Source organism: Oreochromis niloticus, linkage group LG5, assembly GCF_001858045.2.
Source record: "Oreochromis niloticus isolate F11D_XX linkage group LG5, O_niloticus_UMD_NMBU, whole genome shotgun sequence".
NCBI classification, from domain to species: domain Eukaryota; kingdom Metazoa; phylum Chordata; class Actinopteri; order Cichliformes; family Cichlidae; genus Oreochromis; species Oreochromis niloticus.
Genome location: NC_031970.2, coordinates 38,246,522 through 38,390,700, shown reverse-complemented (window position 1 = coordinate 38,390,700; position 144,179 = coordinate 38,246,522). Strand labels below are relative to the sequence as shown.

The following is a 144,179-nucleotide window of genomic DNA, read 5'->3' as shown; positions in this document are numbered from 1 at the left end:
ACATCTGAAAGCTCACTATTGACTGATCCAAAAACAGGTGGCTCGGAATCAACTAGCTTGGCTGAGAAGTGAAAACAGAAACACCAGACTTTTCAGAACAAAACCCAGAAACACCACTCTCAGTTACAGAACACAACTTCTTTTGACTCTGAAATAAGGTCATCTGATTCCTGAATTTTCTCAAACTTAGAAGAAACAAAAGAGGGATGATTAGAATGCTCAGAGTCCCGAAAGGCAGCCTCAGAGTCAGCCATCTCAGGATCATCAGTTTCTGTCTTTACAGACTGAGTTAACAGTCAAAAGGTTAACTGACTCTGAATTCACTGGCTCAGAGCTTAAAATCCCCAGTGTGGAAGAAGCCGGGTGAAAATTGTTCTGTTCACTCACCACGTCCAGCTTTTCAGAGCAGGAACTGGATTCCGATTGCGGTGGGGGACGGCGACGGCGAGAATGCCGCTTTCTCTTAGAAACAGGAGTGGCAGAGAAAACTGAAGGTGTCGGAGCAACGGTGACTGGCCCCTCATCCTCCGACCACATTCCTGCCAGGCATGAAGCAGGTGAGGGGTGGTCGGAACCAGACGTGAGGGGGGTGACGGTCTCCTCTTCACCCTCCGACCACATCGCTGCTAGGAAAGCAGCGGGAGAGTGACGGTCAGAGCCGAGAGGGGATGGAGAAGGGCTCCGCAGCGGCGTCGTCGAAAAACCCTCTCGTTGTAGCAGCCGCTGTTGCGCTACTGAGAGCCCCGTCTGCTGCTGCGATACCGTCGCGGCGAGCTTTGTTTGCTGCTGCTGCGGCGGCTGCCTGGCGGAGATCTTCGTCTGCTGTCGCTGAGGCGTGGAATCCCGGGAACAGACGCGGTCTGCCAGCTCACGAGCTTGTAACGCCTCCTTGGCTCGGCTCAGTTCATCAATAAAGCCCTCATAGCAGGAGAGCTTGCGAAGGAAAGGGTTTCCCTCGACTATTGCCCTTATGGCCTTAAGTCCGACAGAAATTGTCCATGAGTCCTAGGCGTGGGTTATTCGCCTCACCAGACCCTGTACACGGAGAATGTCTTCCTCGCGGGCGGAGCCTGCTGGGTCCATTTCGTGGTTGCGTCGTTCTGTCATGCGGCGGCTGTGTGAAGGCGAGAGAGGACCCAAATGCACGGCTCAGGACACGCAGGGATAACTCAAAAGGCAGGTCTTTATTAATAGGAACATAGACATACAAAACTATACTTAGGAGAAACTAGAGCTGAGGCACTGGGAAGACACGAGGGAATGCACACAACCTAGAGGGACGACGCAACACGGAACAAAGGGATACTCTGACATAAATACACAGAAGGTAATGAGGGAAGTGGGAACACACGGGGAACACAGCTGAGGACAATTACTTATGACAGAGCGGGGAAGACACGAAACTGAAAATACTGACACTAAGATGTGGACCTCAAACACAACACAGAGTACACAGAGAGAGGCAGAGAGAGAGGCAGAGAACAAGAATGAATACACAAGAGGATGAGGAGAACAGAACACAAGGGATGGGAACACGGTATCAGAACAAACACCACAATATAAGCAAGGACACAGGGGGGAATCCAAATACCAAACCAAACAATCCTATGAACATAAAGAACATAATACAAAACCACAGGAAAACTAAGAACACTGGGTTAAAATGACCCAGGACCATGACACATGGAGCACGGACACCGGGTGAAGATACAGAACGGGAGTTGGAAACGCACAGGAATTTATTGTTGTGTACTATTTACTTCGCTTTAATAAACGCACTGCATTCATCCTGTCCTGCATTTGGGTCCTATTTCCCCGCATTCCCACGGTCTACCATCGCAGTCCATGACAGATTCAATGCCAGACTGCTCTCCAGTCTCAACTCTGCATTGTAAGGATCCGTAAACAAGACACTGATCACCAAGGGTCTCTGATCCATTTATTGGAATTTAAGTGTTAATGATTGTTTGATAGAAGGCACTTAGGTGTAGAAAGACGGTGTTTTTATAACTGGGTAATGTTGTATAAAATGCTGAAGTGCTCCAGTCGAACAGAAAAGCGCTATATAAGAACCAGTCCATTTACTATGTTTAGCTTATGAATAAACTTTGATAACCAAACTTAGCTGATAAGCAACCCCCTCTACCAACTATGGTCATCACTGCCTCCATAAAAGCAATATGAGGCCAAAATGCTATTACTGCATGACTGCTACAGGCTTCCTTTATTTTCTCTACAAATGATGGTAAAAATGTTGCATCAGCAATCTAGAATGAACAAAGGGATTTCCTTTTTGCTGCATCTGTTTAGACTGTCTACACCTGTATAGTGGCTAACAGGGAACCTAACATGTTAAGTTAATATCCTTACAAAGAACAGAGAACGAGTGTCTGCACTCCACCACAAACAACAATAAAGACATAAAGCCATAGAGCCAACATAAACCATCCGGCTAGCTCAGGTTTATTGTTAACTTAAAGATATAGAGATTTCACATTGACTTCAGTGCTCAGGATTCAGACTGAAATGTGGTATCATGTGATGCAAAGCGCAGCATACATAAAATGTCTCTCCAAATAATCTTGCTGCCAAACAGAAAAACAAAGGGCTAAAGAACAAAGAAGAAAAACAAATCCCAGACTATAAAGTCAGAATAAAGGAGCAGCGTCACTGAAAGGCTATCATGCTCAGACAAGCTCAGCCCAGCCTAATGGACATTTGTTGTGACTGAAAGCATGAAATTACTCGAGTGAGGCCGAAAAGGCTCAGTGCAAAATTAGAGTGAGGGACTTCCTGTTGACAGAAAGAAATGTTAAGTTTAGTCAGGGCGTTCTGATCGGCACCATACAAAGGAGAACGCTTTATTTGACACTGGTGTTGCTTTCTATCTCACAAACGCCGTTTGAGGAATTACTGAGGGCACGTTTCAGGCTTATCTTTCAGGTCATGTGTACTACTCTTGGTATTGCTCCGCACTCCTGATAAGGAGCTGTGCGTTGTACCTGCTACAATTCAATGTCCATATAGCTTAACCAATCAACATCCACTAGTGTCACTAGCCACACCCAGGCCTGGTTACTGCCAGACCTTAAACAGAAATAAATCACTTAAATAAAACCTGTCTGATAAAGTGAAGCTGCTAGAAGAGCTCAGAAAGCAACAAATCATGCCACTATCAAAAGAAACAGCTGAGAAACAAAGTCATTCAAATCTATGCAAAAATAATTAAGAAAGGGGGCAAATACTCAAAACACTGTTTCACTGAGAGATGTTAGCTTTCAGATTAGGGCTGCTAGATGTGATTTTTAGCCTTATGCATCTTCTGTTTCTTTCAGTTTGTACGAGCAAAAAACAACAAACTTTGGTTGCGAAATTAACACATTTTAAAGCCAGGAACAGGAATCGTGTTTCAGACATTCACACCTGTCAGACTGCCTCACATCACCTGGTGTGTGTGATTATTCGGGTGCTTTTGAGACTCTTCCCTCAGGTTCTCAGCTTCTGGTCAGGTTTCTGACAGGAGCAGCTCGGTGACTCACAGCTTATCTCACACCACATTTCCAGAGGTGTCTTCTACATGTCTGTGTGTAAGGGGGGAATCTAATAAGCCAACACAGCTGCAGCACTGTAGCAACGTCTGAGAAAAAGCCCTGCAATTACCCAGAGTGTTCAAATACAAAACTGAGCTCACAGTTTAAAGTGTTTATCCTCCTGAACAGAGAAGGAAGCAGATCCTGGATGTCAGTTTTCCCATGCCATCACCGAACCCCCCCCTCGAGAAGGAGCCTGTCACAACAATTGCTTTTGTCCAACATTCCTGAAAACAACCATTATTCTTTAAAAAGCACTGGCTGCCTGAGATAGGGTGGATCATTTAAATGAGCTGGACTGCTAGGCTGCAAAAGCGCTGCCCACACACCTGTGACAATCATTTGAAGCGTGATGGGTGTGAGTGAGGTAAGAATGCCCAGCAACACTTTAGGTCCTTTAGGGCTTTTAAAAATAATAATAATAATAATAATTTAGTGTGACCTTGGCAGCAGCAGCAGCCAGAGCTGCACACGATGCAGTATGTGGTTACTGCCTGTGCACATGACAGAATCTGACATGCAGTCTGTGAATGCTTGTGAAATTTGACCATTTCATATATTGACTGTGTGTTATAATGCTCACAAATGCATTCATGCAGTGCTTTTATCTAACATCCACACTCTCTCTCTCACACACACACTGGTAGATGCATCAGGGGCAACTTGGGGTCCAGTATGTTGCCCAAGGATACTTTGACACATAGACTATTAAAGCCAGGATTTGATTCACCGACCTTCTGATTGACTTGACCATGCACTCTACCACCTAAGCGGTATTGAAAATGTCTGCTTCACCAATAGAACAAAACAAAACCAAATGATGCTCTCATCATGTAATGTGCACCTTGAAGTTTCCTGTACTAGTCTGGAAGAGTAACACTATGTAAAACAAAAATCAAACGGCAGACGGTGAAGAGTTTGTCCCTCGAAGAGGACCGTCATCTGTTGTTTGGAAATAATTTGGACTGAGCACAAGTGATCAAGAACAAATCATATGCAGAGTGGTCTAGAGCTTTGTCTGTGCTGTAAAGAAACACAACTGATTTATTCAGCTGCCTGGAAAGCCACCACAGGCTGCAGTATAATTACTGCATGAAAGCAATTAAAAACAATGTAAGGTAACTAATGTGAATGTTACAACATCAACTCAGGCTTATATAAAGATGAGCCTGTACAGCTGGTTTACAATTCATCCAGCCCACTAAGACACACTGAAATCACCAAGCAGTCGGATTTGTTTTGGCCAAAGACATCTGTCCATTAAACACAGTGAGGAACACGCTTCAGGAAAATGGTCAACGTACAGCTGTCATACAGCTGTTGAGTGCTTTGATATGGGTTTTAGTCACATCCATAATGCAGGCACAATTAACAGAGTGAAAGACTTTACATTGAGCTTCTAATAGATGCACGTAGGTCGGGTGAATACATACCTTGTCTAGATGTTTTAAATAATTAAATTCAATTTCATTTATGTGGTGCCATTTCACAACAACACTTGTGTCGAGGCAGCTTTTACTGAAAGGCAAAGGGCCTACAATAATACAGAGAACGTGCCAACCATCAAATGACACCCCATGAGCATACACTTGGCGGCCGTGGGAAGGAAAAACTCCTTTTTAACAGGAAGTAACCTCTGGAAGGACGAGGCTCAGGGAGGGCCAGCCTTCCAATGCAACCAACAGGAATGTAAGAGAATCTAAAAGTGAAAACAATTCCCTGTTTTTGATACAGTTCTTCTAATCATATTTTTACATTTTTCTTCTAAAAGATAAAACTGAATTTAGGTGAATAAGCGTCATCAGTTTTATGTGATGCAACAATGTATACATTACCATGAATGTCACCCCAATATGGATGTGAAACCAGTGTTATGTGGAATAAAAACGTTTTTGTCACTAAACCCATTACATAATCTGACAAATGTTTATCATCTCAATATTAATTAAAAAATAATTAAGATAATCATTTTGGCAATAATTGTGCAGCACTAGTTCAGCCCTTTTAACTAGTAACATACGGTTCTGCACAGTGACAGTGCAAAATATGAAGACATATCAATTTTTCACCTAATCTCTCATTCCTTGGAGTCTGTTATCAGTTAAATGAAAGTTATGAGTTAATTTAATTTAATGTTTTTGATCGCTGTAGGACAATATGCTTTAGTCAGCCAGGTGAGGCCACCGTAGCTCAGATTATTATAAAAGAAAACAGAATTCAGTTGACTGCTACATGCAATCTACTGACAGTTTTCAGTTTGTCCACATATTGGAACATTATAACGCTTTATAAAATGTGAACATGATTTATAGAAGATCCTATTTAAAGGTCCCACCAGCAGCCCAGCATTCATGTGAAGCCACTTGCAATATGATGCACATTTGTGGTAATGATGTCAGGCAGTTCTGCTAGTTTATGATTACAAATGTACTATAAAAGATTGACAAATGATTTATGAGAACAGCGAGTAAACATAACTTTTTGTACATCTCATGGAAACAAAGAAACAAAGTGGTGTTGTGCCACGTCCTGTTTAAACAGGTTACACGAATGAAATACAGCCTTTGTAATAATGCAGACACAGTAAAGACAAATGGAGTCTCAGGTGACGGACACGGTGGATATATTTGCACAAAAGATTCTGGCTTGCTGGAGCATTTAATCTTTTAATGTTTCATCACATTAGTTGCGAGAGAGGCCTGGTGCTGTGTGAAATGCAAGCGGTCTTCCATTTGGTGTGTTTGACCAAATGTTTGCGTGTGTTTGTTCATCTCTGAGAGCTGGTGCCATGGCTATTGTTCAATATGATAAGGTCTATCTTCACATTATCATGGCGGAGTGGGCCTAGAGCTCTGTAATTAGGAACTCAATAATAAGCTGCTTATGTAAATATTACTATTGTGCCTCAGCTGCACACATGATGATGATTTCCAAATTATAAAAACCTCTCTGTGAGGCAAAGTGTTAACTGTTAAAAAAAAAAACCCACAACCACGTGAGGCATGTGATAATGTCATCTGAAATGGGAAACTGTCATGAAGCTAACAAAGACTAACAGAATACAGAAAAGAAGGAGCAAATGTTGTGTTTGGTCTGTTGGATTAATTCTGGAGCGATGGGACAAATTCAGCGTTAAACACTTGAATATTAGAAAGAAAGTGACTGTTTATGCAATGTCACTTTATTCACATCCAAGCTGCTGTCTTGCATGCAGAAAGGTAAGCCTTCACATCCCATTCAGACCCCTCTGAGTCACCACTGCTACACTTGCACTTCATTTTTGCTTGACACATATGCAGTTAACAAATCAAAAATAAGCATGTTTGCCAGGTAAGCTAGAAACTGCTAATGGGAGTTTCTAGCTAGAGTCTACTAGCTAGCCAGATAGAGAGTTAACATTAAAACTGTAACCTGGTAATCTATTTTACAACAAAGTACCCTGCAAAAAGCTAGGATGTGTCTATGGCTACATATTTATGTTCACCAGACACTTTATTAGGCACCTCTGGCTACGTCTTGCTCAAAAGCTAAGGTCATCTGCTAATCGGAAGGTTGGTGGTTCCATCCCTGGTTGCTCCAGTCTGCATGCCAAATATCTTTTGACAAGAGGAAAAAAGTGTTTGTGTAAATGGGTGAATTAGGCAGGTTGTGTAACCAAAATGTCTCAAAGAGATGAAACATCTTCATGCACCTAAAAAGGAGTCCAGTTGCCTTTAACTCAACCACTTAGGATTATAATGACCTGGATGGCTCAGCAACATGTTCAAAGATTCATTTTTGGTTGTGTTTTCACACTTGCTTGCAGCTCTGTGTTCAGTATATTTTGGTCCTGAATAGCTTTTTAAGGTTACCCATAATGGCAGCTAATATCCACACAGCACTAAGGTACAACAGTAGGCAGCAAGCTAATGGTAACATTGGAGTAACTAAAACAGACATTTTGCCTCTGCACCTTTACTGAGGTGTTTTGATAACTTTTTGCCCTGCAGACACTACTTTGCTATTTTGATATAATCAAAGCCTGGCAAACATGACAGGCCAGCCTATAGTTGCTGTCCAGAATAAGGGGAGATCAGTTATTGCCAAACTAAACATTTGCCAACTGTATGTCATTATATGCAGTTGCAGAAAAATGAAACCGAATTAAAGTCGAAGCTATTTGACGCCTGCAAAGACTTTAAACTATTTAATAATGACTTCACATTCTTAGGGTGCTCAGTATGCAACACTTAAGCAGACGTAAAACTTCTCACTAAAATGTTACAGTCAGTTATTTTTGTGATGCCACAGCAGCAACGCTGCAGACTTAACTCTGCATGATTCAACAACGTGTGACAATGAAGTGGAAAAGAGAAGCTGGTCTGCACACACATACACACACATCAGATGCACAATTACACCTGCAGGCCCTTATGGGCAAACAGTGCAGTGTGTACAGTGTTTGTAGATGGATCTCTGTAAATTGGGGTGAGGGGTCCTTATTACATCACAGCTATCACTGTGTCAGGTTACATGTGAGTACTAATGCATGAAGCTGATCACAGAGAAGAGACCTTGAGGGGAGAGGTGGGAGTAGGCAGGGGTTTCAGATGTGCTCAGATGTTATTTTTGTAGCAGCTACAGTTATTGTACAGACGTACAACTTTAAGAAAAATGCTTCCTCATATCAGTACCTGTTGTTCTTAGAGCATGTTATGTAATAGCAGCTTTTATTATGGGTAAACAGTCTCTAAGTCTGACCTTGTATTTGCACCACACAAAGCGACAAACCAAAACTGACGACTTATGTGGCAAATTACGGCTACTGAATGAGAGATCCAGTGAGCTAATGAGGATTTCTAAGGAAAAAAGAAAAAAAGAAATGTAAGTATGCTTTCCCTGAACCCCTGATCGGTGCTATGAAGTCTGTTTGCCATTAATAAACATTGTGAGTGGATGTGGCTGCAGCAGAGCTACTTACTTACAGAAGAGCAGAGGTCATCTACACACACACAGAGGATGGATGGATGGATAGATGGAGGGAGTGAGAGGCGAGGTGAGGAGGGGATTTGAGCAGCCTCCTGTCTCTCAGGTTTCTCCTCGCCTTCCCAGGTGTCACTCACAGTCTTAAACAGAGATAAATCCACAGGATGCAGGCAGCTCTACCACAGTGATGGACAGATGACATGGCAGGGTAAAGAAACTGACCAACCTGTCCACCAGTCCTTCTGACAGCTCACCCTTCCACCCTCCCTTCCGTCCTCCACGCAAAGCGCCGCTTCACTGGCCAGATAACAGGAAGGACTAAATAAAGACACAGAAATACAGTGAGACAGCTCAGGAGAGGAGAAACTGCTGCTGAGGAGGGCTTTTTAATCAGCCTGCAACTCCTCCCCCACCAATCTCTGACTTTGGCCCTCCCTCGTTGGTATGGCGACTGCCAATTACCACTCGGGAAAACACGAGCCTCTGCCTCTCAGCCCTCCCCCTCCCCTCCTCCCCCAGAGCCAGCCTGTGGTGTTGACAGGGCACACACACTGGCATGGCGACATCTATGAAAGCATGTGTGTGTGTTTCTGTGTGTGAAAGAATGCTTATAACAGTGCATATTTGTGTGTAAATCTGAAGATGCACAATATCCTTGTTTCTATGTACTGCACATAAAGTGTCTGTGTGCGTGACTCTAACTCTTTAAGGAACAAAATGAAACACTGACCCCCACAGTGAGGGGATTTTGTCAATCTGTCATGCTGTGGGGAAGTTTTGAGCCATGGTTTGGGTCTACTTGTTCCCTTGGAGGAAAGTTTCAGGATGTTCCTCTAAATGCTCACCTGTAATGGAACATTTCTATAATAATTCGTAATAAAACACAAGATCTCACAGAATGGCTGATGAGCATAAAAAATTATGTGTGCAGGGCATAGATTTTACTTTTTTTGTTTGCCTCACATGTCTTCATTTTTTAAATACTGCTTAGTGGTTAATTAGCGAGCGTGGCAGACAAGTCAGCATCTTCCATGCAAACTATGGGCAAATGCAGCAATTAGCTAGGGGCCAAAGAAATCAGGTGGTTTTGGATGAATAATTTCATGGATAATTTCACCCAGCAACAGTCTTTGCCCTTCAATCTCAGGTCCTCTGCCAGAGGCCTGAGACTGCGCTCTTCTGGACAGAGAACTCAGATGTTGTTCCTGGGATCTGCTGGAGCCACTCACCCAGTTTAGGGGTCAAAGAGCCCATGTCTTCCTCTGCTTAAAACAACTTCTTCCTAGAGTTCTGTCCTTTGAGAATTACAGGCCTACTTCCAAACTGCCATTCATTTCAAACTGCCATCACTCACTGAGTCCACTTTACTGAAAATGACTAATGATATTTTTATGCACTTAGACAAAGGTGAATTTTCCATTTCACTTTTTCAGCAACCTTTTTCTTATTAATGGATTATAGAACTGTTTTCGCATCACTGGCACAGTGATGTTCTCAAATGGGTTTCATCATAATTATTTTAAATTTTTCTGTTAAGCCCAGCAGCCTCAAAACAACCTCAAAAGCCTCTCCATTTCTATTAAGAATTGGATGTCCCCATATTTCCTCCATCTCAACCCTGGGAAAACTCGGGTTCTTGTGTTTGGTCCTGACAGCTTCTCTAAGGAGGCCGGTCATTATATCGGCCCCCTCTCAAAGCAAAACCATGGTATCATCTTTGACCATGATGTCTTTTATCCTGTTTTCCTTCTCTCTCACTCCAACCGGTCGCGGCAGATGGCCGCTCCTCCCTGAGCCTGGTTCTACCGGAGGTTTCTTCCTGTTAAAGGGAGTTTTTTCCTTCCCACCGTCGCCAAAGTGCTTGCTCATAGGGGGTCATATGATTGTTGGGTTTTTCTCTGTGTGTATTATTGTAGGGTCTACCTTACAATATAAAATGCCTTGAGGTAACTGTTGTTGTGATTTGGCGCTGTACAAATAAAATTGAATTGAATTGAATCGATCTGAAGTTTGAGTCTTACATCTCTAAGTTTATCCAGTCTTGCAAAGGTATTGCAAAAATTAAACATTTACTGTCATTCAACAATTTGGAACTTTCAGTACGCACTTGGATTCTCTCCTGCTGTGATTATTGTAACTATTGTGTTACGTGCATCTCCGTCTTCCTTAGCCTGACTTCACTTGGTTGAGAATGCAGCAGGTAGGCTGCTAACAAGAGCTAGAAGGCACGCACACAACACTCCCATTCTTTCTTCCCTTTACTGGCTTCCAGTGAAATTCAGCATCCACTTTAAAATTCTATCATTAATTTATAAAGCTCTACATAGCCAGGGTCCAGCTACCATGGAAGAGCTACTGAAAAGTTCAGCATGTTTATTTACAGTAATTAAAGGTGGAAGATTCAAGGTTAGCTTAGCCTGGGCTCCCACAAACACATGCACAGAATAAACCTCTCTCAGGAATCTCTCTCTTGGTAACTCACTCAGTTTCCGATTCCAGGTTTTCTGCACAGAGGAGAACAGAAGGTTAGACAAAGTCACAGAGCAAAAATACAGCAACAGGCAGGTAAGGAGGCACCATCACTAAAAAATGATCAGGCATCAGCTGAAGGTCTTCCTTCCTCCTAAGTAGAAGACTCAGGTAATAACCAACAGGTGAATTTGTTACTTCCAGGTGTGCAGATTCTGAGGGTGGGAAACCAGAGTAGGACCCACCCCTGAAACACAGTGTGTGGTTAGCACACACACTGACACCAACATTCAGATAGACAGGGAGAATGAGAGATCGTGCAATAAAGAGAAAAAAGTGAGACAGCATAGGAGGACTTGAAGACCATGACACATCCAGTAGGTCTGATCCATGTTATGACACTTAATCAAAGACTGTGAATAGAAGAAACTATTAAATGACCCCAGAAACTCATCAGGAAAGTGTTTACTGCAGTCAAAGATAAAGGAAGTAGAACATTTTGCAAACAGAGGAGTCGCCCCCTGCTGGCCATTAGAAAGAATACAATTAAAAGCCACACAACCATGCCCATCCTTTCTATACAGAAGTTACATTACTCAGGCTAAATCAATCAAATGTTCATTCATAATCCAACTGTGGCTACACTGATTTGAATTCAGTTTGACACTATCACAGTGATTCAGAAGACCACCCTTTTCCCAGTGGGAATCTAACCCTAACCCTATGATTCTTCTCCTTTTTCTTCTGATCTCTCATTCTCTGTTGTGAATGTACAAATTTAGTAACGCCTTCTCCCCTCTAGGTAACATTGAAGTCATTCTGGCAGCGGTGACTCGACTGCTATCACATTCCATTTGTAGACATTTCAGATAGATTGTGTTATGTAAAGAGCAGCTGTGGCAGGTCACTGTGTTGTGTGTTTAACACCATGGTGATTAATGAGAGCAGTAACATTAAAACATAACCTGTTGTGCAGGAGTAGTTATTCAAGCCCAACTGGGGTTTTACGCAACAATGAGTTTACGTACAGAAGAATTGTGAGTTGTTTCTTTCCATGCTGTCTGATCACAGACTGTGTTTAAAAGATGGAATAAAACTGCTACATTTTAATGAGGCCATTTTTGAAGACGCTTCATTGAACAGTAGATTCATCTCTCAGGTCCTTCCTCGTGGCTGAATGTTTCATAGGTCAGATTTAAGTGGCTTAACAAAAAAGTAAAGAAAAAAACACATTCCTTCCTATCATTACCGAGAAGTTGGTGGCTCATGAGTATGTATCCAAGTCTCAGCTCTTGCTTGTCATGAACCCTCACTAACCACTGGGTAGCGTCATCACACTCACATCCATCTTTTATATACAGTTTCAGACAGTGACATCTTAGGATAATTAAGATAATTTTTGGCCACAGTGAATATTTAAGGAGTCAATTGGATAACTACACAGGTAATAAAACTAATATTTCACAGAGAAGTCAGTCCATTCAAGTTTATGTAGAACTTTTGCATTAGCCACCTCTTATCTTGTACCCTTCAGATTCCAGCAATGGAGTTAACCAGTCCCCCTTGATTGTTCACCATTGGTTGGAAAACAAGTCGGTTTTTAACACTTCAAGGAAATATTGTGCTGTTAATGCTTTTTTAGATTTCATTTTTAGAGTTTGTTAGTTTAATTGAGTACTTTTTGTGTACATCAACCACTGCTTTGATGTACATTTAACAGACTTCAATTCTAATCTTAATGCAAAGATTGCTTCTGTTGGTGCCCTATTTACCTTGATGCAAAACTTGACAAATAAAGGTGGGAATGACATACCTAGCTTAAAACCTCTCATATTCTCTGCAAGACAGCCAGCTGATAAAGAAAAAGTCTCTGAGTGACTGTAAGGTCATATTCTGCGACTCTCCATAGTCCAGATTCTACAGTTTACTGGTTTATTGCAAAACTGTAATCAGTTTCAACACGTCTTGTTACATCTTTAAACACAATTAGTAGGTTGTAAAAAGGGAATTATTATCACCATTGATGTAATTACCTATTGATTTTAAATGCATATCTCCAGTATCTTGGATTAGAGTAATTTGAGGTAAAGTATTGCCACATTATGTTAGCATTTTTGAGCGGCTCCCATTGGTAAAGAAGAGCAGCTGAGGTCAAGCATGATGAGGATTGTCTGCGTCAGTGATGGGCATTCACATGCTGACAGCCTCAGAGCCTTGCACATGTACAAGCTATATTGAGTAAGGTCAGACTTTCCAAAAAGAGGCTTGTCAGATGCTGTAGGACCAGCTGGAGAGTCTTTTAAAAGAACTTTGTAGCACATGGTGAAAAAAATGTTAGAGGTGAAAGTTCAGCTGCATTTTTCTGGAATGAATCCTGAAGGTGGAAAAGAAAAAAACAATGAACTACTGAACTCTCCACAGCAGATTAATTACCCTGTTACAGAATTAAAATAAATGCCTTTAGAGTTCTTTGCTGCTGCCTTGCACTCAGTTTTCACTGTTTGTTCTCTCTTTGTTTAATCTTTCTTTATTGCAATGAAATTATAATAATTACACTGATGCCCAGTCGCTTATTTATGTATTCTATGTGCACTTTAAATTCATATAGTGTAGATGTTTTTTTGTTTATTTCTTATTGTTTTACAATTTGGACAGAAAAAAAATGAGAAACAGAAAAAAAATCTATGATGAGGACACAGACTTAATTTCTTATTTGTCCAATAATTTTATGGTTTTGATCTATTTGACAGATGTGTGCACTAGTTTATTTTTTGTTGTGTGAATAACTTTGGCGGGGTGTGGTTTGTGGCTCAGCTGCAGGGGAGGTGTGGAGGAGTGTGTTCAGGGTGTGGTGTCAGGGGAGGCTGACTGATCTCCATCATCGAATCGTGTCTCGCCTTTAAAGAATGCTGCCGGGACTGGAGGGGAGAGTTGTGTGGCAGCTGGAAAGCTGCTCAGACAGAAAGTGTCTAATCGCATACACAATAAAGCACATAGCAATGTGCAATGCTGTGTGTGTGTCCTCATTTGTCTCACAGTGACATTTTTGTGATCTTTGCATGTAACCTGCCAATGGACTGCAGATGCCAATTAGCTTTAAGCAAACTCTGGTATAATTCATCAAATGGCAAGATTTCTCTTTATATTGTACATCATCCCTTTTCAAATAAAACCGATTAAATGAAATTAAACTAGCAGGCCTCACTTTAGTATAGCTTTAGTGGTGTTCACAGTGTGAAATTTTATTCTCCCTATGCTTAAGGTCTTCAATGTGTGCCAGCCACTTGGTTAACCTTCCAAATTCTCTTCTTTATGGTCATCCCCTCTACAGCTCTCCTCTGGCACGTCTATCTGACAGCTATTTCTGTACACTCACTAGTCCCCAGCCTCCTTCCTTCTGCTTGCTGCACTTGGGATGAAACAATCCATGCATGGTCAGGAGCTTCTATGTCCTTTGGCCAGCTTATTATCCCAGCAGGGTACCTGATCACAGGCAGTCCACTGGTGTTGATAGCCCAGATCTTGTTCTTGGCATTCAGCTGACTCCTCAGGACTTGCCTGACCCTCTGCAGGTACTTGGTGGTTGCAGCTTTCCTAGCAGCTTCTTCATTGTTGCCTTTGGGATTCCCAGGTACTTGTAACTGTCCTCAAAATGTTGCCTTCTGGTAGTTCGATGCCCTCAGTTCTGACTAACTTCCCTCCTCTTTGTTACCATCCGACTACACTTCTCCAATCCGAATGACATTCCAATGTCATTGCCCCATATCCTGGTAGTGTGGATTAGTGAATCAATGTCTTGTTCACTTTTGGCATACAGCTTGATGTCATCCATGTAGAGAAGGTGGCTGACGATTGCTCTGTTTCTTAGTTTGTATCCGTAGCTAGTCTTGTCATTGAGCCGACTGAGGAGGTTGAGGCCTATGCAGATCATCATTGGGGACAGAGCATCTCCTTGGTAGATCCTGCACTTGATATTGACTTGTGCTGCGGCCTTTAAGTTGGCCTCTAGTGTTGTATGCCACATCCCCATTGAATTCCTGATGAAGACTCTTAGGGTCTGGTTGATCTTGTACAATTATAGGCATTCCAGGATCCAGTTGTGAAGCACTGAGTCATAGGCCTTCTTGTAATCAATCCAGGCAGTGCACAGGTTGGTCGGCCTGGTCTTGCAGTCTCAGGCAACTGCTCTGTCTACCAGCTGGTGTTTCGCTCCTCTGGTTTTCTTGCCATTTCCTTTCTGTGCCCCGCTCATGCATTGAGCCATGTGGCTATTCATCTTAGCCACTATGATGCCTGTGGTACTGAGGCAGGATATTGGCTGGTAGTTGGATGGAACCAGTCCCTTCTCTGCTGCAGGTTTCTGCAGAAGCCTTCCAGGCTGCCCTCACATATGATGATGATCCCCTGACCCATTGTCCTGGCTCCCCCTTGCCATAGCATTTGTGTTGTACCTCGTCAATCTCTAGCCGTGATAGCAGTTCCTACTTCCCAATTTTGAAACACTGAGCTACTGAGGGACCTATGAAATCTCCAAATCTCCATTGTTTTGCTGTCATCCAGATTGACAGCAAAACAATGGAGATTTGGAGATTTCATAGGTCCCTCATTCTATTCATATAACCCCTTCCGCTGAGGTTACTTGCGTAGTAGCATTCCAACAGCAACCTATTTTCATATCTTGCCCACTTATGCCTTCTTGTTCCAGTTGCCCACTTTTCAGTGTGTCCTGGTTCCTCAAATGGTAAATGGCCTGTATTTGTATAGCGCTTTACTTAGTCCCTATGGACCCCAAAGCGCTTTACACTACATTCAGTCATTCACCCATTCACACACTGGTGATGGCAAGCTACATTGTAGCCACAGCTGCTCTGGGGCGCACTGACAGAGGCAAGGCTGCCGGACACTGGCGCCACCGGGCCCTCTGACCACCACCAGTAGGCAACGGGTGAAGTGTCTTACCCAAGGACACAACGACCGAAACTGTCCGAGCTGGGGCTCGAACCAGCAACCTTCCGATTACAAGACGAACTGCCAACTCTTGAGCCACGATCGCCCCTCAACACCTGACGCGGACCGGGCGACGTCCGAGCTGGTATCGCTTCATTTTTCTGTCTCTTGCTCATGTCTGAGGTAGGCTTGGTTAGCATGGAAGTCTAGCCTAGGGACCTTTACTGAATACAGACGCACCAGTTGGGAGTGTATATCTATATCTATATAGTCCAGTCCATTTGGTGGACATTGTTTACAATCGGTCATTCTGCATTATCGCACACACCCCCACAAGGGAAATCTCAAAAATCCACTTTTGAATCAAATGATTAACACAACCCAGCATGCAGCACTTCTCAAAACATCAAGGTTTATTAACTTATATTAAGAGAAAAAAAAAGAAAAAAAAAGTGAAGCTGATAATGACGCTGAAGTCTGATGTAATCATGACACTCACATTTGTCCTCTGCAGTGACAAAAAACGAATCAATGCAGGCGAGTGTTTCATTGTGCAGAATAAGGTAGCAAACATTCATTTTATTATTCCAATGAAATTAAAAATGACATAATGTTGGTTGTAACTCATCTGAACTGCCATAAAGACACATACACGTGTAGCAGATGGAAACACACGCTTACACACTGGATTGCCCTTGTCCTTCAGTAGCAGGCAAGTTTCTCTCTTTCTTTCCTACTCACTCATTAACACACATACACACACAGAAGAAGATGGTGTACAAGCACACAGCATTACAGAAAATTAAAATCTATCCTGGGGAGCTGCTGCCACCAAGGAGGCTGTTTCATATTTGATGAGCAAACACAGAGATCTCGCTTTCTGTTTCTTATCCTTTCATTCAAGCCTGGCTGAATGCACAGTTACAGGCATAGAGATAACAAACATTCATCTATACGGTTTTTCTGAAGACAAACTAAATTTTCAAAGAGAAATACTGATGCTAGAGACCACACTCTTGTATATCTGTGGAAATGCAGATGTTTGGAAAATCTGCTTACAAAATCACAACAAAATGTGCACAGCACAATCTGTTTTCTCTTTGCAACAGATCCAACTAATTAGCATGTATTGCAAAATGAAGCATTTGGCCAGAGGACATTTTTAGAGACATTCAAACGTAGAGTACGATGAAAGAATATGACAAAATATGTCCACTGGGAAATTCTTTAATGGCAAAACAAAAATGCTTATTGTGGAGGATCAGGAGAGTCACGCACATCAAAATAAAGCAATTTGAGTTATGGTTGACTTATATAGTTATAAAAATATAATAATATAGTTATAATATATAGTCCTTTGGTCTAACTTCCGAAAACTTGTTTACGTCTTTGAGCTGACAGTGCCGTGGGAGGATGCAATTGAGGAAGCATTTGAGCGTAAGAAGCTGTGGTATGCCAACTTGGCAACTGAGGCAGAGGACAGAGGCTGGAAGATCAAGGTGCGCCCGGTGGAAGTGGGGTACAGGGGCTTTGTTGCCAGTACAACAGCAAAACTGCTTAGAGAGATTGGGATCAGAGGATAGGCACAATGTCAGGCTATAAAAGAATTAGCTAACACTGCTGAGAGGACCAGTCACTGGCTGTGGCTAAAGAGGGCTGACAACACTTGGGCAGCAAAGGCAGTCAGCTAACTGTGAGACACACGCCCAGGATTGATTAACCCGTGGTGGGCCTGCCTTAGTAGAGGTTGTCAAAAGGGCAGAAAACACTAGAAATTTTGCTGGTTGACTGATACAGCTGTCTCAGGGCCTCCTGGGGGCTGTGCAGTCAACCTCATGGTAGTGAAACCAAAAGGAGGAATGAAAGAGAAATAAAGAAAAGAAAAATGTTCCGCTCTTCTCCCCTCTGCTCTACTTCCCTTTTCTGGGAGGCAGTGGGGAGGTAGAGAGTACAGCCCGATCCGGCGGGGAGGTGTGTCCTCTCTGCTCTCTCCTATCTTGTCTTTTTTGTCTTACTTCTCTCTATCACCTTTTCTATCCCTTTGAAGAAGTGAGGCTCCATAAATATTAAAAAGGTAATTATTAGTATTGTAGAAAACTAACCAGAAAAAAGTAGTAGAAATAAGAATTTAACATAAACCAGTGACACACTCCGGGCCTGATCAACCATGGAAGGCATCCTTGGATGAGGGTGTCTAGTGATAATGGCCGAAACACCTGATGAATCCAAGGTCCACTACTGAGGATGTGGCCAGAAATATTAATATGATAATCTAGATCAGATCTCTAATTCCTAAACCTAACCAAGGAAGAAAAAAAAGGGCAGATTAGCTTGGGATACAAGACCGAAACACCCTATGAAGCTGAGGCACACACTGATGTGTCCCGCTGGTAAAGTCTCTGGACTGCCTTTCCTAATAACAGCCATCCCTCAAGACTTTCTCCATTTGAAGCAATGCATTATCAGGGATTGTAACATCTAGTCCTTTACTGAATCATTTGAGAGACATTAATGAAGAATATTTATTGAATATATATTCAATATTTAATCATTTAATTTACAATAAAAAGCCAAATTATAAGTAAACATTTCTAAATGAACTATTAATGCATTAATAAATACCTAAATAAATGGAAAGTGGATTTAGAATAAGAAACCTTCATTAAATTCTTAATTAAAACCTCATTAAAAAAATGTTACATTTAGGATTAAAAAAAACAAATCCATCCACACATCCATCTATTTTCTAAGGAATGAAGCCGAGACCTCTCTTTTCCCAGCCACCTTCTCCATGCCAGCCGAGGCTAGCTGAGAGATGTAATCTCGAGGAGACATCCTGGTCATATGCCCGAACCAACCTTAACTGGCTCCTTTAAATGTGGAAGAGTAGCAACTGAGCCACAGATTAAGGAAGTCTGTCTTATTATTCCAGCATTAATTGTGTTTCTCATTTTAACTCTTTCTCCTCTGCTGATGTTTTTATAAGCCCAGTTGCTTCAGTGTTGCTTCAAGTTAAAACGTGGTTAGATGTTTCTAAGTTTATTGATTGTGCCATTTTTGTAAACATGATGTACCTGTGTGACGATGAAAAAATGATGGAAAATTTAAAGATTCTCCCGTTGTGTGTGATAAGCTGACCTGGCTGAATGGGAGGTTCCTAAAGCATCATTTATATAATCTTTGAATACAAGATATAGTCGACTATGAAAGCCATTTTTTTTTGCATGGAATGTCCGTATTGTATGCTGTGACCATAGCAGGGAGATAACTTGTTTCTATAAATGATTTGGTTCTTGTTATTATTCTTTCTCAAAAGTCACGCAGAGTGCTGTTGTGCTCTGTATTGTTGTTTGACCCCTTTGCAAAAGGGAATTAAAATTTCACAATAACAACCTCTTTGTGTGAAAATCCATTTATGTCAGCTTTTCATAATAATCCATCTAATATTATGTAATGATAAAACTACTTAAGTGTGTGTAGAAGGTGCTACTGGACAGTGTAATTTCTGCTGAGTCTACTGGCTTCTATGGAAGCTTGAGGATGGAAGGTCATGCTACAGAAGTTGGCTGCGGTAACTGGGAAGGCACCCGGAAACAGAAAACAAAAACAGCATTGACAAGAGTGAGCCAACGAACAAAATTCATCATGTTAAGCACATAAACATGCTTCAATAATCATAAAAATTTAAACTCACAGGGTACTGACAGTCAACCCAGCAAAAGACATTTTGATGATGTGATTAAGTAACATATTCTCACGATACCTTTTTCCCACTTGGCAAAAAATCCTTCCATCCAAAACGGTCATGGATACGTTTATTTGTAGTCCCCTTGCTCCGGACTTCTCTTCCTCTACAGAAGATATCTCAGTAGGATTAAGGAAGTCCTCAAATTTCAGTTTCATTTTTATGCTCAGCTTTCTCATCAGCATCAGTACAGCGTGCACATCATTGAAGACACAATAGCTCACAAAAGGAAGCCTTGGCGAAGTCCAATACCCTACCAGAAATAAGTCTGACTTATTGCTGACAATGACCAAGCTGTCATTGTGGTTGTGTGGGGATCAAATACCTCATACGTAGAAATGAGCCACATACCCAGGCCATACTCAGGCTGCTCTAAACATACAGTTTTTCTACACAGAACCAGTTTTCCTTGTTCCTTTTTCTGTTAGTGTAGCACTTCATGTACAATTTTCCTATTTTCAACTGCAACCCATTACACAATCATCTCCAAATAACTGAAGAGACAGCATGCACATGGACAGACACACGTTATCCACCATCACTGGCTGCTACAATCGTGGAAGCTGTCTCAGTCAGCCAAATAACATTTTCCCTGCAGGGAAACAGATGGGGGAGTTTCCCCTTCAGACTGAACAGTGCAATGAGAGATGAGATGCTGCAGTGTACCTCTTCTCAGCAGAAGGATAAATACACCTCCTGTCTCTTAAACCTGCGGAGATCTCTATTCTCTCTAAACAGTTGCAGCACCTCCAATAATGATAGCAGGGGTATTTTCAGCAGCAGGCTCTTATCTATATCAATGCCATTTGATTTGGCTCAGGTAGAAGGTGAAGAGGCAATAATGTCCTTCCAGAAAAACCTACTGTTCACACGGTTGGGGCGACCGTGGCTCAGGGGGTTGGGAAGCGTAGCTGCTATTGGAAGGTCGCCGGTTCGATCCCCGGGCTCTCTGTCCTGGTCGTTGTGTCCTTGGGCAAGACACTTTACCCTACCGCCTACTGGTGTTGGCCAGAGGGGCCGATGGCATGATATGGCAGCCTCGCCTCTGTCAGTCTGCCCCAGGGCAGCTGTGGCTACAACCGTAGCTTCCCTCCACCAGTGTGTGAATGTGAGCGTGAATGAATAGTGGCATTGTAAAGCGCTTTGGGTGCCTTGAAAAGTGCTATATGAAATCCAATCCATTATTATTATTATTATTATAAAATCAAATTAGCAGCATCTGTGGGATGGGTTTTTGAGACAACAAATGAACATAAGCACGGGAGTTTCATGGCAAACCTTTATAAATTCTGCTGTCACCAAAAGGAGGTGCATCATTCACCTCAGAGTTAGAGAAGAATACACTTAATGCCGGTGGTAACAATTGCACATAATGCCAGGAGCAAAGGTCCTGAACATCATTTAAACCATTGCATCCTGTTTAAGGGGAAATGAGCAGTTACACTGCAGACGCCCAAGTTGAGTGTTTGTAAGATGCAACGGCAAGAATATTTGTTCCCAGTCACACAATGACCAGTATCACTTCATGGATTCAGTATGCTCTATGGTTCAAACAACTACTTCTAAAAATAACATTTTAATCTACTTATTGAATTAGGAGAAACCAAAATCCCACAGTGTGAGTGCCACCTTAAGCATTTTGCCAGTGTTACAGACTGCCTATCTGTAGCCAGAATACACAAGTTTTCTGCTCACACTAGATCATCCAATTGATTGCCTGTCATGTGGGACTAACAAGCATTAAAACCAAGCCCCTGCTCTATTTCCTGCAGATTTAAATTGATTTGGGTTGACACTGTTCTGAAGTGCTTTAAAAAATAGCGTAACTTTTTTCTTTAAATATACTTTATGACAATAAATAACCATCCACCAATCATTTGCTTCTCCAGTGAGGTCCTCATCCTGTGGATATACTTCAATACTGTCCTGGTATGTAGCTGCTTCAAAATGATGGAGCTAAAATGCACCAGAAAAAGTCTGATACTAAAACAATATCACTAGATATGAAAGAGCTTACTGGTTAACATCAAATGCACTTTTAGAGAAGCAGACATAATCATAGAATTTAGTCACTATAAAGATGTGGTGTAGTTAAAAATACTACTTCATGTAACAAACATTTCTGTCAAACACATCTGAAGCCATATTGATGTCTACAAACTGATTCAAACAAACAATTATGTGTGCAATGTGTTGGCATGTTTTGTTTTTTAACCATGCTGGTATATTTAGCATTTAAGCCATTTGTTGCATGGTTGAATATTTTTAGTTTAATGTCTTTGTGACCATTGTTCCTATGGTAGCAAGCTTACATAGATGGTCAACTCTATAGACAGTTCATGAAGTTATCTTTCAGAATGTTTATCGTTTAAAAGATTCAATTTGCTTCAGCAGCTGAAATTCCAAGTTACAGCGCTGGACCGATCACCCTGGATCTAAAACTGGTACAGTTTTATACCCCAACAATAAGAAGTATTATTATGACTATCTTCTTCCGGAAGCGGCGGGGCAGTCTTTCTGTCACGTTCACGTCTGACCTCGCCTCGTACCTGCTCCTCCTGGAAAAGAACAGAGAAAAGAAAACACCAGCCTAGCCTTGATTATTAATATTATCCTACTGATTCTATTTATTATCTACGTTCGGGACATTCTGTTCGGACTCCCTTGGCCCAGGAAATATCATCCTGACTGTTAACTAGTTATGATATGTAAGCATGTTTGCAAAACCCTCTGCACTCTACGTCAATCACAATAATTCAATTCAGTCATAGCGCTGAATGAAGCTTTGAACCCTCAAAACACAGAGTGCCAAGTCTTTAATGAGCCCATCGCAATGTGTATATAAAAGTAATAAAAAACAGCTTTATTCAATCATTTTAATCCGCACAAATCCCTCCTTTCACATCAATCAAACACAAAGAATGTGTTTTGATCAGCCTGCTATCCCACAGCTTCCCATCCAGTGTGCGAGGGAATGAGACACAGGAGGAGAGCACAGGTGGTAGTAATCACACACAAGGCTGGGAGGGAAGCAAAACTGAACACTCTACACACCAGACAAGGAACTAGCAAAATAAAACAGGAAACATGAGACACAGACTGAGACCTGGACTTGACACTGGAACTGGGGAAGCCATGAAAACATGACTAGACGTGACACGAGGAACACAGGGGGAGGCACAGAGACAGAACCCAAGAGACTAGAAACTATAAATAACAATGAAGTCAAAGACTATTAATAATTCAAAAACACTGGGTCACAGACCCAGGACCACGACACAGACACCAAAACCCCCACTACCTACAACAAAATAGCTAAAATAGGTCAGTAAGAGAAAATACCATATCACAGGATGAAATCACTCACTAAGGTAAGAAACATGCAGAAACGATCACAACTAAATAGAATTAACAAAAGAGTTTTAGTGTGTAGTTGATCAAGGTTAACAGAATAAAAAATGTATAGAGTATTTAATATTTTAAGTCATCATAACGCAGAACAGAGAGTCTTTCTGCTACAAGGGTGCACATTGCTGTCACATGGTTTGTAGACAGTACACGTTTCATGAGCAACTTTTATTGATACTGGGACGATCTTAGAAAATATCCCACTTCTATAACTTTCTTTAATTGTTTTTTTAGGATTTCGATTTTTTAGAATAACATTAATATCAAGCTTTGTGAATAAATGGCCCAAGTATTTCTGTCAGTAGTTAGTAGAGACCAAAAATTTAACTTAAACGACTGGAAAATGTTCCAACATTTAAAACTCACTTCAAAACAATTGAATTGTTCCTTTATACATTCTAGATCTGTAAATTGGCAATTCTACAGTTTGTAAATGTTGTTTTTTAAGCCTTCAATGTAATACAAAAAAACAAAAACGACCAACTCGTTTTTCTTGCTCTTACTAGAATCAAAGTGTAATGCATCTATGCATTTCGTATTCCACTGAAGAATTAAGCAGGAACATTTATAGATGGTTGAAACCCACTTACTAGGAATTTAAAAAGTCATAAATGTGTTCTTATTTTAAATGATTGTAAAGTAGTTTGTAATGAGCCATGTATATAATCAGGTCAGTTTTCATAATGAATTATGCAGTCCAGCCTTTTCAGGCACAGATGAAAGGAAAATGAATGCTGAGGGTTGGACCTCAGACAGATGGCTACAAAGGGAGAATGAACAAACAGCAATGAATACATAGTTATAAGAAGCCCACTGTGATTTGGATTTACTGTTGTACATTGTTTTGATTTAACACTTCCATCATACTAATAACGAGCAGATGACAAAGAACAAGTGGAGCTGTTTGATTGCAGTACTATCTGCTCCTGTGAATTCAGAACAGAAGGACAATTAACAAAAAGAGAATAACAGATGGATTGACAGAAGCAAGAATTCAACCATGCTGTAGAGCAAAGATATTTTTTTTCCAACTGAATATCATGTACTTGTGTATTTTACTCACTCGGGTAAAAAAAAAAAAAAAACTGCTATATTGGGGGAAAAAAATAAGGGAAATAGAAAATCTTTTCTTTTTTATGTCTGCTCCATGAGGTGGAAAAAACACATCTTAGTGGGAAACCAAGTGGAAATCTTGACAGACGGACAGGCAAAAAGACAAGCTGATGGGTCTTGGTACAGTAGTTAACCAGGGAGAGGGCGAGAGAGGCAAAAAGGACTAGGGCAGTCAGGCAGCACAGAAGTTTTCTTCCTCAGTGTAACTTCTGCAATTAGAGTTTGTGATTGAGTTTATTACAGAAGTTTTTCCTTTGTGGTGATAGCCAGCACATGAAGTATTCATAATATATGAAACAAACAATACTCTTAATTATTGGTTGTACTGAACTTACTTAAAACGTACAATCGATGATTTTTTAGGTTATTTAATAAAAAAAAAGAAAGTTGTACTCACAAATATATATATATTGACTAGTGTGTAATTGCATCTCTCAACAAACTGATGCAGTCTCATAAACTGACAATTTATCCATTACACAACACAGAAGCAAGTGCTGGTTTGCAGAAGCTGCTGTGCTGACCCACATCTCAATAAAATATCATCCTATTCCTCCTTACCTCAAGCTACATCTCCTGAACTGAAGTCAGGTCTCTAATACAGGAAAATGTGCACGAACAGAATGCTGTTTGAAACGTTTTAACAGATGTCTGTGTTTTGAAAAGGCAAGCAATGCTTTTCACTCTCTTATGTTGCATTATGGATTTTAAGGGAACCATGGAGAGATCTGATACGTTCCTTTTCTTGACAACTAAAGTATAATCTTAGCAATTCACCATTTCAATTCCTCGCGGAGTTTTATATCTAAAGATAAAGATCCTACAATAATACAGAGAAAATCCCAACAATCAGACAACCCTTATGAGCAAACACTTGTTGACAGGGGGAAGGAAAAACTCCCTTTTAACAGGAAGAAACCTCCAGCAGAACAAGGCTCAGCAGAGAGACGAGGCATAAGATGCCGTGGAGGAGAGCAAGAGTAATAACAACTAATGATTAAATGCAGAATAGCATATAAAAACAGAGGGAAAAGAGGTTAGTAAAGAAGGAACAGTGCATCATGGGAATCCCCCCCCAGCACCCTTGGTCTCTTGCAAAATAACATAAGGGATTGCTAGGGTCACTCAGGCTAGCCTTAACTACAAGTTTTATCAAGCAAAGTTCACAGATCATTAAATGGAAAACTGCTATTATTTGGTCTGGTTGGTTATGTTACCTGACTAGTGGGGCACTGTGATATAGGCATGTCTCCCCACCAGGAAGGGAAATAGATAAGAATTTAGCAATTCTGATTCCATTATCAATATCACTTATCAATTCGATTCCTTATCAATTCTCACTGGTTCCAACTTGAGAGTCACCATCATCTCTAAGCAGCATATCAAAGACATTACATCCATCCATCCATCCATTCGCTCAAAGACATTACATTCATGCAAATTAGTTTCATGCTGGGTGGTCAAATGTTTTGTGCATATTGGAGGTGTGATCAGCATCAAGGTTGTGATCAGTGTTGGGGTCATTACTCAAAAAAGTAAAGTAAAAACATTATTACACATATTATAGAGAACACTTTTCTTAAAAGTAGTGCAGTATGTTACTTAATTACTCCCAGGAGAAAGACAGTCGTTATACTACTTGTTACGTTACTTTCATGTTACTCTGTAAAATGAAAGGCACTGTCTCATAACTACCATTTAACAGTAGAAACCTACAGGTTACAGCCCCACACACCATCATGTCGTCTTTGCAGTGCTCATTTTGAAGAAAATGTCATCATCACAGACTCAAAGGTTAATAAAACTTATAACTATACAATATGTAATAGTATAAAAAATAACATTAAATATAAAGTTCCTCATTCTTGTTTTGTGCTGCTTTAGGGAATCTGTTGCCTCAGTAGCACAGCAGTTCCAACTATTTTCAGTTTTCCATGTATTCAGGTGAAGTCAACTGTGAGAGGAGCAAGACGTAACATTTTGGTAGGTACTGGCACAGAGGCTCTCCAGGTTTTTCAAGCAGGATGTCAGGGAACAGTAATGTTGGTCAAACACATGCAAAATCCGACCACAACATGACATCTGGTGCCAATTACAGCACCTTGATTGAAAATGACACTGCTGTAACAGTGGATATTAACCATCAGGACCATAGTTACGCATTATTAACAACTACATTAGCAAAACCGGGCTGTATTCAAGAGGATCACTGTAGCATCCCTGGCTGAATGATGGTCTCTTATACTGATGCTTCACAGAGGTTTTATTGGAAAGGTTTTTTATTGAAACATTTAGTGAAGACACCGTAAGAGCTAGGAACAAAACCAAACCAGCAATATTAATAATCAAAAGAAACAAATTTCTCCTGCTCACATATAGCATATACATCAAATTTACATCACTCAATTCATTATATCACCTCACTAACTTACAACTACACATAAAGGTCAAGGTCAAGGTTAACAAAACATAAACTATTAAACGACATTTTGATTGCACTTAACTTATTCCGTTAAAGGAAACTTTAACAAACCTTGTGCCACTGTCAGCCAGGTACTAATTGGCAAAGGAAACATACATATTTTCCACTTTAAGGCACACAATTTACCATATCCTAAAAGAACCGTTACTAACAAGCTCTTTAACGGTTTTGCGCCAGTTTCCTGTTTCAAAATAAAAGCATGGATTTCAAAATAAAACCGAAGTACCTATCAAACAAAGGTAAAAATATTTACCAAATTTAAAGGTCATTTACACTCCCACCAAATCATGAGTGTTTTAACAAAAGGGAGAACCATAACACGAATGATTTTTAAAAACAAATGACCCTCACCACAAGGCCTTTTACATAACAAAAACAAAGAATTATACATGCATGAGCCTGCAGGTAATGTCCACAAGTCTTCATACAATAAAGGATATAGTCGTTGTCTTAGACAGCCTCTAAAAGCAAGATCAGTTTCTGAATGGGCCGTTCAACAATAGATGGCTTGCCAGAACATTGACCCTCCCTTTTCATTTTCTGGTCTCCAAGACGAATCTTAACTTTCCTGACAAGCCCATCTTTATCAGCGACTGTTTCTTCAACTCTGGCTAATCTCCACTCGTTCCGTGGCAAATCATCCATCCTTTCGATGACTATGTCACCAACTTTCAGATTCCTTCTAGGAATATGCCAACGTTGTCTAGTGGCAATATTAGAGAGATACTCTCTTCTCCAGCGGTTCCAGAATTGCTCTGCTAGATACTGGATATGACGCCATCTCTTACGAGCATACATGTCTTCTCTGATGAACGTCCCAGGAGGTGGTAAGGCTCCAGTGGGCTTCATAGTGAGTAGGTGATTAGGAGTCAGCGGTTCTGGACCATTTGGATCATTCAGGTTATCCACAGTGAGTGGACGGCTGTTCACAATAGACATTGCCTCGTAAAACAATGTCCTTAAACAGGCATCATCTAATCTTCCAGGTGAGAGTGAAAGAGTGGACCGAAGTACATTTCTTACTGTTCTGATCTGTCTCTCCCAGACACCTCCAACATGGCTTGAATGGGGAGCATTCATAATGAAGTCGCACTGCCTCTCAGCCAAGAATGCACTCAGACGATTGACATCCATCTGTTTCAGCGCATTATAGATTTCATTCTTAGCTCCAACAAAATTGCTTCCTTGGTCACATCTTATTTGTCGTACTGCTCCTCTTATGGAAACAAAACATCGGAGGCCATTAATGAAGGCATCTGCTGACATATCATTCACCATTTCAATGTGAATTGCTCTACAACAAAGGCATGTGAAAAGCAGACCATAACGTTTATTCACCTTACGCCCTTGCTTTGTAAAAAATGGCCCAAAACAGTCCATTCCGCAATAAGTGAAAGGTGGAGATGGATCCACCCGCTCAGATGGCAGGTCTGCCATTCGCTGCTCCTCCACTGATCCCCTGAGTTTCCTGCATTTGACACACTGATGCACATAAGATGCAACAGCTCTGTTCATTCCTGGGATCCAGTATCCATTTGATCTGATCTCGTTGATGGTTATACCCCTTCCTTGGTGTTTAACCTGTTCATGATGATGAGCTATTATCATCCTCGTTATGTGGTGGTCCTTTGGAATGATCATTGGATGTTTCTGAGAGGCAGGGAGAGATGCATTTTCCAGTCTTCCTCCCACCTTGAGGATTCCATCTTTGTCAAGAAATGCATCCAATCGAAACAGTTTACTCTGGCGTGAAAGTTGTAAGCCATTACTAAGTAGCTGGATCTCATCTGGATACACTCGTCTCTGTAAATCTCTTATAATGATGCGCTGTGCATCCTCTCGCTCCTGAACTGTGCTGTGACTTGTTGACTTGTCACTCTTGGCTCGGCGAAGAAGTCGTGCAACAGCTTGTTTGACCTTACACCATGAAGAAAACTTTGACAAGCGGTCTGAAAGAGTCACTTGTTCTGCAGACTCCAAATTTAGTGCTTGAACTCTTTTAACTTCAGGGTCCCCAACTGGGATTTCTGGGATTACCTCTACCTCTGGTGATACCTCTTTCTCCCATAAGAACTTGGGTCCAGTAAACCAGTTCGATGTCAGAAGCTTGCTTGCACTAGAACCTCTCGATGCAAGGTCTGCAGGATTCTTGTCAGTAGAAACATATCGCCACTGCTGAGGAGTTGTACTGAGATGTATTTTCTGAATCCTATTTGATACAAATGTGTGGAAGCGACGTGCCTCATTGTTAATGTACCCCAGTACAACCTTGGAGTCTGTCCAGAAGTATTCATCAATCCCTGAAATTCCCAGTTCTTCCTTTAGAGTATTGCTTGCTGCAACTGATACAACAGCAGCAGTCAGTTCTAACCTGGGGATGGTCACAGCTTTGATTGGAGCAACTCTGGACTTTGCCATAATCAGAGCACAATGAACAGTTCCATTTTCATTCACATGTCTCAAATAAGAGCACTGGCCATAACCATACGTGCTTGCATCAGAGAAGTGATGTAGCTCTCTCTTTGTGACCTTTCCAAAGTCAGCTGGTACATAGCATCGGGGTATGGTGATTTTATCCAAATTTGCCAGATCACTCTTCCAGGATCTCCAGACTGGTTGCAGTTTACTGATGAGTGGGTCATCCCAACCTGTACCATGCCTACACATTTCTTGAAGAACCCTTTTCCCAGTTAGCAGGAAAGGAGCAATAAGCCCAAGTGGGTCATAAAGAGAGGCAACAGTGGATAGTATACCACGCCTGGTTTCTGGTTGGTCCTTCAAACGGGTATGGAACCTGAAACTGTCTGACTCAATGTGCCAGTGGATTCCTAAGGCTCTTTCCAGCGATGAATCACTAAAGGCAAGATCAAGAGCCTTTACTTCAGTGGCACGCTCAGATGGTGCTATACTCTCAAGCACCTTTGCATTGTTGCACACAAATTTGTGTAGTCGCAGACCACCCATAGCACAGAGCCTTTGGGCTTCTTTTGCAAGCTGAATAGCCTCATCTACATCTGCTATGCTTGTGACACCATCATCCACATAGAAGTCCCTCATAATGAATTGGGAGCCCAGAGGAAACAGGCTCTCGTTCTCCTTAGCGAGATGTTTCAACCCATAGTTGGCACATCCCGGTGAAGATGCAGCACCGAAAAGGTGAACTTTCATACGGAATTCCTGCGGCTCCACACTGAAGTTTCCATCCTTCCACCACAGGAAACGTAGGTAGTCTCTATCCGCTTCGCGCACATGAAACTGATGAAACATCCTTTCAATGTCGCACATCAGAGCAACATGGTTCTTTCGAAATCTGATAAGAACACCAGCTAGAGTATTTGTCAAATCTGGGCCCGACAGGAGATGATCATTTAGGCAAGTTCCCTTGTACTTAGCCGAGCAATCAAAAACCACTCTGAGCTTCTCTGGTTTTTTGGAATGATAAACTCCGTGGTGTGGAATATACCATGTTTCACCTTCCTTCTCTTCACAGAGAACTTCTTCAGCATCATTGTTTTTAATTACCTCATTCAAAAACGTTATGTACTGAGTCTTGTAGTTCTTGTTGTTCAGCAGCTTTCGTTTGAGATGGTTGAGCCGGATGATAGCTAACTGCTTGTTGTTGGGAAGGTAGGGCCTCTCTTTAAAAGGGAGAGGCATCTCATAGTGACCATGGGCGTTCATGTAAATGCTTTCCTTTAGCATATTCAGGAAGAGGATGTCATCTTGAGACACTGTTCTGCTGTCCTTGCTGATGTCCTTAAAGTCAGACTCAAGTACTTTAATGGCATCGGATGGAGTCACTGGAGGAAGCTCTTTGACAGTTACTCTATGGCATATGTTGGCGACAGGAGGAGATTCAAGGTGAGGTGGTGAGCAGCCTATGATGCTCCATCCTAGGTCTGTGCGGACTGCATAAGGTTCATTATCTCTTCCTAGGATGACCTGTCTTGGTGCTAGTGCCTGTGAGCAGTTATAGCCTATTAGAAGACCAACTTCACAGTCTAAATGTGGCGGAATGTCATCTGCTATTGCTTTGAGATGATTCCAATGCCTTGCCGTTTCACTGGTAGGAATGTGCCTTCGATTCACTGGTATGCAGTCCTTGGTATAGGCAGGAGGGAGATCAATGAGATTTGTGGAGGTATAGCCACGCACTCTGAGACCTGAGACTCTTTCACTGTGTGTTACTGTGTCCTTTCCGATCATGGTGGTTAGCTTTAGCCTTACAGGATAGGTCTTGGTTGTCAAGCTACGACTAACATCTTCATCAATAAACACAGTGTCACTCTGGGTGTCGAGCAGAGCATAGACAAGCCTTTCTATTCCTGGGTTGTTGGAAGAGGAAACCCAGACTGGCAAAATCATGGATGTAGTCGTAGATGTGTGCTCAGTCTCTGTATTGAGAGACAATGTCATAGCTGCTTCATCTGTGTTCTGATTAGGGGCTAACACAGGATTCATGTTGGAATATCTGTCGTCATGAAGGCAAGTTGGGTGTCGTCCCTTACAGATATCACATAAGTGTCTGTGGCGGCAGTCTTTAACATTATGGCCTGGTTTCAGACAACCATAGCAGAGTTTGTTTTCCCTTACATACTTTCTTTTCTCTTCCAGAGGCGTTCCTTTAAACTCTGGACAACTATGTAGGCGGTGTTTGTTATCGTGACAGAACGTACAAGGGGGCTTTAAGCTTGTCTTGGATGGTACATTCTTCTCATTCTCTGTAAGTGTCTGTGTATGGAGAACAGTAGATTTATTTTTCCTTTCTTTCAGATGATGTTTCTCTGCAGGTGAGTCTGATAAACGTAATGCATGGAGGGAAGTTACTGGGTTACAGGCAATCTCTGCTTCTAATGACATGAAGTTGACAAAGTCCTGAAAGGCTGGAAATTCCTGTCTGTCCTTCATAAACTGGGTCACCTTGCGGTTCCACCTTGAAGCTGCCCACTCAGGTAACTTTTGGACCAGCTTTTGGTTCTCTTCACAGTCATTCAGAATGTCCAGCCCTTTAATATGAGGCATGGCTTGCTGACATGCATGTAGGAAGTCGGCGAATGCTCTGAGTTGTTCTGCATCCTTTGAGTGGATCTTTGGCCAGCTAGCTAGTTTTTCTCTGAAAGCTCTCTGCAAGACGAATGGTTGACCGTACCTGCTATTAAGGCGATCCCATGCATCCTTATACGCTTCATCATCCTCCCTGTAAAAGATACCATCAAGTGTCTTTCGTGCAGGGCCTCCCACATATCTTCTCAAATAATGCAGTTTGTCAGCTGGACATATGTTCCTTTTATCTATGAGGGATATGAATGAAGATTTCCATTCAATGAACTGGATTGGGTCACCGGTGAATACAGGTGGCTCTGGCATTGGAAGTCTGTTCATGGCTATGCTGTCTTGTACTGCTTGAGCTAAGTGGGACACATCTGTCTGTGGAGGTGAAGCTGGAAATCTTGTGAGATGCTGAACTGGGGCCGGAGACACAGCTTGATGTGGGTGCATATGTTCCTGGTTCCTTAGTTTGCTGTTAGCAGAGCACAAGCTGCCCTCCTGCATTACTTCTTGGCTGTAAATTGACAATCTTGCTCGTGCTGCTCTTATATCCTTTTCAGCTCTTAGTCTTTCTAGTTCATGTTTTTGAGCTTCAAGATCCCTTTTCTGTTGCTCTACTAAGAGCTGGATCCTTTCTTTTTGTTTTCCTTCCGCCAATAACAACTCATATTCTGCTTCCTTTGCTGCTAATTCTGCTGCAGCATCTGCTCTTTTTACTGCAACAATGGAGTCTATAGTGTGTTGACTTGGAGGTGAAACTGTGGATCCATATATGGAATGAGCATAGTCTCTGTTAAGGAGCTCGCGAAGGCGTTCTTTGACTGCTTCACTATCATAGTCTTCGTCTATGCCTGATATTCTTTCATATGCAATTTTAATAATGTCCTTTGTTACGGCCTCACATGCATCAACACGACGTCTCATTTCACTGGATGGTGTGAGGTGATCTCTGACTTGTACATAAATGTCCGTAACATCATTCATGTATTTCTCTAAGATATCAATGAGAGCTGCGATTTCACTCTCTGGAATGTCTAGCTTTAGCTGATTTCTTGCCTTACGTGCCTGGATCTTCCATTGATCATAAAGGTGTATGAGCCGCTTCTCCTTTTTGTGTGCCTCCTCTCTCTGAAATGCAAGCATCTTCTCCGTGGGATTTCTTGGGCGATCAGATCTGCGAAGTTCCTCATCCTTGCTTGCTTGACAGATGTCCTTTATCTGATCTGAGCCTTCTCCTTCTGCAGTTAATATCTGAGATGCTTCCATTTTGAGTGAGTGTCACATTTAGACCATCACCATGAATCCCTCTTCTCTCATCATAGACTTTGGCAGTCAGGTGAAACTCGTGAGGCTGAAGCTCTTACTGTAGCATCCCTGGCTGAATGATGGTCTCTTATACTGATGCTTCACAGAGGTTTTATTGGAAAGGTTTTTTATTGAAACATTTAGTGAAGACACCGTAAGAGCTAGGAACAAAACCAAACCAGCAATATTAATAATCAAAAGAAACAAATTTCTCCTGCTCACATATAGCATATACATCAAATTTACATCACTCAATTCATTATATCACCTCACTAACTTACAACTACACATAAAGGTCAAGGTCAAGGTTAACAAAACATAAACTATTAAACGACATTTTGATTGCACTTAACTTATTCCGTTAAAGGAAACTTTAACAAACCTTGTGCCACTGTCAGCCAGGTACTAATTGGCAAAGGAAACATACATATTTTCCACTTTAAGGCACACAATTTACCATATCCTAAAAGAACCGTTACTAACAAGCTCTTTAACGGTTTTGCGCCAGTTTCCTGTTTCAAAATAAAAGCATGGATTTCAAAATAAAACCGAAGTACCTATCAAACAAAGGTAAAAATATTTACCAAATTTAAAGGTCATTTACAATCACTGCTACAACATTGAGTCTTCAAAGTCTTTAAAGCGTAAAAATCAGGCTTCAGAAGAGATGCTAACAAAGTACAGGAAAAAGCTGAGATTGAAATGACAAAATTCTAGGTGTTTAAAGACAAAAGTTTGTACCTTAAAGAATGTCACCAAAGAACTCAAGAAAAAGCTCATGATCTCAAATCAGTGTGCATCTTTGCTTGAGTCAATCAATGAAGTTCCAAAACACATCTTGCGTAAAATACAAGAGAGGAAAAAGTCAGCTAAATACTCTGAGGAGCTGAAACAGTTTGCCACCACAGTTCATTTTTACTGCCCAAAGGCATATGAGTATGTACGGGAGAATTTTAATAAAGCGCTGCCACACAGTCACACCATTCGCACGTGGTACAGTAATGTCTCAGCTGATCCTGGATTTACTGCAGCAGGGCTCTAGAGTGCGACCAATTTGGTCGCAAATGCGACCAAATTTTTCAATGGTGCGACTAAAAAAAATATTCCACACACTCCACATTAGTGAGGTTAGGACATGATCAGGCTCTAATTGGAAGGTGAAACACAATCAGTTGTTGTCAACTGTTCGGGTAACAAAACAAACAAACAAAAATCTCTGCAACTCTCCGTGTGGTCAACAACAGACACACATGCCCTATTGTGGACTAAACCAATCAGAAAGTCAGGGGCGGGACCTCTCTGATTGGCCGTGGTCCAGTTGAAAGTGCAGTTGGAAGAGAGAGGTGAGTAGCTTGAATAAAGCGATATCGATTCATTAAATCCTGAATTGACTTTTAAATATAACTGTGTTTTGCCAGAAACGCCAGTTTCTCAGATTAAAGCTCACAAAACTATTTCAACAACCACCAAACAGCAAATGAGAGCAGGTACACGGATTCTGCACAAAGACGTAAACACAGAGCGGACCCGACACATCAGAATCAGCTGTGTCTTTCTCGGCTTTCTCACCCGATGGCCCGTACACGGACACGCCGTCGGAGCTCACCGATTCTGATGCATCGGGTCCGCACTTTGTTTACGTCTTTTTTGCGCTGATTCTGAGCTGCAGGTTTTGTCTCTCTCCAACCAAAATTCGCCGAGCCAGCAGCAAAAGAAGCAGCAAACTGCGCTTCACATTTGATCAATGTCGTCTTTTGCTGTTTTGCTTCCACCACGATAAAAATCACACTTCATACACAGCTCCCTCTCTCTCTCTCTGTACTTCAAGAACAGCTTCCCGTCTCAAATCTCTGTTTTCTGCATTTTTCATTCGCTTATTACCAGTGTTGGGACTAACGCGTTATTAAGTAACGCGTTACAGTAACTACGTTATTATTGTGGTAACGAGCACGGTAACTAGTTATTATGCCAAAACCAGGAACGCGTTACTCGTTACTGGGATTTAGATAGGCTCGTTACTCGTTACTTCGTGTGGTGCTATCGCGGAGCTTCCACAGATTCAATAACATTAGCAAGTGGTGGAAGCCAGCAGGTGGATGAAGGAAAAGGGAGGCAAGAGGAGAGACCCGAAGCGGCCGCCGGTCCGCGTGTCAGGTGAACTGAACTTCAGGTAAGAAGTTATGACCTGCAGTCTATCGGAGTCAGATATAAACCAAGTTTAGGTGGAGTTTATTTTCAGTATGCTGACTTTTTCGTACTGCGTGCTAGCTAGCATGACGGAGTTTCTATACAGCTGGGTGGGTGCTATGTTACTGATGTTGAACTTTATTTTGTTCATACGGTTAATTATTAGAGTTTCCAACCGTCCCGTAAAAAACAGAATCGTCTCGTATTCAGAGAAAATATTACGCGTTTCGTACTGAGGTGAAAAGGAACACAGTTTGTCCTGGACTTCAGCTACAATGAAAAAGACACAAAGCTGAAGCTGCACAGCTGCCTCTTCTTCTCTCATTCTCTCCTGTTTCTACTTCAATCACGAAACTGATCAATGATCAGCTGATCGGCTTTTCTCTCTTGTTTATTTATCGCCCACTTTGCGCCAGAAAGAGGAAACCAGCGGATGTCGCGCTAAACAACAGCAGCACGTTTAAGCTTGATCAGCTGTTGTTAGAATTTATTTAATATTAATTTCTAGTATCAGCTGATGTTTGCTGGAGCCACAGCTGTAAAGCTGCTGGTCATGATATCGGTTTGGTTATCTGGTGAGAGGGAAACATGAAGATGAAACCAGGAGATGTCCTTACTGAATCATCAGAGCTGAACAGGTGATGGAGAAACAGGTTTACCTTTTAGGTGACATGAATGAGTTGAAGGGAAGTTATGAACTGTTTCTGAGAGACAAATAACACCAGGATCCTTTTCTAAGTAGCTGACAGCTGGTAACTGTGCAGGGGCGGGTCTAGCAAAGTTTTGCCAGGGGGCCAGGTAGGGCATTAACAGGGAAAGGGGGGGCACAAGGAAATACTTTTCTTTATTATTCTCATTTAAAATGTCTAGCTTTTAAAAAAATTATTATCTGAGTCTTACAACAAACGATTGATAGATTGATACATATATACCATCAGAACAGTGTACATCACTGTCACAACAGTGTTTGTTTTCATTCAAAGGCTTTATGATTTTTCCTATAATGGTGGGCCGGTCTCTAGTCAAATTCCCCGGGACGATTTTTTTTGTTCCAGTCCAGCCCTGTATGCAGCTCATCTGCAGTCTGGTGTTACCTACATCTTCCTATTCAGAAGGCAGAATTTCCAAGTTCTGAGTGCAATCAAAAGCACCACGACTGCAGTTTTTGTGTTGGATGTAAAAAGCAGGCTAGAATCATGGCGGCGGTCAACGACGGTCCAGGCGTGGGATTTCTCTCGTGGAAATGTGCACATTATTTTTTCCTTTCTATTGGTAGGTGGCACAGTGCACTTGTGGCAAGTAAGCAAGCTAGAAGACTGGCAGTCTTGCTGGGTATCCAGTTAGGGAAGCAACACATTAACAAGAGAATTCTGAGTAAAACCAAAGTTACTTTCCCTAGTAACTAGTTACTTTGAAAGTAACGAGTAACTTGAAGTAACTGAGTTACTTTTTTAGAGAAGTAACTAGTAATGTAACTAAGTTACTAATTTAAAGTAACTTACCCAACACTGCTTATTACCCACCAGTCTACCGTTGTTTACAGCGCTGTCGGTCGCTGTCTTTTTCTTTTCTTTTTTCACTTAAATGACCTCGGACAAGAAAGCCTAATTTCTGCTGTTCAATACTGAAGAAATGTAAACTTTTTAAAATTGTGCAAAATTGCAGAATATTTTAAGGTTATCTGCTATAAAAAGCCAGGCCAGAAAAATCTCCTTCATGTTTTTCTGTGTTTTACTCTCAGTTACTTTGACACAAAGGCATCTGCTGTGATGTTCACAATTCTGATGATGTCTCACATGTATCAGTACTGATAAATGATCAGAATTATAATATTTCTGACTGTCTGAGGCTAAATTGAATCGAATCAGGACTTTGAGAACCGGAATCGAATGGATTATAGAAATCAGTGATGATACCCAGCCCTGAGTAGCCTAGGCCTGACAGAAGTGGATGTAGCTGTGGGTAATAAAAAAAGATGAAAAGAACGATTGATAACTTTTTTGTTAAGGCCTGATTCGTCTGAAATTCATAGCCAGTGCTCTGACACGGTGCCATCAATCTCTGAATGCTGAAAAAGCACAGTGTATCCAGAAAACACATTATATGCTGCAATAAATGCACTGCCCAAGTGTCCCCTCTCCCCACTGCCTTTCAGCATCAGGCAGCAGCAAACAGGTCGTCAGAGGAGGCCAAGATGATGATTAAGTTTTCTACAATAACATTTTCTACAATACTGACAAAGCACTTTAAGCACAAGATTGCAGCTTGTAAGATCGACAGCGCACAGTGTGCTTTGAGGTAGGAGCCAAAAAGGGTGTAGTTTGTGTGTGTGAGCACCCGTGTGTACACCTGTGAGCATGGACGCGCTTGTTTTTAAAAGGTTCCTTCATGTAATGATCTGTTAGAGGGTGTGGGGAGCCACAACCCCGTCCTCCAGGGCATGAAGCAGGTATGGAGGAGATCAAAATTCCAGACATCCAGAGGCCCCCAGAACACAAGAGACCAAGGAAGACCAACAGAGGGGCAGCCGCGCCACTATCCCAGAAAGAGCTGAGGAGAGTCCCAGATGAGGGGTCACTCAGCAGCCGCGGAGCAGAAGCCAGGGGGGGTTGCAGCCCGTGAGCTCCGCCGGCAGCCAGCTGCGCCAGAGTGACCGAGCTCCAGGCCGAGAGGCCGAGGGCACCCCACCCCGGAAGTGGCCCGAGCGAGCCCCAGGCTCCAGGCCCCGATAAGCAGCCACCAAGGAGTGAGCCGGTGTGTACCTGGACGCCCATCCCCGGACACAAAGAACCACCAGCGCACCGATGTCTGAGGGCGTCTGCCACTGGCAGGGGAAGTGGTGGGGGAGATAGGCCTCCATACCTTGGAGGGCCTGAGATGTCCCCAGAGGTGGCGTCTGATACCCAACCTGACATATAGACACAGACATACAGGCACACACAGATACAAACATCCATTCCCACCCTCATGCTCTCATATGCAATTACTCAACACTCAACCAACGTGGAGACAGACATAGAGAGACACTGTACACACAATCACACTCCCCAAGCGTACTCTAAGAACCGGGTCTAGGTACCCTTGCCCCTGGAGGGGGAAACTGCACCCAGACCCAGGTGGTGTTACCCTTTTCCCTGCAGTGGGGAGAACCAGACCGCCCCAACTCCGCAGCAGCAGGGAGGCCCCACATTCCAGACCCCAGTCGGACAGCCAACTCCTCCTCCTAGCCCCCCCGCTCCAGCAAGCCGCAGAGAACGGGGGTGTGAGAAGAATCCAAACCTCCCTCCGCCCGCTCATATGTAGTGTTGATGCATGGGTGTTCTAAGGTGCATTTAAAACCCAGGAGGGCATGGAGCTACCTGCCAGAGAGCAGCAGGTAAGCCCTCCTGCTAGCCCTCAATGTCTACGTGTATTTAAAATTGAGAGGTGGGCAACGACCCCAGGGGTGAGGTGTACGCCCTGATGGTCTTTTGGAGTCCGTGTAGCGTGCCCACCCCCAAGATCCTATATGTATGTGTTATGAGAGTGTGGAGAGTGTGAGTAATGTGAATGTCTAAGTTGTGAGATAAAATTGAGGCACAGGCAGGCAGAAGGGGACAGAGGGGGGGATGCCTCCCCTGCACCCTGGTGACACACCTTTACCCCAAGGCCCTGCATGTGTGGGTGATTGTGGTGGAGCGGGAAGAGGGAGGCAGCTGGAGATGGGGAGGGAAGGAAGGGAGGGGCAAGTGACCCCTCCCTGGGGCCAGCTCCCCCGCTGACCCCAGTAGGCACCCCCATACTCTGCAACCCACCAGGGAAAGGGGGCCCAGGCCCATCCGGACTGGGGCCCTGTGCAGCAGTGCTGCCCGGCCCCACAGAGCCCGGGACAGCCCACCTGACCCCACCACAGAGAAAACTGCACCCACCCCGTCATCCACTCATCTTCCAGACTACACAAGATAATAGACGCCCAAGCCTGAGATCTTCCTCCACCTCTCCTGTATCTCCCCCTCCTGCAGAGTGAGTTCCTGAAGAGAGGACAGCTCCTGCAAGATGTGACAACCTCCCCCACCAGTTGAAGAGCCCCCCAGGTGGCTCGATGCACTGGCGGCACCCTGTGCCAGGGCTGGGCCCCCATACACCCACCCGCCCACAACCCCGGCAACACACCAACCAGGACCCAAGCCCCGAGGCCCGGCCAGGGCCCCAGCCCAGAGACAGAGCGCCACCAGAACCTCACGCCCGTCCCGGACCCACCCAGGGGCAGCCAGGCTACCAGGTCAGTAACCCACGTCCGTCAGCACAGACCCTCCCCTAGCCCCGCTGCACGCAGCCACGAGGAAACCGTCACCTAAGAGCCAACAGAGCCCCAAACTATGAGCTGTTTCTGTCCTGGAGCAGTCTCCAGTTTAGCATCACGCTCTCATCCTTTTGTGTAATAACAATAAAATTAATGTCCATATCCACGCTGGAGACTGCTCCACTATTTTCCTCCTCTGACAGACAAACTTAAATCAGCTGATCGTAAAGAGTGTGCAAGAACTGATAAGTGGGATCTATGGGCAGGCAGACTAACAATTCCAAGGAATTGGACTACTGGGAACTGGGTCTCTACAAGAACCGGTTCTTGATTACCATCCCTACTCCCCACCATTAGCTTAAACAAGTTTCTGGTGATTTCTATTAGGGTAACACCCTTTGGGACCAGAAACTCAGACCCTTAGATGGATCAATCCAGACCACCCTGGGGTAGCCTGGATCTAACAGGTAGATTACTGTTACCTAAAATACTGAAAATAAAAATGTGATAAATTCTCTTATTACAAAAAAAAGAATAGCCATAGCAGGAATTCTGTGGGTTACCTTCAACACAGATCCAGAAAGGGAAATAAGAACAATCAATAGTATTTATATTTTCACTGTGCACACACTTCTACACAATCACACAGTGTGTGTGCTGTACTGAAACCCGACACAGCTGGGTGCTCTCTAAACAAAAAATCAGGTTACACTCATCTCAGGTTTGCTGTGCAGCTTGTGTGGCTGCTCTGAGTGAGTCCTCAGGATCCAGTACTACTGCATTTAAAAGGAGAAGCCTTATACACAGATATGTGGCAGCTGTGAAACCTGAACTTCTCCTTTTCTTTCTAATAATGAGACTCATTATCACCTGAAAAAAAAGCTTTGTTATCTTAGGAACAGTCTTATACAGTTTAAAAGATGAATAGCCTAAGGGTTTGAAAAATGAAAAGAGATTTCACTATGCACTAAAACTCCATCTAATGTCCAACTGTGTCTACAAAAGGCTTCTGATCCAGCAGTCTAACGGTGTGTTCACACCGAACGCGATAGAGGCGGCCAGAGCGTCAGGTTTACATGTAAAGTCAATGGAAAAGCGTGATGACAAGCGTGATGACACAGCAGTGCGTCTGGCGCGTTTGACTCGCGGAAAAAACCATGTGCGTCAGTTTTTGTGTTGCATTTTGTGCACACACGCATATGGCGTCAACCGCTCGAGTTGGAAAAATCTGAACTCCAGCGTCAAATTGCGCCGCGACAACCAATCAGGAGCCTGGTGACGTGGCTGTAACCTAGGTCAAAGGGGCAGATCCAGCCAAAGCCCTTCATTCTTCATTCAGTATGGAGGAGAAGCTCATCAGTGCCGTGGCTAATCATCCAGAGCTATATGATGCTAGCTGCTACTTTTACCGAGACAGGAATAAAAAGGACCTAGCTTGGAGGCACATAAGTGAGGAGATCGGGCAACCTGGTAAGTTCATTCATTCTTCTTTTTAATTTTCAGACTGACCCGATGAAGCCGCGCAAAAGCTAGCAAGCCCGCCTACTGTCCCGCTATTTTCCCACTGATGTACAAATACTTTTCTGCTAACAAGATAATGTGTTTATTCAGAGGACATCTGCAGGAGAAAGTGGAAGAGCCTCAGGGACACGTATAATAAGGAGAAGAGGACAGAGAAGGAGAAGAGGAGTGGGTCTGCAGCAGGATCGGGGAGGAGATGGAAGTTCTTCGCGGTCATGGGGTTTCTGGACCCCTTCCTCACCCCGCGGGAGACTAGCGGTAATATGGTGCGGACCATGGAGAACTCCCCCCCCCCGGCATAACAGCGCGGCATAATAATACTTTTACGTTTTAAAATCGACAAAAGTTTGCACTTTGAGAATCAACTTGTGAGAACTGCGACTACTGTTCATGTGCTGCAATAAATGAGAGACCACTGTATATAATTTCTCTATGACTATTGTCTTCAACCTGTTAACATTTATTATTGTCTTGATAGAGTCAACTGATTATGCAGCAGAACCATCCCGTTGCTTCTCCTGGCTCTCCAGCCCCTGGTCCCTCCACTCCTGCTGCTGCACCCACAGGTATGTACATCAAGCACTGATAGCTTTTTACTCGCTTGGATTCCCTTGTGATCACCTTTACTAAATATCTACAACCAATCTGTTTATATCCTTGAGAAGAGATATTTTACTGTTATTTTATCATTACATCAGAATCATATAATAAGCATTGCATTAAAGCATTTATTGAAGCTATTGACATTACATTAACGTTTGTATTACAGTGATTGTTATAACCTCATGTTAATCTTCTATTTACAGGTGTTGGTATAATCATATAATCTTTCATTACAGGTGTAACCATGATCATCCTTATACATATTGCCGCTTGGTGCTTATTATGGAGTTGTGCTCACGTCAGTAAGGGTTAAAAGCTACAGTCAGCGGGATGTCTGGCTGATCTATTGAGGGAAGTGACGTAGAGCGTAGAAGGCCGCACATGCTTACAAAACACATATATCATGTTATTCATCATTATCCTTTATTCATTTATACTCTTCTTATTAAGCTTTGAGTAGTGGCATTTGATTAGAACATTTATTACATGTATGATTTCGGTTAGGTTATTGCACACATGCAGAGTTGGCCTCTGTCCTTATAGACAGAGTGAATGCTGAGGTCGAGGCACACACGCACACACACAAGCAGTAGTTAAACTCATGTAGAGGGGAGAGTTCAAACATTTAAATAATAGTTTAAATAAATAATAGTTTGCCTTGTAGGCCTTGTAGCTGTTTGATTATGCTTGCAGGAGAGACTGTTTGTTCCAGGGGATAAGCAGAGTTAGAAGATTACTGGGAAGGATCTGGCCTCGGGAAGAAGATGATGTTCTTTTAATGTGTTAAAAGTTGTCAACATTGATCGTATTGTACCTACTTTACGCATGAGGAGGCGTTCTAATACCCTGATGTTCATAAAAACTATTGTTGTGTGGTTTTCGGAGAGAGATATGGTGCTGTCTGCGTACAGTGTCCCATCTCCCACACGTGTGCATTAAAATCATCGTTTGACTTGACCCGGCCGGACCAGTGTTGTTATTTTGGTTTTCCTCCTGTATCCATCCCCAATATTTTGAACCCGTGACAATCCTGTTTTTTTTTTAATTTTGAAAATGAAAATCTAGTAGCAGCCTTTTCATTACTTTGTGTTGTTTTGTGCTGTGTTTTACAGGCCCACAGAGGACAGCTCGAAGGCGGTCGAGGGACGGGTCCCAGGACGGTCCATCGGCAGTGGAGCTGGCCATCCTGGAGTCCCTAAAGAGGCCACGCCAGTCTCCAACAGAACATTTCCTCGGCCTTGTTCCTGCTCTGGAGAGCATGCCGCCTCAGACACGAGAATTCGTGAAATTTCAAATGTGTAAATTAGCTTTTGAAAACAGCACAGCTGTGTTAAATTTGGAAACATTGGACCCTAATGATCAGTAGTTTTCTGATGAGGCAGCAGGCTCTCCAGGGCAGAAACAATGTTCTTATTTTTCTCCTCCTTCTCCCTGAGGCTTTTCCATTCCAAGCTGGGTCCTTTTTATTCCTGTCTCTCTGTAAATAGTTAAATTTTATATATTTATGTTTAATGTTTTTGTTAGTGAATTTATATTTTATATTTTTTCCAATAAACATTTGTAATGACTAATGTCTCTGTTCTACAACACAGCAAATGTTGACACACGACTTGACACAAGTAGAATTTATTTCATATTATACTAATGACAAAATATACCAATACAGTGTGATGCAAAAGTTTGGGCAACCTTGTTAAAAGTCATTATTTTCCTGTACAAATCATTGGTTGTCACAATAAAAATTGTCAGTTAAATACATCATATAGGAGACACACACAGTGATATTTGAGAAGTGAAATGAAGTTCACTGGATTTACAGAAAGTGTGCAATAACTGTTTAAACAAAATCAAGCAGGTGCATATATTGGCAACACAAAAAAAGAGTAATGAAATAAATATTTAGTGTATATTAATGTGTGTGTCTCCTATATGATATATGCAAGTGACACTTTTCACTGTAACAGCGATTCATACAGGAAAATAATGACTATTATTAATAAGGTTGCCCAAACTTTTGCATCACACTGTATATAGGAACATAGTGAAGACAAGTTACTTAGGAGAGTAAAAAGAGGTTAGTTTATTTTGGAGTAGAGCTCCATTTATTAAGAAAAATTTAAAAAGACAGGAACACTCTTTAGAGGTTTGTGGGTGGCTAAAAGAGCCGTTGTGGGGAAGTCACTCGGACTTCAAACAGGCTACTCCTTTGGTTGCCAAGACACAGCTCCCTCCGCCGAGAAGTGGGCCATGAATTTCTCCCTCACCAGGACAGCCTCTCTGGAGGAGTTGTTTGCTGCTACACGACCCAGGCCTTGCAACGGCTCCACCACAGCAGGTGCCACACCCCTCACAGCAGGTGCCCCTCTCTCGTCCCAACAGCGCAGAAAATTGTGGAGAACGCACGTTGCCTTCACACACTTCTCCGCAATTTCAGGACGGAGCTCCATGGAGCGCCGATACAATCTCCACTGTGAGGAGAGGACACCGAAGGCACCCTCCACTATCATCCTGGCCCTGGAAAGGCGATAGTTAAAGATCCTCTTCTCTAAAGGGAGGAGGCGTCCAGGGAAAGGCCTCATGAGCTCACGCCGCAGCGGGAACGCTTCATCAGCCACAAAGACATGGGGCTGGGCTCCACGGTGTTCTTCACCAGGTAGAGGCTGGTCAGGAGGCAGATAGAGAGTCCCAGCCCGAAGAGCCTGACCAAAGGTGGAGTTGGCCAGAATACCACCGTCGCTGGTCCTCCCGTACCCCCTAACATCAATAACGCAGAAGCGATACCTTGCATCTACAACCGCAAGGAGAACAATGGAAAAAGTTCCCTTGTAGTTGTGGAACATGGATCCTGAGTTGGGGGGTGCCTTCGTCTGGACGTGCTTCCCATCCAGAGCTCCACAGCAGAGAGGGAAGTGCCAGCGCTCCTGGAATCCCTCTGCAATGGACCACCAGTCTGCAGTTGAAGGCACAGCCATGAAATTATCCACTAGACAGTCCCAGATGGCCGTCGCTACCTGGGGGATGATCTGGCTCACTGTGGACACACCAACTCGAAAACTGAATGCGATGGTCCTGAAGGAGTCCCCGGTAGCAAGGAACCTGGACAAAATTGTTTAAAATTAGTATTATGTGTACTGCAGTTACAAATACATTATTCCAATTCCAAAACACTTTTGTGATGTCAGATTTAAATTACAAAACATAAATCTTACATAAAACATTTTGTAATTATAAGGATAATTACATGATGTATATTAGATATAATCTAAAACAGTCTGCGGAGATTATATACAAATATTCAACTATCCCAGAATTAAATCTGGTCTAAATAAAAAAAAGGAGTGCGTATCACTACAAAGGTTAACTCACAGTGGTCCTCATACCACAGTTTTATATCAGCAAACACTGAGAGCATACACTGATAGACACCACAGCCATGCTATCATTGTAAACACTGATAACAGCATAAATCGAATTAAATCGGGACTTGATGAGACCTTTCGAGTATCACTAGAAATATTATACACAGTCGTCTCCATACCACAGTTTGCTTTCAGTAAACACCGACGGCATTCACTGTTAGCATAGCACATCCATGTTAGCAGTGTATAAACGGATGGTTTAGCATATATTAGCACAGGTATCAATAAAGGACTACTGTATTAAACACTTTTACTAACCTCAGGCAGATGGACAGGCGCTCTGCAGGTGGGATTCAGCGCCTGTAGTTGGTGTCTAGGCGGGCGATTCTGGGACCGATGCGGGAAAGCAGGTCCTCAAACTGGCCGAGTGAAAGACGGTGGTATCGCTGGAATCGGCCGTCATCCAGGCGCGGCTCCTGGAGCAAATGGTGAAACTCACCAAACTGCTCACGCCTCTGGAGGACCTGATGGACCCAGGTACGGCGAAGACGTCTTTTACGCCGCTGCTCTGCTCTCCACAGTAAATAGAGAAGGTTGACTCTCTCTTCAAGCTCTAGCTCGACAGCTGCCATCTTGCAAAGATACCGTCTGGCACAACTTCCTCCCACATTCCTCCCACATTTCCAGTTCACGCGCATCAAAATTGCATATGGATTTTTCTTGGACACGCGTTGAGGTGCGAATGTGCACGCGTCAAATTAGGGGTGTTTGGGGCATTTTCGCTCGCGTCTATCGTGTTTGGTGTGAACGCACCGTGAAGATCCTGACACGGCGCGTGTTGTGAAAAACCAATACAAAGTTCTGTATTTTTTGAAAGCAAGTTTATAATGCATATACACACTAAAACTTTGTCCTCAAAAAACACACATTTTTGGCAGTGGGCCAGTTTGAGCTCTTGTTGGCAGAGTTGGGACCACATCTGAGGAGGCATAGAAATAATTTTCAGAGAGCTGACTGACTCAGAACTAGGGCTGGGCCATATACCGTTCACGGTAATACCGGTAGTTTTCCATTTTCAGTTTTATTTGTCATATGCAAGTTAGCACAGGGTCAACATCGCAATGAAATGTATTTGACGAGCAGAAGACAGTCACTCAGCAGAATGGTACAGTAGAAGAAAATAGAAATAGTAAAGAGCAAAATATTAATAAGATGTAGTAAAAGAAAAAAAAGAGATTTTCAGTTAACTGACTAAATATATATATGTATATATAAATATATGTACTAGGGCTGCACGATATTAGGAAAACCTGTGATGTGTGATAACTGTGATCAATATTGCGATAATGATATGACTTGCGATAAAATAAATAGCAAAAAAAAAAACAAAACGAATACATAATTTCCGTTTTACTGCAACAGTTTTATTTAAAGAAAGCTGCTGTATTAGCAGTGTAACAACAAAGTGCACTTTAACATTGAAACATTGCCCCCATAAAAAAAATTTCTGAGGCTTGAATTCTGAAAGACATCCTTCCCGGTCTCTATAATCAGTTTTAAATAAACATAACTTAAATTATACTGGAAATTATCTCAATGCAGTTGTTCATCATTTTGCCACTCACCAAGTAATTATGATGTTAGGCAAAACTGGAGAGGAAACTTTACTGTAGTGCTTGTGCAGTTTTCAGCTTGGCTCAGTTCAAACATGACGGTCTTGCGGCATGTTTCATACATTTGTGGAATGGCGACATGGGAAAAGTAGTTTCGTGAGGGGATGCGGTATCTCCGGTCCACTTTATGTATCTGACTGGTGAAGCCCTCTCTGCTAACTGTATTTATAGGCATCATGTCTTTAGCCAAAAAATGTGTAATGGCCTCTGTTATTTCTTTGTACCGCTTTGACGTTTTCTCATAAGGAGTTCCACTTGAAAAACTCGGAAACTGCTCTCAGCCATTACAACTCTGACTCGTTGCTGCAGCGTTGTTCGCTCGCCTCTAATCCATTTGATTGGTTAATGCCGTGAAGGGCTCTATTCTACTGGTCAAATGTGTAAAGGGGTTTCTTTGATTGGTAAATTCTTTAAAGCACGTGTGTAAACATTTTAAGGTACCCAATTATCGCAGTTTACGCAGTCTTTTGCGATGGGCCCATCGCACAGGCTGATATCGCGATGACAATAAATTTTCGATTCATTGTGCAGGCCTAATATGTACACACTAGTGATTAAATAAAGAAAATGTTAAATAGGAATGTGACGGGGGGGGCAGATGGGATATTGCACAGTGGCAGGAATGAGCAGCAGTACAAACTGAACAGTACAAAAGTTTTTTACAACGGTACAATGTTAGGCAACGATAAGAAAATGAAATATCGCGATAGAATACGGGTAAAACGCGCATGCGCAGTGCCTTTGTTTTCATACGCACATGGCCGAAAAAGCACGGTGGCAGCGGGGAATGAGAAGGGGGAAAGCGGATTGTTGAGGGAAACGGATGAACCAGAATTGGTTTGTAAAAATGGTGCAACTTCAGTGATGTGGAACTGGTTTGGTGTTTGTCCGTCAGATACACAACTAAGCACATTTTTTTGTAGAACATGCAAGCGGGCCGTCGTTATTGCCGTATTTGTCGGACTAAGGTGCTCGTAAATCTGGGAGTAATCTGGGTCCTAAACTCCGTCCCCTCCAGGTCCCAAAGTCAAACGAACACTGCGGCACACTGAGAGTTAAACTCTGTCTAAATTCTTTCATCTTTAATAAAACGATCAGCATTGCTGCTTTACCAGGTGTAACTATGAAGTTTAACATCCAGGCAACCATGAAAACAGAATTTATTACATTTAACGGAGTTAGAAGTTAGCAGGAAGTTAGCAGAAGTTAGCTCGCTAGTTTTGCTAGTTACCTAAACATGATATAGCATGTTCTGACTGAGAGATTTCTGAAAAAATTCAAACGTACAGCTCTGCTATCACTTCCAACATAAATGAAGACAGAAAACTAAACAGCAGTGACGTTTGTAGGGTTACTGAAGTTGGGCTAGGTGGTATATAATGATGTGCTACGTGATCGCTAGCGACACAGCTATGTTAGCATAACATAAACAGTGAAGCTGGAGGATGAACGCTAACACTTTTCCACTCGATAAAAGTTAACGTGAAGGTTCCTGATGGTTAGAGACAAATGCAATCGCATGGCAGGATGCTGTAAACGGACCAAACTTCAGTCAGGAGAACAACTGAGATAATCCATCCACAATACGAGGTTAGTCATTAATATACTGCAACAACATGGGAATAGAGCAGCTGTGATAGAATACAGCATTAATGAATCAGTGGTACAGAAGTGGAGGAAGCAAGAAGAATGAGTTGAATAAAGTTTGATTTATCTGACTGCTTTGTTTCTAGTGATGGGATTTCCGGCTCTTTTTAGAGAACCGGCTCTTTTCGGCTCGGCTCACTAAAAAGATAACACAATTAATTTATATTTAATTGTGTTATGGTTTGCAGTGTTTTGTGTTGTTTCACTTTAAATTTGTTTAAAAGGAAAAAGCTGAAAATTTAAATAGTTAAAAGTTGAAATGTAAATAGTTGGTTTTCGTATTATATGATTTATTTACTACATTTTATGTGGAGTGAATGAATAAAAGCATATTTACGGTGGCCCTTAGAGACAAAGCATGTACAAACTCCAAAACATGTGAAAACTCAGAAGCACGTACAAACTCAGAAGCACGTTGGTTTTTGTATTATATGATTTATTTATTACATTTTATGTGGAGTGAATAAATAAAAGTATATTTACAGTGGCCACTAGAGACAAAGCACGTACAAATTCCGAAGCACGTACAAACTCCAGAGCATGTGAAACCTCCAAAACATGTACAAACTCAAAAACACAATAGAAGTGCTCCAGGATGCTAGGGGCAGTGTTGAGCTTTTGTTACCTAGTGGCAACACAAGCCAGGAAGTACCAACGACCGGATTTGGTGTGTGGTAGTAACAGGTAAATGAACATTTTTTAAAATTATTTGAATATATATGAGTGCTTGTGTATAAATACACAAATAATACACATATGCTTTTAATTGTGTAATTTAAGTGATCTAGGTAGCTCTGTTTTGGAAGTTCAGTTAATGTTAGCAATGTGTTTTGGAGTTTGTACTTGTTTTGTCTCTAGGGGCCATCGTATATATTTATATGTAAACATATATAAACAAAACTATTTTTTTACATTAGTAATTCCTTTTGTGCATAATTTTATATTGTTGTTGATAATAAATTAATTGAAGCAACAAAACAACCTGAAGAGCCGGTTGGGAGCCGAAAGAGCTGGCTCTTTTTAGTGAGCCGAGCTGAAAGAGCCGGTTCTCTAAAAAGAGCCGGAATTACCATCACTACTAGAAATGGTCAGCGATAATTGTCAGCTTCTCTTTGTTTTTATTACCATTATTCATATTAAAGATCAGTTTTTAAAACCTCAAGATGTAACTACAGCCCAGCCAAAGCAGCAGTAAATTAATGATGTATTGTGGATGGATTATCTCAGTTGTTCTCCTGACTGAAGGTTGGTCTGTTTACAGCATCCTGCCATGCGATTGCATCTGTCCCTAACCATCGGGAACCCTCACATTAGCTTTCATCGAGTGGAAAAAAGTTAGCGTTCATCCTCCAGCTTCACTGTGCTAATGTGTTTATATTATGCTAACATAGCTGTGTAGCTAGCCACCACATAGCACATCATTATATACCACCTAGCCAAACTTCAGTAACCCTACAAATATCACTAGTTTTCTGTCTTCATTTATGTTGAAAGTGATAGCAGAGCTGTACGTTTTAACTTCTTCAGAAATCCCTCAGTCAAAACATGGTATAATATGTTTAGGTGGAAACTAGCGAGCTAACTTCCTGCTAACTTCTAACTCTGCTAAATTTCATAAATTCTGTTATCATGGATGCCTGGATGTTAAACTTAATTGTTACACCTGGTAAAGCAGCCACACTGATCATTTTATTAAAGATGAAAGAATTTAGAGAGCTTTTAACTCTCAGTGATGCCGGAGTGTTTGTTTGACTCTGGGACCTGAAACAGAGTTTGGACCCAAAAATGGCTAGTGATATCAGACGTAAAGACCAGATACGCCGCAAACAACCAACCACATGACCTCACCTTCTGTACTGTTAGAAGATGGCACTACACTTGTTTTTAAAATTTTAACTTTGAGCACTTATTTCTTAAATCCAGCTTGACGGACAGAGTTACATCTATGTCAGTCTTTGAGGGCAGGGCTCAATGGAGTAAATTAGCCTTTATATGTATACTGTTTTATGTTCCCTTTAAAGGTTTTGCTGTCAATTTCAATGATAGCATTAAGATAATAATGCTGATGTTTGCAAATCTAACAAAGCATTTAAACAACATGAAAGTGAAGTCCTTAAACTTGAATGATGTTATTAATTTTAGATACCTAGCAACTGGTTACGATTTCATCCAGTTACCAAGTGGGTATCTCCACTGTGACATACATTGTGCCAGATGTCACCAAGACCGTTTGGGACAGCCTGGTGGATGAATTTCTGCCTGTGCCAAAGGAGATTGTCCGTGGGTTCGATAGAGGTGGAACTTCCTCAGCTGTCTGGGGGCATTCGATGGAAAGCATGCAGTGATACAGGCACTCAGGTTACCTGTATTTGAATTACAAGGGGACATACTTGATGGTGGTTTTGCTCTTGTGGACTCAAATGAATTTTTTAGTTTGGTGGATCCTTTGGGCGAAACAGTAATGACGAATAATATAACCAATGCTCGTTTCCCTGGTGTTGAATATCTGGGGCTTATGCGACCAGTCTTTGTGGGAGATAGGGCTTTTTCCCTCAGGTAAGTGTAGGAATTTGTTCTCTGACTTTAACTACTTTACTTTTACTTTTAACCGGAATATTTGTTATTTTCTTAATGTTTTGGTGAATCACATAAAAAAAAATAAGAAAGTGCAAAAATGTAATTGTTTTAATATTTTGCAGAATTATGCGATAAACCTTTTCAGCATTTATATTGTATTGTTGCAGAGTTTTAGTCTGTATCTATAGATTTCCACATCCTTTTCATATTACGTCCTTACAAGGAGGAATGTGTTGAGGCCTTAAAATAGAAAAGGCCTTACCAGTGTTTAACCTGCAGCTTGCCTCAGAGAGAGCAACAAGTATAGGTTTAGTTTTAGTTTTGTTTTCATCCTTGTTTATGGACAAGCGTAAGGGAAAGGACACCACCAGATCTTTACAATGTTTGTTCACCTTTATGTACACAAGAGTTGAAATTTTCCAAATCGTGCACTTAAATATGCTCATTGCCTACCTTTTTTGCTGGTTACTCTTATGTTGTAATGGCCTTAGTTAAACATGGTGAATGGTATTGATGTGGGGGCGGCTGCTGTGCGATTCATTAGCTGGAATGTGAAGGGTTTGAATGGGCCTGTCAAAAGAGCTAGGATATTTAATCATCTTAAGTATCTAAAATGTGACCTTGCATTTCTCCAGGAAACCCACCTGTTGGTAAAAGATCATATCAGACTTAAGAAAGGATGGGTAGGAAAAACATTCCATTCGAGCCTCAACTCAAAAACATGTGGAACAGCCATACTAATCCATAAAAGAATTCAATTTAATGCATCCACTGTTATTTCAGACCCGCAGGGGCGATTTGTGATGGTTTCAGGACTCCTGTACCATAAACCTATGGTTCTGATAAATATTTATGCCCCGAACTGGGATGATGATAAGTTTATTAGCAAAATAATATCATTAATTCCAGATATGAACTCAAAACAGCTGATTTTTGGTGGAGATTTGAACTGTGTGATGAACGTAGCACTTGACCGTTCCAGCTGTAAACCTACAAATCTCTCTAAAAAAGCCAAGTTATTATCCGTTTTTATGGCCCAAATAGGATGTGTTGACCCCTGGCGGTTTTTATTTCCACAAAGTAAATCATTTTCTTTTTTCTCTAATGTACATCGTTCATATAGTAGAATAGACTATTTCTTCATTGACCAGAATCTTCTCTCCTTAGTCAAGAAAACTGAATATTTAACCATTGTAGAGTCAGATCATGCCCCTGTACTTTTAGATCTTGCGTTTCCTTTTTACCAATCAGAACACCCACCCTGGAAATTAGACAGGACTCTCCTGGCAGATGAGGGTTTCTGTGAAACGATATCAAAAAAAATAATGACTTTTTAATTTTCAACCAGAAAGATAATGTTTCACCTTCCCTCTTGTGGGAAACATTAAAGGCCGTAATCAGGGGAGAAATCATCTCATATTCGTCTAGAAAAAACAAAATGAATCGAATTAGGCAAGAGGAACTAATTAAAACCATCGCTATGTTAGATGCTCAGTACTCTGCTTCTCCTTCTCCTGAGCTTTATAAAAGGAAGCTAGATCTCCAAACACAATACAATTTGCTGTCAACTGAAAAAACTGAACGTCTTCTGTTAAAATCACGAGGTTATGTATATGAGCACGGCGACAAAGCCGGACATTTATTAGCACACCAACTTAAATGCCGCTCAGCCGCACAACAAATCACACAAATACAAAAAGATGATGGTGAGCTAACAATTGACCCTGAAGAAATTAAAGAAACTTTCACTACATTTTATTCAAATCTATATACATCTGAGACTACAAGTGTCTGCTCTGATATGGAGCATTTCTTTAATAATCTTCAGGTTCCTCTTGTAACAGCGGCCCATAGGACTGAAACTGAACTTCCACTCAGTCATGTAGAAATAGGTACTGCAATAAAGGCGATGCAGAATGGCAAGGCACCGGGCCCTGATGGGTATCCCATTGAGTTTTATAAAAAAATTTCTGACAAGCTAATAACAATTTTACTTGACGTCTTTAATGATTCTTTGTCTCGTGGGTCACTTCCACAGACAATGACTGAAGCATCTATTGTCCTCTTGCTGAAATCAGGTAAAGACAGCACAGAACCTGGTTCATACCGTCCCATTTCACTCCTAAACTGTGATGTAAAAATCTTGGCAAAGGCTCTTGCCCTAGGCCTAGAAACCACAATCCACGACGTAATATCTGCTGACCAAACTGGCTTTATCCCAGGCCGTCACTCATTTACGAATGTCCGTCGGCTCCTAAATGTCATCCACTCTCCTGCATCCAGAGTGGTGCCTGAGGTGGTTATCGCGCTGGATGCAGAGAAAGCATTTGATAGGGTGGAATGGGGTTATTTATCCGCTTGTTTAAAAAAATTTGGCTACGGCCCCAACTTCACTTCATGGATAAGACTTTTATATACATCACCCAAAGCCTCTATAATCATAAATGGTAAATGTTCACGTTATTTTAAGTTGACAAGGGGTACCCGTCAGGGCTGTCCAATCAGTCCATTGTTATTTGCCCTGTCCATAGAGCCCCTCTCTTTTACACTCAAAACCTCACAATCAATTGCAGGTATCCATAGGATGGATAAAGAGCATAGAGTGTCCCTTTATGCAGATGATCTGTTAATATATGTATCTGATCCTGTTTCATGTGTCCCCCATATTATCCACACCCTAAGCAGCTTTGGCTCCTTTTCTGGGTACAAACTGAACTTCAGTAAAAGCGAATGCTATCCTGTTAATGATTTGGCTCTTCAAATACAGAACAGTGCTACACCTTTCAAAACAGCTAAAAACGGCTTTAAATATCTAGGCATAAATATAACAAGAGATTTGCATAATCTCTATGAAAAAAATTTCTGTCCATTACTTGAAAAGGTCAAATCAGACTTAAAGAAATGGAAGCCACTTCATCTATCGTTGGCAGGGAAGGTAAATTGTATAAAAATGAATATACTCCCCAAGTTTCTTTATCTTTTTCAGTGTATCCCACTTTACCTTCCAAAATCATTTTTTAAATCTGTTGATAAAGCTCTGATCTCATTTATATGGGATGGGAAAAAACCTAGAATACGCCTGGATCTGTTACAGAGGCCTAAAAACCTAGGCGGCTTAGCACTTCCAAATTTCTGCCATTACTATTGGGCCTCAAATGTTCAAAAAAATCATATATTGGCTCAATACCCCTGATGAAGACTGGTGCCAAATTGAAGCAGCGTCTTGCATCTCCACTTCTCTTAGAGCCTTGGTCACCTCCAGCCTTCCAATTTCCTCACGGCAGCACACCACCAGTCCTATAGTTATTAACACCCTCAAAATATGGGCTCAATTTCGAAAGAACTTTGGGTTTGAAAATCTTCTCCATTTAACCCCTATACACAATAATCACCTTTTCCTTCCCGCCAGATTAGACTCTGAATTTGCTCTTTGGCAGAGACGAGGCCTCCATAACTTCTCTGACATGTACATAGACGGTGTCTTGGCAAGTTTTGAGGATTTGTCACACAAATTTGACCTCCCTCGGTCCAGCTTATTTAGATACTTTCAAGTTCGCCACTTCCTTCAGCATCATAACCCCGACTTTCCAAATATAACTCCATTTACTGCTGTAGATGATCTGTTGAAACTGACATTTAAGCCTAAAGGCCTTATCTCAAGAATTAATAATTGTATAGCCTCCTTTAAGAATATAACAATGGCAAAGATCAGAGCAGACTGGGAGAATGAGCTGGGGGTGGACTTAGAGGAGGAGACCTGGGAGAGCGCTCTTTTAAGAGTAAACAACGGCACTTTTTGTGCTAAATTAAACATCATACAGTTCAAGATTTTACACCGCATTCATTACTCCAAGGCAAGACTGGCCAGAATATTTCCAAACATAGATGCAAGCTGTGAGAGATGTAGAAATCCCTCTGCAGATTTAACACATATGTTTTGGTCATGTCGTACTTTAAAAGCCTACTGGTCAACAATTTTCAATAGTGTGTCCGAAGCATTGAATGTTGAACTTCAACCCAATGCAGCTATGGGTATATTTGGTGTCACAGATAGAGGACATAGAACATTAAGGAAGAGTCATAAAAACATAATTGCTTTCACTACACTGCTTGCACACAGAAGGATATTGTTGCATTGGAAGTCAAAAAAGCCACCCAAAGCCGCTTTGTGGTTTAGTGACCTGACACAATTTATACAGTTGGAAAAGATAAAGTACACTCTCAAGGGGTCGAAGGAGAGATTCTTTGCTGTTTGGGATACATTCCTAAAACATTTAGAGAAAATTAAAACCATACCCACCTGAAAGAGGCTTGACAGCTGCCGAAAATCCTTTTTTGTGTGTGTGATTGGGATTATTTTTGTGCAAAATATCGCCCTTTAAGTGCACATCTTCAAATATGGTGAATTTCCTTGTACCTCATTTAAATTCACTTTATTCATTTTATTTATTTATTTATTTATTTATTTATTTTCCCTTTGGATCGGTGTCCAATATGTTTTTGGGGTGGGATAAATATATAAAAAGGAGCACTGTGGCCTTGCTATATGTATGTCTTTGTACTACATTGTTGATGCTCAATAAAAAAAGAAAAGAAAAAAGAAAAGGCCTTACCCAGCTAAGGAGGATATTAACACCTCTCTCTGTGCCCGGAGAGTTGGGGAGAATGCCTTTGGGATCCCTGCTGCACAGTTTCAGGTAAAAAATGATCAGGTATTACAAATGAGTAGGGGAGACAACAATTAGTGTAGTGTAAATGTAAATGCGTTCATCACCTTATGTCTGATGAAAATACGTACATATACACACGTATTTCTGTTATTCTGGGGGATTATTTGCGATATGCTAATAGGCTAATGACTTTTTGTTGACAAGATCAAGAACGTACTTGATTTACAGTAATTTTTATACACACCCCATTGTCAGAGGGTCAAAAGTACAGAAGAGGATTAGGGCCACTGGAAAGAAAAAAAAAAGAATTCTGACTTTTTTCTCAGAATTCTGAGATTAAAGTCAGAATTCTGACTTTAATCTCAGAATTTTGAGGTGGGCACCTGCAGGCATCCAGCTTCAGTGACAGGGATGTGTCCAGGTGTGCAGGTGGAGACCTAATTCACTAAACATGGTGGATATAAGTGATTTTTTGCGAGGCCGAGGGGTCCCCGAAGATGCTATTTTATTAATGGAAGAGCAGAAGGTGAGTAAAAAAAAGAGAGATACTTTGGTGTCTCTTATTTTTACAGGAAAACAGTTACGGTACAGTTACGGTTAGCTGTTAGCATGCTTGTTAGCTTATAATGTTATATAGGAATGAACATGTTTCACGATGTTACAGTATACTAGGTGAATTGTTGATTGCAGGATCATCCCAGATGGGTTCGTTGCATTTTATTTTATGTTCTACTATTTCATAGTTTTTCAAGGCAGTTAAGCGGAGCTGTGTTACAGATGCTAGCCGCCTGCCATGCATGCTTACATGCATGGCATAATTGGTGTTTCTGATCAGAGATAGAGAAATGGGTCATTTAACCACTTGTGATAATAATGAAAATGTCTTAGTTTTGTTGTTTTCAGGAGTAAAGCAGACTTGGACCAACTCTCCAGATCCAGCAGTCGGAAGAAAGTTAGAGGTTAACATCAATGGATAAGTTAAGGCAAGTTTCTGGTTGAATTGTTCACAGCATGATGTGTCCAGGAACCTGGAAAGCAAGCCCTAACACCTGGCTGAAGACCAGGAGGGCGGTAATTTAAGGTGGGAAATCAAAAATGTGGGTTAGTAATTCGGGGAAAAGAAAACTGACTGCTTAACTGGAGAATTGGTAAGTGTCTGGGAGACTGTGAAGCCATATATGCAAAATAACACACACACATACACATACAAACAGAGAATGCATTAACCTTACCAAGACAAGCTCCTGAAGCTTAATGCATAGAGACATTGATTAAAAACCTGGCTAAGAACACAAGCATATGCAATGAAGATCAGCTTGCTACTTGTATGAGTGAGAGAATGGTGTGAATGTTTAATAAAATAGACTTAAAGCTTGAAGTTGAAGTTGACTCAGAGGAGCTATGGGAATTAACAGAAGAAAAGGGACTAAAGCAGTTTTAAAAAAAGTGACTTAGGAGTGCTCTCGTACTGAGTGATTAAAGCAAGTGATTATTATAGAAAGAAAATGAAAATCATTCAATAATGTGATAAGGTGTAAACATGTAATTTTCTTGTCAAGTTGGCTGTTGAGCTGTGAGTCTATGAGCAGAGACACTTCCTGTGTGTGTGTGTGTCGGAGGCTTTCAGTTCAAGAGAGAGCGTTGGTGTGGAGGATCATTTGGCAAAATATAATGGTAAAATATCAGGATATTTGATTACGGTGGTCAGGTCTGCTCAGAGGAGCAGATTTGGACAGGAAATTTATAATTTAAGGATGATACGTTGTTGAAATCGGTTTATATCATATGCTGAATGAAAACATGGCAAAGTGAGGAAGGGAGACGTTGTGCAAACGGTCTTTGATCTTTTGACGAGGTTTTTGGTGTGTTGAAAGGGTGAACTTTGAGATTGTTTCTGATTTTGGAGGCTGTTGTTTTATTTCCAGAGAGGGTGTTTGATTAAGACATGGATATGTCTGAGAGGGGCCCCAAAAATTTTTGTAGTAGTAAGTGCACTCGGGAAAACCTGTCAGGTGATTTTGTTTTGTACTTTGATGAGCTAATAATCAGCTCTCTTTTTTCATTTTTGTTCTAAGCAGGCCTGGAAGAGAGTGAACGGACGGCGCTGACAAAATTACCAAGTACGAAAATCAGGTGGGCTTTACAGAATTATAATTGATTACAATCAGAGACTGATTGGCGGCAAGTCTCTGTCTAAAAATGGATTGATCGAGTCAATCCAGTCAAAAGTATAGTGAACTATTTTCCTAAAAAGGAAAACGAAATAAAACAAATGATTGAGCTCATTTTGCTGATGTGGAGCATCTGATGACGTGCGCAGAAGGCTGCAGTATCAGCAAAAAATATCATGTGTGCATGCATGTGAGTGAATGTGAGTGATTGGACCAAGGGGGGAAATAAATAAAAGGTTGACAAACAGGAGGAGTGGGAGACTTAAATCTGGGGATGCTGATTTTGGGATGCTGATGTTTGCTTTGAGAAAATTTCTTTTTACTGGGGTTAGATTAGGGGATTACATTATATTGTTGGGAGAATGCTAAATGCTAAAAGGGACACATTGGTTGATGAAATTCAAGTTACCATTAACTGAGGTAACACATGATCAATAACTGTTCTGTTTAAGTTTATTTTTTGTCATGACACAGACTGGATCATAGAGGGAGAGTATGAAATGTAAAGTACAGGTTTTGTTTCCAGGAAATTCCAAGGATCCAGAGTTCGATGGAGCAGGAGTTTGAGAAGATTCGTCAGGATAATTTAATTGATCTTATTCCTTAAACACAGGTTTTCAGGGCTGGAGCAGAATACCGGAGAGGAAGATGGCTGAAGTGTTCTGAGAAATGATATGATATGACTAACCTTTTTTCCCTTGTTAATTTGTTAAGCTTGGGTGAAGCATGTTGAGTTTTTTTGCCACATGAGATGTGTCAAAAAAGAGAGGGATTTAAGATTTAATTTGTTTAATTTGAAATGGGTTTTAGTATGATTTTTATGACAATTGGGGTTTTTTGATAATTTAGAGATGGTAAAATTCTTTAAATTCTTTAAAGAGAGGAGTAAAATGAACTGAATTAGGTTTAGAAGATGAATTGCTGGTGTTAATAAGAAGTGGTATATAAAACTTAAAGGGAAACTGTGGGAATAATAATAATGGGGAAGACTTTATGAGTAGAAAATGTGTGATTTCTTTTTGATTTTTAGGATAAGCTGTTATAATGTAGGCTTTAGAAACAGATAGTAAATAGATTTATTTCTAGGGTAGAGGAGAGCTTTTTATGAGGAGGTTAAAAGTCTCGCTGACTCAAAGGAATAATATTGGAGATTATATATGTAGAAATGGTTTTTTATACACATTGCATTTTTGTGCCTTTAACGGAGTTGTGGCTCAGAGAGTTGTCTCTTGAGGGTCACAAACTTTTGGTTAACATTATGATTAGCCAATCTACTGTGAGAATGACCTGAGTTATTGAAGGATTGCACACGCTTACAGACATATGGAGTTCTTAACACACATGACAGTATTGACTTGAGGCAAAAGGCCTGAAATTCCTTTAGCTTTTAACTGAATTTGAGTTGACCCAATAACAAATGACAGAATGAGGAACTGAATAGGAGTTTTGCTTGTAACTAAACTGTGTGACATATAAAATATTGAGATAACACCTGCAGCTCTAAATTAGTCTTATTATATAAAATGCAGTTACAGAATAACAAATGCCTGTTGAAGTGACCAAGTTTTTGTTTAAAACAGAAGCAAAGGAAAAAAGCTTATATATTTTGGTTAAGTCTGATAAAGTATAAATTAGAATGAGTCATTACATTAAGAGCAGCAAAAAGGAAATAAAATGACATATTAAAACAGGTTATAACACAGGAAATGTGAGTTCTAAAATACAGGTAGAGTTAAGCTTTTAGCTATGATGAAGTTTATCTAGGAGCAATTAACTATGTGTTTACACGTAATGATTAAAGTGGTTGTTTTTTCTTTGATCCTTTAGTAGAATAAGTAGTTTTCTTGGGATAGGTGACTTTAGATGAGAGGCGCCTGCAGCAGCAGTGACAGTTTTGTGCACAGGATGTGGGTGATCAGATAAGGAACAACAGGAAACATATGGCAGCAGTGCTGTAAGACTGTTAAAATGCTGTAGATTGAGATGAGTGATGTTTAAGATTATATAGGAATAAAAGTCAAAAACCGAATACGAAATTAGGTTCATGTTTTGTGTAATATTAGGTTGAATCAAGTTTGAATAAAGAGAGCACTTGAGGAACAGAGTAAGTTAGAGCATAGTAGGGAGAAGGTTTTTATCCATCACAGTTAAGGTGAATCTAGCCTTAGACTAGGATCTACTCCGTGAATTATTAGTTTCGGTCATGCTTTTATTTGGTTTGGTGACCTCTGGATAACATCCAGAGGTCAAAAGGGGAAGTGTCCAGAGAGGAAGTATTATGTTTTGTTATTTTGATTTATTATTTTGTTATTATTGGTATTACTGTCATTACTGTTGCATCATAAACATATAGCAAGCATATGTATACAAGAGGTATTGATATTGTATTCAAATGTTCAAATATATTGGTATCATATTAGTCTTTATTACAGGTCCAAGAAGAACCACTTTAAACTATAATTTTAAATGTTTTTAATGCTTCTATGATCTCAGTGTTTCTGTGTAGAGGGCAGAGACAGGAAACGAAACGCGTCTGCAGAGCATGTTTTTGCAGAAGTGTAACGGGTGAGATGTGAGAGCATTTAAGGGCGAGACACACATACAGACACAAATAGTGAGAGGTCATGACACGTACACAGTACACAGCACGCACGCGCCCCCGCACGTGCACACATACACACCATAATAGATCTATTTTGGTAGGGCAGAAGTGAAGATGTGTTTTTGCTGCAAATGCAGAATTGTGCCGACATACTTAGAGGAACTGCAACAGATCTCCCACAGGAGATAAGCGACAGCGAAGACGAGCTGAGGGGAAGCACCGACCCGACGGAACATTTTGTGGTTTTGGAGTGACGTATGCTGTATTAAATCTGCCTAGCAACAGAAAAGGGGGCTGTACTATCTTAACCCTATAAAACTGTTGTCTGAATATGGTAAAGACAGTTCAATACTGATTGGGTTGTTGAACTCACACATGTGTTCATTAAAATACTGTCTAATTGCACACTGGACCGGATCTGTGGTTATTTATGGATTCCTCTCTCAACAATGAACCTTAACAGTTCGTTGCATTTTATTTTATGTTCTACTATTTCATAGTTTTTCAAGGCAGTTAAGCGGAGCTGTGTTACAGATGCTAGCCGCCTGCCAATAACACTGATATATTTGATATTGGCAGTAAGTTACACTTAGTACAGCGGAGGAGAGGAACTGTAATGAATGTTTATGTGGATATTTCACTCAGAAAAATGGGTGGCGTTCATACACAGCCACCGACACAGCCCCGGTTGTTGTTCTGACGGTGGCCGACTGACGATCCCCTCACAACATGTTAGCTAACACAAACTAATGTTGTGCATGTAACTGTGTATACGTTAGTGGTACAGCGTCGGAAGAAATGAGCAAACTGTTAACTGTTTATAATGTCAGAATGACGTCATCGTTCTCCTGCACTGTGTAATGTATGTCAGCTCAAGAAGGAAATCATATCTTATACTCTGAGCTGCCCAGTGCACTTAACGCCTGCGTGTGGAAATGGTAGGCTGCACTACAGTTCACTACCGGTAAAAAATAAACTTAATACAGTATTTGGGTTTTTTTTTTTATAGAACAATAAAATAAAAAGTGCTGGCTGAGGAGCGCTGCCGCGTTGAACTTTGACCTCGGAGTGACGTGGTCGTTTGTTTGAACAACCAGTCGTTTGTTTGAACAACCAATAGAAGTGCAGAAAGTCGCAAATCAGGCATATTGGTCGCATAAACACAAAAATAAATAAATAAATAACGAAATAATCCCGATGTTGTGCCAAAGTGTGATTTGCAATGTTACTTTGTGTTCTATGTGTAATACCTTTGCTTAAATGACTAAATGGACTGTGTATTTATGACACTGTGTTATAGTCCTACATACATAAGTAACATTCATATGTACAGATGAAAATGTACAGAGATATGTACACAAGCGTGTACACAAAAGCCTACTGCTGATCGAGCTGCTTGGTGTTCGTACAGTCTCATGCAGAGGGCGTGGAGGTGTTGTCCATGGTGGATGTTAGCTTAGACAACATCCTCTCCTCCCCAGTCTGCTCAGTGGATTTTAGCGGACCGCTAAAGCTGGCCCTCCCGACCAGTTTGTTAAGTTTCCCCCTGTCCCTCTCTGCCATTCCACCACTCCAGCAGACCACAACATAAAAGACAGCAGACGGCACCACAGTGTCTTAAAACATCCTTAGAAGACGTACTACCTACATCATAACCAATCAAGTCCTGCCTTTTTTTAAATACAGATTAGGATTTACTATTTACTGAAAGGCTATGCATTAGTTTGCTTCTTTCATTATTGTGTTTCGCCCTGCATAAAATAGACATGTCAGATTTGGATGACTTAATAAGACTGTATTTCAGACTTTCCTTCAGTAACAAAGAAATACTTTCAATTTTAGCACATAGTCATCAGACAATTATAAGTGTTCGAACTCTAAAGAGAATCTGTAAAAGACTTGGGCTTTTTAGAAGGAAGAATCAATCAAACTTGGAGGAAGTGCTAGCCTTTGTCCAACAAGAGATCATGACAAATGGACAGATGCAAGGTTATCGTTGGCTACATCTTCGTGCAATTCAACATGGATTTGTGGTGTCACAAGATACTGTAAGATGCATAATCAAATTGGTAGACCCTCAAGGTGTGGAACTGAGACGAGCTCGACGGTTGAGAAGATGTCAGTACAGCTGCAGAGGGCCAAATGCTCTCTGGCACATGGATGGCTATGACAAGTTGAAACCATATGGTATTGCTATCAGTGGCTGCATAGATGGTTGTGGCCGCTATGTTTTATGGATGGAGGCTTATACCACAAACAATGACCCTAAATTGATTGCAAGTTATTTTCTGCAAACAGTTTCATGCATCAATGGATGTCCAGAGAGGTTACGTGCTGACCGAGGTACAGGAAATGGTTGTGTCGAACAAATGCAGATGTTTTTACGGAGAAACCACACAGACAGTTTTGCAGGTGAGAAAAGTTTCCTTTACGGAAGAAGTACAGCCAACCAACGTATAGAAGGATGGTAGGCTACCCTACGCAAAAAGAGTGCACAATTTTGGATGAACTTATTTCAAAGTTTTTAGGATGATGGCCACTTCACAGGGGATTTTTTGGACAAAAGTCTTATCCAGTTCTGCTTTCTCAATCTTATTCAGGTAAAAGCATGTGCTCATGCTATGTAATGTCTTAGCTGCAAAAATAGAAAATATAAATATGGTTAGAACATTTTTTTCTTTAAATAAAATATGAATTTTATTTCCATTTTAATATGTCTTGATGCATGCTCAATCAGCCAGGTAAGGAATGATTTTTGACAAAACATTTCTCACACTGAAAACAATACATCCACATGAACAGAATCAACTTTTTGGGATTCCATTTTAATACTTTGATGGAATTGTACTCATGTTATCAGTGGAACTAACTGCACCTTTCTCAGCACAGGTGCATTGAGCATTAAATTTTTTTATTGCCACATGGTTTTAATTACTATGGAGTCTGTTACCTAGTGGTCCTTTGGGCACGGTTTCAGAAAGCAATCTTATCATTTGGTAAATTCTCTATTGAAAATATATTGTATAATCATTGCACACTGAGTATAAAGTGTTGGGCTATCTATTCAACAGTAGAATCATGTAGCACCATTCTGTGTCCATGTGCTTTTTAGTGACAGTGCTATTTTGTTTTTGCTGCTTGGTTTTACATTAATTAGAGGTCACTTTCTATGTCTGTTGATTAATGAGTTAATAAGCCTCAACTTTGGCTAAATCTGCTGGTACATGGTCTGTTTCATACACTTATATTGTGCTGTTTTTCATGTAGGATGAACTTGATGAAGTTGTGAACACATGGAACTCGCACAAAATCCGGCCAAGTGGTAGTGCAGCATCGGGTCGACCAGTAGTAATGTACTCATTTCCAGAGCTGCACAGTGCTGAGGACAGACTGAAACCTATTTCTATGGAGGATATCACTTTGTGTATGGAAGAGTGTAGCCCAAAAGGTCAATACCCCTGTGATGAAACAGTCTTTGAACTGTGTTGTCTGCTTATGGTAGAAAATGAATGGGATGCCCCAGGAGATCCACTTGGTGCTGCAGATCTGAATATTAGGTTAAGAGAAGAAATACTGCAAAGTATTTAAGAAACTTCAGTGTGTAAATGTACAAATAAATACAAAATATTTCTCTTTATCTTGATAACGTGATTTGATAGTAGGTGCCATGTCTTACAGGTACCTTTTATGCAGGTATTTCTGCACTGCATTAAATGAAAGACATCTTTTAGGTGTGACCGAACATGACATTTTTCAGGTCATTCTGTCAGAATATTGCTGTTTATTACCGCTGTAATGTAAATTCAGAGTGCTGATAGGAAGTTGGCACCAACTAGTATCATTTTATGTTGATCATAGTAATAAATACAGTTTGGTTGGTATCTTTCCCCCCCAAGTTAGATTTATTTCTACATTCACACTACCAATAAACAGAACTGGTTATATATTGCTTGAAAAAGCTGATTATTGTGATATTATCAATCAGTTATGAAACACATGTTAATCCTTTTAAAAGGCCAAATGTAAACTGCATTTACAAATGTTATATTTTTGATTGAATCATAAGTGTTGTAAACCTGCCTACCAGTCAATTGCAATATAAATTCCTGTGTTTTGTTGCCAGATATGTGCATAGTATATAAAATATAAACTGACCAGCTCCCTGTTCATTGTTTTCTGTATCAACCTTTATTCTTAATATTCATGGCTGGAAACCCAGGCACCAGCATGTGATATGCTAGGTGCCCAGGTTATCTGTGGTATGTTTCAGCAAACCATAGTAGCATTAACATTTCTAGGTCTTGACAACAGAACGTTTCTATAAACGTATCATTGTTAATATTTCAAGTCATTATGCCTTTTGGGGAGCTTTTAGTGCAATTATATTAAAGCAAAGCTATTATAATCATTTACCCATATGAAGATCCATCACCTAATTATTATTTTATTTCACTTCTGTTAGTTGTAAGATATTTTAGCTGGTTTTCATGTAAAATGACCATGAGTCATTGCTATACTGATGCAGTGTGAGGTGTCGTATACAAGGCTCCTTTATGATATGAATCCTAAAATTATAAGAAACATACCAAAAATATTTTGACTTTTATTTGTAGTATCCCTGCCCTGCAACAATGCAACAAAACAGTTCCTGCAAGTGGAACCAAGTTATTGTCCCATTAAGTGCAACATGTTTTACATTTATATTTGTGTATCTTTATGAAATGTTTGAAATTAAAAATAAATGGTATTCTTCCATGTTACTGAGCTCATGTGTGGCAGTCTCTTGAATTCTGGCATGTTCAAATAGATAAGGAGCTTGATGAACATATTCAAAACAACAATACAAATGTACTGTGTACAGTAACATTTTATTGGAAAAAGTTTACAAGAAACCTGTACTGCTAGTTGACGAGAGACAATAGTAATAGTAATCACTCACAGCACCTGAACACACACACACACACACACACACACACACACACACACACACACACACACACACCATTAACTGTGGTGAAGATAAGTTCATTACTTTGTAGTGTCTTTATGCTGTTAGTAGTTAGTACTGGTCTTATACTGGGCATGAAGTCCCCCCCCTATTCAACTTGGATCCACAAGTTTACTCCCAGGTTTCCCAAAACCGCTGGCCAGGTCCTGGATTCAAATAACATCCCACATGATACCATCAGTTGTATGGCTGAAAGTTTTTCCTGACACCCCTGAAATCCTTCCTTCAGCTATCATGCTGAATTATAAAACGGGCACTGCAACAGATATTTTGATGCAACAGGACTAAGGCCACCATCCCTTCAGTCAATCGAGTCAATCAAGCGACAACTGATCCACGCAGCTGGTAAGAATTGGTATTCATGTACAGTCTATATACACTTGATTAATTTAACAAACATTCGTGGCTTTGTGAGGAGATAGCAGTTAGTGAATAGAAAGCAACTTAAGCCAGTGTGATTAAGCAGAGCATGAGAAAGTGAGTCGCTTTAACAAAGTGAGTGACTGAGGTGTGCCAGTTGGATTGTCTTGTGTTTTTGAATTTGAGAGTCTATGGCGCAGTGCAGTAGGCAAGTCATTAGGTTTGTTAGATAAATGAATAGGTGTGAGAGAGGGAAATTCTGGATTTGAAATTCCACAATAGTTATTTTGAGGTGTCAACCAGCAAAGAAAGGTTTATAATCAAGAGAAGAGCTGAGACCTTCAGGATAAAGGAGTACAATGGCTCATTTCAAGTTGAATTTAAGTGTAGTATTCCTTTTTTTTTTATGTGATTCCACCCCCCTTGCCCCCCGCCCATTTACATGCTTAATCTAGATGGAGACCTGTATTATGTATGGAGGAATAAAAAAAAAACAAAAAACAGAATTGAGCACTTGGCAAAACTGTCCTGCTCTGCCAAAAAGGCAAGTCAAATTTGAGAAGAATGTCATGCCAGCCACTGTGGTGGACACTGGATGGGAGAAGATCCACCGCACTATCAAAGCACAGTATTATTGGGCTGGGGTGGATGGTGACAATAGTGGGTGAGTAGAATTCAAAATGATCCTCAAACACTGGCTTCTTAGGGTTGGTTGTGTGTAATACTAACTACCTCCAGCTATGAATCTTGTGCCGACTATTGTAATCTTAATCATTTAATGTTTGCTCAATTAATTAAATTAATGTTGCTCAGTGTCCACAGTGCCAGTGTAAACAGGCACCCCCCCCCCCCCCCCCCAATCAACCCTCTGCATGTTCTCCTTCACTACATCCATAAACCTCCCCTGAGGTCATCCTCTTTTCCTCCTGCCTGGCAGCTCCATATTCAACATCCTTTGTCCAGTATATCCACCATTCCTCTAGCATTGTCTCTACATGCTTGGTTCCCACTGTGAAGCATGGAGGAGGCGTGATGGTGTGGGGGTGCTTCGCTGGTGACACTATTGAGGATTTATTCAAAACTGAAGGCACACTGAACCAGCATTGCTACCACAGCATCCTGCACCAGCATCCCATCCCATCCAGTTTACGTTTAGTTGGACCATCATTTATTTTTCAACAGGACAATGACCCCAAACACACCTCCAGGCTGTGTGAGGGCTATTTGACCAAGAAGAATGATGGAGTGCTGTACCAGATGGCCTGGCCTCCACAGTCACCTGACCTAAACCCAACTGAGATGGTTTGGGATGAGATGGACCGCAGAGTGAAGGCAAACAGGCCAACGAGTGCTCAGCATCTCTGGGAATTTCCTTCAAGACTGTTGGAAAACCATTTCAGATGACCACCTCTACCCCGGTTGCCCATCTCCGCTATCAAGTTAGCGTTTCAAAATATGTAAACGAAACTAGTGGAGCGTGACGTGTTCGAGTAGGAATGCTTTGAATTTCATTGTCTTAACGTGTATACAATCCAAAATGCTTGAAATCATTGTCCGGACAGTTAGCCTGGCATTCCGCTGCTAAAGTGGGCTTCAGAAAGTGTTTTTGGTTTTTTTGGTTTTTTTAAATGGAAGATCAAGGCTGCCATGCAATATTCATTTAGCTATTCAGAGCAAATAAGGTAAATGGTTATACAAAGGCTTACATTTTGTATAGTGTTTTATAACTGTGCCTTGAAACAATCTTGGCTGTGGGATAGTTTAGTGCCAAAATTTCACTATTTATGGAAAGTGATAGGTTTATAGCTTAACCCTATTCGCTGGAACGTTGAAGGCAATGTAATTACACAGCAAGCAAGACACGAGTAGGCAACATTCTTTATGTTTCACGTGCACGGGAGAGAACTGGACAGGCGCCGTTCCTTCGCTTGACCCCAGTTGCTCTCGTCCGCTCCCCCGTAACACTGCTCTTTTATTGTGGTTACATGAATATGCATAGGTTCATTAACATATGACATCTTACATAAGTATGCATGTGAACAAAGAATACCTTGTGTGTGTGTGTGTGTGTGTGTGTGGGGGGGGGTCAAACTGTGACCCCAGGAAGACTCCCCAGAGCCGTCCATCTAAACAAAAGGCACTTAGACTAAAACAGTTTATCCTACCATAAAACAATAAGACAAGGTACGACCTCTCCCATGCTCCTAAAATGTGGGTGTGAAAGTCAGAGAGCTCTGGAATGCACACAAAGCTTGCAGACTATTAAGGATCAAACCTCTACCAATCTACACCCAGTGTTGGGGAGTAACGGAATACATGTACCGCCGTTACGTATTCAGAATACAAAATATGAGTAACTGTATTCCGTTACAGTTACCGTTTAAAAAGGTGGTATTCAGAATACAGTTACTTTGTTGAAATAAATGGATTACACGGCGGTACTTCCCTGTTTCATATTGTCGCGGGTCAGGACTGTTTGGGTTTGTTTGACAGCTACGTTCTGTTGTTCCAGGCGGCAGCGTTACGGTTGCCATGGTTACAGGGTGACGCGCTCTCTCTCTGCGTGTTTCCTGGGTGAGAGAGCGCCTTTTTGTTGTTGTTGTTGTGCTAAGCTAATAGGCAGAATGCTACAGGCATAGTTCTAAAGAATGTAGCTTCATGGGCAGTGTAGTCCGTGCTGCAGCGAGAATGGACTACCATACCCGTTATGTGTCTGTGAGCGAGGGAGGGAGAGAAAGGAAGTCCGAGCTGTCACGGAGCAAAAACGGGAGCTGGAAGCATGTAAATATAATAATAACCACTGCAGCCAAGAAGAGTGCCTGACGAGCCCATTTGTAAGTAAGCTATTAAGACTCAACTGTACACTGTGGTCGTGTTTTCCTCCGGAAAAAATAAGTTCCGTTGGAGCAGCCTTTCAACGCCTCTCTCTGTCTCTGGCAAGCAAAGTTGACCCAGACAACAAAGTAAAGCTATTTTTCGGCTACCAGCCCGACACGGAACCCGAAGTATTAGCCAGAGGTCCCTTTACTACGTTTCGGAGCCGCGGACCTTCAGTAACAGTAATAAATCACAGCAATAGTACATTCACGTAGTTGTAAACAGCACGATAATATATTAAGTAATCCAAAGTATTCAGAATACGTTACTCTCATTGAGTAACGTAACGGAATACGTTACAGAATACATTTTGGGGCATGTATTCAGTATTCTGTAGTGGAATACATTTTAAAAGTAACCTTCCCAACACTGTCTACACCTAATGATAAAACTCTAAGAATATATAAGTAGATACGTATTTCTAAGCATAAATGACAATCACAATACAAATCTAACACAAAGTGTGTTTATATGTTGTCTCTTGGCCACTGTTTTAGTGTTATAATAAGACACCTTGGAGGAAATGATAACATGCTGTCCTAATTGTGTTTTACGTACAGAGAGTTATTAATAAAAGTATGTTAAAAAAGGAAATAATGTCACTCCAACAGTGTACCCACTATGAAAACTGTTGGTGCTGTTGTACTGTATCACATCCACATCATTATTGATTACTTAAATTTCACTAAGTAGTAACCTTGAAATTTGTCTTTGGTATTAGGTCAAGGAAGCCATGCCAGCAAGCCAAACACAGGCGTGTGCCTTGTTATAAAATACTTGAACATTGTTCTACTAAGAACAATGTAGTCTTTAAAATTCCTACATACAATTCAGTAACAATTATTAAAGTCTAATAGGTCAAGATGACAACATTTGCTACAAACTGGAATCTGCATCAAGAATCAACAGTTAAGGTGGGAATGATTCTTAGATCTGATGTGATTGTCTTCAAAAACATGATCCTTTGTTGCACTTACTATGAACAACTGCTGCTAGAACAATACTCATGTCTGTGAGGTCAGCCTCGTGTTCTACATAAAATTCAAATAAGACGTACCATTTTCAAGTACAAAGGCAAGATCAAAGACAACACATGGTTAAAACTCAGCATTTTTAAAATATAAATTATGTAAGCCACATATCAGAAAACAGTAGAAATGACATGAATAGACTGGTTTGTCATCACCAATATAACTGTTTTTATTCTGAATTAGACTATTATGTTTACTATGTCAACAGTAGCACAGATAAAATAGCATGGACGAAGCTGACAGCAGAGGATAAGCAATTTGGAGGTTTTCCACAGTACTATACCAGATTTTCTTCGTATGGTTGTACTTTTTGATTTATCTGCAAACTGTTGTCACGTGGGTTGATACAATAGAATGTTCGTGGAAAGAAAACCAAAAGTCATCTTTGATGTATGGCACAAGTGTGACTGACAAGTTTCCATGCAATAAAAGGTGTCAGTGTACTGTAGTAACACCCATCTCATTTTAGTTCATTTTTCTTTTACAGCCCCAGGTTGGGACGCTGTGTAGAATGTAAATAAAAACAGAATTCAGTGTTTTTCAAATCTCCTAAACTCATATTTTATTCATAGTAGAACATAGAACACATATCAATTGCTTAAACTGAGAAATTTTTCCATTTTAATTAAATTATTAGATCATTTTGAACTTGATGGCAGTAACATGTCTCACAAAAGTTGGGACAGGGCCATGTTTCCCACTGTGTAGTGTTCTTTTCTTTTTACAACACTGTAAACATCTGGGAATTGAGGAGACCAGTTGCTGGACTTTAAGGAGAGGAATGTTTTCCCATTCTTGTCTGATGTAAGATTCTAGCTGCTCAACAGTCCTTGTTTTGCTGAAATAAGCAAGGCCTTCCCTAAAAAGATGTTGTTTGGATGGGCGCATATGTTGCTCCATATCCTGGATCATCTTTCAGCACTGATGATGCGTTTCCATAGGCACTAATGCTCCCCCATACCCTCAAATGTGGGTTTTGAAAATCATTGCATTTTATTTTAACTTGCATTTTACAGTGTCTCAACTTTTTTGAGTTGGAGTTATGTAATAAAGCTGTAAAACTATCTTTATAATTACATTTGATAGTTCACCTTCAAGATGACACTTGAGGTGTCTTTAATGTTTGACTTCTCATGATAATTACTCTCTTTACCTACAGTCAGGTATTCAGGAGGACCAGAGTGATTCCTCAGAGCTGGAGTTATCCATTTGCTCAGACACAGAATACAACGCAAGCTAGAGTTCAGAGTCTAGTGCTGGTGAAACCCACAGTATGCAAAGTAAGAGGCTTAAGATCCCTTAATTTTCTAGCAATACAGAGATGATCAAGACATGAGAAATGTGACTGTTAAAAAGAAATCCAGAACACATGGGAAAAGGAGAAATAATCACAAGAAAAAAAATAAATAAACGTAAAATCAAAGGTGACTGTAAAAACGTGTACAAAAAGCAAGGACAAACGAGTATGGGACAAGAGGCACTGTCTTTACTGTGGTAAGTCTCAAGCAAAAATTTCAAGACATCTGCAGAGGAAGCACATGGAGATGACAGAGTTGGCATATGCCTTTAGCTACCCTCCGAGTTCTAAAGAAAGGAAGGGTCTTTTTGGAACAACTATGCAATAAGGGAGACTGAAAGCACAACAGCAAAGTGCTACAAAAGGGCAGAGGAGAAGTTGTAATATGGAAGCAGCCATCTAATAAAGCACTGGTTGCAGACTATTTACATTGCTGTTACTGCTTTGGAATGTTTAGCAAAAATCTTATGGAAACATCAGTCAACGTGCAAAAGTAAAAAATCATGTGCGGCAGACAGCTCAAAAACCAGACGGGCAAGTGTCCAGAGTTATGCTGCACGCCTGCTTCCATTAAGTTTCATCTGAAAGTTGTCAGACTTTACGTATGTCCCAATTCCTAGGCCGCATCCTTCAAAGAAGAAGGAAAATTCGTGGTCTACAGCCCACGTAGACCACAAAGGCCAGGTCCTTTGAAGGCCGGAAGTGCGAGGCAGTGAAATGGGACGGGCTAGCCTTCAGATCTGCATCACCAGCTGTTCCCGCCCTTACCACTTCTCCCCCTCGGTGAAATGATGGATCCATAAACTCTCACTCTTTTTCTTGTTTTTTACTTAAGTATAATAATCAAAGTAATGTTTTAAAAAATTATTATTATTATTATTATTATTTTTTTTAAAGAAGAACAGCAACATTAATAATAGTGACAAGACCACAGTACTGCAGGATTAACATGAGTGTCCCAGTCCTGGACTGTTTTTTTTTTTTCCACCAGGCTCCTGATTGGCTATCACGGCGTGACTTGAAGCTGGAGTTCAGATTTTTCCAACTCGAGCAGTAGACGCGATAAGCGCGAATGCACAAAATGCACCACACAAACTTGAAAAAGATTCATAGAAGCTGGCAGAGTTCCTGACAAGTCGGACTGTATTGAGTTTATTGAAGCTTTACAAAAAGAACTTGGACAAAGGACATGGAAAGCAGTTAAGTTCCATGTCAAAAACAGAATCACAGCACTCAGGCACCAGAATTATAGAGGTAAAATCAAAGAGTAGTCAAAAACTGCTAATTATACCCTTGACTCCAGAGGGTTAAAAGCACCCCTAAAAGGTCAGTTTTCACTGTAAACTACGTTCCTGAAATATTACAGAAATTGTATTTTCTTTTTCTGAGACAGTGTATTGCAACAAGGCAACCAAGAGTGAAGATTAAACCCAAAGATGCACATTTTTCATTTTTGGGTAGGGACAAGGATGGATTTGAGGTAAAAATTAATCAATTTATTCAAAGGTGAGGTACAAAGATACTTGAAGATTTTTGGTATAGTCATAAGTTTAACCACTGTGGTAGACTAATGCTGACATTTCCTATTTTCTTAAGGTCAAGGAGTGTTTAGTAGGTGGCTACTTTGATAAAGGAGACTTCCTTGTGAAATATCGTGGAGATGTCATAAGCAAGAAGGAACATGGAACACTAACGGTGCGTACACACCGAACGCGATAGAAGCGACCAAAAGGCGCCACATGCTCCTAGCTGGTCGCTTGCACATTCGCACCTCGAAAAGTGTCCAAAGCGAACTGGTCGCGCTTCAAAAGATGCAATTTTCACGTGCGTGAAGTGGAAATGTGGGAGGAAGTAGTGCCAGACGGTATGTTTGCAAGATGGCAGCTGTCGATCTAGCATTTGAAGACAGAGAGTCTCCCTTCTCCATTTACCTGGGTCCATCAGGTCCTCCAGAAGCGTGAGCAGTTTGGTGAGTTTCACCACTTGCTCCAGGAGCTGCGTCTGGGCGACGGCCGCTTTCAGCGGTACCATCTGTCCCTTGCCCAGTTTGAGGAGCTGCTGTCCCGTGTCGGCCTCTACCTGGTGGAGAAGACCGTGGAGCCCAGCCCCATGTCTCTGTAGCTGATGAAGTGTTCCCGCTGCAGCGGGAGCTCATGAGGCCTTTCCCTGGACGCCTCCTCCCATTAGAGAAGAGGATCTTCAGCTATCGCCTCTATGGGGCCTGGCTGGTAGTGGAGTGTGCCTGTCCTCACAGTGAGGTTGTATGGGCGCTCCATGGAGCTCAGTCCTGAAGTTGCGGAGAAGTGTGTAAAGGCGACGTGTGTTCTCCACAATTTTCTGCGCTGTTTGGACCAGAGAGGGGAGCCTGCTGTGGTGGAGCCGCTGCAAGGCCTGGGTCGCGTAGCAGCCAACAACCCCTCCAGACAGGCTATCCTGGTGAGGGAGAAGTTCATGGCCCACTTCTCGGCGGAGGGAGCAGTGTCTTGACAGCCAAAAGAATAGCCTATTTGAAGTCCCAGTGACTTCCCCACAATGGCTCTGAGCCACCCACAAACCTCTAAAGAGCGTTCCTGCCTTTTTAAAATTTTCTTAATAAATGGAGCTTGCCTCCAAAATAAACTAACCTCCTCTCTTTATTTTATATTATACTAATGAAAAAATATACTACTATATAGGAACATAGTGAAGACCAATTATTTAAGAGAATAAATTCTACATGTGTCAAGTTGTGTGCTAATATTTGCTGTGTAGTAGAACTGAGACATTAGTCATTACAAAAATTTATTTGAAATAATATTAAAATTCTCAAACAGAAAAACATTAAACAAATATATAAAATATAACTATTTACAGAGAGACAGGAATAAAAAGGACTGAAGAATGAATTGCTTTGGCTGGACCTGCCCCTTTGAACTAGGTCAGAGCATCATGTCACCAGGCTCCTGATTGGCTATCATGGCGTGACTTGAAGCTGGAGTTCAGATTTTTCCAACTCGAGCAGTAGACGCGATAAGCGCGAATACACAAAATGCACCACACAAACTGCAGCACGTATTTTCGATCGCATCAGTCACGCTAATTGTTCGCGCGAATCAGGCAGAAAAGATTTTTCGCGACGCCAATCTGCTTCTGAAGTTTTCTTCAATCTGCTTCTCCTCCATTGACTTTACATGTAAACCTGAAGCTCTGGTTGCTTCTATCGCATTCGGAGTGTATGCGCCGCAAGATTGTACCGTGATGCCTTGAAGGTCTTGATGTTTGAATTTCGATAAAATGGAAAACAATTATGGTATGTAAATTAGAGTAATTTATGCAAAGCATACTTTTTGCAAATGTTATGACAACCACGTTAAGACAAACTGCTAGTTTGTTGCAAATCCATATAATTAAAAATGTAATCGAATTTATTCTGCCTATTCATGAAGTTTGTCATTTTATGTCTTGCAATTTTTGTTGTTTCAGCACTTATACAGCCAGACAGGATGACTCCTTGGGCAGACTTGTTAATGATGATCATGTGAGCCCAAACAGCAAAATAAAGACCATTACTGTGAATGGACAGCCTCTCTGTTTATTTGCAGTAACAGACATCAAGCCGGCGGAAGAGGTAACGTACAACTATGGAGACTGACTGATCATGGAGAGTAAAAGGTACATATATTTAACTAGACAGACAAAAGACAGTGTTGTTTGGATGTTGATAGTGAGGCTGTTAGACAGTTCTTAAAATGCTGGTTAATGCAGTGGTTCCCAAACTTTTTTCGCTAGGCCCCCCTTTGTTCACCCCCACCCTCCCCGGCACAAACACATCCTCCAACCACACACACACACACACACACGCACGCATTTGTTTTCAAACTCCATTCCAGTTTATTTCACACCTCACCTTTTGTAAACAATTAAACAAATAAAAGTAAACTGCAATAAATTACAGGTAGCAATAAAATAAACTACAACTTTTACGTTACGTCCACACCTACCTACATGAGCATTTTTGAAAATGCAGCTTTTTCTATGCATTTTGGGCTTTTCGTCCACATGTAAATGGCATTTTGGATCATCGAAAACAGATTTTTAAAAACTTGTGCCAGGGTGGAGATTTGAGGACTCAGTTCTTGCGTCTGTGGACAAGGGATACGGAGATTTAGTCATGCAACATTAAAAGTGTGTGCCTTTTTTGACGTCACACTGTGTGCCACCTTATTGTTTACATGAGATGAATTTCTACAGTGGCGGATATAGACAAAATTCTCTTGCTGTTAAATCTTACTCTGCAGTTTTGTTTGTTTTTAAAACCACGCTTACATAGACACACGCAATTACTGTTCCTCCATTTAGAAAAACAGGCCTCACAGTGAATTCCTACATTCAACACAAATGCTTTCACAAACCAAATCCCGACCAAATAATTTTTTTTTAATAAAATTTATGTATGCTGTATGCATTTTGTCCATTCTTAAGTTGTGAGTCTACACTAGCCATATTTCACAGCGCTGTGACTTATGATTATGAATCACTCAGACTAATGTAAAATTTTCAGTCTCTTTTTTTGACCAACTCTGACCAAGAGAGTCAGTGAGACCAAATCCAAAATACCATCTTTAGTTATTAACATTTGAGATGAAGGCACTTGAAGAGTAACACAAAGAAAAACAAACTTTTCAGACAGTGTCCCCCCCCCCTGCAAACGGAAATTGTCCGTTTTCATACCTGTGTACGTAGCCTTGACATAGCCAATAACAGAAAAACAATCTTTATGGTGTAATTATTTTACATGTAGTTGTTTTGCCCCCCCCCCCCATTTAACAATACTCAACATTGCTATCATTACCTTTAAAAATAAATGAATAAAAATGCCTCTGTGCAAAATGGGTTTACAAACAGACAACTGTGGGATACTGTTTGTCCGTGATTTGGACGGGGGAACAGATTGTGCCAGCATCAGCCAGATATTATTTGTATCCCACAGCTCTTTATATAGTAAAGTTACAAACACCTCCAAAATTTCAGGAGCAGTTAGTCTTTATACGTTTTTGTGAAGAATGTGGGATACTGTTTGTCCGTGATTTGGAAAGCCCAGAGCGTGCTCCCGTTGCAGGGGAAATGAATTATGTTGGGGATACCTACCTTGGCACCACCATTGTGCAGGTGAAGGCAAAGGCAAGATATGCTTCGTCATTAGGCTCTTGAGTATCCTGGCTACACACAAACAGCCAAGCATTGATGCAATGAGGAACAGACTTTTTAGCATGTCCAGTGTTTGTCATCTTAACTTCACTGTCTGCACATATCATGCAAAACTAAAAATACATTAAAATTTAAAAAAAAAAAAAAAAAAAAAAAAAAAAAAAGGGGGGGGGGGGACAAAGTTTGACCAGTATCTGATCCATAACATATGAGCAGCACACCGATACAAAGACTGACAGTAACAGAGTAATAGTAATTTTTCCAACCTTACAGTATCCCCTCATTCATTTTATGAACGTTTTCCCTGTAGGCAAACCTCCCAAGTGATTCTTTCACTTGTTGCTTCCTCCCACCAACAGCGACAGCAGTCTGTAATTCTTAAAAGGCCAGAGTAGCCTGGAAAACATCAAGAGATCTTCTTTAGCCGACAACAAGATGATGCAATTAGTATCAGCTAGCCTAATTAATGTCAAATCTCTGAGAAGTTAGACCCAGAGGAAACCAGACAAGCCTATTACTGCTGCTCTGTCGACCAGCACACAAACTGTTTGAGCCTTCTGATGGAAGCTGCAGGTAGCAGATATTTTCCTGTGGTACCAAAATTATAAATAAAAACCCATTATCACAGTTTATACAAGTGGCAGTTGTAAGAAACAAGTCACTATACAGTCAATGTTCCATAAACGTTATGTTCAATAATATTTAAATTTACTCTTTAGACCCACCCTAACAGTCTTTGCTGTAACGTGGCATAATATCCTTGTTATGTCATCACATCTATCACTTTAAGCAATCATGTTATGAATGTTACGTTTGATGAGATTACATTGTGTGGGGTAGGGTAGGATGATCAGGGTCAGTGCCATTCCTGGCTTTTTGTATTAAAGCTAAAATGCACTCCGTTTCAGAGCAGGAGGTATAACTGAATAAAATTGAAAATATTCAGATTCAGAGCATTGGAAGACTCAGGAGGGGGACAAACAAACAAACAAACAAACAAACACTTTGGTCAGCCCTTTGCCTGACCCATAAAAACAAATTTTCCTACAGAGGTGAGCTGTGCAGCAGCAGCAGCTTAGTGCCGAGGCTGCTGTCTGTGACATACTGCCAAAATCACGTGCACGGGTTGTTGGCTTTGCATAAAGGTGTATCTGCTGTGCAAAAAGATTAACCTTAATGTGACCATCATAGCATATCACATGCATATGTTTGCTCTATTTATTTAAAAATTATTTTGACAAAATTTTGTGCTGTTGAAATTTGACCTTCATGTTTAAGTTATGGCACAACTGGCCAAATAGCTCCAAGTAGATTTAAATCTAGTCATGAGGAATGAGGACCTAGAATTAAAAGAAAATTAAAACTTAAAAACCCCTTTTTTCCTATTTGTTCTGTATTTGTTTATACATTCCTCAAAATGTGATTGAAGTGCAGACTTTAAGCTGTAATTTAAGGGGATTAGCAAAAGGCTCAAAAGTCACAGGATAATAGAGCATAATTTGACATATAATTTCTTTAGGGATTAATAAAGTGTTCTGGTTGTGAGGATTGGTTTAAATTCTTTGCAGTCAATGGGGCTAAATTACAAACACATATTTCATGCACTAATTGATAATGCATGAATATTTTCCTACAAATTTATAAGTGCCTATGAACATGTGTACGAAGAAAATAAGAATTTTAATTATTAAGCTGTCCATCACCAAAAATAATGAAGTTAGTATTACACAAAGTCAAATTCTCAGAATTGTAATTAAATTATCAAAAATTAAACTGCATGAAGGGAAAAAAAACTAAACATATGAACAAACTAAATTAAAATTTGTGGGTTCTAACGTTTAAACATCCATTATTATATCCATTATCTTACCTTATAATTATTTAGAACTGACTTTTACCCTTGTTGGATATCATTACATAATGTCTTGTTTCTTGGCACTTCCCACAGATGTGAATGAGAATATGTCCCCACTGCAGCCAGTTTCTGAGCTTGGATCAACAGATCAGCTGCTCCTTGTCCTCTACCTGTACAGTGTGCCTGTCTTTTTCTTTCCAAACAGTTTGTCATGGGATAACAAGGAAACAGGCCTCACCTTACATTAAAACTGCTTGTCAGCAAATTGCTTTTGTACGGAAGAGGATTAGGGCCACTGGAAAGAAAAAAAAAAAGAATTCTGACTTTTTTCGCAGAATTCTGACTTTAATCTCAGAATTCTGACTTTTTTTCTCAGAATTCTGAGATTAAAGTCAGAATTCTGACTTTAATCTCAGAATTTTGAGGTGGGCACCTGCAGGCATCCAGCTTCAGTGATAGGGATGTGTCCAGGTGTGCAGGTGGAGACCTAATTCACTAAACATGGTGGATATAAGTGATTTTTTGCGTGGCCGAGGGGTCCCCGAAGATGCTATTTTATTAATGGAAGAGCAGAAGGTGAGTAAAAAAAGAGAGATACTTTGGTGTCTCTTATTTTTACAGGAAAACAGTTACGGTACAGTTACGGTTAGCTGTTAGCATGCTTGTTAGCTTATAATGTTATATAGGAATGAACGTGTTTCACGATGTTACAGTATACTAGGTGAATTGACGTTTTAACTGTTGTTGATCGCAGGATCATCCCAGATGGGTTCGTTGCATTTTATTTTATTGTTCTACTATTTCATAGTTTTTCAAGGCAGTTAATCCTTTAACTACCACGGGCCCGCCGACGGGCCCAGTTTACAGGCACTGTTTAAATGATGCTAACTCCGTCATCGTTTATGCTAGAGCGAAAATGTGAACAGTTTTGAAAAGAAAAAAAGCAGGGCTTTATGTGGATATGTGGTGCTTTACGCTAGCATGAAGCATACACAAGCTAATCCTGTTTGAACACGGAAGGAAAACTCAGCCTCCAATTTTACCAAGTGCGCATTACGCACCGCAACTCTTCAAGCTTTTGAGCGAGTGAAAGCTGAGAAGACGAGCTTTACGAGACTTTACGAGACTTTAGGGGATTTTACGAGACTTTACAGTTCAAAAGACTGTCCAATCACAGACAAGTATTGGTGACGCACGGAGCAGAGAGACCGTTGCGCACCTAAAGGATCGGAATTTTGGAAAATCTTACAGTGAACAGAGAAAGAAGAGAGAAAAAAATGTCAAGAAAAAGTGAAAGACAGAGAAAGCGACCCAGAAGGTTTATAGAGGAGGAAAAGGACCTGGATGAGGAACCAAGCTCGTCTGGAGTAGCTCCATCTAAACAAAAGTAAGTGATGCATTTTGCAAACCAAAGAAAATTGAGATTTACTTACCTGGATGATTGAGAATGCATCAAGATAAGAAAATAACAATTTTGCTAAACCCAAGTTTCTGCTTTGTGTGATTTTTTTCTACTTACTCAGTATACATACCTCCATTATTATTATGCTATTTTATAATTCTTTTAGTTTTTTGTCTCTATGTATGCAAGGTTTTTATCATCATTCCTATTTTTATCTGACTTACCTTTAGTTACCTTTATTCACAGCTAATGCATGTTTATCTTTTAGGCAAGTTTCTGCTGTACAGACCTCTGTAATGGAGAAGAGTTTCAGCCAGGGTCAGACTTGTCGACAGCTGGATCAAACTTCTGGGAATCTTATTCGCTGGAAAACTACTGAAGACCCTGATGTGGTTCCCCAGCAACCAAGGTTTATCCCCAAAAGAACCCCTGGTGTACAGCCACCTCTACATTGTGGAAATCCATCAGCTGGTGAAATATTTTCACATTTTTTTGATGCTGATGTCCTCAAAATGCTGTGTACAAACACCAACAAAAATGCAGCAAGAAATCTACAGAGAGGGAGGAGGTTTGAATGGGAGGAGCTAACACCAGTAGATATACAGAAATATCTTGGACTGCTACTCTACATGGCTATTTTGCGCCTCCCAAAGATTTCAGACTTTTGGAGGACAAAAACAATTTTTCAAACTCCATTTCCTGCCTCTATTATGTCCAGGAATCAGTTTTATGCCATATCAGCTAATATTCACATGAGTGATCCAGATGAAGATGTCGAAAATGACAAGAAAAAAGGCAGTGAGTCTTATGACTGTCTCCATCGGGTCAGGCCTTTTCTTGAAATGATGAGGATCCGAACCATGTCCCTGTATCATCCGAGCCAGAATATTTCTGTGGATGAGAGGATGGTTGCTACAAAGGCCAGGTTGGGAATCAAACAATATATGAGAGACAAACCAACTAAGTGGGGGCTCAAGTTTTTTGTGCTAGCTGATGTAAATGGGTACACCATAGACTTCAAGCTATACACAGGAAAATCCAATGTGGCTTCTGGAAATGGGCTCTCCTTTGATGTGGTCACATCTCTAATCAACAAGGACTACCTTGGCTCTGGCTACATCATATACTGTGACAATTTCTACACAAGCCCCCTCCTCTTCCATCACTTGGGCCAGCAGGGATTTGGGGCTTGTGGCACCTACAAGCAAGGGAGAGCAGGTGTTCCATCCACCCAAGAAAATGCCCTAACTAAAAAATCACCGAGAGGGTCTATAAGGTGGATTAGAGATGGTGACTTATTATTTGTGAAGTGGATGGACACCAGAGAAGTGTCAATCTTGAGCAACATCCACACTGTCTACACCGGTGACACAGTGTTACGATGGCAGAAAGGGGAAGATGGTGAGCGTCGAAGGGTCCCTGTCCCTAGGCCCGCAGCAGTGGCTGACTACAACCGCTACATGGGAGGAGTGGACACGTCGGACCAGATGCTGGGGACGGACTCAGTCCATCGTAAAACCCGGAGGTGGCACATTACGGTTTTCCAGCATTTCCTGGACATTGCTGTGACCAACAGCTACATAATTCATAAAGAATTATGTGCCACACAGCAGCAGAAGCACCAAAGTCGCCAGGAGTTCCAGGAAGCCTTATGTGCTCATCTTCTTGGTGTTTCTCTGAATCCTGAATGTCCACCAGCACCCAGCACCAACCATTTTCCTGTCCCCACAAGCAGCATGGAAGGACAGTCCAAGGAAAGCATGGCCACCCAGGGAAGGCGAAAGTGCACTCTGTGCAAAAGAAAAACTCCCTGGCAGTGTGAGCAGTGTGGGTCTCTGTCTCCAGGTGGATAGGAACTGCTTCAGAGTCTTTCACACAGGCCCAAAAACGCCTGGACATTTGTAAGATAAAAAGGCCAAAAAATGAAAAACTGAAAGAGCAGGGCTAAAAAACTTTATTGTATATATTTATTATAGTTCAAATTGCAAGTTGATGTTGTGTTATATATTGTTCATGTTGAATATCAGTTTCCACTTAATTATAAATCTCAAAAAACAAAGTTCGTTTTTGGGGTTTTTTTCCCTTTAAACTGTTATTCCATTGTCATAACAATAAAATAATGTAAAATGTCTGCCAGGTATTGAAAGCTGAGGTTATTCTGAAAAAAGGGGCAAAAGCATTCACTTATAGTATGATTTCTGGCCCTTTTACAGCCAAAAATTCCAAATAAGTCCAGGCGGCCTAAATGATGCTTGGTCAATAATTAAGCGGAGCTGTGTTACAGATGCTAGCCGCCTGCCAATAACACTGATATATTTGATATTGGCAGTAAGTTACACTTAGTACAGCGGAGGAGAGAAACTGTAATGAATGTTTATGCGGATATTTCACTCAGAAAAATGGGTGGCGTTCATACACAGCCACCGACACAGCCCCGGTTGTTGTTCTGACGGTGGCCGACTGACGATCCCCTCACAACATGTTAGCTAACACAAACTAATGTTGTGCATGTAACTGTGTATACGTTAGTGGTACAGCGTCGGAAGAAATGAGCAAACTGTTAACTGTTTATAATGTCAGAATGACGTCATCGTTCTCCTGCACTGTGTAATGTATGTCAGCTCAAGAAGGAAATCATATCTTATACTCTGAGCTGCCCAGTGCACTTAACGCCTGCGTGTGGAAATGGTAGGCTGCACTACAGTTCACTACCGGTAAAAAATAAACTTAATACAGTATTTGGGTTTTTTTTTTTATAGAACAATAAAATAAAAAGTGCTGGCTGAGGAGCGCTGCCGCGTTGAACTTTGACCTCGGAGTGACGTGGTCGTTTGTTTGAACAACCAGTCGTTTGTTTGAACAACCAATAGAAGTGCAGAGAGTCGCAAATCAGGCATATTGGTCGCATAAACACAAAAATAAATAAATAAATAACGAAATAATCCCGATGTTGTGCCAAAGTGTGATTTGCAATGTTACTTTGTGTTCTATGTGTAATACCTTTGCTTAAATGACTAGATGGACTGTGTATTTATGACACTGTGTTATAGTCCTACATACATGAGTAACATTCATATGTACAGATAAAAATGTACAGAGATATGTACACAAGCGTGTACACAAAAGTCTACTGCTGATCGAGCTGCTCAGTGTTCGTACAGTCTCATGCAGAGGGCGTGGAGGTGTTGTCCATGGTGGATGTTAGCTTAGACAACATCCTCTCCTCCCCAGTCTGCTCAGTGGATTTTAGCGGACCGCTAAAGCTGGCCCTCCCGACCAGTTTGTTAAGTTTCCCCCTGTCCCTCTCTGCCATTCCACCACTCCAGCAGACCACAACATAAAAGACAGCAGACGGCACCACAGTGTCGTAGAACATCCTTAGAAGACGTACTACCTACATCATAACCAATCAAGTCCTGCCTTTTTTTAAATACAGATTAGGATTTACTATTTACTGAAAGGCTATGCATTAGTTTGCTTCTTTCATTATTGTGTTTTGCCCTGCATAAAATAGATAGCTTTCCTGATAACTACAGTCAGTACTCTCCTGCTGCCATTAGCGGTGACCTAAGAGGCTTAACCATAATATTGCTTTGCAGTGTAAATGTTTCTTCTTCTGTGCAGATTGACTGTGATGTCATAGCACTGATGGACGACGCAACTTTGGCAAACTACATTCCCTTGTATGGAGACCGAATTGCCCTCTTCAATTTCTGCAAAAGCAAGCAACCACTGTCAAAAAGAAAACTAGGACTTCTGCAAAAACTTCGTGAGAAAATGAAAACCAGAAAAGAAAGTCCAAAGGAGAGCACTTCACATACAGATGCAGGAATAAGACAGACAAAGAAGCAAAAAGCAACACAAAATGTTGAGATAGGATGGATACATAGTGATGGAAAAATAGCCAAACAGGTGAGAGCGAAGCAGGGAGGTGGCACTAGAAAAATTCAAATGGCCACTGATGCTGGATTAAAAGATATTCTTCAAGAAGGAAAGAAACTTTTTTTTCCTGATGGCATATCTCCTAAGGGATGTGAAACAGATTTTGAGTTTGAGGTTTGGGACTTTAAACAGAACCACGTTACTGATGATACCTGCCAGTCTATTGGCAATATGTATGAGGCAGCGAGACTCACAATGTTACGCTTCTACATTGCAACAAAACCAAAAGATCCTGAAGAAGATGCCAGCGAGACATCAGAAGTGGTGTTTGTCTCAGAAAGCAGTGGCAGTGATATTAATCCATTGCAAGTGGGGGAAGTCAGGGGTAATTTTGATGAAGTCATCACTGGTTCAGAAATTTCAGATGATCCAGAAATAACTTTTGGTCCAATTTTTGATGCTGAAGAAGATACAGAAGACACATTAGTCTATGAGGGTTTTCTTGTACCCCTCAGTCCACCTAATTCAGAGAACGTAATAACAATCACCATACGTCATACTGACACTTTACATGACATGATTACTGCTTTCTCTGATGCAGAGATTTTGAGAAAAACACTGAATGTGAAGCGCATACTTCCAGACAACACAGAAGAACCAGGCACTGGATCAGGAATACTAAGAGATGTACTCACATGCTTCTGGCATGAATTTTATGAGCGATGCACCCTAGGTGCAACAGTTAAAGTGCCATTCATTCGCCATGATTTTCCTGCTGAAAAATGGAAGGCAGTTGGGTGAATACTCTTGAAAGGTTACCAAGAATGTCAGTATTTTCCAAATAAACTTGCAATCCCTTTTCTGGAGCAAGTGCTTTTCAATGGTGTTTACAGTGATCTTAAAGCACACTTTCTACAGTTTGTCAGCAGCCAAGAATGTGATGTTTTGATGGAAGCAGTAAAAAATTTCTCTGCAGTTGACTTGGATGATCTTGTGGAAGTTCTTGACAGCTATGGCTGTAGAAAAAGAATCACTGCTGAGACTCTTCCTACAATCCTTGATGAAATAGCACACAAAGAGCTTGTCCAAAAACCAATGTTTGTTATTGACTGCTGGAGGGAGATCATCAACCCCCATATCTCCCTCAGTCCGGAGGCACTGACCAAGTTATTCTCTGAACTGCAACCAACGTCAAAAAAAGTGTGCCAGCTCCTGAAATTTGCTGTGGATTTGACTCCACAACAAAAAGAAGTGAAAAATCATCTCAAAAGATTCATCAGAGAGTTGGATAACATTAAACTTCAGAAATTTACGCATTTCTGCACCGGATCTGACCTTATAGTAACAAACAGTATTTATGTGGAATTTCAAGATATGACAGAATTTACAAGAAGACCAGTCGGACACACGTGTGGGAATGTTCTGCAGCTAGCTAACAGCTATGAAAACTTCCCAGATTTCTGTTCTGAATTTAATGCAGTTCTTGAAAGTAATGTCTGGGTGATGGACATTGTTTAGACTCTCACAGCAATGCGCTACATTTGAACTGCTCATTCACACTAGAGCATAACTGTAAAGAGATGTTAGGAATATGTATTTTTATGTATTTTGAACTTATACAGTATACTTTTTATAATTAGAGAGAAGTTTCCCATCTCTGTTAGAAGTCCAGTTTTGGCTAATATTTCAGTTTCTTTTATCATTTTGAGTTTTACATGATACAGTCACAAAACAAAATGAACAGGTACACTGTTTACTACCATATCCAGAGCTGTCTTCACCAAATCCAAGCTTTCCAGCTGTAATACAGAAACCTTCAGCAAAAGCATGAAGAAAGAATACTAAAGATCTATAAACTATAATTAAACTGCTCTTAAACTTTCTTTAATGCACCATGTGTGGTGTGAGAATTCAGCACAGTCAAATACTTTTTTAAGTAATTAGTAGTAAGACTAATTCATTCAGATGGTATTTTCTTATTAGGTCAGGGCTAAAACTGAACATAGTTATAATGTAAAAGTAATGCTGTTATTTCGTCTTGATGCATTCTCAATCATCCAGGAAAGTAAATCTCCAAAAGTTGAATCTGTTCATCTGGACGTAGCGTTTTGTGGGAGAAATGCTGTTATTCAACACTGTATTGTAAAAGGAATACGTACAATTTTATACTTTTGCATTTGTCATGTCTGAAAATATTTTGTTTTACAGTATATGCAATTTTTAGTTCAGGTAGGTTAAGGTATCAAAGTTTGGCATTTGTTGTTGATTACAAAGGTTCTATTTAAAGTTGGTGAAAATATTTTTTAAAATTCCAGTATTTTCTTATTGTCATATTGTTTCTAAGCATACCTGTTATTCATCCATCAAATTGATTCAAGCTGCTTAAAGGATTCAGTCTGTTTTGAAGACGGTTATTGATTACTAAGATCATAAATAAACACTACAGTTCAGTGCAGTGGTCAAGTGCTGTGATTATTCAGGCATCCTTTTGTAATGCCAAATTGTCATGTTCTCAGATATAGTATTAATCTTAACACCTGAAAAAATGTCTTTTTACTGCCAGAAATTATGCATTTTTATTTGTATGCATGTATGTTCTCAACCATTCATACTTGTTTTTATGTGATACCACAATAGCCAGTGTTCATGATCTTTACAGTAAGTCACTGATGTATACAGACTGTATGAGATCTATAAGTTTTAAAAGTTGAGTCATTCTTGTTACAGGGCAGCTTATACGGTTTTGAGTTTTAGCCATGTTATTGGCATTGGCAAGATGGTTCATTTGTGCTGCCAGATGCTCGTGGAGTGCAGTCAGCTTCTTCAGCCAGTAGGCATGAACCATGTCGGGGCCTGGTGCTGTCCAACTCTTCATACTAGAGGCCCTTTCTTGGATGTCTGCCACCGTGATGGTTACTGGACCCTGTTCAGCGAGGTTGCTATGGTCTGCCCTCAGATCCACTAGCCACTGAGCATTGCCGTTATGGGTTGCGTCCTTCTCCCATATGCTCTTCCAGTATTGCTCCGTCTCCAGCCTTGGTGGTGCTGTTCTCTTATTGTTCCCTTGCCACTGAGAGTACACCTTTGCTGGTTCTGTGAAGAACAGCTGATTTATTCTTCTGCCTTCTGTCTCTCTGGTGTACCTCCTGAAGCGGCTGGCCAAGGCTGTGAGTCTTTGCTTGGCCGTTTCCAAGGCCTCAGGTGTTAGTCAAGTGGCGATTCCCTCTTTATATGATGAGTGTCATGATGGTGTCGCAAAGGAAGTGGCTACAGCCCAATATTTTGCCACCACAACGGACCTGTGGTCAAGCCGCACCATGGAGCCGTATTTGAGCCTCACGGTACATTTCATTGACATGGATTTCAACATGAAAACGAAATGTCTCCAGACATCATTTTTCCCAGAAGACCACACAGGGCAGAACATAGCTGCAGGTCTGAAACAAGCACTGGCTACGTGGGATCTGGAGGAGAGTAAACTCGTTTGTATAACCACAGACAACGCTGCAAATGTCATACTGGCTGGAGAACTGAATGGCTGGATGAGGCTCCAGTGCTTTGGGCACAGATTACATTTGGCCATAGGTGAGTAGGCCTAATTCCTACTGAATATGATGCATAATGTGATTTTCTTTCAATAAGTATACAACATAATGCTTCGAATGAATATAATATATAAAAACCGATTTAAATTCAGAGGTACTTTTATTCATTCTCACAGTCATACACATTTTCTATGAATTATACAAACACATGAATAAGCTACCATCACTTTTTCTTATTCATTCACACTCAAGGAAATGACAATCATCATCCTGATAATGCTTGTTTATATTTTTTATGTTTTTATAGAAAGAGCCATGAAAGATCACAGGATTGAGCGTGCAGTGGGGGTCTGCAAAAAAGTGGTCAGCACCTTTTCATTCAGTTGGAAAAAAAAGAGAGAGCTGAAAAAGGCACAGATAGACCTCAAACTGCCAGACCACTCCTTAAAGACTGAATGTCCAACCAGATGGGGATCTAGGCAGGCCATGGTTTCCAGAGTCCTTGAGCAGCAGAAGGCCATTGCCCATGTCCTCTCCCAAGACAAAGGAACCAGGCACCTCATCCCCTCATGGCAGGACATTGATTTCCTTGAGGCCATCAACAAGACCCTGGGACCTTTGGTTGAATTCACTGATGCACTTTCTGGAGAGAAATATGTGAGTGTGTCTTTTATAAAACCAACACTCCACCTATTTAACAACTCAATCTTGGCTGAGCAAGATGATGACACAGACCTCTCAAAATGCATCAAGAGGAGAATACTGGAGTACCTAAATGAAAAGTATGGTTACTCACCAACACAAGAGTTGCTTGACATGGCCACTGTCCTGGACCCAAGGTTCAAACTGAGATATGTAAGCGAGGTCAGCCAAGAGACAATAAAAGCCAGACTGACAATGGAAATGAAGTCCATTATGGTATTTATAAAGATACTAAACATCTATCTATCTATCATTATTTATAGTAATTATTTAAGGATTGTATTTTAGAATGTCAAACCTGAGACAGATAAAACTGGTTCCTCATTCTGCGTTGCTGTCATTTTATGTTTGTCCCATTAAAGGAGGCTGCAGTGATGGGGACACCCATTGGTAACACGGAGGTTGCTGATGATGGTGCATCAAACCAAAAGAAGAGGAAAAAGGGCCTAAGCAGCTTCTTTAAGGCCCCTCACAGCACAGCTCCAGGTGCAGAACATGCTCGTCAACTGGACCAGGCCATAGCTTTTGAGCTTCAGGCCTACCTCCAGGCAGGGACCCTGGACACAGAGGAAGACCCACTGGGGTGGTGGAAGCTATCACAGAACCTCTTCCCACGACTCTCCATCCTGGCAAAGAAATATCTTTGCATCCCAGCCACAAGTGCCTCATCAGAAAGGGTCTTCAGCACTGGTGGAAATGTTGTCAACTGCCTGCGTGCATCCCTGAAGCCTGATCATGTCAATAGGCTGGTGTTTTTGGCTAAAAACCTTTGAAAGGTTGCAGGAACCATGTTTTGTTGAGCCATTTTGAGATTGTATGGGACTCGGGCCTACTAGTTTTTATTTATTTCTTATAAAAGGTACTACTTTCAGTGTTTAATTTTATTTTTGTTCAGGCAGCAACTTTAGTTGACATACCTCAATGTCAGTTTGATGCAATTGTGCATTTTGTGGCTACACAGCTTGCCTTGATGTTTGGTTATTTGTATGCATAAATATTATGCAGTAGTTTGAAGTTCACTAAGCATTAATGTTTACATTTTTTATTTATTTTTTATATTGCAAACATTTGCACGGTTTTCAGTATTTGCACACCATTTTATATTATTTTTTGACAATCTTTAAAGCAATTATTCAATACATTGTTATTGTTAAATAAATATCGTGAAATAATCGAGATCTCAATTTCATTGAAAATAATCATGATTATCATTTTTGCCATAATCGAGCAGCCCTACCAGAAGGGCAACATGGCTGCGGCACTGCTCTTCTGAGGAGGCGCAGACCAGCCAGTCATCTAGGTAATTCAGGATCCTGAGGCCCTGCAGCCTCATAGGAGCAAGGGCTGCATCCACACACCTGGTGAAGGTTCGGGGCACCAGAGAGATGCCGAAGGGGAGGATGCGGAACTCGAAGAGCTGCCCCTCGAACCCGAATCTATCTCCGGCCCCTGAGCTCCAGAATGGGACGAAGATCCCCATCCCCCTTGGAGACCAGAAAGTAGCGGGAGAAAAACCCTGCTTGGCGATCCCCAGCGTCTATCTCCCGTATGGCCCCCTTCAGCAGAAGTGTGGCTAGTTCCTCCTAGCTCCTGCAGCACCTGGGCCTGCACCGGGTCGCTCACGGAGGTAAAGGTCGGGGTGGTAGTTACAGGGGGTCTGCGGCAAAACTGCAGGCCATAACCCTGGGTCATGGGGGAAACCACCCATGGGTCCACCCCCAGGGCCAACCAGGCCACCCTGCGCTGCTCTGCAGACAGGGAGGGGGCAGGGTGGCCTGTCTCCGACAGATGTCAGGAAGGAGGGGGAGCAGTTGGGGGACAGCTGAGCCTTGGCTCCACATCCTCCCCACCTGCCCTGAGCGTGGCCGCTGCGTCTACGAAAGGCCTCCAGCTGGGTCCAGACATCTTCAGGACCCCATGCTGAAGCCTCGGGGGCAGGCTGAGGCACAGAAGCCCTGGGCCGTCCCACCATGGCCGGACGCCTGCACAGGCACGGCAAGTTTCTGTAGCGTGCTGCAGGAGCTGGGCCGCTCCTGGGCCAAACATGGCTGCAGGGTCAATTGGTAACATCAGCCAGAGGTGGTGGCGTGCCACCCAGAATGAGGCCAAGGAGCAGCCTGTAGCAATGGCCTGTTGCTTCATAAGTGAGGCTAGGCTAGGTGAGAGGAGGCGGACAGCAGTTCCCCTACACCATCCAGGTCCCCTGAGCTCGCCTGCAACTGACGGGCTAAGTGTCGTACATGCATGGACAAAATTACTGTTGAGTTGGAGAGGCAGGCCTGCGTTGCCATATGTAGCTTAGCTAACAGGGCATCCATGACCATACTTGCCAACCTTCAGACCTCAGAATTAGGGAGACATTCAAAAGGGCTGTTGGGGGGGGGTTATATGTCATGTTGTCCGATAAATAAACCCTGTAAAATGTAAGTTGTGTGTGTGTGTGTGTGTGTATAAGTTAAATTAAATAGCTGTCCAGTACTTGTGCAACAGATGGTAGTGATGGTTCAATAGAACTATCCTATACAACAACAGCAACAGGTACATACATAAACAGAACTGGAGATACTCTTGCCTAACTGTGACAATATCCATAACAACAACAATATCCATAACAACAACACTCTACTAAACATGGTTGTATTTGAAGGTGCAATGCTTCGCAGCCAGTACCACATCCCTTGAAGGAGCATAGATATGAGCAGCACCAATTTGCAGGAAAGAAGTGAGTTAAGGGTTGAATTGTCCATCTTTGTTCTATTCTCTGTCACTATTTTTAACCATGCTGAACACCCAATGATGCATTGCTGTGTGGCACACACAATAGTGCCTTCATCAAATGCACCAGAAAGGGTGAAAGGGTATGCTTGGCACTCTGACCCCTTGTTTTACTGCAGCCGAGCTACGAGCAGAGTCCCGCTGGCCGCGTTAACCCGAGCTGCAGGCAAAACGCCAGAGAGGCTAATAGATGGGAGAATGCTCACTCGCCGGCCGAAGCACAGTGAGGTCCTAGCGGCACGTAAGCCTGTGAAGTGGGCAATAGGGAACGTAGCCTGATTGCCACTCACACAGATTCTAGCTAGATCAGCAAAGGAACCGGGCCACGGGAGACCGGGCCTGAGGGGGACCAACTAAGGGGAACCAAGCTAAAGGAAACCAGGGCTGTGGGACCAGCTAAGTGAGACCAAATGACAGGGGAGAGGCACCGCCTAGGGAGGCTGCCGAAATGGGCTCCTGATGGACGCACACACACACAGCACTCTCGAAGGTAAGTCAATCACACGCACAACGCTCAAGTTGAGATCAAACGATCACGTCTGCACAGCTGTTTTATACGTAAGCTGTCGGGTGTGGCCGGGCTAGCCGGAGTGTCTTAAAAAAATATCCACATGCCACGACCAAGGGGGGGGGTGGGGGTCATACCCCGTACATATGAAATATGGAACGGAGTGGAGAGATAGTCTCGATATGATAGAGAACAGGTCTTCCTGTATTTTCTCTATAAACATCATAAACATGTGACAGATAAGTTTTATACAGTTGGATGTTCTTGTCCAGTGTTTAGGCATTGAAATAATCTTTGATCTTCCAAAGCAATGCTTTTAAAAATTATTACATGACAATACTGTCATGGCGGGGTACGCCAATTTTTGTGAGGCTGGACCCAGAAGCAGATGCAGAGAGAGGACTTGCAGGTGGAACCAAAAGCGAGCTTTATTTAGCTGGTTGCAGACAAAAAACATGAAAACTATGGCTACTAAAGAAACACTGACTCTCTATGACACACTATGAAACACTTTGATAACTGTGACTTCTATGACTGGCTGTGAAAAAAACAAGATTGACTATAAGCTGAGACAAAACTGGTGAGGAAAACGGACGACCTGACAATGAGGGAACAGAAATACACATACTAAATACACACAAGGGTGATTAGGGGAAGTGAAAACACAGGGGGAAACAGCTGACACTCATGAACTTAATGACGCTACGGGGAAGTAAAACTACATACAATGACAAAGGCACAGTAGACTCCTCCAAAATGAAACAGGAAACATGACAGACCTAATACTGACTTGACAACATGAACAAGGGAGCCTGGAACATAAGGGGTGATGAAACGAAAGGATCAAGATAAAACAAGGATTAAGATAGCAAGTGAGGAACTTTAGATAACTAGAACTAACATAAAAGAATATCAAAATACAAGGCAACTCAAATCCTAACTAATAACAAAACAACAAGAACTTAGCATGTCTACAATAGTACATGATGATGGTGCAAAATAAACACAAAATGCTGGGTCCCAGACCCAGCCCATGACAAATACTGCAAGCAACTAAGAAAAAAATACACATAAGTTTACTTAAGCTTACATCCCTTATCAGATATGTGTGGTAAATGTGGTATAATAAAGTGATTCTTTACCCCTGAAATTTTGGTTGCTGTTACAGTAGGATGAGTTATTGTTGTTACCTCTGGAAACGCTTTATTTTTATTGCTTTTCTGTTTTGTAGCTCTGCTTCAATACTGAGAGCATCATCTTAATTGTTGTTTTTAACTGATGTTTGTGTTGGGGAAAAAAATCGAAGTTTGATCGCTGAATTTGGTTGGATTAAATTTTATTTCCACACACACTTGTAGATGGATTTCAGTTTGCACACATCATCTTGAACACTAGCCTGTGAGAATAGGTTTATTTTTAGTGTCTGATAAAGCTGTGGCTGACTGTTGTCTAAGTCTTAATGATAAACAATTTAAATTCTTGAGACTGATGCTGTGGGCCAAGTTTATGCAAATTTATTTGACCACCTGTCATTAAACAAAAATAACTAGTGCTGTCAGCGTTAATCTTGTTAAAATGACATTAACGCCATAACCGCATTAATGCGGCAAATCTATGTGAGCAAGTTAACACGGATTGCCCTGTGCGAGGGGCTGCACGAGCTAACTGCCATAACGCGTTGATGCCGTGCATCGCTTGCACGGGGCATAAATCTGGAATTTAAATGAATAATACAAGCTTACCCAAGGTTCAAGGTTCTTTATTTGTCACATGCATAGTTATACAAGTATAACACACAGTGAAATGTATCCTGACACGATCCTCGACATGTGCAAAAACATGGGGGGTAGAGGAGTAACATTATAAATATATATATATAGTATATACATTGGGTGAATGTGCAGTAGAAGCAGCAGCAGGTGAATTCTGTACATTAATATGAATAGACATCTGACTATTTTACAGAATGGACAATATAAACATATTTAAAGTTAAAGGAATTGAGTGTCTGGAGGAGAGTCTCAGTCAATTATAGATGATGTGAGATGGCGTGCGTGTGTGTGTGTGTGTGTGGGGGGGGGTGTTGGTTTAGGGTCCGGATGGCTTGAGGATAGAAGCTCTTCTCGAGTCTCTCTGTCCTTGCCCGGATGATGCGGAACCTTCTACCAGATTGTAGAAGTTGGAACAGTTTGTTGCCAGTCCGGCATCTCCTGGTGTAGGTGTCCTGAAGTGGGGGGAGAGCAATCCTGCAGCAGCGTTCTGCTGTACGGATCACTCTCTGGAGAGCTTTTTGGTCCTTCACACAGCTGTTCCCGAACCACGCTGTCATGTTCTGTGTGAGGATACTCTCCACAGCGCCTGTATAGAAGATCCTGAGGATCTTTGGAGAGACCCTGAACTTCCTTAGTTGTCGGAGGTGATACAGGCGCTGCCTAGCCTTCTTGGTCTGGACCTGAATGTGGGCAGCCCATGTCAGGTCTGAGGAGATGTGGACACCAAGATATTTGAAGGACTGCAGGACTGCACCCTCTCCACTGGAGCTCCATTGATGAAAATGGGTTTGTAGTCTCTGTGCTGACTCCTTCTGAAGTCCACCACCAGCTCCTTGGTCTTGCTGACGTTCAGCTGGAGGTGGTTGTCCTGGCACCATGATGCCAAATTCTTCACTTCGTCCATGTAGGCCGCCTCATCGCTGTTGGAGATGGCACCCAACACCACTGTGTCGTCAGCAAACTTCACAATGGTGTTGGAGCCGTGGGTGGCCACACAGTCCGAAGTGTAGAGGGAGTAGAGCAGTGGCGAGAGGACACACCCCTGTGGTGCTCCTGTGTTGATGGTGATGCTGTCGGAGACACACCCACCCACCCTCACCACCTGAGTTCTGCCGGTGAGGAAGTCCAACACCCATGCACACAGACGGCTGTTGAGTCCCAGGTCCCTCAGCTTTGAGAACAGTCTGCTGGGCACTATTGTGTTAAACGCTGAACTGTAATCAACAAACAGCATTCTCACATAGTTACCCTGTTTCTTGTCCACGTGGCTGAGGGTGGTGTGCAGGACATGGGCGATGGCGTCTTCAGTGGATCTGTTGGGTCGGTAGGCGAACTGGAGCAGATCTGTGGAGTCTGGGATGGAGGAGGAGGTGATGTTCTTCAGCAGCCTCTCAAACACCTTCATGACTACCGAGGTCAGCGCAACTGGCCAGTAATCGTTCAGGGATGAGGGTTTGCTGTTCTTGGGCACCGGGATGATGGTGGATCTTTTGAAGCATGTGGGGACCACAGACTTCGCCAGGGACTCATTGAAGATGTAAGTGAACACACCTGCTAGCTGGTCAGCACAGCAGCGCAGCAGATGGCCGGTGATGCCGTCTGGCCCCGCCGCTTTCCTTGTGTTCACTCTCCTCAATGCCGCTCGGACGTCATGCTCCGCGAAGCTGGTCACCGGTCTCTCGTTGATGACGTCATTGTCCTCGGTAGTCCAGCGGTAGATGGCATTAGCCGCCTGGCTAACCTCGAAACGGGCGTAGAACTGGTTCAGCTCATTGGTGAATGCAGAGTCGGCGTTGATCGGCGCAGTGTCCCTGGGTTTGTAGTCCGTAATGGTGCGTAGTCCGTGCCACATACTCCGTGTGTCGCCCTGGCGGAAGCGGGACTCCACACGCTCCTGGTACCGGCGTTTGGCATCTCTCACCGCGCGCCGCACGCCGTATGATGCCACTTTGTAGGCGCTCATATCGCCAGTGGCGAGACCCGCGTTGTAGGTGGCGGTCCTGGCGTTTACTGCAGCGCGGATCGATCTGTCCATCCACGGTTTCTGGTTAGGGAATGTGGTGACTCTCGCAGTGGGGATAATCTCCTCCGCTAGCATGTTGACGAAGCTTACTGCTACTTCCGTAAACTCGTTGATGTTGACTGCGCATGCTCTGAACATGTCCCAGTCGACGTCGTCGAGTGCGTCCTGTAGCGTAGCTTCTGATTGGGCAGACCACCGTTTCACCTCCCTTGTGGTTACTTCTTCCCTCCGTATCTTTTGTTTATACTGGGGGATGAGGAAGATGGCGTTGTGGTCAGACTTCCCAAAAGCCGGGTGTGAGACGGCTTTGTAGCCCTGCTTGTATGGTGTGTAGCAGTGATCCAAAATTCGGTCCCCCCTCGTTGGACACGAGACATGCTGGTAAAAGTTTGGCATGACTTGTCTGAGGTTCGCTTTATTAAAGTCTCCTGCTACAATGAGGGCTGCGCCCGGATCTTTGTTTTGAAGCGAACTCAGCACATCATGTAGTTCGGACAAAGCCATACCTGTGTCCGCTTGGGGTGGGTGACCGAGTTGAACTCACGGGGCAGATAGAAAGGGCGGCACTTAATGCTCAGGAATTCCAGATGTGGCGAGCAGCTGCTGGAAAGAGTAGAAATGCTCCTGGCATCACACCACTTTCTGTTTACCATGAAGCACACTCCTCCACCTTTTGTTTTGTTCGACTGTGCCGTTCTGTCCGCGCGGAGCACAAAGAATGAATCCGACGGAGTTACGGCCTGGTCCGGCACGGTGGGGGTCAGCCATGTCTCCGTGAAGCACAGAATGTTGCAGTCCCTCATGTCACGTTGGAAGGTGACTCTTGCCTACCCTCAAATCTTTTAGATTTTCTTTGAGGGACTATTAATATTATTGTACATTAAATTTATTAAATTTATTTATTTACATTTATTAATTCATATTAACATTGAATCATAATTGAATGCTGTAAACAAATAATAGTTTTTACTCACAATCATTAGTTTCACGATTCAATCATGAATTTCGCTCCTGGAAAAAAAAAATTATATATATATATATATATATATATATATATATATCTTCAGTTCAATTATTTATTATTAATTAAAAGAAACCTTTATTGCAACTTTTATTGTTGTTAATTATACTATTTTAGTTCTAATTACTATATTTTAAACATTCTTTAAACAAAACTAAAAAAAAAAAAAAAATGCATTTCAATGTTCCAATATTGTTTTACATTTTTGAGAGAATTTTCTAAGATAATACTCATGTGTTATTGAAAAAATAAACATTTAAGAAACAAAAAAGCATGCAATAAAATAAATGCATGATATCCTTGTGAACTGGACACATAAATTATTCATTAATATTGGATAACAGAGATCCACAATGTGACGAACAATGGAGAGACTAATGAAAATTGTGTAATGTGTTTGAGTTAAAATAGGAGTTTAATATACACAGCACTGTTTTTGAAATAACCTGTATTTTACTCAATTTTCTCAATAGTACAAATAAATACAGTAAGGATAGAATAGAATGGCATATACGGGCCATTTGTGCATGTTCTAAAGTACAGAACATATAGTATGAATATTAGGAGCAGACAGTCACCTAACCATACCAGCAGCACGGAGGCAGCCAAGATCTGGTCAGCTGGATATTCATTCTTCTTCTAAAAGTTCAAGGGCTATAAATACATTTTAAAGGCACTGTATAATTTGCAGCCCAAGTGTTTAATGAGTATACCACAATAAGACTGAGTGCTCTGAGATCACATCAAACTGTTTCTATACATCAACTAGAGTAGTATAAGTATAAATAAGGTGGTCAAAAACTGATTTTAGCTTTTAAAAACACATCAACAAGGATGTAATTCACTTTATGTTAACCACAAAAATGTTTGAGTGGCCAGAATGACAGGGCAATCTGGTGAGTAGCAGAGAAGTGATGGAGTATATGTGTATACTGGAGGAAGAGATTAGCTGATTGGGAACAAATGGTACAGAAACTGTGCAGATAAAACAAGCAATAACTATATTTATTATAATTAAATAAAAGAAAAACATTAAACCATGACATGACATAAAGAAAAATGTCTTGCATAAGGTTAAGTTCTCAGCTTTTCCACCATATAATCATGTTGTGTGGGTACCTCATATTTTGCCTGTAACCCTGGAGGTTCCTGGTCTGTTTGGGGTGATGGTTCATGTCATTCGTACTACAAGACCCAAGTTTTCCCAGCAGAACAAAGTGATCAGTGTTATCCACGTCAACTCTCTAAAGCTGGCTGACTGTAGGAATGTGGAATTGGATATCCTTGATGGAAATGCAATGTTGGCGTTAAACCACTGGATGGCAGACAAGATACACCTATCAAGAGTGTGTGCTCAGACTCAGTCCAGTTGCACCACTTCCTATTACTCAGTTTAGTTGAAGCTACGACTTACCTACAGGCATGTCTGGAGCTACTGTGAGGCAGTTTACTGGAAGCAGACAAACTGAGAAGAATGGATCACAGAAACGTCTTTATTTGCATCTAGTGATGTCCGGTGAGAAGAGGAGGTTTGAGGACTTCTTGGCATTCGGTGTGTCTCTCCAAGTCCTGCCACTAATTTGTCATTTGTATGAGGTAACAAAACAAATAAGAGAAGCTCCTCAATGGCAGCAATAAGAGTTGTGGAATGACTGGACAGCTCCTGATGTGCAGAAAGAGCATCAACTAAACAAAGTAATACATTTCAGTCTATTTGCACAGGGCAGTGTTTAAAGTGCTAATTAGCATTGTGTGTTAATGACAGACTTCACAAGATTATACAGTTTAAACTAGTTTATACTCGATGGCAAATACAATCATCTATTGTGGATCATATCGTAAATATCACAACAGATTGACTCAAATGCAGATTTATTTACAATTAGAACAGTGACAGGAGCCAGTAACTACAGTTGAGGATATTTTATCAGGCCTAGAGTGAAGAGTCTTCTGCAGTGGATGAGTCTAGAAACTGGTAAGTATAATATAAAGGAACATTTACAAGGGGTCAGTCTGAGGAATAAGAGATGCATGTTAATATCACAGGTGGAAATCTGAGTAATACTGATGCACATCCTTGTTGTTGAGCATAAAGAAGGAGTTAGCTGGAAATGTTTCAGACATGAATCCAGTAGCAGGTGGAGAATGGCAGTACCACTGAGTGAGTGTGAGTGAGGTATCCTTATCTTACAGATTTCCCAACCAAGAGAAACACGTAGAGTGCTGGGAAAAGGTATTGGCGCCCTTCCTGATTTTCCTTCCTGATCATCTCTACCAGCAGCCTGAACTGTTGATGCAAGGCAGGAGTGATGAGTGCTTTCATGCAAAGCTGTCTGTTGTAAAACCTAGTCAGCATAATGTGTTTAATATAGACATTTAAGGGAGGGGCAGTTGGAGCAGTCTTCAATGGACATGTAGATGAAGGGAACAGGGGTGAATAGCGGTGGTGGATTTAATGGAAGAATGGCGTATTGATGGTGAACACTGAACACAGTAGAAGAAGAGGCAGGACCACAGTGTGATGTGTAAGAGTGGAGGAAGTTGCACTCAGGTGGACTAAATCTTGCACAGAAATTGCAGTCTGAAAGACACAAGAATTCAAGATAGTGTAAGGGGACAACAGAACTAGACAACATCTGGCTCTAGCATCAAAGGTTAAATGGTGAAAATTTTGGAAGGAAGAATGTTGTGCAAGTTTTAGGGAAGAGTTGAGAAAGGCTCAGGGTGGTAGGGAATGTTACCGGGTGACTGAATAATTACAGGTGAAGTAGTGAGGAAAACTGCCAAGGTGTTTGGTGTAACCTCTGGACAGAAGAAAGATGATAAGAAGACTTGGTGGTGGAATGAAGAAGTACAGGAAAGAATTCAAAGGAAAAAGTGGGATAGCCAGAGAGGAATACTGGGAGCAAATAGAGAGGTGGCAGAAGAAAATGCAAACCGTGAGTTGTATGTGAGGCTGGATACTAAAGAAGGACAAAATAACTTGTATCACTGCAGAGAGATTGAGCTGGAAAGGATGTGCAGCAGGTTAGAGTGATTTAAAAAAAACAAACCTGTTCTAACATGGGAACGGAGTGCTGGGAAGATGGCAGGAGCACTCCGAGGGGCTCATGTATGAAGAAAATGAGAGAGAGGATAACAGAGGAAAGTTAGTGAATCAGGAAGTACAGAGGCTTAATGAGAAAATGAAGGCAGCTATGAAGGCAGTTGATACAACCCTATGGAGAGGTAGAGGTACGTACTGAGAGCAGAGGAAATGAAGTAAGAAGAAGCGAGTAGAGTAGACTGTGTGTGGACACGAGGTGAAGAAGAGAGTGCATGCAGCGTGAAGAGGGTGGAGAAATATCAGTAAGAGTGAAAGTGAAATTTATAAGATGGTGAGACCTGCTCTGATGTATGGTTCAGAGACAATGGCATTGACATAAAAACAGGAGACCGAACTGGAGGTGCCAGAGTTTAAGATGTTGAGATTCTCACTGGGAGGGACCAGGATGGACAAGATTACAGTATATCAGAGGGACGGAGAAGGCACTTTAGTGTTTGTTTGTTTGTTTGATTGTTTTTTTCATAAGCCACTTAGCACCAACCTATGACTCATCCAAGCTATGCGAGGCACCTGGGGATGAACCAGTGAGTTCAGGCTCTCTTGAAGAATAAATGTGGTCATAACAAATATGGACTTGTACTCTGCTTCTTCTTACTTCTTACATTCCAATAAGTCTCTCCCTCCATTTCCAATTTTCCTAGCAAAATAAATAGCAGATGGCTCAAGATTTTTGCACAGCACTGTCTGATTCTTGTTGTTTTAGATATTAAAGATTTTTGCTCTTGTTTTAAAATTGCAAAAACAAAAAACGTTGCAATCATCAGTGTTTTTACTTTGGTACAGCAGTGGAGGAAACAGGACACGTGCGCTTGTTGATTTTGTGACATTGAGTTTTTACACTTCTGACAACTTGGGAACCTGCAGCTTTCTTTCTAACACACCCCTCACAGTGTCTTATGAACAAACACACACACTACTGAACAGCCCAGAGCAAAAACAATGAGATGCTGAAGAACGCTGCTTTTGTAACTGGAGCACACACAGCTTGCCCGACAGGATTTTCTACAAAATCCTTCAATTGAATTTTTCTTTCCGTGAGGGGAAGACGCTGCTCTCTTTCCATCCCAATATCCCTGAGCAAACACTTGCGTCAGCTGTTTGTGTTTACCAATACATTATGACTATGAATATTTTAAAGGCAAAGTGGAGTTGTGTATCTGCAGTCACTCTGAGGAGGAACCACTGTTCCGAATTAATTCACATGCATTTCATTTAGCAGTGCAGAATTATACAGCTCGTGTCAGATAATTCAAAGTTCCAATGCGCAGCCAAGTAATGGATACATTTTTTTCTCTCTCTTTCTTCCTTCTCTGTGAGCCTCTGAAATCTCCACATCAGCAGAAATCAGCTAAAACTGAAACAGTTTTTGTGTGTGTAAAACTTTGTGCTGTTACACACTAATGCAAAAAAAAGAGAAGAAAATATTGTAAAAAATCTCCCAGAAGTCTCATTAAAATGTAAAAACGTGCATGTGTTCGATAAGTGTTTTTTCTGTCCAATCTTTGATTCTCTGGGTAAAAATACATTTCAATTTTAAAGTGCTGCTCATGGCCACGGGCAGGTTCAGTTATGGGACAGCTGCTGCTGCTAGTCGAAGTGACTGCATGTCTAATAGTCTGGTCTGAATTGCTTCAGTGCTATTCAGGAGAATGGAGTATACGTTATCAGCAATGTTTATTTTCTGTGCCCTTTCTTTGTACTTGATGTCTATCAGTGGAGTTATTGATTAGCAGAACAGCAGCAGCTGTTCAGACTGGTGTGAACCGGGAACGTCCCTCCGTTTCATTCAGCCTTGTTTACTTGAGCTGATATAAATTGAGTGAATGCAATTGATTTTGGGCATCTGCCTTTCAGCAAAGGGGAAGTTAGTGGAAAACGGAAGAGACGACAGCATCTCGGTGCAGCAAAGAGGAGGAGAAAGAGAGAGCGATAGAGACAGAGAGATGGTGTTGCTGCACGGGAACCTGGCCTAATGTAGTTTCATTCAGCCCTTATCACCACTGGCAGCGTATTGGCACAATTTAAACAGATAGAGGGAATAGTGAATATACTCTAAAATATTATATTAGTACGTATTTCACAACACGTTTTACAATGCAATGACTTTGCCTCAAATTTTCTTTAAATTACACCTCCGGTTAGCAATGGTAAATACTGTAAATGTGGGCATTTTAAGTTTAATAGTCACAACTATGGTGTAATGTTGGATGAACTGCCAGTGGAAGATGGTTATGCTTCCTGCTTGTGAAACTGTTCAGAATCTCGGTGGTCATTTGAAATTTCACTTATACTTATTTTTGTATTTATTAGGGGCATCACCTTCCTGTAGGAAATTAACATGTTCTTTGTCTGCATTGTAGTGATGTTCGATTCGTGAACGAATCATTCAATACTCGAGAATCACTTTACTGACTCATGAATCATGATTCACAAGCGCAACTGACTCACTGACTCATCCCTGTTGCTGTTAGCAAGCTAATTCCATTAGTAGAAATATATCTAGCTTATAATTAAAATTGTGGGGAAAAAAACAACAGCCAGTTTCTTAACAAAAACATTTCTGCTCTGAACTGGAAGAAAAAACCCTGAGTAGAAGCTCACATCAAGACAATAGCTCCTCGGTTCACAGTAGCATCGCTCAGCTAGCATGCTAACAGCACATTTGAGTTACTCACCCCCTCCCTTGCTGTGCTGAATCATAGCATAAGCGAATCACTCAGGACTCACTAACCCCCTCCCTCCTGGCTCACAGCTCAAACGAGTTGAACGAATCACTGACTCGCTCACCCCCTCCCTTGCTGTGCTGAATCATAGTGTAAGGCGAATCACTCACTCACCCCCTCCCTCCTGGCTTACAGCTCAAACGAGTTGAACGAATCACTGACTCACTCACCCCCTCCCTTCCTGTTACGAATCACTTGCCGTTTCTCAATTCTCAAGTACGTGAGTACATACTCGCGTTCTCGGCGAGTACGTACTGGCCGAGAACGCACGGGAGTACGGACTCGCCGAGAACGCGAGTACGTACTCATGTACTTGAGAATTGAGAAACGGCCTTTGTCTGAGTTTCGGACGAAATGCATTCTGGGATATTTAGCTGTACCAAGTCCACACAAGTCACCACCGATGCATGCTCGATAAAACGGGCGGAGCGAGAACACATCCGGGACTTTTTCGCGTTCTCGGTTTGATGCGTACTTCGAATTGGAACAGTACTTGGTCTCTGACTGATGACGTATCACGAGTACACGAGAACGCAAGTATGCACAAGTACGCATATTGAGAAAGGCCCAATCACTCACTCACTCACTCACTCACCCCCTCCCTCCTGGCTCGCAGCTTCTTCTTCTTCTTGGTTGGCAACCAATGTTAAAGCGCTTTACCGCCCCCTGGCTCACAGCTCAGTGGACATTTAGATGAGAAAATATATATTTGACACATTTAAGGAAAATACCAATAAAATAAAATAAAAATAAATAAATGTTCCCTTTAGAATTTTTTTTGCTCTAAAAAAATAGTTGTTTTCTTTTACAATCATTCATCTTAGCAGTAGGATTTACATTAAAAGAGAAACAAATTAAGTTTGAGTGAAAATATACATTTTTGCACTCTCTGGTCAACTGACTCAGTGACTTAAATGACTCAAGAAACCCGATTCACTTTGGTGAGTGACTCATTAAAACTCGATTCAGTAAAAAGAATCGAATTTACCATCACTACTGCATTGGCTTCATCTGCCCAATTCAAACACATTCTTAACTGGTGATTCAAAATCGGCAGTAGGTGTTGAGGTCACCCTGTGTGGTTATCAGTCTGTGCGAGCCCTCTAATAGACCAGTGACCTGTCCACGTTGTATACTGCCTCACACTCAGTGACAGCTGGTGTAAGATCCTGGCCCCTTGTGACAAACTGGAACAGCACATACAGGTTTTTAGCAAAACAGCGATGTATCACTGTTATAGTTGAGTGCTAGCATCTGGGAAAATAGCAGTGGGCTGGTCTATCATGGCTGATGGAAGTAATGTGAGCTGACAGGATGGAAATAACAGAAAGCTGGAGCTAGTTCCATTAAATGGGGGGATTATGTGGCAAGATAACAGTTAATACCTCAGTCACACTAGAGAAAAAATAGGTAAACTCCTTGTTACCAACTGCTTGTACAGAGGTTGAGCAACCTGTCTCTAAGTCACCATGGTCTGACTCTGCACTGACAGCAGTCAGTCTGAGTCAGCTTAGTAAAGCACTGTAAATAATTGTTGTCTAGTTTATAAATGCATACAACATATTGTCAAAACGTTGCAATCAATCTGAGTCAGTCTGTGCTGATGAGACCAACTCGTCTGTGATGTGTCTCTTTGCAGCAGGGGGTTCAGCTCAACTGGTTTCCAGCTGCTTGTTTTCTGACTTTATTCTTATACGGAGGTAAGGTTGCCGAGCACCAGGACTGTACTGGTAATCTGCCTGTTGGGGTGAAGCATGTGCGTCAATGTAATTTTTTTCCTGTGTTGATATTATTATACAGGCTATGTGCCAGAGGTGGGACCAAGTCATTGTTTTGCAAGTCTCAAGTAAGTCCCAAGTCTTTATCCTCAAGTCACAAGTCAAGTCTCAAGTAAAGTCAAGCAAGTCAGAGTCAAGTCGCAAGTCAAGACAGACAACTTTCAAGTCAAGTCCCAAGTCCGAAACTTTGAATTTCAAGTCCTTTCAAGTCTTTTTTTTAACCCTCTGGGGTCCTGGGTATAATTGGCCGTTCTTGACTACTTTTGATTTTACTTCTATATTTCACCTTTAAAATATGTTTTTCTTGCCTTGTTTGGTATCATTATTTACAGCACAACCTCAAATATCTGAAATTTGAGTTATTTTTTTCATTTTGGTATACTATATTAGCACAGTTGATCTAAATTCAGACAAAAAATTCAGAATTCGAGTAGAAAAAAGTTATATTTTTTTACATGTTTAACGAATCATTTTCATAACTTGAAATGCAAATAGAAATTGTACATTTCTAAAAATTATGCACAAGTTTTGCAAACAACAAAGTTATATGGTACTATTTACCTAAAAATGCAGCCAAGGCCTCAGGCGTTTTTATATAACCATTTAAATCTATTTACAGAACAATCAGGTGTGCTGCATCAAATAAGAAGGCACACAAATTATTTGTCCCGGTCCAAAAAATGTAGTTTGTGTTCAGTATAAGACAGAGGAGAACACCACAGGCCTAAACCCTGCAGGTCTGACAACTGGAGGTGCAACAGTCCAGTTTTCTATGTGGAGACAGCGTTTACACTGGAATCTGCCTTTGACAGCTTTTTTAGATCAAATATGAAATTCAGCAGTCTAACCGACACACAATACAAAACAATAACTACACAACAAACTAACTATAGCCTCCAAACACGCTAAACGTCACTAATGTCTCACATGTGAAAACTCTCTCTCTCTCTCTCTTTCTTTCGCTCGCCCGCTTTCCGTCGCGGGTGTCACTCCTAAAAACTTCCCCTTCTCCCTAAACAACCAAATGTCACATGTTGCCTTATCATTTTTTTGATTGGCTGACATGGTAAACTCCAGAGATGGGCAGTAACGCGTTACTTGTAACGCGTTACAGTAATCTGATTACTTTTTTCAAGTAACGAGTAATGTAACGGATTACTATTGCAAAAACGGTAATTAGATTACCGTTACTTTCACGTAAGAACGCTGCGTTACTGCGTTACTAAAACCGTGATTTTTTGCGAGAATGTCTCATGACAGTGACGTAAGCGAGTGCGACGTTCGTGACAACAGCTGTGTGCAGATCATAATATATCAAGTACAGGAGAGAGTATAGCATGCAGCGTTCAAAGCGTGGAAGTACTGACCTTATTTTGAGTTTGATTCCATAAAAAGTGACAAAAACATTAGTGTCCGTTGTGCGTGGGAAGAAAACTTCTTTTTACAGCGAAAAAACCCCCTAAACTTCCAAGCAAGCAGCGAGTGCGCTACGACGTAATGTGAAACTCACAGAGAAACTCGTGGATTCTTCCACTGACCGCTGCGGCACACCTGCACCAGGGTAAACCTCCGCCTAACCCAGTCCTGCTTTACAGGTGAAAATAGAGCAACAGGACTGCTAGTCTTTGATTTTATTTATTTTCTGCTGTGTTTTACTTTCATCTGTTTGAAAGAGTGAGTGTAAATACAAAAAAATATTTTATTTTATGTGCAGGAATGTGCAGAAAATAGGTTTAAATGTTAAACAAATTTCTTCCAGTCAGAGAATGTTGCATATAATTAAGTTTTTGCTTGATGCATAATGTTAAAAGATTTAAAGTTTTAAAGTTTTAAAAAGAGACGTTTCCATTTGATTACATTTTGTATGATGGATTATGCAGAAAAAGTAGAATTGGGCTGAAAGATCTATCGCTTTATCACCTATTCAGGTTGTAAATCGTCTTTTTAAAAAGTAACTAAGTAACTAAGTAATTAATTACTTTTGAAAATAAGTAATCAGTAAAGTAACGGGATTACTTTTTCGGGGAAGTAATCAGTAATTAGTAACTGATTACTTTTTTCAAGTAACTTGACCAACACTGGTAAACTCTAACACCAATAGGGAAGGGGTGTTTTTTCTTTTTCTTTTTTCACTCGCAAGTGGAGAGCGTATGCTAGGCTGTCTGTAGAAAACGCCGTTTTTGTCTAGCATCCCTGTTGAGAATAACCTTTGCAAATAAACAACAGCTAATAATATAAGATCAAAGTATTTTATTTGATGTATTGACATAAATGACAGAAGAAAAAGGCCATGTATAGCAGGACTACTCAATTACACACTAAGGTGGGCCAGATTTTCTAACCAAAAAAAAATTTTTTCCAGGCTCAGACATGCAAAAGTTAAACACGACCATACACTAATTGCAAATTAAACACAGTGATTTTGAATTGTGATGTGATGGTAAAATAAATATTTGTCAGTCTAAACTGGGTTAAATCTACGGGGTTAATGATGGGGAGAAGACGGAGAGAGACTGAGTACAGCTACAGAACCCACTTTCTGAAACGGACCCTGCTCACCATTCACCGACAATTCTGAGCTAACAAGTTGCATGTTATTCTTGGATGCGCTTGCAGGACCGGATTTAAAATAGCATGACAAACATATCATACCTGTTAAAGCCAAACAGTATCATCAACGTAGCCCGAAGAACATTTGCTAATAAGATGAAGTTAGCTAAGTCAGCTATCTCATCGTAGCAAAAAAAAGCACCACCTACCGTTCTTTATGCAACTTCAAATGTCGGACAAAGTTGGAAGTTGTTCCATCTCCGTCTGTGATTCTCTTCTTGCATGTTTTGCATATTGCATTTCGTTTTTTGTTGACTACTTTGTAGTTTATGTACCCGAAAGAAATTACTCTTGGGAGCATTTTTGGCTCGAGCGTTTTTGTTCTTGTTTTTTTCAAATCTGGTTAATTTGATTGGCTGTGCTACAGCCCACGCTCACATACATACGGAGTGTGGTAAGAATGAATGAATGAATAAAGTGAATTAATGGTCCGCACTTTTTATATAATATGTATGTTAAATTTTAGATTTGGGTAAAATATCAAGTCTTTTCAAGTAAACAGGTTCAAGTCCAATTCAAGTCCCAAGTCACTGGTGTAAAAGTCCAAGTCAAGTCACAAGTCTTACAACCTTTTTTCAAGTCAAGTCTAAAGTCATAAAATTAATGACTCGAGTCTGACTCGAGTCCAAGTCATGTGACTCGAGTCCACACCTCTGCTATGTGCTGGCTTGAAAGGTCGCCGCACAGCGGCCCTTCAAGCACCGAAGTCAGCCCATTCATTCTTTTTCGCTACTGACACTGGATTGCCCAGTCAAATCTCTTAACACAACCAACCCCTCCCTCACCTTTGCGGTGCTCAGATCAGACTTTAGTGTGGGTGATAAAGATGGGTAAACAAAAGCGAAACAGTGGAGCTAAAAGCTAAGAGAGAAATAGAAAAAGCAATGTGTTAAATTAACCAACATGTTAGCTGTCGGTGCAGCTGCTGCACCATCAACAGTAGCACCAGCAACAACTAATTTAATAACTAGCTCTCGCAGTCACAGGAGGCTGCTGTTGATACCACTAACTGTGTAACTGTGGATAAGTGCAGGGACAGCACTCCCAACAACAGAGTGGGGGAGAGACCAAGTTAGATATAATTACTGTGGTAAGAAAGTAGATGGAGGGACATGATGAGGAAGAGAGAGATTCAGGCTATGTCCACACGTACACGGGTATTTTTGAAAACAGAGATTTTCCGTTTTCGTTTTTAAAAAAAAATCCCGTCCACACGTAAAAGCCAAAAACGTAGGAGACGCTGCCAGGAACATGCCAAAGCAGCAGGTGGCGATATATTCCTAACCGTGTAGAAATGTTGGCCAATCAGAAGTCTAGAAGCCTGGGTGGGAAAGAGTAAACAAAGATGGTGCATAGAAGCAGAACTGAGTCCTATGTGTGGAGGGACAGTAACTGTGTGTGTACAGGGAGTGCAGAATTATTAGGCAAGTTGTATTTTTGAGGAATAATTTTATTATTGAACAACAACCATGTTCTCAATGAACCCAAAAAACTCATTAATATCAAAGCTGAATGTTTTTGGAAGTAGTTTTTAGTTTGTTTTTAGTTTTAGCTATTTTAGGGGGATATCTGTGTGTGCAGGTGACTATTACTGTGCATAATTATTAGGCAACTTAAAAAACAAATATATACCCATTTCAATTATTTATTTTTACCAGTGAAACCAATATAACATCTCCACATTCACAAATATACATTTCTGACATTCAAAAACAAAACAAAAACAAATCAGCGACCAATATAGCCACCTTTCTTTGCAAGGACACTCAAAAGCCTGCCATCCATGGATTCTGTCAGTGTTTTCATCTGTTCACCATCAACATTGCGTGCAGCAGCAACCACAGCCTCCCAGACACTGTTCAGAGAGGTGTACTGTTTTCCCTCCTTGTAAATCTCACATTTGATGATGGACCACAGGTTCTCAATGGGGTTCAGATCAGGTGAACAAGGAGGCCATGTCATTAGTTTTTCTTCTTTTATACCCTTTCTTGCCAGCCACGCTGTGGAGTACTTGGACGCGTGTGATGGAGCATTGTCCTGCATGAAAATCATGTTTTTCTTGAAGGATGCAGACTTCTTCCTGTACCACTGCTTGAAGAAGGTGTCTTCCAGAAACTGGCAGTAGGACTGGGAGTTGAGCTTGACTCCATCCTCAACCCGAAAAGGCCCCACAAGCTCATCTTTGATGATACCAGCCCAAACCAGTACTCCACCTCCACCTTGCTGGCGTCTGAGTCGGACTGGAGCTCTCTGCCCTTTACCAATCCAGCCACGGGCCCATCCATCTGGCCCATCAAGACTCACTCTCATTTCATCAGTCCATAAAACCTTAGAAAAATCAGTCTTGAGATATTTCTTGGCCCAGTCTTGACGTTTCAGCTTGTGTGTCTTGTTCAGTGGTGGTCGTCTTTCAGCCTTTCTTACCTTGGCCATGTCTCTGAGTATTGCACACCTTGTGCTTTTGGGCACTCCAGTGATGTTGCAGCTCTGAAATATGGCCAAACTGGTGGCAAGTGGCATCTTGGCAGCTGCACGCTTGACTTTTCTCAGTTCATGGGCAGTTATTTTGTGCCTTGGTTTTTCCACACGCTTCTTGCGACCCTGTTGACTATTTTGAATGAAACGCTTGATTGTTCGATGATCACGCTTCAGAAGCTTTGCAATTTTAAGACTGCTGCATCCCTCTGCAAGATATCTCACTATTTTGGACTTTTCTGAGCCTGTCAAGTCCTTCTTTTGACCCATTTTGCCAAAGGAAAGGAAGTTGCCTAATAATTATGCACACCTGATATAGGGTGTTGATGTCATTAGACCACACCCCTTCTCATTACAGAGATGCACATCACCTAATATGCTTAATTGGTAGTAGGCTTTCGAGCCTATACAGCTTGGAGTAAGACAACATGCATGAAGAGGATGATGTGGACAAAATACTCATTTGCCTAATAATTTTGCACTCCCTGTATATGTAAGCATTTAAACACTGCAGAGAGTAAAATTAACAGTAACGGTATTTTGTCTAAGTCTGCCATTGTAGAAATTCACTTCACCGAAACAATAACCTGGCGCACAGTGTGACATCAAAAAAGGTGCACACCTTTGACGCTGCGTTTTCTCTGTTTTCCTCGTCCACACATAAACGCAAAAACTGAGTTTTCGAAAATCTCCACCCTGGCAGGAGTTTTTAAAAATCTCAGTTTTCAGTGACCGAAAATGCCGTTTACGTGTGGACGAAAGGTGCAAACGCACAGAAAAATCTGCGTTTTCAAAAATACCCGGGTATGTGAGGACGTAGTCTCAAGTAAAATGAATGGCTACTGCTAAAAGCTAAAGTGTAGCTTTTAATTGTCACATGCTGCACTGCAGTGACACTAACATGTCTGATCACGGTATGCCAGCGTACTGTATCAGCGTATCACTGCGTGATGTGTCATTTTGCAGTCAAATCTTCATCCTACAGCAACTCCATCACTGTTTGAGGTGGAATTTCTTATTTTCTGTTTCAAGCCCGTGAGGTTCCAGCTGGGATGCAAGCCGTTAATGTGAGTTTCTGTGTGTGTAGATGGAAACAGATTTTAGGTTTTTGCCAGGTTATCACAAACAGATTACAAACTTGACCCTAATTGATAGCAGACTGACTCTGTCTTTTTGACATTTTATTACAGTCTTGTTCCACCAAAGTCACTTTAAAGGTGACACGCGTCACATGCTGAGTTCAAATGAAGCAGCCGTTTCAGAGGCAACAAGCTCGTGAGTTCCTTGCACATGGTCGCAATAATTTTGGTAGTGCTACAGTCTCCAACCATGGATTTCCCTAGTGCAACTGTAGCATAATACCTTGCAATTCATGATTTTCAGTCAAGTGGATGATACGGATTTCTGGAGGGCAGAATAATTGGCATTCAACTGAATCACAACACAAGCATGTCAATATTCCATAAGCCACAAATAAACAGAATACAAGATTTGGGTCCTCATGATCCATAACAGCAGCCAATTTGCCTTTCTGATGGGCATTTCTATAATGATGTGACACTGGGTGAAAACAATGGACACTGTGTCCAATAATAGGTGTAGAAGACCTCTGATGTATGCTGAGTTTGAATATAAACCTGCATTAGTTACCTGAACATCTACAGAAAGCTAAAAAAAAATACTGCGAATGTCATATTCTGATAAAATGTGCCAAATAAAGAAAGGGCTAAAAAAAAACAAGTTTCTGCTGATGTTTTTTTGTTTTGTTTCGTTTTTTTATGGTAATTGATTGGAATGAAATCGCACATTTGGCTTTTAAAGTATGTTAGCATGTTTGTCATAAAGAAGCTACTGCTATTTCCAAGCTACTGGTACAACTATTGCTGTTTCAGCTATGTCTAAAGAGCTGACGTTGACATATGATAAGGATCCAGTAGATGTCACTGCTTTTGCCCCATTACACAGTTAACCTTTCCTGAATGTATTTCTTCTCAATCTGATTTATACATTGTCAGCACATCAGTTTTGTACCGGTTACAAAATGTCAAAACATATCGAACAAAACTCTGACAAAGCAAGGTCATCTTTTATCACCCATATTACCAGAGATCATTTCCTGCAGGAAAAAAAGAGCTCTGCTGTAACACCTGTGCAGACGGAGTTAGTGAGCAGCTATAAATATCCACCGCTGGTAGCAAACAATGCCTCGAGAAACATACAAGAGCAATTTCCTCACCTTCGATTATCACGGGTGGTAGTACTCTAAAACGTATTGGTTTGGCCTCACTATTAAAAATGTTAAACAATAGAAGAATGCATCACAGCATGACACAAAGTCATCAGTAACATGACTGCATCCATCCCTCTCTTTGCTGCCAAGGGCCATAAGTTGGATCCCTGCAGTCCACAAATTTGCACTTTTTCTTTTCTTTACACTAAAGAAAAGTCATTAAATATTCACAGGAATCTGAAGCTGTTATCCTAAGTGGCAAGACACTTTTTTAATCATTAAAGTTTATGGGCTTATTTCCTGTAAATTGCTTCATGTACCAACGTTACCTTCCAGGGCCTTAAAAATAAGATCTAACTTCATTTCCAACGCGCCATATGAAATCAATTTAAGTGCAACACTAATTGTAAGAACTCTGGCTTTATGATTTCGTCTGGTAAGATAGATATCTTCTCTCAGACTTTCCACCCAGTTGCACAGGCTTTTGTGTAAATGCTTCAGTTGATGCTAAAAGTTATTTATGGAAGCTTGTACTAACAGAAAAACAAACACATTAACACCCGGTTTAAAGAAAGCACAGGATTACACAGCGAGGCAGTGAAACTGAAGAAAACTAAATATCTGCTGCATTATCCATCCATCCATTTTCTTCTTATCCAATTCAGGGTAGCAGGGGGGCTGGAGTCTCTCTACTGCATAATTCCAGAGTAAATAAAGATAAAATGAGCATTAAATTTCTTGAACTTGACATAATAGTTTTCTAGGGATGTTTTTTGTGCATTTTCAGTAAGAAGAATCTATTGTGTGCTAGCAGAAGTTTAATCTATCCATCAGTCCATCCATTTTCTAGCATTTATCAGGGTCTGGGTCACACTGGCAGACTAAAGCAGCAAAGGGCTTCAGCAAGGACACTGAATGCCATTTGCTGCTGTTGGGTCTTCACCAAGTAGAATGTGTCAGAAACATACAGCCTTTGAGCCAACCGAGGGGCATCCTAGTTAAATGTCGGTACCACCTTAACTCCTTAACCTATCTCTAAGGCTGAGCCCAGACACCCTTCAGGGGCAGCTTGATTCTGTCTTTCTTTCTATGACTTTGTGGCCTATGTGAGGGTAATAAGGTAGGTCAACCAGTCAATTCACAGTTTTGCCTTCATTCTCAGCTCTCTCTTTTTACCAAAACAGACCAGTATGACTTCCAATCACTGTAGACATTGTGCCAGTCTTTCCTATCACCTGTCTAGTGCTGCTTTGCAACCCCAGCACACGCCCCAGCACAAACTGGTTACTGTACATTAAGGTGAGCATGGTGACACCATCCCCAAAAAGTAAAGACTTGATCCTGAGTAGGGATGGGTATCGAAACCCGGTTCTTGTTGAGAACCGGTTCCCACTGTTTCAATTCTTTGGAATTGTTTGCCATTTTTCTAAACGATTCCCTTATCGATTCCAGTCGCCCTGAATGACGTCACCACGTTGCGGAGCGTCATTTACCTGGCAGGAAACATGGCGCCTAAGCGGCTCAAACGCTCAAAAGTTTGGTTATACTTTACGAGAACGGATGACAACAGGGCAACTTGCAATACTTGCAAAGTAGATATTTCATTTAAAGGAGGAAACACTACGAATATGCAAAAGCATTTGCTCACAGAACACGCGATAACCTTAAATGAATGTCGTGTTTTTAATTCCGCTCCGGACTCGTGAATCTCAACCCAGCAGCAGCGGTAACGTTTGCACGTCCTCTCCCGTTAATGCGGCAGGTAAATAATCAGCTAACAGTGCATATTATGTTAGTGCAATCTGCCTTATTACAAAACCTGCCATTACTGTGCGCTGCATTTAGGCGACCATGATGAGAGAGACAGACAGAGTCTGGCTGGCTCACATGCTGGCAGTTCTCGCTGCAGTCTACCGGTAGCGTCTCCTTTCAGGCCAGGATAGACGAATGTCACTGAGCAGTGACTAAGTTTGTGGTCAAAGGCTTGCACCCATTTGCCCCGATTTTCGGTAAGTGAATGTGTTTAATTGTAGGCAGGGACATTACTGGATATTCTTGTGTAATTGCTACAGAATAATTTATGTTATACTTTGTTATTGCTATAGAAGAATATTTATTTTATTGTTTTACATTTACAATTTTTTTTCCTGGGGACCCTGTGACACCCCATTGAAGAGCCGTAGGCTGTGGATCTCTTAAGATCTCACTGTTGGGTTTGTAAGGCCATGTTACTCCTAAATTTCTATCTTGCTCAAAGAGTAGATATAAAACAAAGTTCTAAGCTAATCGACCTTAGTGTTCTCCTTTTTTAAAAATAAGAATTGATAAGAGAATCGATAAAGAATCGAATCGTTAAAGAATCGAAAATGGAATCGGAATCGTGAAAATCTTATCAATACCCATCCCTAATCCTGAGACCACTGAACTGGAAACCTTCATCTCTTGGATACGTCTAAACCTACTGATGGCAATGCAAACCAAGCTTTTGCTACATTTGGGATGGTGGTTGGTTGTGCCTGGGTGGGAGAAGGGGATAAGACCGATGCATTCATATGTCCTCTCTTTGTATTCATTACATATGACCGTGTCAATCACATGTTGACTAACTGTGTAAACTCCCACACATGGAGAGATAGGAACTGCAGTTCTAATACCAAGAAATATGTCCGTTTATGTACATGGTAAGAGTCCATCAACAGCTTACAACAACAACATGTTTGTTTCTTTGCAGCTCATCTGACGGCTGAGCTGGGTCCTCACCTCCTGCTATCTCTCTGAGGGGAGGAATGGAGAGGAATTATCATCTCTCGGGCACTGAGTAATTGGTTTTATTTATTATATTTAGTGATACATATTCATCTGCTAGATGATTTACTTTTTACTTCTGGTAATGCAAAGCGCTGTATGAAAAAATGTGGAATCTGGAAGCTGTTCGAGTGATTATTAGATTTATATCTCATGAGGCATATGAGTTGATTTATACAGAACAGATGTTCTACTGCAGGCAATGCAGTAACTACCAATGACAAACCTGTTAGGGTACATCAATACCAAATTATGCAAAAAAGCTTTAAACTTATTAGACCAGAAATGTCCTCCTGAGAGAAATGACACAGTGTCAAAGGAATTACTCAAGAATTGACTCTTCGCTTGCAAAGAGCAAAGAAAGTCCACAAAGGTAAGTGACTGGGATGGACACAAAACACAAATGTTTGCTTTTTGTTTCTTTGTAGTTTTTATTGTAGTTTTCTTTAAACACTCTCTCTAAACATTAAGTAGGTGCTTACAAATGTAACCTGTCATGGTCCGACCTGTCCTCCAGTGCTGACCTGTCACTTTTTATCTATTCCTTCTGTATGTTTGCATATGTGCTGTGCCTTGTTTGTTCCACAGAGCAGGGCATTGTTCTGTTCCTGCACATCCCTCACCTGGCACTCATTGGCAATAACTCACCTGCTTGGAAAAAAGCTCTGGTCCTTCTTCCCGATCCCTTGTAAATTGTTTTGCCAATTTATGTGGAAGAATTACTCAGACTTTCACATGTTGTCCTTGTCTTATTTTTTAATTGTTTTTTTGTTTTTTTTTTCCACCAGGTTTGCCGTTTTAATTGTGTCATGTTCTGCATTAGGGTCCTCTATTCTGGTTTGGGTAGTTTGATATTTTGGGATATACACATTTTTCTTTTCAATCCAATTTTAATTTATATAGCGCCAAATCACAACAACAGTCGCCTCAAGGCGCTTTATATTGTAAGTTGGACCCTACAATAATACATTCAGAGAATTCCTATCATTCTGGTAAATGCAGAGCTATAGCCAGCAGTTAACTTAGTGTAATGATGGAGTGAAAGGAGAAAATGCAATGGCCATTAGTTTTTTAGTTTTTTTTTTATTGCTGTGTTTATTGTATGACTTTATCAGTCACTGCCTCTTCTTTGTAACTGTTACGACCCCTGGTTGGAAGAAGGGAGTAACGCAACAACCACAATAATTTGATAGAATACTCTTAAGTAAATCTCTTAACATCTCCACATCCAGGGTTTGGAGACTGTTTTCTAATGGAGTCTAATACATTGTGGCAAGATGTTAGGGAACTATTGGATATTAAGAAGTTCTGATAAATCTTCCCCATTTCCCCTCCTTAAGAGTGGTTTTAAGTATCTTTTTGAATTACTGAAAACAACAGCTTGCTCCAACCCTACATTAACCCTCTGCGGTCTTAGCTGTCATCAGAAATTACTCTTACATTCTGATACCCTAAGCTAAGAGTATCTTTGTTTTAATAAATTATTCTCCCAAGTCTAGCCAGTCAGGGAACAAAGAAAATTATTTTTCTGACACACATTAAAACCTATTAAGACTTCTGTCGCAAAAAAGTCTACTTTACCTTTTTCTAAAATCTAGGGTTAGGTCAGGGTTATGGGTTACCACCCATGATGGCTTGTACCCCAAAGGGTTAAATCTATATGATGATATGATACAGTAAGTGAAAATCATAATGGTCTGAGGGGCACTGCCTATCACGAGGTTAATGCAACACTTCAAAAACAAGGCTTGGGGTAGTGCCTTTTTCTTATAGATGAGGAGTAACAGATGAAAGACCACATGAATGGGTAGCATTTGTGCAGAGTACAACATTACTACTGGAGCAGAATGGAATGGATGCACACCAGCCATTAGGTTTTATTCTCCTCTCATTTGTGCCCAAGCTGATCACCTCTAACCATCATCTCATCCTCAGGGTACTACTGTATAGTTGACCCATAAGGATCACAAGTTGGCAGATGTATTGATGTCCAGAAGAATCGATCAGGTTAACTGCAATGAGATGAAGATGGAACATGTTACCAAGTGCTAAATGGTAAATTAACCACAAACTCAAATTTATGTCGGTTTAAGTAGCCGGAGGTAATTAACATGTAGGTGATTCGCACAAATGAGTGTCATTCAGGCCTTATCGTTTTAGACACAAAGACAAGTCCGTGATTTCATTTCTGATCACTTCCTCTGATATAAGCTGTGTTTGCTGTGGGAAGTAAACACAGCTTCAAACATAAAACACATCCTCTCCCACCTGAGGCATAAACCGCAATCATTATCAGGCACTGCTCTCTGACAAGGACACTGTTTGAGTTCAACACTGTCACGGACAACATGGAGCCTGTCTGATTATGATTAGGAAAGTAATCAGAGGTAATTGCAGTTCTGTCAAACTATTCATGCTGCACATCTCTCTTGGTCATGACTTGTAGGTAGAAAATTAATCTGAAAACCTAAACCATTTGTCTTCGTGACCATGTCAAGATTTAAATATGCTGCGCGTTAACATTCAGATAAGGCTACTGTGACAGAATCATGACAGATTTGGATTTTATGTCATTTCTCCCATTAAAAGGATCACAATCAGCTATAAGTTAACTATAAAAAAAAAACCCTATTTAATTTATTGGAAGGTTTCACCACTACACATTTATATTGATGGGCCCATGAGTATCTGGACACTTAAATAATTTTGGTAGTTTTGTATCTGTACACCACCATCTAAAATGACAGCAGATGTAAAAAATCATTACTACCAGTTTTCAGAGGCCTAAGTGCAACTTTACATATTAAGAATTACAAATGTAAGGATATATAAGGAAAACATAGATGTGAATACTCAAGCATTAAGTCTGGAATTCAGTAAGTAAAAAATGTGTACGGTTGGCTTGAGTTTATCACGGCATTTTACAGTTCGCTAAAAATAATTTTTTTTTAAAAAGTGTGAAACATACTTTTCATCTCAATAATTTCTCATGACCTAACAACAGCATCAACAAAGTAAAACTGTCGGTGAATTGTCCAACGACTCCTGAGTGCTATTCCCAAAAAAAGTACACTTTACATGGAGCTTGTTGTATTGGGAACAAAGGTTGTGTGGTTGGAAAATGTGTGAAGTTATTTGGATGAGCAGGTCTCAAACTCTGATTCAAAGTTGTTTTATGTAATGGTTTCATAACAACAGGTTTCAGTAGGCACTGACACTGTTTGCAACAGTTTTTCTTTATGTCACATTGACTGACGCGCTTTCAGTCTTGTTGCATACTACAAACTCAGTCCCTCTTATTTGCCTCGATTAAACATCATATAAAATGCCACAGTGTGCCATATCTGCAAGAGTCTAACTCTGCGACACTGACAGTCTTTGAGTCTGGCTCAATAGGCTGCAACCCGCCTTAACATAGTTGCATTTAAAATCCACAATTGCCAGGACCCAAGGTTTTACAGGAGAATAATGTAGTCTAAAAGAAGATGATTAATGGTACTTGCTTCACCAGCCAGTAGTTTTCTTCTTATAGCTGCTTGGTGTATGTATAAATTGTGCTTTCACCTAATCTCACTGGTCTTCTGCTGCCAAAACAATAAGTGTTGCTTTACTTAGAGTAAATGTAGTTCCAAGTCAATCCCCCTCAATTTCCCCTGCTCTGTCTATGAGAGTGCAAGTATGTGCATGTTTGTTAGAAAGTGATTCAAATATAAAATACAGTGAGGTTTGACTGGGTTAATGCAGCTTATAGTAACTGGCACTTAGCCCTCAGAGTAGAAGGCGATATAGTCCATTTACCAAGTTAGCATCGCAGATAATTATTAAAAGTGACCAATTCCTGATGCATTCACATGTGACTTGAATTTTAACCCTCTGAAAAAACGTTAACAGATTTTAAAGCATGACCATTAGGGCAATACCCTTATTGCCAAGACTTATGAGAACAGAGTTTAAAAGAATAGAAACTGGATATTGTGATGGCATATGATTAGGGTTAAGGTCATTACTGATGATGACATCCACTTCAGAGAGTTAATATTCTAAAGGGCTCCAAGAAGCCTTCTGGCTTGTCTTTTAAGCAGTACAAGCCTGGATAGGTTCCAGCCCCACACAGGTTAGGAAGCAAAGTAAAATATATAGATGGATGTGACTTACATTTTAATTAAAACCAGCAGTACAGTGACATACCTTTTTTTTTTACAGGGTAGCAGAATTATTACTTGGAGATAATTTATCTGAATTTCAGGAGCAGGGCCATACCTCCGTATACGCAAGAGGAGTATTTGTACAGATGGCCTGTACACCACATTTTACTTTGCACAAAAGTATATTTGCTGTCTTGGGCTGAGCTTCTCATAGAAACTAAAGAACTTTGCTTTCAGTCTGTGCCACTTAAAAGACCTGTAATGCTCAGGTAGATGCCCATATGGGTGATGGTTCCCAAGACCAAGATCAAACATGACTACAATCTACAGCTACACTGTACTGAATACAGCTGTGAGGCTAAATACTGTCTGCATGCAAGCATGAGATAAGATAAGATAGATAAGATAGAGCTTTATCGTCACCGTTACAAGAACAATGAAGGCAGTTTGGCATCTCTCCATTAGCAGTATGTCGATTTTTATGTTAAAATTACTTTAAAATTAAAGATAAAAGATACACAGATATATACAGTTGTATACAAGTTATATATGCTATAAGATGCAATACAAGGAGCAAGTGATCAGTGCATGTTAACATCCTTACAGTGTTAACATGCACAATGTCATCTTGTTCTTTAGTTTATTGTGTTAGCATGCTAATATTTGCTAGACACAGAGTTTGTAGTTATGTGGTTAAAAGCAACATATAAATGGAGATCAGGTCATATTTCAACCTGATGATGGCACTAGAGGAAAAGATTACAAATGTTTATTTATTTTATACTGAGGCTACATGATTTTCTGTAAGGCCTAGTTTATATATATATATATATATATATATATATATATATATACTCTGAGATATTTAAATCAGGGTCAAAGTGCCAGAACATTTATCAGCATCAGGCAAAAGGTCACCGGTCACCATACCAGGACCACATATCACTGATGGGCAGTTTTGAACAAACAACCTTGTTTCTGTGAGGCAATGTCTTTCCTAGATATTAAAACGTGTTGTGGTTTTCAGAAAATACATTCAAGGGGACAACATGGAAAAGATTTTTTAAAAAGAGCATCTTCTTCAATAACAAGGAAATAACAATGCAAATGGGAAAACTAAGTACAAAGGAATGTGCTGAGACAAAATTTCAAAACAATGGTAAGTTTAAAAACAGGTTAGGGAACAAAACGGGGTTGTCAAAGAACAGAGTACCGTAAAGAAAACAACAAAATAACTGGCCAAGAGCATGTGGAAACAACAAGCATGTGCTGTAGAAGAGCAGGTATGAGAAAAAAAATACTATGCTGTAAATATGTTCATATTGCTCTCATATGACAGGATCGCCTGAACAAACATTTTTAAGCCTGGCCAAAAAAACAGTCTGTTACATTTAAATGTTCTAATTGTTGACTTTCATGTGCCACAGACGATATGTCAGCGCAGAGGTCAGAACACACGGCATACATGTTCAAATCATTTATCCTTGTTAAGAATAAGAAACTTTATTAAACACTAGCTTTATCAGCACTCTCCACAGTTGGTGTACAGAAATGTGGTACACAAGCAATGCATTCAGTTAGATCAATTGAACTAGAAGAAAGGGTAATAGATAATTTACTCCTTTCTTGGAACTTGAGCTCTATCTGATGCATTCTCCATCTTGCAGTTTGGTCCACTTCATTGTCCAACTTTCTGATCTTAAGTTAGAACTGGAACCTGTTGGTTGTGAGCCTTTTTCTATCAGAGATTATGTTAACTCTGAAACACCAGTAAGGTACTTTACTGTAACTGGTGACCATCAAATTGTTGATACTGCAGGTGTGTACCAAATATAAAGCGATCAACCTAAGACAAAGCAGGGCACACCGCATCATCACTCACAGAACAAGGTTTTTCAATAGTTTCTCCCGAACAAGAGTCGGACTGATGGCAAAGCAAAAACCACTGAACAATGTGCAATATTAACTCCACACTACCTCACTTTACTTGTGATATAAATGACAAGTGAGAAATGTGCATATCCTAACTGTGCAAAATCTGCAATATCATCAGACTCTTGTGTATATAGTGCCACCCCTCTTGTAAAAGGGTATAATTTATAATTTACAATTTATTTTAGCATTGTATTGTCTTGTTTATTGTTGTTGATTTTTCTAACATGCTTACTATGACTGAGAGAGCTCTCCAAAAGAATTCCAATGTGCCTTAACTGCTGGTTTTATGCACAAATGGCAAATATAGAACCTTGAACCTTGAATAATAAAGTATGTGGCGGATAATGCTTGATTGACATGGTCAAATCTAAGCTGTATCTACGGCCTAAACCCACTGCTGTAATCTGACATTTATCTTCCCACGAATGTAGCTACTTGTCAACACAGACTTCACTTTCAATTTAATTATATTTATAAAGCACCAAAATCACAACAACATTCGCCTCAAGGTTCTTTATATTGTAAGGTAGACCCTACAATAATACATACAGAGAAAAACCCAACAATCATATGACCCCCTATGAGCAAGCACTTTGGCGACAGTGGGAAGGAAAAACTCCATTTTAACAGGAAGAAACCTCCAGCAGAACCAGGCTGAGGGAGGGGCCACCTCTGATGGGTGGCAGTACCCAGCATGCATTGAGTAATACTGAGTTTATAATAGGGATGTCACTGTACCAGTCCCAGTACAAGACAACATGGAGCCAGCATTAACATTATAGTGAGTAGCTAACATAGCTAAGTTATAGAAGTAACATTACCTATTAGCTGCGTGTAACACGTAGTTACAACTTTGATATTTTACTGTAAATCTCTATAAAGTTTTTCTGTCTTTAGACAAACTATATTTTTAAATGGATACATAAAACCAGGTACTTTGGGGAAAAGAAACTGAGATAATGGAAAAATATCCAGTGATTTATCAATATGGTTGACATTATCTCTACATTTGGGTGGTTATTTTTCTTTTTAAAAGGAAAAAGGATGATGACAAGATTATTAAAGTTTAAAGTTTTTGTCAAAATAATTCCAAGTGCTTTTTTCAGCAGTGATTTTCCAACCTATTTCTAACTATATTAGTTTTCTTTATACGCATAAATAATTTCTGTTTCCAAAGGAGTCCATTTAGACTTGAAAAAGAACTGTTGATCGAATCAGGAGATGGATACACAAAGTTATCACAGCATTTAAAAGACCCAAGAACAACTGCCAAGACACAAGAGAGTGACGAAGTCGGGAATTGTGGTCTCAAAGAAGATGATCACTAGAACTCTGCACAGGAATAACTGTGAGGTTTCAGACCAAGAAAAACTCCTCTTCTGCAGAAGAACCACCTTCAAACCAGACTGAAGTATATAAAGATGACCTGAAGAAAGATTATTTATACTGGAAGAACATCCTTTGGTCAGATGAGATGAAACTGCATTTCTTTAAAGAGATGCTGCTATTGTTTAAAGAAAGAAGGGAGACACGAACAACCCACAGAACAGCGTCCACACAGTGAAACACACTGGTGAGAGTATTATGCTGTGGGGATGCTTGTGTTCCAGACCCAGTGCTTGTGTCTGGAACAGGGAATATTGTCCAGGTGGAAGGAATCATGAAGAAAGAAGGATGTGTGAAGATTGTGAAAGAAAACTTCAAGCAGTCAGCAGCAAAACTGTGACTTTGTCCCCCAGCACGACAATGACCCAAAACATACATGCTCCTGATGAAGAATGACCTCCAGAAGAAAAGGGGAGCATTAATGACTGATCTACACAAAGCCCTGACTTGAATCCCACTAAAATTTGTAGGATAAACTGAAGACCAAGGTTCATGCCAAAAGATCATTAAATCCTGACGAGTTTGAGAGATTTTCCAGCAAACGACTGCAGGCTGTTATCTATCAAAAGGGACTATTAGCTGATAATTGGTATTTTTTCTTTTTTTGTGAAATAATAATGTTTCTGTGTATAAATTAAAATAATGTAAGCATCCAAGATTCAATTGGGATATTTGGAAAAGCTGTGTTAAAAATCTCTTGCTCTGTTTAACAGAACTTGGAAACTGTTTTTTTAAAATTGTTTTTTAATTGCGATTTTTACAGGGTGGCTGTAGAAATCAGTTTCTAAGTAACATTTCTATGTTGGAATATCTGCATGTATAACCAATGCATATTTCTCTTCGTAGCCAAAGAACAAGCACAGTTTAAATTCTTGAGAGAATTTCTGTTTTTAGTTGAGTTTATCTGTTAAAAAGGCTTGAGAACTTTTGAAAGGTTCACTAAGAAATGCTGTTACATTCATTCAGTGAAATGTTTCAGTGCTTTGGCTGCTCGCATTAAACTTTTCCCTCTACTAGATAAATTGTCTTTACGAGCCTGCTGAAAAACAGCATGGCCTTTGATTAAACATTGTAACTCAGCAGACAAAGTGAAATGGCTCATTGAGAACAATGTGAAGAAAGAAAAACAAGTCTGAAACACTGATTTGCATGCAATTACTTTGGATGTTTAGAATCAAAAGTGGAAGATGTAACAGTAAGGATAAGCAGGGCTACAATCTGCTGAAATTTATGAAGATGGAACAACAGGGAGGAGGCGTGTTTGTCTGTGTGTGGGAACCGTTGTTTAAAGTCTCCTAGCTGAGCTGTGACGTACTGGCTGGGTAGAATCGGCCTCCTGGCAGCAGCCTGCCAGCATGCCTTGGTGGTGTGAAACAGCAATACAACAAAAAGCCCCTCAGTGGATGATAAACAGTCTGGCTAGCAAGCATTGTGCAAATCAACAGTGAAATCAGTCAACATACTGTGTGAAAATTTTGTGTGGATTGGATGTCTTGCTTGGGAGACCGAGGAAACACTTCTGATTTGTATTATCTGATTTAGCCTGACTAGTTGAATGAATTTGACAAAATGAACAAAAGCATTTTAACCTTCATTAGAATAGGTTTCATTCATTTTAACATCAGAATAGTTCTACATATAGACAATAAACCTGCTGCTGACTGTTAACAGCATGTCTCTAGGAAATGCTACTCTGTCAGTCTGTCACATCAACAATTATCAGACACATCGGTCAAGACAGATATAGATTTCCTTTAATTCCTTTAATAGCGACAAGTTCACACATTCAATTGACTTAACAACTGTTGTGTGCCATGAAATTTGGTAGACACATCCATGTCATAATACACCCGATACCATTTTTCAAATGTGTGACTCATACTCATCTGACTGGACAGACAAAACCCAAGTTGGGCAGTTTTTATGTAGGTTTAAAGATTTTATATTTGTATATTTTACTTTTATATCTGTTTTTAATGTTACGTGCATAATTATAAGATCTTAGTGTAGACAAAACGCATGTGATGTATAGCTCAATATTGTGCCTCATGGTGGCTTGGGAGTCAACTGATGGAAAATGGTACTAACTCTCTACTAAGTCACGATACACAGGGGAAACAGGTCTTAAGTTTCAGAATGGGGAAGCATGGAATGAGGATTAGGTGGGGAAAGCAGACTGTAAACAACATTCATAGCAAAAGAGGCTCTAGTCAGTTGTCTTGTTTAGAGAACACTATAGTGGGGCTGTGAGTCTTAAGCCAGGGGTGTTCCAGAACAAGCGGCGTATGCGTCATATCAAAAATGTACAGGTAGATGTTTTAACTGATTTCCAGAGAGCAGAAGAGACAGGTGGGGGGTAATATGGACAAGATTGTTGCCACTTAGAGTGGAGACCTGGAGTGGGCGTTCTAACGGAATGTCAAGTTGTTTAGTTAGTTTTTTATGTCCAAAAAACTTTGTTCCTCCCTGGAATAATTTAAAGTTTGGTGAGACACGGAATAATTTTCACATCAAATCTTGGCTGAAACCATTAAATGAAATAGGGAGGTCTTTTGGTCACTGGGGGGCAGGATTCAATGAAATGTTCTTTCTCGCCACAGTATAAACACGTCCCAGTCTCAGTTCTTCTGCTACTTTCCTCTAGAGACAGGTGAGACCTTAGAATTGCATCGGTTCAGCACCTAATTCATCATACTCGCTCTCTTTCCATGTTCAGTGAAAGTGGAAGCTATCCACAATGAAGCCTCACAGGAACGATAAGCTTAAGTGAGGCAGTGCTTATGAAAGTGGTTGTCCATCCCAGTACCCATAGAATCAAGTGAGTGAAGGTAATCAGGCAATGCTGGAGCAGCTAATTCACTCCTCATGTAATTATTTAATCAATGAGAAAAAGCCCAATGGGAAGCTTTGTCCTCCCAACCACTGTCCTCAGCCAAAATCCAAACAAATCCATGGAGTAACCCTCCACACTTCTTCCTGTCACAGACTAAATATTCTGGGAGCAGCAGCATCTGAACCTGAACCTTTATCAAATACACATTGAAATTTAATAATGAACTCAGGCAGTAAAAAATGCTAATGAAGCTCTTGCTTATACTAAGTCCATTTGAGTGTTCTACCCCTTAATAAATGAATAATAAATAACGTTGACAGAAGACGTCTCGTGTGGAGGCGAGATGACAGAGGACTCACTCATGTTCTCCCAGCACAGCTCCATGAAAGGTAATGGCTCTCTGGATTAGGTACATGTCCGTCGGGTCCATAACCACCAGATTGTTCTTTCATGGAATTGGACTTGACCTGGACTCACACGCAGCACAGAAGGATCAAAGTTGAACAGGTTTAATGCAGACAGCAGAATGTTTGACTCAGACAATAACAACAGAGGGGAGCAGGTGGGAGGGCTGGCTGCGTTTTAGCTGAAGCTTGATCCATAGGTAAGTCCAAAGGTACGCACACGCACGCGCACACACTTAACAATGACAGTGGCTTTGGCACAAAAAAGAAGCTTCCGAGAGAACATGGAGCCAAACTCCACCTCTACAGTAGACTCAGTGGTCTGGTAACAACTGAAAAATCTCGTCAGCCTTAAGAAGGCAGCAGGTGATGACCGCTTGCAAAACAAGTTAGTTAATCAGCAAACTGTTTTCAGGTGTGCTCGCCAGGAGGGCTGAAAGGCACAAAGGAGCACCCACCTCTGAAACCAAGTAACAGAGTAAAAACTACTCACCCTGACTGGAGAAAGAGGGAGCACAAGCAGGATAGACAGACAGAATAGGCAAGTCAGCACAGGTGGATGATAACTGACTTTGGTAGCTCCTATTATCATCTGTAGCTCAGGAGGTAGAGTAGGTCATCTACGAAAAAGAGGGTTGGTGGTTTGATTCCTGGCTGCTCCAGGCTGTATGTCTGAGTATTCTTGGGAAAATAGCAAAGTCCCAAGTTGCTCTCCGATGCAAATATCAGAGTGTGACTGTTTGGTCAAAAGCACTTAGGTGTAGAAAAACGTGCTTGTGAATGAGACATGTTGTATAAAAGCGCTTTGAGCGATTGACCAGTTACACCCCTCACACATGGTTATAAGCTTTGAGAATTCACTGGAAGTTCTTTTGTGTGGTTTGGGCTCACCATTCATGGGGGCTTCACACTAGAACCCCTGATCCTTTGTAAGAAAAGGAGCCAGTTCAGGTGATTCAGACGTCTGATAAGGATGCCCCTCCACCCCCACCCCCAGACCCCAAAGTAGATCCAGAATACTCTGGAGGGATTATTTTCCAGGTACTAGACCCTGAACATAACATTTCATTGTCAAATGCCACTGTTCTGACTTTCTCATCAGCCTACTGCAGTGTGCTGGTGGTGTTAAACTAAAATAGAAATGGTAGTAAACATTATACAGACCCTATGACTACTACACAATGCCATTGTGAGCATGTTACCATGCCCACATACAATATAGCTGCTTTTGATTGTTAGAAACTTCAAAAGCATAAAGGCTGTCACACTGTACTTATAGTAGATTATAGTATCTTGATTACAAGGCATATGAAATACCTAAAAGCAGCAATGCAACATTCCTTTTCTCAGATTTTACTCAGAACTCTCTTCCTTGAGTGGTGCTTCTTATAAAATGCTACTTACAACTGTAATCTATTAAACGTCGCACTGCACTTTTTAAAGTAATCTATGACTTTATCTGTTTAAAGTAGGGCTGTCAACATTAATGCATTAAAGCGGATTAATCTGTCATCACGGTTAATTCGATTAAAACTTTTAACGCAACTAACCCATCTGGAGCGCAGAATGACTCAAAATCCCTGAAATGTCTCTGTCAATGCATCTCGGGCAGTTTTGTCCAAAGTGTGTCCATTCTGCGCTTCAGATTTGTTAAAATGCGTTAAAAATTTTAATCGTGTTAATCATGATGAGGCGTTAACGCATTAATGTTGACAGCCCTAGTTCAAAGTAATTTTTTACACTACTCATTACTTGTAGTGTTATCCAGCAACACACATATCAGCACTACAGTTTAATCCAGGGAATTCCCAGAAAGACAAGTCAAGACCTTTTCCCAATTCCCAGAAAATGTAATGACAGGAAACAGGAAAAAAACAACTTGGGTGCAATACATTCCAAAAATGTCTATTAATGAATACAAAGCCTTGTGGCTAATTAATAGAACCATTTTCCAACTTCCTAGAATGATCTTGAGGAACTATGTTTGTATGGTAATGCCTCATTCAACGCCTCAGGCTGCTTGCATCATTACTGCAGTTAGCCTCATACAGATAGCTAGTACATGTTACAGGTAGCTAGCAGGCTATTTTGTCAATCAAGCTAAACACAATGTCTGTTACCAGCTTTGGCTTGCAGCACGGAGGATGGTGGTGCTAAATGCAGATTGTGTGACCAGGTAAGAAGATCTTCAGGAGTGTCAACAAGCAGACTGTGTGATATTTAGAATCTCAGCATGACAACATTTCTGAGGAAAGGGCCATAGCAAAGGCTATAATTTATTGCTTTGTTATTATTACAGTAGATTGAATACTTTGTGTTCACAGCCTCACACCAGCAGAGCGGCTCAGCATGCTGGATGTGAATGTAGCTCATATTTTACTAATAGTATTGAAGAATAAATTCTGGGTTTTTTGGCCTTAATGATGATCCGAATAATTGACATGCCATGTTGTGAACACATATTTAGATACTTCTCCTTGTTGTATTTTTTGCTGCTTTAAAAGCCTAAGACTTACCTGAAGTTTTTATTAGAAAGAAACATGTTTATTTGCTGGGATTCCTATAAAAACTGGCTTCAGTTCCTGGAATTAAAATGGGCTGATTTCAGGAAAAATATGAAACACTTCTTCTTTTGTCTGCTCCTTTTTCATCTCAAAGCTGCTCAACCTGTGTTGTCCCTCTGAAATATTGATTTCTAATCTTGTTCATCCTTCTCACTCCAAATGAAAACTTTAAAATGTTCAACTCTGCCACCACCAGGTCCTCCTCCTGTGCCTTTGTCAGTGCAACCATCTCCAAACTATACATCATAGCAGGTCTCGCTACCATCTTGTAAAGCTTCCCTTTCACAAATCACCCCTGACACTCCTCTCCACCCACTGTACCCTGCCTGCGCTCACTTCTTCGCCTCTCTTGTGGAGTGTACATTGATTCGGGTGGTTCATCCCATGTATTTAAAGTCATCTTACCTCCAATACCTCTGCTGTTTGCAGCTTTACTGGTACACCTGTCTCCCACTCATTCACGAAGATGTATTCTGGCTTGCTTCTACTGAGTTTTATCCCTTTTCTCTCCAGAGCATACCTGCACCTGTCCGGGCTCTCTTTCACCTGTGATCTCTCACTACAGATCAGTGTCATCTGCAAACGTCAAAGTCCACAGAGACTCCTGCCTGACGTCATGAGTCAACCTGTCCATCACCACTGCAAATACGAATTGTATCAGAGCTGATCTCTGATGTAATCCCACCCCCACCTTTGACCAATGTGTGACTTCTACTTCAGCAACCCATTCCCATATCTTCATGGTGTGGCTCACCAGCTTTGTCCCTCTGTAGTTACTCAGCTCTACACATCAACCTTGTTGGAAATTGGTATAATATAGTTTTTCGCCTTTTTCAGGCATCCTGTCACTCCCCAAGATTATGTTAAACAATCTGGTTAAAAAGGATATCTCCTACCTGTACTAGTATGTCATCTGAACCAACCCTTTCCACTCTAAATCCTCTTCATAGCTTCCCTCACTTCCTGCTTACAAATCGTCTGCACTTCCACTGACTATCCTCCATCCATCCTCTCACTCTCATTTTCTAAATTCATTGGCTCCTCAATCTACTTCTTCCATCTTTTCAACACACTGTCTTCACTAGTTAGTACATCAATGTCTTCTTTCTTATATCCAGAGAATAAAACAAGAAAAATATTAGTCATCAGTATTAACAAACCCTAATAGGACTGGTTAGGTAATACCACAAGGTTGATACCAAACTCAGTCAAAAATAGAGCACTTCACTAAAAAGGTGGTTCTTCTACCATATATATGACACTGATTAAATTAAGCTTTAGTAAGAAATTGAGAAAGTAAACAGAAGCTCCTTGAAGGACAATCCTACGAACTATTTTCGTATAAAATAACATTATTACATGACAATGCAATCTGAATTCTATTTCAGAAGAATGTACTCTGTTTGAATCTTTTATGTAGGACAAAAGCAGTGAAAGTTCATTTTAAAAATGAACCATTTTCTGTTGCCTACATTGTAGAGGGTGATTTTACCCCCACACCTAAACAGTAAAATGAGTACAGTCACAGGTTAAAGTGGGATTTAGCGGGGGGGGGAGATCTATGTAGAGGCTCAGCACAGGGAAAAGAATCACAACTCAGTCATCACAATAATTTCTAATGTGAGCTCCACTGGGTTTTTCAGTCTAGTGTTTAGTGTCTATGTGGATTTATACAATGCAACCAGATGTCACCAGTTTCACGAGCTGTCTTGGCCCTACACTGACACTACACTGTTTATACTGTCTTTATACAAAATTCAGTGAAGCATCATCATCTTAAAGGTAAATTCATCTCTGCTACACCTGATGTAAACTAACTCTGACCATGAGCACCACAGCCACTCTGCACCAGGCCAACACAGTGCTTTACATTTGAATAACACAAAGTCAGTATAGCTTGGTTTGGTTTGCAGGATGTTTGCTTTGTACGTCGTAACTTCCCACCTCTGATCCCTGACAAGTTGGTGCTGTTTTTACACTGATGGATTGTTGTTTGATCTGTGCCATCCCATTCTTTATCCTTCATGGAATTAGAAGTAATTTTAATTCTTGAAAGGTTTTAGGTCACCATACATTTTCTCCTTCCACATAAACTCAGTTTAAATGTCAGTATTGGTTGATTAGTAACTGCTATGTTGTTACTGCGTTTAGAACATGTAGGATGGTGACCATTTTACACATATTATATTGCTATGGAGTTGCACCTGACACTGACTGAAAGTACAGTGTCATGTGCAGCCAAACATTTTTAGTTCTCGGTAATGAAAATATTTCCATTTTTACTCACGCGATTTGTAAAAAAAGAAACTTATCAGAATTTTTGATTTTCACTCCATCCACTTGTATGTGTATCTGTGCTCATAAGACACAGCCATTAACAAGAATGTTACATGTGTGTTAAGGAGCTGGAGCACTTTTATGTCACCATGCATGTGTCTGTGGGCTGATGATTGATGATGAGCATAACGATAAAAGTAGTAATCACCCTGCCAGGGAACTGAAGGCACAGTGGCTGCTGTTTTTAAAAAGTGGTACATTCTCGTGTGTGTGGGTTCGCAAACAGATGACATTTGTGTGTATGTCTCATCAACACCCCCTCGCCCAACTGTCTGTCCATCAAGATGTTCCGTGGCACAAGTTTGTGCATGTGTGTGTACGCCCTTTGGATGGGCGCTTGTCGCCTGCTACTACAGTATAGTGAGTGCGTGTGCGGCTTGTGTAAATGAGCTACCAAGCATGTGTGACATCTTAAATTAGACAACGTTCCTGGCCGCAAAACCATTCAACCCTGCCAAACACAACGCGGACAGCACCATTCATGTGTGGCAGACTATGATGATGAGACACACACAGTCTCTGTCTCTTTCTCTCTCTCTCACGCACACGCGCACACAAGCGGACATGGTGACTCATACATCTTAATTAGAAGCTAAGCAGCATCGTGTTAGTATTAGCGAGGAGAGGCGAGCCTGTCACTGGAGGCAAATGAGAAGGGCCACGGTTATATGCACAGTCACATTAATGCATATGAAGTAAATGCATGGCCTAAAGTCCAATTAGTTTACTACCTGTGCAGTTGGCAGATTGTGTATGTGCGTGTGTGTGTCTATCTAGGACAACACACATATTGTACATAAATATCAGGTACACACACACTAGTATAAACTTTTGGGGGAAAAAAATAGCAGTAGCAAAGAAGGGTAAAACAAAAAGCTGGCTGCTGTTAGTGTATGTTTGTGTGTGAGCGTGGCCTCGGCTTTGTAAAGCCAGCCCTCCTAACACGATCTGAAAACCCTACCAAGACCCTGTTGTTTGGCTTGATAGTGTCACCGGTCAGTGGCGTTTGTCAGAGTTCAGGAAACACAAATACGTGTACATCCACGCTCACACAGACACACACAGACACAGACACACACACACACACAAACAATGGCATTTGGCCAGAGTCGTGTCGTGGTTTCTGGGAGCAGTGGCAGTGATGGTAGGGGAGTTCACTGACGTTCCATGTTGCCACGGGGACGAACTGACCTTAAACAGCTCGTAGTGAGGGACATACGGGGGAGTTTCCAGTGACTGATCAGCTCACCTTAACGTCAAACACACAAACACACAAGCACACACACGCACACACACACAATCATATACCCCATTGTTGAGTGAGGTATAATACCCAACAGCCCCCTTTCCAGTTATCTATCACACCTCATTAAAGCTGTTTTCTGTTCTCATATCCTCTTTGCTTGTTCTCCATCTGACTCCATTCAGATTTATTTAAACTTGACTCTGTCATAGTTTTTATTCCTCATTTTATAATTCTACATTCCCCATTTTATCCTTCTACATTCCCCAACTCCTCCTTGTCTCTGCTTCAGGTTTGGATTGGCCGTCTTGACATCCATCAGGTGTCCAGTTAACTGTTTTAAGCCTAGGTCTAGGTTCATTTTTATATCTACCCCTTTAATTATTTGACACACCCAAATTGATATCTCATAGTAAAAAAGAGTTATTATCTTCTGCTTATTGAAAATATGTTTTTTTAGTATCCAGGTAAAACCTGACTCTATACCTAAGTTATAGGGTTTTTTCCCGTAACCTGTTGGGTGCTAAGGTGCTTAAAGCAGTGCCCAATAAAAAAGTGAAATACTTGAACAGTTTAATTGTTCAGTCGTGGGGAAAAAGTTCATCGCATCATCAAACAGATAAAAATAGACTCTCAGTTTCCAGGTTAGGCACTAATGAGTAGAAACGAGTGGTGGAACTTGTGTTATTTGAACCTTTGACATCTGCGGTTGTGTTCTCTTTGCTTTCATGGTGTCATCCTGCTGAGATCTAAAGGAATCGCTAAGGCATCCAGGAAAAAAAGTTCTGTGAGTACCTGTGAGTTTGGCAAAAGATTTAAAATGGTCATAAATTATTTATGATAATTCCATCCACTGTCAAGGAAATTATCTCTTTTGTTTTTTTGTTTTTTTTGAAGAAATACTCAAAAGTCAATTCTTTTTTCTTTTCTTTTTTTTTTTTTTTTTACCAGAGTTGAGGCTTTCTCACAACTTTCAGGATTCTGGTTGAAAGATAATTTTTAATTTTAATTTAATTTTTAAACTCTTATTATCCCACACATGGGAAATTTTGTAGTCCTCTGCATTTAACCCATTCACTCAAAGAAGCAGTGGGCATCTACGCCTGTCCAAAATATAGGTTCCACCGAGATTTGAACTCAGATTGCTGGATTCAGAGTCCAGAGCGCTAACCATTACACCATGGAACCACTGTTCTCTGTCCTGGCATAGGGATACAATCGTGTATCGCTATCGTATCGACTACATTTGTAAACCAAGCATCCAGGATAGCTTGTATTTTTATTTGGCATTAAGTTTTAGAAAAAAAAAGGCATTGTATAAATAAATGGAATTGAATTGAATTTTAAAGATTAAGATCCTTGATTTTCATTAAGAATATGAACTGACTGCACTTTGACTAGCACAACTCCACCTTTACATAATCCCAGCTATATACTGAGAACAAATATTCTTTAAAATAGATAATTCTGGTGATTAATAACCTAATAAAGTAGGCATTTGGCAGAGTTGTCCTTCAGTGTAAGTTTATCAGTTTTTTGTTCAGAGCTGTATAAAAGCTAACTAAAACTAAACTAAACTCCACAGATGTTATTTTTACCACATGATCCAAGACTGAAGCCTGACACTGTGCACAACTTGAAAGTAGACGGGGGAATGATAGACTGCTGAGCTCGAGTTCGATACCATCTAAAAAGTGCATGCAAAATGGCAAAGAGAGCTTTTCAGATTTTTGTCAGCAGCACTTCAACTTTATTTTTACATGGACCTCCTACCTAGCATGAATGCACAGCCACTAGTTTTTCAAATGCAGTGTGGTTCAATCAGCTTTTACAGCCTGTGTTTTGTCAATAGCTTTATGGCTGCTTTTTGTTTGTTTGTTTGTTTCATCATAGGTGACTTTATCTGGACCTTTTTCTATTAGAAGTACAGCCTGACACTTTTAGAGAAAAACAAAGGTTTCTTTTAAGACTGTCAAAATAGTCATTTTTTTCAACACTATTCATTTCTAACACCAACATGTAGACCTTTTATTCAGGGGGCTCACATACAAAAAATGCTTAGATTTATTTAAGTATATGATAGATCCGTTATTTTTCAGTTCGGTTTGTTTGGTGAAACACCTAACTTACCCTCTATGGCCTCAAACTGCTGGTTTTGGCAGAAAGAATAAGGTTGTAAAATAAGGTCTCATTGCATGCTCAATCCCAGAAATCGCAGAAAGCTTTGTCTGTTCATCTGGCCAAAGTTTTTTCAACGGGAGAAACGTTTCACCCATTTCAAACGTTTCTCCCACTGAAAACGCAATGTCCAGATGAACCGCATCAGCTCTCTGAGATTGTAGAAATAAGCTTTCTCTGAAGGTTGTCTAGATGCTGCCTTTAGGATGAGAAGCTCCTTAATGAAAGGTGGTCTGGGCATCTGGCCACGATGCCTCCGACATGCCTCTGAGGAAAGATGTTTTGGACAAGTCTAACTAGAAAAAGACCCCAGGGCAGACCCAGAATATGCAGGAAGGATTATACTCTCAGCTTTTTTGGCAAATACCTGTGTTTCCCACCAAAGACAGCACTATATATTATATTAATAGACCACTTTGCTCTCACAGTACAGCCTTACTTTCAACTGTCAGACCACTGTTTTGTGGAACCAGCTGTCAGTGCGGGTCATGTGACAGACACCCTATCTACTTTTAAGACTGGGCTTAACCTCTTAACAACCACCATGCCACTGGCAACCCATCTGTTAGAGTTTTTCCCCTAAAGTCCACCCCTTTACTTTTCCCAGGTTGGAATACCCATGTTTAAAAGCTTTGAATTGAAAAACTGTCAAAAATAACCAAATGTATGAGACTTTCTTTGAAATGTAGCATCTTCTGTTTAGCATGCGGCCATACAAACACACAGCTCGAACCCTACACCCTTGCTGGTGATCTGATAAATGGAGAAAGGCTGGTGCTTTTGGATAAGGTTTAGAGTTAGGACTAGATCAGGTGACCCAAAATCATCCCTTACTTGTGTTGCTATATCAGCTGCCTGGATTCCCATGATGTACTGGTAAATGGACTTATATAGCACTTATCTACTGTCCTGGAGCACTCAAAACACTTTATACAACATCCCTCATTCACCCATTCATACAAGCACTTTTTTCTATGCGTTTCTGTCCTTGTAATCCTGCCCTTATACGTCACAGCAGACGGCTGCTCCTCTCTGATTCTGGTTCTGTGGGAGGTCTTTTCCTGTTTAAAGTGGGTTCTTCCTTCCCACAGCCACCAAATGCTTTCTCATAGACGACTGGGGCTTGTAGGACCTTAGCTTACTAAAGGTCTTTGAGACAACTGTTGTAGTGAATTGGTGCTAAATAAATGAATTATATTGTAATGTAATGAACTGAAATCACTTAGACAATAGTAGGCAACCCCTGCAGCCTGGACCTGGATAAGTGGATAAGTTGTTGAAGATGGATGGGTAAACAGTTTAACTTAGTTCTAGTAAAAATGTGGTGAGAGGCCATACACATGAGCACAGCAAAGGCCAGCTGACTTCAAGCACAGGCTGCAGATGTATGCCAACAGACCGTATAAATCCTGTTGATATTTCTTGAAACACTGCTAATACATATTTACATAAATATTATATTCCTGTCTTCTTTCTCCTTTTTGCAACTTTTCCAACCGCAACCCTTTCTCTATCAACCATCCCTCCATCCGCCCTGTTCCTTAACTCTCTCTCCTCTCCACCCTCACCTAGCTCTTCACTCGTTCCTCTCTGTTATTTTCCTCACCATTCTCCTATTGATTTATCTCCATCACTCCTGCATTACTTTTCTCTCCTCCTTCTGCCTCTTTTCAGCTCATTCCTCCATCGTCCATCTCTCCATCCCCGCCCCTGTCCACGGGCTGTTTGTTCACCCATGTTACCTCTCCACACCCATCTCTTTCCAATTTTCCTACATTCCCCCCCTTTTTTTCCCCACACTGATGAGCTGAGATGCAGCTCTACTCATCAGATTGCCTGTCTCTCCTCCTTGCTTTCTTTAACACTTGTAGAAATGACCTGACACATCCAATCCCAGGTTATTACACAGATGTGCCAAATCTCTCTCTCTCACACACACACAGACACACACACTTAGTGCAAGAAAAAGCACATTCCCCGCGGCCGCTACACAGACACAAACTCACCCTATTACAGCAATCCAAATGAAAATGAATTATGCATTCTGTCCTGCCACTTGTAACAAGTATATGATGCATCCCCCATTTCCACACAATTGGGCACACAAAAACACGTGCAAAATGGGAACGGACATGCTCATGTAAACACGCAAACACAAAACGTAGCAAAAACAAAAGCACGAATGCGTTATTGATGGAAATATCAGACAAGCACAAGCTCGTTCTTCACCAACATGTTGCTTCGCACTGGGCTAATGAAACTCTTCACAGCCCTAATGCTGTTATTTCTACTTAAATGGACGCGCACATCACACAAGACCATCATTGTTTTCAGGCCTCGTGTTTACCGCAGTTTTGAATGATACGCCACCCACAACCAACCCCTCCTCCTGCCTTCCAAGTCCATACCAAGGTCGTCGGCCTCCCTCCCGGCTTTAGCATTCCCCTCATATCCCCCATAATCCTCACTGTTTAAGCCTGAGGTACAAATACATTCTATTCAACCTGCACCAAGGGGGCTGATAATACCCAGCAGAGTGTGTTTGTGTATATGTGTGCATGCTTAAGTGAGAAATGTGTGCCTATATACACCTCTGTGTGTGTATGCACACGGGTGTCTGTACAGGGCTTTGTGTTAAACACCCATAGGTGCTTAGTATTCTCTCCGCCACGCGTCCTTGCATCCCCGCTCTTATTTTTTCCGTCTATGTTCTCCTCTCTCAGATGAGAATCCCAACGGCTGATGGAGAGTGGAAAGAAAGAGGGTTGGGGGGAAAGGGGGAAGATGGAGATGGAGGTATGAGCAACAAAATGCAGGTGGATAAAGTTTACACAGCGTGACTGATGTAACCTTGGCGCTATACCTTGCTTTCTTTATAACAGACAGTTAAAGCATTGCTAATGCTGAACAGGACATTATCCACTGAGTGTCGATACACAGTAAACGTGTTAAACAGAGAGATGGAGTGCAAGGTACACCCACCTGCACTCAGTTTATACACCTTTAATAAGACACAGCTGAATATAACCCCCTTTAATGCTCAGGTCTACCTAATATCACAGTAAATTGAGACAAGTTATATAATCCATACTTGTGTCACACATACACACGCCTTTAGCCTGCGGCGTGCTTAGTAATCACAAGTGATTAGCTATATCCCAACAGAGAGAAAATTGAAGCTTGTAGCAGCACGAACAGCAGTTTACTCCAAACAAAATCTAATTTGGCGTCTTCTCAGGCTGCTGCCGAAATGTGTCCACGCCAGATGGTGAGGCTTGCATGTCGTGGTGGGAGCAGACATGCCTTACAACGTCCTCAAAGCAAAAAGTACAGACAGGAGTTTTAGGAAAACTAGTAAAACAAAATGTTCAGACCAAATTCCTTCATGTAACTGTGTAGACAGCTGTACTTGAAACTATTGCAGCAATTGGTCAAGAAGATTGTGCAACAGATGTGATAACCAGAAGTGTTAGAGACTGAAATAATTAGTGGAGGGAAAAACAGCTACAGGTCTGGACTCACTGGAACTCGTTGGGAAACAGTATGCAATGCATAGTGCTTCCATACATGTGCAGTACCTTTATAAAGGAATGCTGCAAAAGTTCTGATCACAGGCCAAAAACAGAAAAGCCTTTTGTCTTTTGGAAGTCAAAGCAGTGATTCATCAACTTGATTTTCAGAACTTTTGAGAACTACACAAAGTTGTAGGGAGGCAAAGTTGACCTGACAACAAACGTTCTCCTGGCACAAACTGCCTGGCCATAGCTGGAGACTCGTGTGTTTGACAAACTTCAAGAATATTTGTATTTTCTTGTTTTTATGACAGGTGGTCTAATCAATTTGTTAAGCACATTTTCTTGGTGCTTTCTTTAAAAGTATTTTCTCTCTATTTTCTTTTGTATTTTTGGTAGTTTCCTCATGTTCCAAATTATTTTAAATTGACCTGACACCTGTGTATGACCAATTATTTTCAGCATTGGTGTCTTAATGTTCTTTACTGTTGTTGACTTGTGTTGTTTTGTGGTTTTAACTATATATCGTTTCTCAAAGAATGGGCCAGTGCTACTTAAATAAAGGTTAAGCGCCTATACAATTGAGGTGGGGGGGAAAGAACTGCATTTCCATAATCTAGAGGTGGTATTAGTAGCAGTAAAAGTATTAGAAAGAAAATTCTCACTGGGTTTTTCCACAGTAGGGACGCTGGTTGCCCCAAGCTATGTTGTGAATAGCTGCTAGCACTTGAGCCACACTGACACACTTTAAGTGTTTTTCCACTACAATGCAAGATATGGTTGATTAAGTAACAGAGGTGTGCTGTATCTGTTTGTGCTATTGCATTACACAGGTCTAATTTGATTATTCTAATATAGAATTCACCTGGGTGAATAAGCATACACTAAATTCATTACATTTCCTTTAAGGTTCTCACAATAATAACATCCCAAAGAGCGTTGTGGCAAATAAATATCTAAAGCAATGGTTAGCAATGAATCTCTACAGTTGGGCTGAACTGACTCACCATTGTTACTGGTGGTACGGATCATTTGCTCATACCAGGTACTTTTTAGCTAACAAAGACATTTACAATCATAATCTGATAACATGTGATAAACATAACGTGCAGTGTGCTTAGTTTTAGATTATTATTTTTTAATTGAACAGCTTGTGGTCAGTTATACTCTCAGAAACAGATACTGCAAATGTTCTATCCCTGTAACTAAAATATAAACAAGTTGATCAGCAAAGGCTAATTTTGGATCTCAGGATAACTGTATATCTTTTTCAAGGGTCAAAAATATATATATTTGCATTGTCTGGTCTAAATTTTAAGGAGCAATATCAGGAGACAATTTGTTTACTAGCTATATACATATTATGTAAAATATTATTTTTATTATTTGATTTTAAGGTTTTATCTTTATTTTCCTTGTTTCTGGTGAGTTGCTCTGGTTTCCTCCCACATACATGGTGACTGTAGGTGTGGGGATAGATACACCTTTGGGCTGTCAGTAACAAAAAAGTACTTTACAGAAGTTAGTCCAAAGCATGCATAATACTAAACCAATACAGAATCAATGCTTGACATCATAACCATCTACCACTGTATTCAATAACTAGCTTAATGAAAAATTAACATCCTATTAGTTAATTATGAATCTTTTACAAAAATAAATCATAATTTGAATCACAACATGCTTTTGTGTTTATTTGCTGGTATGCCAGTGTAAACATAATGTAAATTATGTTGGCTTTGTATCAGCTCTAACTTAGCACAGCTCTGATACAGTAGATTAAAGCTGACGTCTGCAATTACCAAAAGAAGCAAAACTTGAGGCCACAAGTTTCCTTACCACTTTACGCTGGGCAGTTGAGGTCGTTGGATTCAACACTTATCACAAGCACTGCACAGGCACATTGGCATAGTTATACATTATATTACAGCATTAGCTGATAACGTAGCACTATGTTCTCTCATCCAAATATGGATGAGCTAATGCTAGAAAGCTTACTAACTAAGCTTGCTAACAAATCCAGATGTAACTTCTGGCTCCAAACAAAACCAACATGGTACCAGTCAAATTGCCAAAACCAATGAGTGGCATCACTATGGCTATGTAAAATATATATGTATGTATTATATGTAAAAATTCTGTTTAATCTCATTGCTGACATAGTGAAAGGAAGCTGGTAGTTTCCACAGACAGAATGACAGGATTGGAATGATATTTAGCAGCATTCAAACACTTGAGCCCTGTGCAAAGATATCTCCCAGCACAGAAGATATTGTGACATCAAATTGGCTTAGAGAAGTAATCTTCCTCACTGAGCTGTCAGTCAGTCTTCATTATGAAGCTCAAACAGTGCACATATTCAATTTGACAGTTTTTGTGTGAAATTTTGAGTGTGCCAGTTACATTTCATTAGACGCACAAATTACAGGCATGAGAAAAAAAGCCCTGTGCCCAGGTTTCTGCAATCATGGAGGATACTTGACCTTAAGAACTGTTTAAGTGGATAGAAATATGAATAAAACATGAGAAATGGCCATCACATATAAAGAATCAAAAATAATTATATGGTTGCATAGGTGTTTTGCAATTACATCGCTTGCTGAGAAGAAATGAAGTACCACTAATGCCAAGTGACAGCTGCAATTTCCAAGTGGGAAAACATTCCTATGGTATAATTTTTGCCTACTTAATTTTGAGGGGATTGGAAGAGAGGGCAAAAAGTAATAAAAGAAAATAAAGGCAGTTTCAATAATAGTTAGGAACATCTAGTTAAATTTTAAGTCTATGTGCAAATTTAGAATTTAGAAAAAGAGATTTTAGATCAATTAATCTGTAACTGACAGACAAAAAAGACTCTGGAGATCAGCTCAAACTCGAAAGTCTGTTTCACAAATATCTGTGCATTATAACTGTGGTGTGCATAAAATACAGTTATAGTTTGTTATAACAAGGTCAACACCAGAGCAGATTATTACACCATTACTTCACCACACTGCATGAACCGTAAACTGCTTCCTAGACCACTGGATGTAAATCATGTCTTGCAGAGACACTCAATACAAACATAATTCCAAGGCAGACTGCTCACACAGAAAGAATTCTTGTACAAGAACCACAAATATCGGTGGCATTTGTTCATAATAGTTTAAAGAACTCATTTTTTACATTTTGCTTTGTCAGAGCCTGACGTCAATTACAGTCTGCTCTTTCTGTCTTACAGGTTGGAAATGCAAGAGTTAAAAGCATTTGAAATGATTGTTTATCTTCAATAACTTTGCTTTGCACGACCAACAAGTTATTATTTGTTTTCTTTGTTAGCATTCATCTTTGAGCTGGTGTGAAGCTGTAAATCAAATCCTGGTATTGACTATATACACTATACTGACAAAAGTATTTACCCATCTACCTTCACACATATATGAACTTGAGTAACATCCCATTCTTAATCCATAGGGTTTAATTTGATCTCAGCCCACCCTTTGGAGCTATAACAGCTTCAACTCCTCTGAGGAGGCTTTCCAAAAGGTTTGGAAGTGTGTTTATTGGAATTTTCATTCTTCCAGAAGAGTATTTGTGAGGTCAGACACTGATATTGGATGAGAAGGCGTGGGTTGTATACTTCGCTCTATTTCATCCCAAGGCTGCTTTGTCAAGTTGATGTCAGGACTCTGTGCAGGCCAGTCAAGTTCTTCCACACCAAACTCGCTCAGCCATGTTTGCAGCAAATTGTCCAAAATGTCTTAGTATGCATTAAGAGTTCTTTTCATTTGAACTAACAGGCCAAGACCAACTTCTGAAAAACAACCCCACACCATAATCCCTACGTCCACCAAACTTTAAACTTGGCACAGTGCCGTCAGACAAGTACTGTTCTCCTGGCAACCACCAAACCCAGACAGAGGAGCCTGATCTGTCACTTCACAGACCCTGCTCTGAAATTTTACGTGGTCTACCACTTTGTGGCAGAGTTGCTGTCACTCCCAGTCACTTTAACTTTGTTATAATGCCATTAACAGTGGAATTTTTGTGGAATATTTAGTAGCGAGGAAATGCAACAGCTGGACATGTTGCATGGGTGGCATCCTATCACGGTACCACGCTGGAATTCACTGAGCTCCTGAGAGCGACCAGCTCTTTCACACATGTTTGTAGAAGTAGTCTGTATGACTAGCTGCTTGATTTTATAGATCTGTGAGCATGGATGTGATTGGAACACCAGAATTCAATGACTTTGATGAATGAGTGAATACTTTTGGCAATATAGTGTATCCAGCCAATTCCAGGTTGACTGTCTTCTTATTTATGGTGGCAAAACTAAACGAAACATTCTCATAGTGTGAGTACATATGCAGACTAAAGCCTCACACAGGCCTAGAGACGTGTCAGAATCCATGTTGCAAACAAATGTATATTCACCAAACAGTTGCAAGTGATTGCTGGCAGTCACTGGGGAATCTATAAACCCCTATTCATATGACATAAGCTATAAATGCACATTTTTTCAGATAGCCCTGACTGGGCTCTAGGCCTTGGTGACTGAGGCATAAGTAATTTTAATCTGCAGTGTCATGAAAATTAGAATATGATGTGAGTCTGAGTATATCAGTAAAATGCTAACAATAAACAAGCTACTTATGAGTCCATATCTATGCAGAAAATGTTCATACAGCATGTGTTTGAGTTCATCTTGTGCACGTAATCGAAGAAATTTGCTTCTGTTTTAATGTTTACAACATGAAACACGTTTGCATTGCTTTTGTTACACTGTTGTGGAAGCAAAATTAATTATTAATACCCAAGCTACAGATGTGGAAGCACATTTATACTAATATGCAGTGCTAACAACTGGCTATAAGAACTCAGAAGTCACTCCCCTGTGGATTAGGATAATAAAATCTCCAATCTCCCAACATGCTCATACAAAGGACAGCTCTCCACACAGCAAGTAAGCTTTGACTAAACTAAAGTTAATGGAAGCTATTTGCCATTGCCTGGTCCCACACATGAGCATTTACTAATCCTATTGTAAATGCAAAAATTACATTTACAGGGATCTGCAGCACATCTTAGATTTTATTTGGGGAACTGAGGGAGCTAATTTCTTAGAGTACAAAAAGGAGAATGTAATTTATGTCTACTTTATTAATATCTGTGCAAAATATGTCATTCGACCTCTTTTAATTGTATTGTCAAATGAAAGCAATTTTGACAGTCCATCCCTGCCACCTGGACCTGTTTTAGGTTGCCTGTGGCTCAGGAGTTAGAGCAGGTCATCCACCAATCAGAAAGTTGGTGGTTTAAACTTGGCTGTCTTTGAGTAGAAAAGCACTATATAAGAAAAACTACATTTACCATTTAGGTGGTGGGCCATCTGCATTGACTGTATGTAAAAGATGGATTTAGGCACTGGCACCTCAACTTTGGCTCTGTTGTTCTTTTGGAGGCAGAAGTAACTGCATTTAGATGAAAGGAGGCTGAAATATCAGCAGAGGTTAGATAAAGGGCATTTCAGAGCTGATTTAATTTCTTAGCGCTCCATGCGGTCACTGGCCATCTGCAGTGGTTGTTAGCTATAGCTTTCACTGTGTAAGATGCAAACAGGTGAGGGTATTTGATGTCTTATGCTGTCATTCTTCCCCACCACTTGACAATGCAACATTAAAACATTTTTAAAGGATTTTATGTGGTATAAAACTCGCCTGTCTATGAGTGCATACAAACTAGTGTTCAATATAGTAAACCGACAGTTCACTGATAACTTGTTGTGCAGTTATCAGTTATGTACTGCAAAAATATGGGGACCACGTGTCTAGCAGCACCTCTGAGGTAAGGTGGCCAAAATCAGGAGGAGCATTAAAGGCATTTGCTCATATCTGTTGCAGTAATGGCTTAGGATGAACCACATAACTGCAGTATTTACCACTATATCAGATCTGAATGTCAGTGTGGTGTGCGTGTCATCATGGTTACAGCCTCTATGGAGCATGTTATGAGCCACGTAAGTGGTTGGATGGAGCTGCGCTCGCAGCTGATTGATGCTGGCCGGACCGGCTCTAATGCTGTCTGGCTTGCAGCATACAGAATGTGACACTGGTTTGGTCTGGAGAATATTGATCTAGAATGGTTCTTGCCGAGCGTAGATATGGGGGCCTGTATTGATGTTCACTATGGCTCTCATTTCAGGCTCATCTCACCCTGCCTCTGTGTTTGTGTGAGGGTGTGTGCATATGTATGTGTGTGTGTGTGTGGGGCAGCAGCAGTGCCGGAGGCTACTCAAGTGTGAAATCGCGTGACGTTTTCTCCATTGCGCTTCATTTAGCCACACATCGCCCATCTCTCATTCCTGACAAGTTTCTTAACTGCTCCAAAATGTGAGAGCCTCAGGGCGGGGTGGCCATGTAGCCCCGTCAGTGTACAATGAAGTGTGTGTGTGTGTGAGAGAGAAAGTGGGTGTGTGTTTGTGGGGGCTGAAGCGAGAGTCTAATAAAGCTAGCAGCTGCCATGGAAACCAGGGCAGAGGCTAACTCATCCTCTGTGTCTAGGGACCCATCAGGGCCTCGGCCATGGTGCAAACACATGCATGCACACAGAGATACACATATAGACACAGACACACACACACAATCAGGTACCAAAAGCATGGTAAATGACTCTTACTGGGAGGCCTCTCATACACGCTCTCATATAAACAGCAGACGAAGAGCCGTGAAATAAGCTATGGCACCACAAGAAATGGGAAAGCAAGCTGCCTGTTCAAGAGCCCCTGTGACTCTACTTCGTCTGTCTCACACACACACACACACACACACACACACACACTGGTACAGAATGACATGAGAGTCAGGATGGCTTAAGATGCTCAATATCCAGCTGTAATCCTCTCCCCTTTCTTATCAAAAGTGTGTGTGTGTGTGTGTGTGTGTGTGTGTGTGTGAAATAGGTAGATAAGAATGACAGCAAACTCAGGTTTTGACGACATGACAGCAGCATTCTCCATGTGGCAGGTTTATTGCATTTTTAATCTCTGCTTACATAAACCCTCAAACCCTCAACATCCGACACATGCACGCACACACACACACATACACACACAAACACACACATATATATATATACATATATGCATAGTGTGCACACACAGACATTTAGGCACACACACACACATACACACACAAACACACACATATATATATATACATATATGCATAGTGTGCACACACAGACATTTAGGCACACACTTCATCATCTCTCCCTTCACTGTCGCTCACACAATGAAAAGGGCAGCGGAAGCCAATCAAAATGATCTCTAATAAGAATATTACCCACCACGCTATTTGTGTGTGTGTGTGTGTGTGTGTGTGGGTGGGTGGATGGCTTGCCAGGCTTCATCTGACATTTATAAAATGAATTGCAGTTCACATGCTGAGGAAATGGTGCACGTCTACGCGTTATGCGATGCAGGTTCTTCCCCGGGCTCGTGCTTGACAAATCTCATATCCTCGCCGTGGACTGAAATCCCAGCACAGAATTAGGCAATTGCAATTGAAAGTGTGATTGAAAGGTGGATGTTGGTGGAGGCGACTCCGAGCGCCACTCTGGGTGTCACTGAGGTGTCACGAGATGAGGAAAGATGACAGCAGTTAAGGCAGGCGACTGACTTGTTTCCTTAGCTGGGCTGCAGATTCTGTTCGGTCAGACGAGTTCAGACTTAAACGACCCCGGTGGGGAATATCAGCTCGATGTGTCAGGAGAGGACGCAGAGAAGATAACTGTAAGACAAATAGTGAGCAGAGAAGATGATTATAAAAAAGAAAAAAAAAGCTAGCCTTGCTTCTTGTGTCATGTTTCAGTAAACAGGCGATAAACTTATTAAAAGTGCTTTTCAAAGGCCTTCCATTATGATCTGTAGCCAAAAAACTAAAAGCTTCAGAAATGTATTACATGAAAAACTGAGGCATATTTGTGAAGCTCTTACTAACTGCTATAATCTCAGGGGGGTTTGATAAAGCCTACGTTATAAATGACTAACTGAAAATGGCATCCCATAGTCTTGAACCTAGCGCGAGAACAAAGTAAGCCACCCACCACGCCTTATTAAGAAAAGAAGAAAGAGAAGCTTCCAGGGCAGCATTTCACAGAGAGTGAGTCCAAGTTTAAAAACACTGGGCACATATTGTTCTTTGATCACAGAATGTGATGCAGTGTTGATCAGCCTCTGTGGAGACAAATATGAGATGATTTTCTACAGCAACGCTTTAGGATATTAAATAAGGCAGGTATTCATACCACACTTTTCTCCCATCCC

At 40.9% G+C, this 144,179-nt stretch overlaps 6 protein-coding genes and 1 non-coding gene across 15 annotated transcripts; 4 read left to right on the top strand and 3 right to left on the bottom strand.

The window, feature by feature from the left end:
* Positions 1 to 26,539: 26,539 nt before the first annotated feature.
* LOC112847004 (uncharacterized) lies at positions 26,540 to 31,180 on the bottom strand. Its single transcript, XM_025907595.1, has one exon. It carries the CDS (start codon positions 31,178 to 31,180, stop codon positions 27,170 to 27,172), a length of 4,011 nt encoding a protein of 1,336 aa, XP_025763380.1. The 3' UTR covers positions 26,540 to 27,169.
* A 9,648-nt stretch (positions 31,181 to 40,828) lies between these two features.
* LOC102078650 (transcription factor Adf-1-like) lies at positions 40,829 to 43,135 on the top strand. 2 transcript variants are annotated; one of them, XM_005452253.3, is made up of 4 exons: positions 40,829 to 41,012; positions 41,154 to 41,329; positions 41,542 to 41,629; positions 42,779 to 43,135. In XM_005452253.3, exons 1-4 carry the CDS (start codon positions 40,883 to 40,885, stop codon positions 43,030 to 43,032), a joined length of 648 nt encoding a protein of 215 aa, XP_005452310.1. In that variant the 5' UTR covers positions 40,829 to 40,882; the 3' UTR covers positions 43,033 to 43,135. The 2 variants fall into 2 exon arrangements, with proteins under 2 accessions (XP_005452310.1, XP_013127591.1); XM_013272137.3 differs by having other exon boundaries at positions 41,154 to 41,321; positions 42,779 to 43,131.
* Positions 43,136 to 43,572: 437 nt separating this feature from the next.
* LOC102078566 (uncharacterized) lies at positions 43,573 to 45,835 on the bottom strand. Its single transcript, XM_005452252.3, has 2 exons — positions 45,344 to 45,835; positions 43,573 to 44,762 (listed from the first exon to the last, which is right to left on the bottom strand). Exon 2 carries the CDS (start codon positions 44,636 to 44,638, stop codon positions 43,865 to 43,867), a length of 774 nt encoding a protein of 257 aa, XP_005452309.1. The 5' UTR covers positions 44,639 to 44,762; positions 45,344 to 45,835; the 3' UTR covers positions 43,573 to 43,864.
* A 16,227-nt stretch (positions 45,836 to 62,062) lies between these two features.
* Positions 62,063 to 86,096, top strand: LOC112846996 (uncharacterized). The gene is made up of 2 exons (XM_025907566.1): positions 62,063 to 62,125; positions 82,893 to 86,096. Exon 2 carries the CDS (start codon positions 83,031 to 83,033, stop codon positions 84,063 to 84,065), a length of 1,035 nt encoding a protein of 344 aa, XP_025763351.1. The 5' UTR covers positions 62,063 to 62,125; positions 82,893 to 83,030; the 3' UTR covers positions 84,066 to 86,096.
* Positions 68,536 to 84,031, top strand: LOC102078467 (piggyBac transposable element-derived protein 4). Of its 8 annotated transcripts, none has more exons than XM_025907558.1 (5): positions 68,536 to 68,567; positions 70,801 to 74,227; positions 74,401 to 74,545; positions 78,397 to 79,367; positions 79,651 to 84,031. In XM_025907558.1, exons 4-5 carry the CDS (start codon positions 79,258 to 79,260, stop codon positions 81,233 to 81,235), a joined length of 1,695 nt encoding a protein of 564 aa, XP_025763343.1. In that variant the 5' UTR covers positions 68,536 to 68,567; positions 70,801 to 74,227; positions 74,401 to 74,545; positions 78,397 to 79,257; the 3' UTR covers positions 81,236 to 84,031. The 8 variants fall into 8 exon arrangements, with proteins under 8 accessions (XP_025763343.1, XP_025763344.1, XP_025763345.1 ...); XM_025907559.1 differs by lacking the exon at positions 68,536 to 68,567 and adding an exon at positions 69,004 to 69,524; XM_025907560.1 differs by lacking the exon at positions 68,536 to 68,567 and having other exon boundaries at positions 69,004 to 71,135; positions 71,559 to 74,227.
* A 296-nt stretch (positions 86,097 to 86,392) lies between the features above and the next one.
* LOC102078370 (zinc finger BED domain-containing protein 1) lies at positions 86,393 to 88,638 on the top strand. Its single transcript, XM_019358495.2, has 3 exons — positions 86,393 to 86,849; positions 87,117 to 87,727; positions 87,874 to 88,638. Exons 1-3 carry the CDS (start codon positions 86,582 to 86,584, stop codon positions 88,282 to 88,284), a joined length of 1,290 nt encoding a protein of 429 aa, XP_019214040.1. The 5' UTR covers positions 86,393 to 86,581; the 3' UTR covers positions 88,285 to 88,638.
* A 42,662-nt stretch (positions 88,639 to 131,300) lies between these two features.
* On the bottom strand, positions 131,301 to 131,372 carry trnaq-cug (transfer RNA glutamine (anticodon CUG)). Its single transcript has one exon. It is a non-coding gene; the product is annotated as a tRNA-Gln (tRNA).
* Positions 131,373 to 144,179: the final 12,807 nt, after the last annotated feature.

Coding starts and splice junctions, on each gene's coding strand:
- LOC112847004 (XM_025907595.1), bottom strand. CDS start 31,180: ATGAATCCTGTGTTAGCCCCTAATCAGAACACAGATGAAGCAGCTATG.
- LOC102078650 (XM_005452253.3), top strand. CDS start 40,883: ATGGAGGAGAAGCTCATCAGTGCCGTGGCTAATCATCCAGAGCTATAT. Junction 41,013..41,153: donor TGAGGAGATCGGGCAACCTG/GTAAGTTCATTC, acceptor GTGTTTATTCAG/AGGACATCTGCAGGAGAAAG. Junction 41,330..41,541: donor GGGAGACTAGCGGTAATATG/GTGCGGACCATG, acceptor TTGTCTTGATAG/AGTCAACTGATTATGCAGCA.
- LOC102078566 (XM_005452252.3), bottom strand. CDS start 44,638: ATGGCTGTGCCTTCAACTGCAGACTGGTGGTCCATTGCAGAGGGATTC.
- LOC102078467 (XM_025907558.1), top strand. CDS start 79,258: ATGTCAAGAAAAAGTGAAAGACAGAGAAAGCGACCCAGAAGGTTTATA. Junction 79,368..79,650: donor GTAGCTCCATCTAAACAAAA/GTAAGTGATGCA, acceptor TTTATCTTTTAG/GCAAGTTTCTGCTGTACAGA.
- LOC112846996 (XM_025907566.1), top strand. CDS start 83,031: ATGGACGACGCAACTTTGGCAAACTACATTCCCTTGTATGGAGACCGA.
- LOC102078370 (XM_019358495.2), top strand. CDS start 86,582: ATGGAGCCGTATTTGAGCCTCACGGTACATTTCATTGACATGGATTTC. Junction 86,850..87,116: donor CAGATTACATTTGGCCATAG/GTGAGTAGGCCT, acceptor ATGTTTTTATAG/AAAGAGCCATGAAAGATCAC. Junction 87,728..87,873: donor TGGAAATGAAGTCCATTATG/GTATTTATAAAG, acceptor GTCCCATTAAAG/GAGGCTGCAGTGATGGGGAC.